At 41.9% G+C, this 144,179-nt stretch overlaps 3 protein-coding genes across 4 annotated transcripts; 2 read left to right on the forward strand and 1 right to left on the reverse strand.

Moving 5' to 3' along the window:
- The first annotated feature begins 962 nt into the window (after positions 1-962).
- Positions 963-12,194, forward strand: Wnt16 (Wnt family member 16). The gene is made up of 4 exons (XM_052721311.1): positions 963-1,385; positions 1,574-1,833; positions 3,707-3,993; positions 10,374-12,194. The coding sequence occupies exons 1-4, from the start codon at positions 1,291-1,293 to the stop codon at positions 10,836-10,838; spliced, it is 1,107 nt and encodes a 368-aa protein (XP_052577271.1). The 5' UTR covers positions 963-1,290; the 3' UTR covers positions 10,839-12,194.
- Positions 12,195-21,143: 8,949 nt separating this feature from the next.
- Fam3c (FAM3 metabolism regulating signaling molecule C) lies at positions 21,144-67,982 on the reverse strand. 2 transcript variants are annotated; one of them, XM_052720006.1, is made up of 10 exons: positions 67,864-67,982; positions 54,969-55,022; positions 51,012-51,116; positions 43,009-43,038; positions 41,942-42,065; positions 35,812-35,870; positions 34,714-34,764; positions 32,224-32,308; positions 22,384-22,510; positions 21,144-21,683 (listed from the first exon to the last, which is right to left on the reverse strand). In XM_052720006.1, the coding sequence occupies exons 2-10, from the start codon at positions 54,979-54,981 to the stop codon at positions 21,594-21,596; spliced, it is 684 nt and encodes a 227-aa protein (XP_052575966.1). In that variant the 5' UTR covers positions 54,982-55,022; positions 67,864-67,982; the 3' UTR covers positions 21,144-21,593. The 2 variants fall into 2 exon arrangements, with proteins under 2 accessions (XP_052575966.1, XP_052575967.1); XM_052720007.1 differs by lacking the exon at positions 67,864-67,982 and adding an exon at positions 60,034-60,177.
- A 37,303-nt stretch (positions 67,983-105,285) lies between these two features.
- On the forward strand, positions 105,286-111,224 carry LOC128099349 (uncharacterized). Its single transcript, XM_052721233.1, has 2 exons — positions 105,286-106,770; positions 111,080-111,224. Exons 1-2 carry the CDS (start codon positions 105,348-105,350, stop codon positions 111,148-111,150), a joined length of 1,494 nt encoding a protein of 497 aa, XP_052577193.1. The 5' UTR covers positions 105,286-105,347; the 3' UTR covers positions 111,151-111,224.
- The last annotated feature ends 32,955 nt before the right edge of the window (positions 111,225-144,179 follow it).

The raw sequence follows: 144,179 nt of genomic DNA on the forward strand, positions 1-144,179 counted from the left end.
ACCATTTACCTATAATCTCCATTACCGATAATCAGAATTTATCTGGCCTTGGATTTGTCTGCCTGACTCGTTTCTACGATTGTGGAAAGGAGTCTTATTTCTACAAACTTCCATAGGCCTGGGCATGCAGTTATGGCGCGCAGTATTTCTGTTTTTGTCGTTGTTGCTGTTGTTTTCAACCCGTAGCAGGAGCGCAGTGTGAGTTCTTCCTGGGGTGTCAGTGCGCGTCAGAAGGGAAGGGCAGGAACCACCCTCAATCAGTTTGGAATTCCCTTGTCTGCTCTCATTTATTTGTCTCCTTACCATTTTTGCTTGGGATAGACCAGGCTCTCAAAAGCTACAGAAATAAGACAAATGGGAAAAGCCATCACAGAACCCAATTAAAATACGGCAGATTTGATGCTATGCTGAAAACAAATACGTATCTAAATGACGAGCAACACAGCCCTGACAACTTCTCACCTATCCACTCTGCGGCCAAGGAGGACCTCAAGTTAGGTGTCGAAAGATCAGCTTTTTTTTTTTTTTTTTTTTTTTTTTTTTTTTTTTTTTTGTACCAACTGTTGACTTTAAAAAGATAATTCTCCAGGGAGAAGTACAGGAAAGAAAGGCGAGGTGCCCCCCACCCCCATCCTCCACGCGCCTTAATCCTTTTTACTCAGAGGATAAATCCAGATGTGGCTGGGTAAAGCAGCTACATTTTCACCCAAGGATGCTAAGACTGAAATGCCCATCACTTCTTTGCTCTTCAGATTGATTCAGTCTCACAGTGACCTCCTCTAAGGACAATGTGACAGGAGGAAAGGTCATGACACTCCCAGGTCTAGTCAGACAGTCGCGGAGGCTCAGCCCAAGAGCGCCCCCCGCAGAGCCCACTGTTAGCCAATGAGAGATGGAGGTTTCCAGATGGTGAGCTACGGGCCTGCTGCTGGGCCAATCAGGCGCCAGGCGGGGTCGGGGGAGGAGATGCGAGGAGAAGCCTGGGGCGATGGAGACACAGAGACACCAGCAGAAGTTTCTCACCTTGGAATGTGAGGGACGCTCCGGCATCACCAGCTCATATCCACCTCTGCGCGAGAGGACCTTAGGCTCCTTTCTCCACCTCATCCTGCTGGGGCCTGGGGGACTGCTGGTGGTCTCTGTCCTTGCTGCCCTTTTTAATGTTACCTTCCAGGAGAAAGAGAGCAAGGAACAACTGGGTGCTAAGGAACTGACCTCAGGCCCTGCGGGCCTCCGGAGAGAGGGGAAAGGAGAGGAGTGGCCGGGGCTGGGGGACTCCATGCATGGGCCATGGACAGAGCGGCGCTCCTGGCCCTGCCCAGCTTGTGTGCGCTGTGGGCAGCCGTGCTCTCGCTCTTCCCCTGCGGAACCCAGGGCAACTGGATGTGAGTATGGGCTCTGCGGAGGTATGAAGGGTAGGTAGGTGGCCAAAGGGGTGACCCGTGCCAGGGAACTTTCAACTGAGGCCAGGGGAGGAGGAGCCGAGGCCCTCGGACCGCCGACCTAATGCATCTGGGGTAGGGGTGGAGGGCAGGGAGTGGGGGACTTACCGCAGGGGCGCCGTGTCTTACAGGTGGTTGGGCATTGCCTCCTTTGGGGTACCGGAGAAGCTGGGCTGCGCTGGCTTGCCTCTGAACAGCCGCCAGAAGGAGCTGTGCAAGAGGAAACCGTACCTGCTGCCTAGCATCCGCGAGGGCGCCCGCCTGGGCATTCAGGAGTGCAGGAGCCAGTTCCGACACGAGAGGTGGAACTGCATGGTCGCCACCGCCACTGCCACCGCCACCTCCGCCTCGCTCGCCACCAGTCCCCTCTTTGGCTATGAGCTAAGTAGCGGTGAGTCACCGGGACCCTTGGGGTTGGCGGGACATAGAAAGCGACAACTTTTCTGCTAGTGCCTTCGATAGAGTGAATAGTGACTGCACCATCCGGTGCTCGCGAGATCTTCAAATAGAGAAACGGGGGCGACAGGGGCCAGACCCCAGCATGCAGGTGCAGCCCTAGAGAGGGACACCCCAGATCGACAGAGTGACAGTGACACTTAGAGGGGCTGCAGTTCTCTGTCCTTCCCGTGGCCCCTGCCAAAGTTGCAGAAAAACTATGAGTCCCCACCCCGTCGACCCCTCGGACCCCGTGGCGCCCCGCTCCGTGGGTGACCAGCTGGACAAACATGAGGTCTGCAGCCGGGAATGCTGCTGCCGCATCTGCTTTGATTTAAGCAGCTCTGTGTGCACAGAGCTGTAGACAAGTGGCTAATTGAAGGACAGCCTCACGTTTTATTGACTCCTGGAAACACCAGGGTTAGTGCACAATGGTGATTTTTAAAGGGACTGTCACCTGAGCGCGACTTCTTTTGCTTCCCCTGGTTTTTCTGTTCCTTCCATCTCTCCCTAACTGGGCGCATTTTCCGCGGTACGGGAAAGTTCAGTGAAAAAAAAAGTTCTTCCACGTGCGTGGCGTCTTAGCAAGGATAACGGTCCTCGGAGCCAGGATGCTTCCCGGAATATTAGCAGAGTCACAGAGTTTTAGGCCCGAGGCATTGAAAGATGCGCTGTTGTCGTTTTTTAAAGTTCGTTTCCGTTCGTTCGTCCAGAACCTTTGACCAGTCTCTACTCTGTTTTTGCATGCACCTCCCCAGAGCTTCTCCTTCCCAGCTCTGAGTTTTGGCTGACAAGTGCTGCAGATAGAGATCCCTGGCCTGGGGGTTGAGAGTGAAGGGTAAGAGGCTGGAGGAGAAAGAAAGAAAAGTAAGAAAGAAAAAAATGATGTGTCCTAAGCAGTTGCTGGGATGCAGAAGCATTCACTGCTGAAGAGGTTTATTGGACAATGGGCGTGAGTGAAACTGTTTCTATTCCAATCTAAACATCTGGAAAGAAAAAAAAAAAGCTCGCCTGCTGAGTCCTTTCTACTTTATTTTATGAATGTCTTAATGGGACTTTGATTTCAAAGATTTTAACGCCAACTCTACTGACAGAGTGCAAAATGCAACTGTTTCAAAATAGGATACTTTGCCACAACAATTCGACTTTTTGCAAGTCTGCAATTATCTTCTTTCCGTTAGTTTTATGACTATAAGGTTAGCTGTGCTGCATAAAATGTTAGCTTCTTAGTATCAGTGATCTTCATTATATTCTCCCCTTTTCAAATCATATCTCTAATGTGAAAGGAATGGAATATTTACCAACCAATTGTCTTGATTTTTGTTAATTTTAGCTTGCATTCTGACTCATCTTGTCTATTCAAAGAAAAATCACATCAAAATTTTCCATTTTTATTTTGTGACTGCAGCCCACTTTGAAAAAAAGATAAGGAATCTGTTTCCCTTTTGGTTCCCATTTACATTGTCCATGCAAAGGATTTACATTCAGCATATACTAATGAGCTACTACTGTCTGAAATACTAAGACAGGTACTATTGAGGGTTACACATTTTAAAAACAAGCATGAATTTTAATATATGAGGAGAGTGGGTGACAATATGGCATGTGACATTCCATAATATGGAATCCTGAAAAATAATGCTGTTTTTTTCTTAAGTCTAAAATAGTAGGTTTCCTTTATTTCAATAATTCCAATATTCATTCATTACGGCATCCATTGTGAACACTTGAAAAACTGATTGCCTCCTAGGACAGTGAGTGAGAGGCTTTATGACTGAATTTCAGCAGATAATGACGGCTCTGCAATTTATCAAATGTTTTCTCCCTAGGCACCAAGGAGACAGCTTTCATTTATGCCGTCATGGCTGCAGGACTGGTGCACTCTGTAACCAGGTCATGCAGTGCCGGAAACATGACAGAATGTTCCTGTGACACCACCTTGCAAAATGGTGGCTCACCAAGTGAAGGCTGGCACTGGGGGGGATGCTCCGACGATGTCCAGTATGGCATGTGGTTCAGCAGAAAGTTTCTAGATTTCCCCATCAGCAACACCACAGGAAAAGAGAGCAAAGTACTGCTGGCCATGAATCTGCACAACAACGAAGCGGGAAGGCAGGTACGTACTGGAGAATCGAGTAAGACGCCAACGTCATCGGGTAACTAGTACTTGGGGTCAGTGCTTCTGGGTGAATCCATGCCAATGATTTTAAAACCAAACACTGCCAGTATAAGAAATAAATAGGTATGTATCATTTCATGAGTGTGTATTGACTGCGTTGGTAAGCTCTCTTAGGGAATGTGCAACCACTATTTATATTTTTTTTGGTAAAGCAAACGTTTTATGTAAAATTGTTAATTTTATAAAGTTCATTTAAGACTATAAAAGAATATGAATATAAAGCTATGGCTGTATTAAAGGTAAAGACATTTTAAAATATAGCTATATTAAAGATAGGTTGAGAGGAGATGAATGTAAGGACCTAGCACCTAGTCAACTCCTTTATGAATTCTGGTTTTAAAATTGTTTCTTAACAAGAAATATGTGTGTACCCTACTTAGTTTTTATATGTTTACATTACTGACTATTGGTACAATAAAGTTTGGATTCTAAAACACTGTTGAATTGTTTGGCAATTCACGGTACCTTTCCTAAAAGACTGTAACATTTTTATGAATACATATTTTCTGCCGTAATAAACTTTTCAAGACACATATTATTTTGAATTTCCAATAACCTGTCAGGGTCCCAATGTTGTTGTCACAATCTGCCACATCCTCCTGAAGTAAATTCAGACAATTTGCAGCATCTCTTAGGAATAGTTAAAGTATATGTTGCATTTGTTTTTTTACATTTTTTGGCAAGTGAATAATGGGGCTCATTCACAATGCTTGGAAGTCCTAGCCAGTTTTGTTTAACTGCCCTCATTTAAAATACAAAAAGCCAGAAGACTCAGTCAAATATCACCCGTAACTCCTCAAGTTTTCATTTACAGTTCTGTTCAACTTGAATATGCAGTTCAAAAAGGCAAAATAGAACAGAAGAAAATCAATGAATAGGTTACGCAAGTTTTCCCTACTTTTATTTAGGAGCGTCAGAAAAGTTATTTGATTTCACGAACATTGCTCTTATTCTGCACCACAGTTAGGTATATACCTTTTTTTCCCTTGGGGTTTTTCATTGTGAAAGTAAGAATGAGATGTTGATTGAATTTAAATAAAGAAATATTTATTATGTATAGCATTTTAATATGAAAGAAGGAAATGCAATTAGCATATGTTCTTTTAAGCTCTAGCATTAAGCTCAAGGAAAACATCAGGGTACACCAAATCACTATATTTGTTTAAAAGTTGAGAAAACAATTACTTAAGTATTCATTATTCATCACTCTTAAAAGGTTTAATAGTGATTTAAAAATTTAACCAAAAAACAAAACTCAGAAGTTCATCTTATGATTAACTCTTAAATAAATATCGTTGTGTCTGAGCTTATGAAAACCTAAAACATGTGTATTAAAGAAAATTTAGTTTTATTAATAACATCAGTTTTATTACATCTTATGTGTTTTCAAATTAGGTAGCTATATTTGGCTCTATCATTTTTAATATTGGTCTTAAACAGTTATTTACATTTTGATTTTGGTTTTTTGATCTGCATCAATTTTAATACAATATACTATTGGCTAGGGAAAAAAACCTCAATTTCTCCATTTTACATAGATTTTTGCTATTTTTCTGTATTAGCAAAGAACAATTCAGCCCATACAGAGGTGCACATTTTGTGCAAATTTCAGCTTCTCTTACTGAAGCTTTTGCCTCACATTGTTCTAGATGGAATCCTAAAATATTACAAAACATTTACCTGGTTATTTTGAGGGTAATACATGGGTGTTTTTGTTAGTCTTTTCTTGGGAAGTATTCTAATTCAAAATATTTTCATATTTTTCTTTCCACTGCTAGCTTTAAAAAAAAAAGTCTAAATAAACAAAAAGGAGGTTTCTCTGACACGGACAAGAAACCGATTCAATTTTTAATATTGGCCATTATGATTTTGATCTGTCAGGCATATTTGTCTGAGTAAAGTTTAAGGTCTGCATTCAATTGAGTTGGTTTTTCTAGTCTCAAAATCCCAAACTCAAAATGTAGGAAAGCGTTCAGAGAAATGTGGGTACTGGCGCTTAGTAGCACTGTGAGCAGGATAGATGATTTTCTAACCACTGACCTTAAATACTCTGATTCCCACTTGGTTTCTGACACCATTCCTAAAGTTATGACTCCAAGAATAATGTTGCTGGGCGGTGATTGGCTACGAGAATGATGTGATGTCTTCCAGGGGCAGAACTTCTGGGAATAATGTGACTTGGAATATTTATGGGTATTTCTTTTGGTGTGCTTAAAATATTTCCATTCTTACCATGTCTACCTCATAAACTTTTAAGTTTTCCTACCCCATAATTTGTTTTATTATGAGTAACTCAACAAAGTGGGAAGGGCAGACCCCAAATTTTCATTGACCTGTTTCAAGAATATTTATAAGTAGTTGAACAACACAACTGTGTTTTGCTTTTCAGCAGGTTCAAATGTATTTTGGGATAGAAAGGGACAAAATGGGTCAGAGGAATAGGAATCCTTCACACACACCCATCCAATCTTAACTCACAGAGTTTTTAAGTTAAACAGATCCTCCAATGGCAGACAGGATGAAATGTTGGTTACAGAATGTGGTCATTCCTAGTAAAGTTTGGATAAAGCAAAATGTAGAAAACAGTCTCTGCCCACAGCATTACCTTTGACTCAAAATTGTGAGGCAATTAGTCCTTAAATCATTTCTTACGCGGCATCTGTTTTTGCACTGAGTTCCAATGATACGTTTTCCCATTTCACTTCATTAGAAACATATCGACCCAAAACTTCCATGAGGAACCCTGTAGATTAAATACCACCTTCCTAATTGCTCTCCCATAGTTTTACACTATTCCACCAAAGTGCGCACATCTGTTTGCAATAGTTAACAAAACATTCCTCTGTTGACGTCGTTATAAACCTTAACAACTCAACTAGAGGAGAGAGAGGAATTTTCCCATAACCACACACAATTCATTCGGTTGCTATTCTCTTTTCCAGTTACCAGAAAACATCAGAGCCACCACTGCGGCTCACACTAGCTTTTTAACATTAATTAAGAACCCTAGCAGAAAAGATGCAGAATACACATTTTGGAGAGTTCTTGGAATATTTTTAAATACACTTATATTTTCCACTTTCGTTTTTCTGTTTTTCTAACATTATCTTGCTGAGTTATGAAGATTTTATATCATATATCACCAATTTATGTAAGACAAGTGTCTTAACCACATTGTTTATTTTTCTATAAAATTGGAATCACAACTAAGTATCTGTTCATTAACTATATATTAAGTGAAAAGAATTTCTTGCTATAAAACCAGATCAAGTACATGATTTATGAAAATGTGCTCTAAGAAACACTAACGTCGGCAAAGTTAAACCCTGTGTGTATGTGTCTATCCCGAAACTCCACATTTCATAAAATTCTCCAAGCAGCAACTAGATTGCTCCACTTTAATTCTGAGTTATATCCTTGGAGTATTATGGGGACATCGTCATTCAAATTGTATGTGGAATGCTTGAGATTCTTCTTCTTGAAGTTCATTTATATATATAAATTCTGGGGTAGAAAAATAATATATGTCACATCTATTAAAAAAATATTATCTTCTTCTACTTCTGCTCTGGCCACTTTTGATCAAAAGTCATAGAACTAAAAGCTTAAAAACATAATACTGGAAAATTATCAACTCCAATATTTAAAAAGAATTGTTTTCTAGAGTAAGAAAATCCTTCAAACTTCTAGTATAAGCTTAGTAGGTGACAAATTGAATTTGCAAGCCTCTTTTTATTCTTTCAAATTGTGCAGCAGTTTGGTGGACTCATGCTGTTTGGGGGAGTTATGATGAAGCTGGAGGAGAGTCCTGCTGGCTCAAGGTCTTCCAGGACCACTGACCCTCCGACAATGTCTTTTCTTCACGAGGGTGATTTTTGTTCCTCTTCCTCCTCAGGTTAACCACTGAGGATGAGTTAAAACCACTTGTGTGAGTGAGTGCGGTGTCATTGAAACTGCGTCTACTCTGTCTCTTGCGCTTTGCAAACCAACAGCGCCCATGTCTGAACTGGTTAAAAAAAGGAAGTTGGGCTCTCAGTCATGATCAGGAGGGAAGGCAGCTTTAAATCACTGAGTGATGACTATCAGGAACGCTGATCTGGTTTAAACACACACTTGCTCTCGGGTCTGGGGCTTCTCGGACAATTTATTTTATTACCTACGTTGATTGAGCTCTTTCCCTCCCCCCATATCCTTTGGCACTTAAAATATGAACAAAGGTGGCCAGACTGCATTGTTTTTAAACATTTGTCTGCACATAGACCTCTTAAAGAAACAAGGCTTTTGTGAATAACAAAAACCATGAATCAGGTCATCTTCGTGTCGTACTTTATGTAATAAAGTTCTTGTGGCACCATAGGGTGTTTTTGCCCTGTGTTGTTAGGAAATAGACACATTTATTAGTTTTGAAGTTTTGTGAATAAAAATAGTTATGTCCTATGTTCTAGGAAGGACAGGATTTAATGCTGTTCTATTGATTGTTTTAAATGCTACTAAGTATTAAAAATTGTACAAATCAATATCACATGTTCTCATTTAAGGCTGCAACACAATATTACTTGTTTGAAATAGTCTGTGTGGTTAGACTGTTCAGAGAATGTTAGAAAATGCCATTCTGCAGATATATCAATAGTAATAAAGTCTTGGTTATTTTGTAGTTTTGATAAGAACTGTAAGTGGAATTTAAACTTCTTTCATGACAGTATATGCATAATTTTCAAGTTGTTGAATGGGTAGCTTCATTTTTCATTTGCCCAGCATGTTGACAGAGTGTCAACTCTACAACTAATCCTGACGATTTATTCATCTGCTCTGCCATCGTCTGGGGACTGCAGGAAGCAATATTGACATGTAAGAGGTTAGAGACCTAAAATTTTAGAACTCTCTAGATTGTTATTGAAAATTTCATCTTAACTTTTACTCTAACTTTATCAAGGACAGGAGCATATAGACCTTCCCACACCTCAAACAATGGGCTGGTACAAGTGTGTGTAAGCTTGGTTAGTGCTCCAGGTTGGATAAACTGAGCTCAGCACTTAGAAATGAATCTAAAATTACATAAACATGGCCGTCTTTTCCTTTTCTTCAGGAAAGTTCCCACTCTGCAGCCTAGGCTGGCCTGGGCTCACTATGTTGCCCAGGCTAGCCTCAAGTTCACAGCCTTCCTGCCTCAATCTACCAAAGGTTGTGATTATAGGCACTTTATTCTCTTTCTAGTTTTTGGGTTAATATAATGCTATTGATCCAGTAAGGATAGGAGCTATGTTTTCAATTAATTTTCCAGAAAAGCGGAAGAACTTGTCAGCAGCCGCTGCACCGTGGCTCCTTCTCCCTTAGATGCTCTAACTTGAGGTAGGGTTTCTTGTGTGGTCTGTGGCCAGGGCATAGCATGTTCTCACTCCCCTTTACCCCCTGACGTAATTAACTCTATAGTTAATTATAGATCGAACCTAGGAAGACTTAATAGAGTCAACCAACAGGTGTTGTCGCCGCAGGGTGCCACCTTATCATATAGGCAGCTCACTCCAGCCAATCAGATTCCACGGGTTTGAGAACTGGTTACTAGGAAAACTCTTCTGATGTTTCTGTGTGTACTGTGAAAGTCATGTCAACTACCCTGTTAGTGCTTTGCATGATAATCACCTGGGGCTCTGGTTTAAAATGTAGTTTTCATTCTGTATATCTGGCTTAAGAGCAGGGTTGTCAACATTTCTTACAAGGGATGCTGGAGCTGGTGGTCCATGAACCATACTTTGAATGGCAAGACTTTAAGTGGTATCAGAAACATACAGGCAAGCACCAGCATCCTTCCTCACCACCAAACGCTTGAGGTATTAGAAATAAGAGTACTTTTCCCTACGAGATTTCAGATCATCTTTGGTAAGTAGTAAAAGTGGCTGTCCTGATAGTAAAATTTATTTTACAGTTTTTATGTAACTATTTATTTAGTATAGGGAGTTATGCCATGGTGCACGTGTGGTGCCATGCGGGGAACTGGTTCTCTCCTTGTAACATGTGGTTTCCCAGGGTTCCAACTCAGGTCTTCAGGCTTGGCAGCACTCAAGGGTAGCCCACTGTCCTGTACCACCCCTAGTGTTTTTAATGTAGTATGGGAAAGTTTTCTATGGAGACTCAAAACATTTAGACAGAAATAAATGACAAAATATTTAAACTCTAAACAACCTTAAAGATGGTTTATGTTCAAGCCATCATTTTTACGGAGGAAAGAGCAAGAAACTCGGGTGGCTAGGTTAACTGTTTCTGGTGTTGAATGAAAAACAGCACAAATGACATCTGAACACAATCCTTGTCGGTTTTAGGCTGTCGCCAAGTTGATGTCTGTGGACTGCCGCTGCCATGGAGTTTCTGGCTCCTGTGCTGTGAAAACCTGCTGGAAAACTATGTCTTCTTTTGAAAAGATTGGGCATTTTTTAAAGGATAAATATGAGAACAGCATCCAGATTTCAGACAAAACCAAGAGGAAAATGCGCAGGAGAGAAAAAGATCAGAGACAGACACCCATTCACAATGACGACCTGCTGTACGTTCATAAGTCTCCCAACTACTGTGTGGAGAACAAGAAACTGGGTATTCCTGGGACCCAGGGCAGAGAGTGCAACCGTACATCCGGAGGTGCGGATGGCTGCAACCTCCTCTGCTGTGGCCGAGGCTACAACACCCACGTGGTCAGGCACGTGGAGAGGTGTGAGTGTAAGTTTATCTGGTGCTGCTACGTCCGCTGCAGGAGGTGTGAAAGCATGACTGACGTCCACACTTGTAAGTAACCTCTCCATCCAGCCTAGCATGAGACTCCGCAGTAGCAACCAACGGTTGCAATCTGGAGGGCGCCCCCTACTGTGCAGGGCTGGAGAAGTCACTGCGTGCAACGCAATTGCAGATCCCTGGGCCAGTCTGCGATTTCTTCTTTCTGAGAAACATCCAATCACAAGATGATGTGAGGACTGCCTGGGATTCTAACGTTGAAAAGGTTGGCAGTCACCTTTGGATGGTTTTGGGAATAGATATTGACATATAGGGAACATCAATCTGTCCCCTAAGCAATAGAAAGAGAGAGAGGGAGATAGCAAGGGAGGGAAGGAGGGAGAGAGAAGAAAGGAAAGGAAAAGAAAAGAAGAGAAAGGAAGAAAGAAAGCAAAAAGCCCTTATCCCAGAGACCTGGTCCAGGCTTAGGATAAGGGCCTAGACCAGGGACACAGACAGAGAAATCAGTCATGGTGCTTGCACAGCTATCATTTTTTTTTTAAAAGACATCTCTTAAAGGAGCAAGGAACAGTATACACGATTTGCAGTTTTCCTCAGTATTTTGATAGAATTAATTATACTAAGTGTTTGTGCATAGACAGAAGAGGCTGGAAATGAACTATGGGACAGGGGCTTGCTTTATGCTTTCCCAGACTGCAGAAGAAGAGCCACTGGAAAGAATCCTCACTAAGAGATACAATGTCCCTTTAAAGTATTTTTAAAGATGTTAAGTAATGAAAAAAATCAAAATGTAAGAAGTGAAGCATGAATTGGATTTTTAAGTGCCTTTAACCAAGAGGATTCGTCTAAGGAGTGAAAGGAAAAAAAAACTCTGTAAAGTTCATCTCACTTTTAATCTTTAGATTAAATTATGCTTTTGTTGTAGACCGGTTTCTACCATTAAAAATTCAGCTGTGAAATACTGGGAGATGAGATTCTTAAAAAGATATGAGAAAAATGGGAGAAAAGAGATAAAGCCCCTTAATTATGTAAAGACAGTATTTTGTATAGTATTTTTGCTTTAAAAGTTTTATAATTTGTAAATATAGTATTTAACTTATGTGACATATACTAAGAATTAAAGACATTTATTGTTAAAGTCTTAGAGTGCTAGAATAATAAGGTTATGTCAAGAAGTAAGAATAGTCTTCTTTTTCATACCACTAATTCTTTCTAACAACATTGAAAAGGAAGATAACTGAGGCAGTTGCCTGGATGTGTATTTCTTGCCAAAATGACAGCTTTCTTTCTTCTTTTAAGAAAAACAAAACTGTTTTTTTCCTTGGTTTTTCAAGACAGGGTTTCTCTGTGTATCCCTGATTGTTTTGAAAATGACAGTTTTCTATGCCATAGATTAAAGTATGTTATAAAATATTAAAGATTGTGTTATTTTGATAGCCAGATAACTGAATTCTCTTTTCAACCTTCTCTCTGCTTTGTTATAATAAATTTCATAGTAAAGGTATTAGTTGGGAAGAGGAATCTAAGCCAGAATAATGGTGAACTTGATACCCTGGGTATTTATTATATTTTATGTAACATATATTTTACGTAATGTTGCCTTTCCATTTGAATGTTGAGTGCTGTTTTTCTTTTTTCTTTTGGATCAAAGCCAAGGTCTCGTGTTTGCTAAGCAAGTGCTCTACCACTGAGCTAAATCCCCAACCCCTCTGTCTTGTTTTAATATCATATATATATATATATATATATATATATATATATATATACGTTTATATTTCACAAGATACCTAGTGAAACATCACAGGGCTGTATTTAAGGTTATATTTTATGTAAATGTTTACATTTTCACACTTTGTTAAATAATTTAGAATTATATGGAAAAATAGTTTTTCTAAGCTCAGAATGGACACAAGAAATAATATTTTTTATTAATAAGGTATTTATGAAAGATTTTAATCTATTTCCTATTATTTTTTTAAACCAATATTGAGCAACAATTTGAAAAGCAAACCTATGGAAGATATCTCAAATTCTGTTGTTAAAAAAAATCAAGACTGAACATTTCATTGTGACCCTTAAAGTCTAACAGTGACCATTTGCTTAAGAGAAATATGGACATGGCAAATGAACAAATGCCATGCTAATTTGAAAGAATTGCTCCCATTCCTTGTTATTCTCTGACTATAATGTGGGGTGAGGTACTCTCATGCTCTTTTTGCAAAGTAACTAATTTATCTGCACTGAAAATAATCACTCTTTTACTTTAAAAGAGAAAGACTATAGGGCATTAACTGCTTACCCTACTTACTAGAAAACTTCTCGTATTATGCTATCAGCTGACTGAGAATCAGTCAACCTCTGATTCACTAACAGCTGGTAACTCCAGCCATTGCTTTAAAAACCCAACGCCCACTTGGCTGACTTTTCGAGGATACCAAGGAGGGATTTCTCACTCCCATGCTGGCTCTAGATTCTCTACCTTCTTACCTTTGACACCACCCCTGCAATTATCCTTCAGTTTTTCACCTATCTATCTTTATGTTGCAAATAACAACAAAGGCAGACTAGACTGACTTAGACATTAAAGGAACCATGCTCACTCAGAAATTGAAAATTTCACAATTTTAACTCAATCGGAGGTAGCGTTATCAGTAAGTGTCCACCATGGTCCTTAGGTTCAGGTCTCCCCATTGCTTTCAGCTGATTTCTGCCACTGTCCTGAATGCCAGGCTCTGGAGCTGTGTGCCTCAAATTCTTGCAACCCTGGCAGTTCCATCTCTGCTTCTCTTGGTCACATGGCCACCACATTTGCAAACCTTACCTTCTAGGGAAAAACAGAGGTCATTTTCTTGTTTTGTACACCAAAGATAGGGGCAAGTTTCCTTCCCAGAAGGTCGGGCAAAGATTTGAGTTGATGTTAGCATTGACTGGTTAAACGTGCATATATCTAAGCCGAGTTAGGGGTGGGCAACAGGTGCTCTTTCTTATCTGTCTAGTGACAACCTGAGTCCAGCAGTAAGTTTGGACTCCAACTCCTTCAGGCAGTTTGAGAGTAGAGAGGAGAGGATTATGTGTAGAGGAAAACCAGGGTATTAATTTGCCCGGAAAGGGACCAAGAATGACCACCATGCCTAGTTCTAGTGATGTGTTGGCAGTGTCTGGCCTCACACAGAACTTACAGCCACACAGAGCAAACCCAAAGACTGTGGCCTATGTCTGTGGGAGCAGTTCCACTAAGGTATTATTTTTCAACTGAAGAGTTTAAGCTTTTTTTTTCTGATTTGGTACTTATAAGAGACAATGGATCATCTTAAAATCAAATTAAGGAAAAATAAACCAGGTATGGTGGCACACACCTTTAATTCCAACACTCAAGAGGTGGAGGCAAGCAGATCTCTGTGCATTCCAAGTCAGCCTGGTCTATATAGAGAGTTCCAATCTAGCCAGGGCTACATGGTGAGACTCTATCTTTAAAAAAAATAAAATAAAAAATAACAAAAACAATAACATCTGTAACCTCTGCTTTAGGAATATGGAAAGCATTTCTCTGATATCAGTACACTATAGAACCTATTCATTCTTTTGAGTATAAACAAACACAGTATTCCCTACTCCCAATTTGGATGCTATTTGCTTAGTTCCATAGTTTAAGGAACTATACATGATACCAAGAATAAGGACATGTCATTATATATGTTTACATGCCCTGATATGACATGTCCTTGCAGCTTTAGAACCATGTGATACTCACAGTACATATTTTGGAAACACACATTTTCTGACGCATTGTTAGTACTGACATGAACAGTTATTTCTACTGTTAAGATCAGTACTGAACATTCAACTGTGACCCTTAAGATTCAACCAAATTATTATTTACTAAATGAGAGGCATAGAAGCACAAGGGCCGACTCTTTGTGGGTTGCTAGTTTTCGTATCACCTCCCATAAGTGCTCAAAGACTGGAAAACAAGCCACTAGTTAATTAGTTCCTTAACTCAGAGCGCTATGATCTGCTAAGCTATTCTGATGAAAGAAAAGTTCAAATTCTTTCTCTAAGTACCACAAATAATCCCCAAGACAAGCCTTTCTAAGGAAAGTCAAGTTGTATTGCTTCTTGTTTTAATTTCAATTTTACTATGCTGCAAGTGTAAGACGTCTTGGCTAAAGAGCAGGGCTGTGTCAAAGCATGAAAGGGGATATAGGGGATACCAGAGAAAGATGGGAGAGACTCATTTCCTTTGAACGAAAATATAACTTTAGTAAACACCTTGATAGCATTTGTTGTAGTACTGTCATGGGTCAAAATTAATATCATTCATATACATACATATATATGTATACATGTATTAAATTTCATTCATTCATATATTTATATGTGCATGTGTATGAATACACACACACACACACACACATATTCTTCACAATTCCATAAATTAGACACCATTACTGTGGCTCCATTTCTCAGATGAGGGAGGTAAGCATAATAACTGTCAGTCAAGCAGCCAACCATGCTCACACAGGATGGACCAGTGGCATCTGTGCCATCCACAGCCACGGTGTTACTGTACATCTCCCAGTATCCAAACCATCAGTGGACTAGGTTTACATCATGTCAAGACTTTGAGGGCTCTGTAAATAGAGTCAAATTACAGATGTTTCTTCATAGTTTGGTTATATAAACTTGGTTAAGGAGTTCAAGGTGATTGAAGCTAGCCTCTATTTTAGATCCCAACAGCACTAACAGTTGGAATACTCAAGAAGCTATCAATCTTCCAAGAAGAAATGACTTGAGGAAATAACAAAGCAATTTATGTCAGCATAAAATAAATACACCCTTGCTGATGTGGTTAGGGCCAACTGCTTCACAAGGCATTCTTTTTAGAAAATGGGTAACATTTGTCGTTTGTAATGGTTTACCTTCACAAAGTAAAACTACCAGAAGCAGATTTGTACCAGGTTAAAGCATTGAAAAGAAATGCTAGAGAAATTAGCCCTCTGAGTGATTCTAAGAGAGCACAGCAGTAAATATGAATTGAGTCGACACAAACAAATGTTCGTATGTGTCTTTTGAATGAGCACAGTAAGTGGAAGCCTCTGATTTGTAAGAATTGGAAGCAAAATGTCGCGGGATAAAGACAGTCTATTCTTCATTAAATGGCTGGTCTAGCACCAGGGGTGACTGACCTCCACAGCAGCTGAGAAACATTAGTAACAACCTGACAGCTGTGGTCATACTCTATAGATACATCTATATAGGTTTATCTGCCTAGTTCTGGTATCTATGATAAGAAAAGGTAAACCTGTGTCCCTGTTGAGTCTTTCTGATGAGCAAAGGCCATCACCGTGTTTTACTGAATATTTCAATACAACTTAAACTCTAAGGCAAGCAGAGGGGACACACAAATTAAATCAATGATCTCCTTTTTCTCAGTACATAATCTCCACTCTTCACTAGTTCTATGCACTACCATTCCCACATCTTAAGCTCTCCAGAAAACTAATATTTGCTCTACTCAAGCTCTTTGGGCAAAAAAAAAAAAAAAAAGCATACTTTAAGACTGCAAAATGGGAAAACTGAAGTCAATGGGATGGATGGATACATAGTCTCTGACATTCCTTCCATTTAATGAGTATAGGTCTAGGATGATTTCACAAAACCAAATCTCATTATTTTGAGAAATTCTTCCTTTTGCCAACTTAAAAATGTTTTCTCTCTTCAAATAACCAACCTATTATTTCTCAAGATACTACTTTAAATTTCATTGACTTAATATAGAAACCTCAAAATTCTATTTGCCACAATACCTCCCACTGTGTTCCATATCCAACATGCCCTGGGATTTAGAACCATAGGGAACCTACTCCAGAATACTTCCATAATAATAGAATTTTGACAGTATTTGCAAAATACATAATTGACCACTCATGTTGACCAAGAGTTTCCAATTTTATTCACTTATCTGGTATCTCACATCTTCTACCTGCTGAAGAGCAGAAAATCATTGGGGGCAGAGCACATTCTCTAGAGCAGGGACCTAGATCCTATTCCTCCCAGCTAAGGAAACTCACCAACTGAACGTCCTACACTGGAGTCTTGGACTTCCCAACTTACCAGCACTACTGACTACTGGCTTGACCATGAACTGAACATATCCAGATGACAGCGTCCAACACGATTCACTCTTAAATCTTTCCCATGCTCAGAACTGAACTCTCAAGACATTCTTGCTGTTCATTTCTGTTCTTGTCAAAGGATGAAGGTCTCAAATCAGGTCCCCAATAAACAGAACTAAACCTAAGCACAGTAGTGTTGGAGCTGAACTTGAAAATTATTCAGATTTCCATGTTAATGTCATCATGCATAAACAAATCAAAATGCAAAACTTGACATTTAGTTTTAAGGTAAGACACTGAGATTCGCATTGGACTCAGTTAAAACCTGAGTCCCAGGAGTGAGTATTAACCCTTCTCTGCTTGAAGGGATGTCTTTACAGAAGACATTTGTTTCGTAGTAGGCATACAATGGGCCATCATATTTCACTGCTGAGCTACAGCTGATGAAGAAAGCCAGGACTTGACAGAGATTTCACTTGTCCCTAGGTTGAGTTTGTTCATATTAAGCTGTATCCAGTGGTACCAGTCTCCCAGGCAAGGTAAAGCACACTTGAATGGTAGTTAACACATTGTGGAAAATGTACTTGGAAATCCCCCAAAGCAAACAATAATAGCAATAATAATAGTGTCAAAGTCCCCACTTAAGATTCCTCCTTTGCCTAGACCATCCTGATGGCAAGAACCTTCTTCATAGGCCCTTCTGAGCAAGAGGCAAATGCTAGTGAAACCGCAACTGAGCCCCCTTGTCTCCTTATCTATCCCTGATGCTCTCCCGCCGCCCTACAGCCAGTTGTTAGGAGCGGGGACCAAGGGCTGTGTTCCCTACAAGGTTCCTCACACTTTCATCCATAGCTAGCCTGGTAAGCAGAGCCCCCCCCCTTTTTTTTTAGATTTGAAATACCATATAGCAAGAAATTAAATCTTGGATTTTGCATGTGACATGGCCTTTGGTATTCTGAGTAATGAATGAGATAGATAGAATGTGAAAGTCAGTCGGAGCCTTGGGAGATCAAGGAAGGCCTGAAGTGTAGCTGCATTTCATCCATTAATGAAATCACTGTCCCATCACTGACTGGTTCCTTTCTGGCTTAGTAGAACTGGTAAGCTTCCCATGTACACTTGGTAACTTTTCTGCATCTAAAAGTCTACAAGAGGCGTGGCTAATAACAGTAACTGGATTTAATGAGTATTTTGTCATTTGACTGGCACCATAAACACTCTAGTACTATGTTTTACAGGAAATTGATAATGTTCACATCATAACCAGTGGACACACAGGGCACACTCAGGCACATCTGTGGTGTTAAGCAATACTCTATACCATCTCCTCTTGCAGAATTTCCCCTTTTAAGGCCATAGGCCCTCTTCTCTCTGGTTATCAAGCAAATAGAAGCTAATTCTATGAAATGTTAGGAGCTTGCACCGATACTGGAACATCTTGATTAATACAGTCCTAAGTTCTCTCCACGTCCGGTGCATCCATGCTGCCAGACGGATGCAGAGCTGGACAGTGAGTTTAGTATTAGCAACTAGTAGTACCTGTCAACTCAATGCGCTGGCAACTCTCCTCATGCTAATCACATGCTTATGGGACAAATCCAACAGAAACACGGCCGTTACCTAACCACAGGGCTAACCAACCCTTTTTCCCTCTGACCACCACAGAAGGCCTTCCTCCCTACAGTGCTCCCTACAGTGCTCTCAAGGTGTACCTTCTGGACTGGAGGAGGACTTAAGACTCCCCAGGGGGCCTTCCCCAGCCTCAATCCTGTCCTTTGATGCTCCATTATACTACCTGGCAACAAATAACTGCAACTCTCTTAAGTCTGACTGCTTTTCCTCCCCTCATACTCTTGATTTGACAGGTGGGTGCCAAGAGTTTCAAGAAGGAATAATAGGAGGAGACAGAAGGGATTTGAGAGGTGGGGATTGACTGGTCATTTGGCATGTGGCAATCAAAACCAAGTGTGTGGTAGAAAAGCCATGCTGGTAAGAACAAGAAAAGAATCCTTAGAAAAGGTAAAATCCATTCGTGGCTTCTACAGCTCCACACCATATGCATTTGAAGAGGTGGAAGTAATTGGTTGAGTGCAGATTGGGTGAACCAGCATTTCCCCTCTTTCGTACTGACTTGAAAAGATGTCGGATGTCCTTCCATTTAAACTGCTTTGCTCACTGAACACAGTGCATGTCTCTTCTTTTTCATTTAAAGAGGATTACGAGAGAGGGTTGACAGAACAGAATGAACAACGCACCATTTTGAGGTCACACTATAATTTGTGTAGACCTTTGAAGTATAAACCACAAGCTAAATCATAAAAATTGCAAAATATTGGCTGATTTATTTAAAAACAAATATAGCAAAAAGAAAATGAATTTAACTTTAACCAAATTAAAATTAATATAAGCATTCTCTTTATTTTTCTTATTTTCCCAATATCCATCCACTTAGTTCCTCCTTCCTTTTTCTTTTTTTTTTTTTTTTTTAAAGATTTATTTATTTATTATGCATACAAAGTTCTGTCTGCATGTGTGCCTGCAGGCCAGAAGAGGGCACCAGATCTCATTACAGATGGTTGTGAGCCACCATGTGGTTGCTGGGAATTGAACTCAGGACCTCTGGAAGAGCAGTCAGTGCTCTTAAGCTCTGAGCCATCTCTCCAGCCCCTCCTTCCTTTTTCTAACACCCACCTCTGCTAGGGAAGCATCTGTGATAATTGGAACTGCATCCGCAGCCGACCCTCTCACATCACTTCAACTACTACATGGCAGTGTCAGAGCTTTGATTTTAATAAACAAAATTCTCAACATTAAATGAGCATCACTTCACTTCTAAGGCTGATGTGAAAGTAAAACAGTTGATTATTGCTTCCAGAGTTAAGCTGGCACAACCAAGACAGACAGGATCCAGACAAAAGTGACTGCTCCGTAGCAGTTACATAACCAATCTCACCCCTCCTAACACTCTATACAACTGTAAAATCCATCTCTCCAGTCTTTAAAATTCAAAGGGACAGCCTGTTGTCAAGCAACTTAACTTCTATACATGTTCAAATATATCCAGAGTATTACTGTGTTTGATGGCAGAGACTTAATTTTTTACATTAGGAAGTACAAAAAAACCATTTGTCAAAAAGACACTCATGTGATGTTTTGCAGGTATAGTATGTACTTTGTCAAACACACACACATACACACACACAAATTCACAATGTGCTATCCATTGCGCCACAGAGCCCACCTCAAATTCACAATGTGAAACCAAGAGTACTTACATTATTTAAAAAAAAAAAATTGCAACATTTATTTTTCAATCCCCTGAAAGTGTAAAACGGCTTACAAAATCAAGGGAAATATTTTACATGTCAAGACGTACATGCTGGATATGAGTTATATGGATATGGATATAGAAGCACCAGAACTCTTAAAAGTGTACAAAACTTGTCTGAACACAGAAGATGTATCTCCTTGTGAACTACTACATTCAGTTTGTGGGAAGAAACGGTACCACAAGGTCAGTAATATTCCAGAAGTATCTGAACTGCTTCCAGCTTTTAACGAAACAGCAAATACTGCTTTTTGATTTTTATACGAACCACCTAAATTTTAGGTTCCAATTTGAAGTGTTGCCTCATCCCATGACAGGTAGCATGAGAACTACTTTTGGTTATGATGCATTTTAAGCTATTCCATACATGTCGCATATGATATTAGGGTATTTAGTGCCCTAATGAAGTAATTAGGACTTTTCAAATACTCTACTACAATTGCAGGCAACAGTTGTTATTATGAAGTTAGAAGTAAATAACAGAATTTCTTGGTTTACAAATCAAAGCTATGATAGCAAAGAATTCCTCTTCTAAGACCATGTGGTCAATGAAGGTAGCAAAGCAGACCAATGTCTGCATCACCCAAACTGTGCTAACCCGGCTGTCTTGGATGACCTGATGAGTTTGAGGAAGGGACTTGGCCTGGTTCTCCGGTTCTCTCCCACCTCTAGGGTTACTCTAAATAGCTTATACAAAATCATATAATTCACACTAACACAAGCTCTAGAAGATGAGCCCCAAATGACACCTACATTAATGTTCATTTTCAATGTATTAAAAAAAATTGTTGTGCTTTTCACAAGTCTGATGAAAAAATTTCATGTGAAATATTTTATTTCTTGGTTTCCTTGGAAGGAAAAATAAAGACTATGAAAAGAAGTACACCAGAAGTCAGACTGTAAGATAACATTACACACACAACTAGCCAAAAATCTCTTTAATTTAAAGGATACTGTCATCACATGCCAGGTATTTATACAGAGACATATGTACGAACAAAATTTCCTCCCTAAAAGCCATGTTTTTTCCATGATAGTTTCACAGCAACCAGAATAGAAATCAATGCCTATACAGCCTGCCTGGTTACCCACTGAATATGCTTTTAGAGTTAAAGTACATTATTGCCACTCAAATCTAAACATTGTACTTTTAGGGAACTGTGCTTAAAAATGGCTCAGCGATTTGTTCAGTATGAGGACTATTTACAAAGGTAGCCATTTATGTTAGCAATAAATAATCCTGGAATCGACAGAGACAATCTGGCTCATGCACACCCTGGATGGCCGCATGCTACTAAAATATGTACACGGAGCGGCTGCTTCCCAGCTCTCCTTCAGGGTCAAAGTGCGTTCCTCTCCTCTCCACACTCCCTTCAGTCTTGCTTCTGGGGGATGCATCCTTCCATCTCGACCACCTCAGGCCATCCTTCGTACTTGTTTGTATCCTTATTGTTCTTTATGTGCTGAGGGAACACAACGAGAGGACACAGCTTAACAAATGCTTGTGGTCTGCTAACTTGCAGTAACATAACCCCCTCGTTCTCATCTCAGTAACACACATCAACAGTGAGGTAACAGAAACCACAGCTCAAGACATTCACTGAGTGACCCTTGTGGGCTGGGAGCTATCTGGCAAACCTTAAAGAACAAAAAGCTTGTAAAGAAAAATCTACAAATGTTTTTAAAGGATTACTTGTCAATAAGTTTATATTCTATTTCAGTTCTGAGATAGTTGCAAAATTAGCTGATTCGAGCATCAAAGTATAACTGAAATCCATAGTAACTGAGAGCGATAATGCACTGTTGTATAAGAGGGAAATAATTTTAATTCTGAAGAAATGTTTTTAAAGTCATCATTATTTTAATTATTTGCCAAGAACTTGTAAAAACTATCTGGAGATATTCAGTATTTGCTTATCCAATTTTTTTTTCCCTCTTTTTTGGGGATGGCAAGGGTTGAGACCAGGTTTCTCTTCATAGCCTTAGCTGGCCTCTAACTCAGAGGTCCACCTGCCTCTGCCTCCCAAGTGCTGGGATTAAAGGAGAGTACCACTACTGCCTGCCACTTAATCTAATTTTCAAATAACTGGTATGCAAATATTATATGAGAACATTTCACTAATTTACTCTTGCCCATTAGTTATGAACATCTCACACACTAACCTGTTCAAAGGGGCTTTTTGTCTTAATGCCCTTCCCACCACAGAAGACCCAGTTATCTCGAAAACCAAGGCTGGTGATGGACGTACTGCCCAGCTCAGCAATGAGCCTCCGCGCCTCATCAGTAAGTCTGAAAGAGAGGACAAGACATAAACACGGGGCATTGCACTTTTTAAATACTTACCGAGAGACTCGCTGAATATGAGGGTGGAAATGTTTCAGATTAAATCAGAGAATATACCAAAATGAATACAGAAAAAAAATTCTAAAACAACATTCCTACTTTCGTGATGAAAGGCAAAGTCAAGACGCAAGCAGTTAAGAGAGTACCCTATAAACATCTGCATTTCCTAACATGTGTCTTCATTTAGTTATTTCCAAGTCCACTCATCATCAGGGGAGACCGTGGCCCTGCTAACAGATGCCTACAGGGCTATCCAGCTCCTAAGCAACCAGTGTCTTTCACTTACTCTCCATCAAAGCCTTTGTGAGTTCCATGTGAATGGAAGAAAAGTGAATGCTGATGGGTACCAGAGGCTTCTTAGCATTGTCTTTTATTTAAGACAAATTTTGAGAATAGATATATAAACTGTACTTCGGTTATTTAATAAAAACCAACGTAGACGCCACGCGAGGGCTAAATGTTTATCAGGTAGGCAATGACAAGTCAGCCTCCAGACAAACTCTCAACTGAAGGATGCCATTAAAAATATCTGTGAGGATCCCACATGTGGAGTGATTCCCTCTCCTGCCTCCCAAAGAGCAGAAACAAAGCAGATGAACACTAGCTATAAATCTAGAAAAGGAACACTGAGGATCAGGTACCCGGGCTATTTGACACGAAGTCCTGCAATATAAACAAACAAAACCACCACCAATGACAACCAAAAGCCACCTTTTATAGATTCCTATAGATCCGTCCTGCTAGCACCCGAGGCAGGGGTGTGTGTGTGTGTGTGTGTGTGTGTGTGTGTGTGTGTGTGTGTGTCCCAGCAGGACAATCATGAGGAAGGTGCCGATTCACACCAGCATAGCCTTCAGCTCTCTGATGCCTCAATGGACAAACCACAATCTTAAACTGATGAGATACGTGGGGTGCCTTGCATTTAAAAGGGGAGCTTTATAAAATATGGAACACACTGATGTAACATTCAGCTCTCACCAAGTATTCAAATAATCACATCCACAGGACATGGGGACTGTTTCAAACACAGCTACATAGGGTCACCCTGGAGGAAGTTCACTAGACTCTGAGAAAATAAGCAAAAAGCCCCTGGAATACACAGCCTGTCCGACTCACTTCTGAAAAGACGCAGTGTGAACAAGTGAACTGAAAAGGTTCAAAAAGAGCTCATGAAAATTAATAATAATAATAATAATAATAATAATAATAATAATAATAATAATAATAATAATGGGACTGGAGAAACGGGGCAGTAGTGAAGGGCTGGTGCAGCTCTTGTAAAGGACTCAGTTCCCAGTTCCCACAATGGGTGGCTCACAACCATGTGAAACTTCAGTTCTAGGGTCCAATGCTTCTGGCCTCTGAGGACACGTGTGCATGTACACACACGTATGTACATATGTACAGACATGTACACACACACACACACACACTCATGTGCACGAGTGGGCTATTTAAAAAAAAAAAGGAAGAAGAAGAGCCCATGCCATCTGAGCCTGTGTGAAGACCTTCTCACGGATGCTCACAAGCTTCGGGCCAGCCGCATGGGCTCAGCAATCACTTCCCATGGTTTGCTCTATTGTGGAGCACCTTCTGCACTGGACGGTAACTCTGAAAGGACTAGCTGAGTCCTGTGTCCCAAAAAGTCATGGTTCTTCTACACATGCAGTTTCGCTATGTGCTCTACTTTCTGGCTACTTTTGAAAGAATTCTTTGCTTCTGTCAACACAGCCGGATGAGCTGTGATCCTGGAAGAAGAATAAAACATATTGTGATGTGGCTGACAGGCAGTCGGCTCATGGGGTGCCAATGTCACTGCCTCCTAAGACAGCCATAGGGCTCCATTCACATTTATTCCTCAGAGAAAGTATAATGAATCTTAAATCCACAAACAATGGTAACAACTGCACCCCAAACAGTTGGGTTACCCAAATGCAGGTATGCCCCCCTATTTTAAAAAACAGAAAGTAAAATATTTCCTATCAAAGAGTTTATATGAACTAAAACACATATACTGAAGGTGCAGTCAATCATCTTTCTGTGCTTTTGAATTTCACAAGTGAACATTATGATCCATGTGGATAAACCATGTCAAGTTAACCAGAGCAAGAATCAAATTGACTCCGTTAACTCCTGCATTTTCCATGAGAACATTATGATGTTCTTGTGCAGAAAGGAATTAGCATAAAAGACCTAAGTTCCCCTCAGAAAGCCTGCCAGCAAGACTGGCATTGCTGGCATCTGGACACATGCATCTGAGAAGAGCACCTACCCTTTCTAGAACTATATATGTGTGCACAAACGATGTCAGCTCAACTAGTCAGCTTTCAGTTCAGTAAGACACCCTGTCTCAAGGCAGTAAGTCAGAGAGCAATAGACGACATTTAATACCCTGCTCTGACCTCTACACAGAGACATACACCACACACACACACATGCATGCGCGTACAAGCACACAAATGCACACAGAATTTAAAAGTTTAAAATAAATAAAAGGACTGTTGGAAACCTGGCTCTGGTTCCCTCCAGCCTTTCCCCCTGGACTTGTACCCTTGCTGGTAACTGCTTTCTACCTTTTCCTGAAACAAATCATGGCCACAATGCTCAGACATAGACCCATAAACCCAGGTGTCTGGGTTTAACTATCAAATCACTTATTGATGACTTCTAATGCTCCCTGATCTTCCTGTGTAGAGTTTGTGGGTCGTTTCAGTGTTCCTTTTGGTTGTATTCTATTTTAAGCAATTTCTTATTTCAGAAGGAAGTCTAAATCAATGTAAAGCAGTCCGTGTCCATACAATGTAACATATACAGGTGTCAAAATGTCTTCTCTTTAAAAGCCCAGAATAATCAATACAGCATAAAACTCGGAGATATAAGCTTTTGGTTCTGAAGGAAGTAGTAAGGACTTGCTGTGTGTTTAGTACTTACTAATGGTATTAACTAGCTGAGTTCTGAATTGATGTTTAAAAAGCTAAGGAGATGACTTGGTGGCTAAGAGTGCATGAGGACCTGGGCTTGAGCCTCAGCATGTCCACCGAAAGCCAGCAAGGCCACATACGTCTGTATCCCTGGTGCTAGGGAGAGCATGGAGGCTGCAAGATGATACCTGAGGCTTGCTTGCTGACCAATGGCCCAGCTGAGAAACTGTAAGTGCCAGGTGCAGCTGGAGACCCTTTCTCAAGGGAATAACGCAGAGAGCAAGAAAAGGACACTGATGTCCTCAAGGGCACACATGCCTACACAATGTTTTGTCATATACACACACATACACACACACACACACACACACACACACACACACACACACACACACACACTTTTTTATGTTGGGGGACAGCAAGATGGCTCAAGAAGATAAAAGCTCTTGACACCAAGCATGAAGAGCTGAGTTTGTTCTCCAGGATAGACATGGTAGAAGTAAAGAACCAACTCTGGCAAGCTGTCCTCTGACCTCCATATGCACACCATGGAATGTGTGTGTTCATTCACACGTCCACAATAAATAAAGTGTAATACATTTTTAAGGGATTATGTTGAATCAACTATTTTAGTGAAGAACTTTCTTTAAGGTAAATAAAAGGCTTTCCAATGACATAACAGAAAAGAAACAAAGTCAGGGGGTCACTTTTTTTGTAAAGCCATCCTAATGCTGCATAGGGTTGACCCAGAACAGAGACAGGTATAATAGGGCCCCAGATCTTAGTAGACACAGATCTTAGCACAACTGACTCCATGATGGAAGTCCCATCCAGGCCACACAAAACTCAGCACCTAGACAGTGCTACCTGCCAAAATGAAAACAAATACCCAATCTATCAAAGTCCATAGTACTGGGAAAGTCTCTAAATGGCTTCTATAGTTCCAGTTCCAGCTAACTGTTCTTGTTAACTGAAGTATGTCAACCCAGGGCATAGTTTTTATGCTTAAAAGCTCACCCTGAGAAAGGCTGAGATCACTGGGGTCCTGAACACCCAGTGCAGTTGCCGGCTGGCTAACAAAGACTTTCTACTGACTTAAACCCATGTCCGAGCAGTCTCCTCTGGTGAATACTCTACCACACAGGGAACAACTGGAGATGGAAGTCTCCAATCAGGTTCCATCCTTACTGGGAAAGGAGGTACACCCAGCAGGCCTACACCATCCAGCCAAGCCATGCCTCTTTAAGGAGGTATACCCAGCAGGCCTACACCATCCAGCCAAGCCATGCCTCTCCTCCCAAGCACAGAACAGAAAAGGGAGAACTGGTGCTCTGGGATCAATTCTTATCAGCAGGAAGGAACAATGTAGGAAATATAAGTACCAGGAATTCTGGAAGAAAACAGTCACACTCCTCTGAAGTCTGAAGACTAAGAAATATAATCACAGGGGGCTATCGAAACCAGAGATGAAACACAGCTCCTAAGGAATTCTTATGAGGATGTAGTTCTTTGAAAGCAAGCAAACATGGGCCGGGAGATGGCTCAGTGGGTCAGGACACATGCCTACAAGCTTGGTGGCCTAAGTTTGATCCCTGGAGCCCGCACGGCAGGAGACAGCCAGCTCCTGAAAACTGTCCTCTGACCTTCACACATGTGACATGTACCCCGTCCCCACCCCCAACAAATAAATGAAATAAATAAATGCAAAAACAAGCAAGCAAACAAACACAACTAATAATTTAACTATGTAAAAATCTGGAAAGGGGGTAATTTCTAAATTAGTGCTATCACAGGAAAGGCTTAATTAATTGAAAACAGGAAAGCTTTTAAAGCATAAGGTACAGATCTCTGTGAGTTCAAGGCCAGCCTGGGCTACAGAATGAGTTCCAGGAAAGGCACAAAGCTACACAGAGAAACCTTGTCTCGAACCACCCCCCCACCAAAAAAAAAGTATAAGGTAAACCACATTACTAAAGACAAAGTTTTTCGAAATACTATAAAAACTAGCCATGTCAGAATGAAACAGAACTCAAAACCACAAAAAAACAGCATCTGCTACAAAGACAAAAAGAGTAGCGACGTGTAATGAAGGGACCCTGGTGTTACAGAAAGAGGAACAGAATACTGTCTGATCAAGGCAGTCTGCCCAGGGAAGCGAGCATGGCTTGGGTGATGGAAAAGAGAGCCATAACTCAACCAAGTCCAGGTCAGGACTTCAAAGACGATCTAGGCTCTGGGTCTACATACATCACACACACCATTTCTAAAGGAAACCACTAAGACAATTTAAGGAAGTGGCAACTGTTTTAGAAACAAAAAATGGAGATATGAAGACATTAAAAGTGTTAACACTCTGGAGTTTTCTTTCTATAACTCTTATATTTTATTTTTAAAAATAATCTTTGCTTTTTGTTTTTGAGATGACATCATTTTCTCTTTCCTTTTCCTTCCTCCTAATCCTCCCACATACCCCTTTCATTGATCTTTTTCCAGTTTAATTCATGTCCTTCCTCCCTCCCCCCTCTCCAATTTAATTCATGTCCTTCCTCCCTCCCCCCCTCTCCAATTTAATTCATGTCCTTCCTCCCTCCTTCCCTCCCTTCCTCCCTCCCTCTCTCTCCCTCCCTCCCTTCCTCTCTTTTGAGATAGGGTTTCATTATGTAGCCTTGGCAGTCTTGAAGCTCACTATATAGACCGCCCCCCTCCCACCCCCTCACCCCACAGTACTGGGACTGAAGGCGTGAGTCACATGTCCAGACTCTTTTTCTTTAATTGGTGGTGGTGTGGTGGTGTGTGTTCCTAAATGAATAAATACAACATGCTCTGTCCATATGCTGGCACTTCCATGGCTCAGGCAGAAGAGAAGGCAAAAAGATTGTAAAAGTCAGAGGAACAGGAAGTCTGCTGTGAGTAGAAATGTCAGTAGCTAGAAATGTCAGCAGGGGCAGGCATGAAGTCTCTTCAAACATGCCTAAACATGACCTGAACAAGAATACCAACAGACATGTTAACACGGCAGGGAGGGGGCGCTCAGGAGGCCTCAACCCTAGACAGATCACCACAGACAACTAAGGAAGCTGAGAAACAGTCTCCCCCAGGGAAGGACACACCAACTGATTATCTAGTTTTTGTTTTGTTTTGTTTTTAAGGCAAACAGGAGATGATGGCTTAGCTGTAAAGTGCATGGTGGGCAAACCAACAGACGTGAATTTGATTCTAGAACTGCACTTAAAAGCCAGAGTGACAGTGTACACCTACAACCCTGACTCCAATAAACCAAATTCCAACCGCTAACAAAACTCTGGATCAGAAGACAACACACAGCCCTTGTGAGGATAACAGTGAAGGGAGACGTCAAGGGGGAGTTAGCTGGATGGGCACAGGAGTGAATCAGGCCAAGCTAAATGACATCTCTGAAACTTAAGCTCATGGCAGCAGGTCAGGCACTGTAATTAGTTTCCTCTATGAATTTCAAGTCAGCAACTGATCGCCTCAGAAAACGTTGCTGTGAGTAAAAGAACTAAGCCGCAGCTGGAGAGCCCGCCTACCGGGGGGACACTGACCGTTGTCTGCAAAGCCATCCCTGCCATGGATTAACAGAAGAATCCCGTGAGGAACCAGGTCTCCAGTTTGGTGGCATGCTGCCCTCGGTAAACATTTTTATCAAGGGCTTAAATTTAGACACATGACTTTGGAGTGAGTACAAAGCCTGGATCTCGGAACCGTCCGAGGACACACGTCAGACTCAAGACCAAGCAGGCCCAATCAGTACAATCACATCTAACAGGAATAAATGAATATAAAGTTCTTCATTTACATTAAACAAAATCAAGTTCTGAATGAAGAAAAACCTGACTTGGCAGTGGCTTAGAAAAAAAAAGTCTGAGATCAAAGGAAAAGATCTGACAATTTAACAATCTCACTTGACCAAAAATTTATGAGCCAAAAATGTGATTTGATTGCTTAGAGAAAACTAATATAATTCAAGTCAGCATGAATATTCAAAGAAATGTAATCTCCGAAACATGGCAAGTTAGCGTCTCCATTGTAGCCGTTCTGGCCAGGCCACATCTGGAACACTGTGTTTAATTTAAAGAGAGACAATAATGAACTGAAGAATGCCCAAGAAACGCAGCCAGGAAGGAAAATGAACAAGAGCCTAATATGATAAAAGGTTTTCAAAGCTATGTGTATTGAGCCTGGAAAACTACAAGAAAAATGTCAATTAGCTTCAAATATTTTGGTATCAGGTGACGAGGGAACGCTTTCATTGTCTTGCTGTTCCATTTACCCGAAATGAGGACTGCTGAACAGCATTGAGAGCCCACCCTGAAAAGACAGCATCTCTTCCCTGTCGCCTCTGCCTCCTTTGTTTTGAATAGGGAAGCAGCGAGGGTGCTGGCCTCCAGCAGGCGGGAAGTCGAAGGACACAGCTGAGATTTAAGGAACTTGCTCAGGCTTGTTGCCTGCTTCAGGTGGCCTTCAGGGCATCCACAGTGTGACCTTCTCAAGGCGACATCCGAATCTCATCTGAGTTCCCATCAGGCTCAGTAATAAAAGCATGTGATAAAAAAGAAAGGTCTTGTGTGTCTAGATGGAAAAGGAGCTTTTATACTGAAAGTTGTCATTACACACACAATAACCCATAATCTAGCCAAACCAATGCACAAGTCACCTTTTTAATGAATAAAGTTTAATTAACTAGACTCTGTACTATGTAGCTATGGAAAACCAGCTGAACCTGCCAGTCACATTAAGCTTCGAGTTTATAGACTGAACATTATCATTAGCTGAATCAGTGAAGATGCAATGTCAATGTCATTCACAAAACGCTCTAAAAAATAATACCCGAGAGGAATAAAGCATGCTCATTTTCACTGAGCAGTCATTGAGCAACTGAAACAGTGTCTTTCGGAAGAGAAAGACAGAGGCTGACAGAAGAGAGCTAGAGAAAATCCAAGCCATCTTGGAGCCTGACACAACACAGACGCTGGAAACCTCTGGAAACGACAAATGGGTTTTTAAAATACAGGAAAAGAGTAAAATCTCTGCAAGAGAAAATCTACTACTTATCTAGTTAGGAGATGGAAAAATAGTTCTTGAGCTTAAGAGTCAGAAAAACTAAAAGGAAAAACCTGCAGGTTCAACTATGGAAATGCCACCCTACTCTGCCAGAAGTCAAAGGTACCTAAAGTTGACAAAATTAAAAGCAAACTGTCTACAAAAACTATATTTTCAATAAAAGAACTTGTTAATAATAGCTTAAGATATAAAGGGCTCTTACCAATTAATATGGGTCAACTTGAATGGTCAAAGGATAATTCATAAAAGAAAATACAAAAATAAAAAAGAAAGAAAAAACTTACCTACCATGCGCACACACACACACACACACACACACACACACAGAAGTCTAATCTCATAATGAAATAAGCCATTAAAAAAATTCTGCAACTGGAAACTCTAAAAAATGTACATATACCTTAACTCAATAATCTCACTTAAAATTTTCATCTTAAGAAAATAGACAGGTCACATTGATTTTTTTTTAAGATTATAAAATCATACATTTTAAAACACTCTAAAAATTGTACACATACCTTAAGACTCAATAATCTCACTTAAAATTTTTATCTTAAGAAAACAGGTCACATTGATTTTTTTTAAAATTATAAAATCATACATTTTAAAACAATGAGACATGAGCAACTATATTGTAAGAAATATTTAATATGGGGAAATATATACCAAATAAGTGGAAAAGGTATGTTTTAAGTGCTACCATCTGCAATACTTAAAGTGCAGAGACTGTGCAGGAAGTTATCGGAAATGGAAAGAATCTACAATGTTTTTAACTGTTATCCCTGCACAATGAGATGATCTAACTTCTTTTTCTCTTTGCGATTTTCTATGCTTTTCACATTTCACAACATACACAAGAAAGTAAGTTACTTTTTCTCTTTGTGATTTTCTATGCTTTCCAAATTTGACAACTTACACAATACAAGAAAGTAAGTTACAAAACTATCACCTGTTAAACTTTATGAAAACTATATAAATCCTGGGCTGCAGAGAAGGCTCAGTGGGCAAGAATGCCACTGTTCGGGCAAGGGACCCAAATTAGACTCTCAGCACCCATGTCACGTGGCTCACAATTACCCGGAACTCCAGCTGCACAGAATCTAACACTTCTGGCCTCCATAGGTATCAGCACTCATATGTACGCGTACACACTTACACATACATACACACACACCTCACATCTATGTCCTTGACCATTAATTTCACTTTTAGAAATTCACCATAATGTTGTAATCAAAAGTACAGAGAAAAAATTATATAAAACAGTTATCAAATTATTCATCAGATGAAAAACCTTTGCAGTTACAGAGGAACTGTTCCACAATGTGAGCCCAGAGGCCAAACTGCTAGGAGCCATAAAAATGCTACTGAAGAATGTTACTCCAAACTACAAAACAGAGGAATGTTAGAGAAAATAGTTTAATACTGTTACAATATAAAAGAAAGTAAAAAATACTACGTAAATGTGATTTAAATTTCATCCTAACATGAAGAATCTTTACACATAAAGATAGGAAAGAAATAAGACTTTTTAAAAGGCGATAGTGCTTATCTACAGCTACCTTAACTTAATAGACTGTTTTTCAATGAAAATGCATTGCTTTTTAAAGGATAAAGGATAGCTCCAAAAGCTGTGTCCGGCTTTAATTTACATACTTGGTTGCTCCATCGTCGTATGTTGCCATTAACACGACTGTTCCATCTGGTATGTTCTTCAGAAACTCAATGAACGGTGCCACATCTGAAAGAAAAAAAAGGGTTGGGGGCTCTCTTTGTAGATGATGGAATTACTATCACAACAATTTCTAAAGTTAATGTCATAGGCAGTTTCCACAAAACAACTATCTAATGAAAAGTAATGTACAGGTAAAACAGACAAATCTTAGGAAAAGTTTAAAAACTCAAGGTTTTTGAGTTCACCCAGGGAAGGAAAAAATACATACTAAACAAAATTACCAAATTGATTCTTTAATATGGTCCCTCCATTTCCTGATTTATTTCCCAGTTCTGAATCATCTTGTGTCTTTCATACTCATACCATCAAGGCCAATAAAAATCCATAGTAAAGTCATGTAAATGCATCTCTTATAAAGTGAGGAACTCAGGGATCTCAGAAGTATGTAACTGGGCTTACAGTCCACAGGAAGCCGGATTCTCAGGTCCATGTGAAGAAATACATTACTGGGCTTACAGTCCACAGGAAGCCTGATTCTCAGGTCCACATGAAAATATATAACTGGGTTTACAGTCCACAGGAAGCCTGATTCTCCGGTTCATGTGAAGAAATACATAACTAGCTTACAGTCCATAGGAAGCCCGATTCTCAGGTCCACGTGAAAATATGTAACTGGGCTTACAGTCCCTGATTCTCAGGTTCATGTGAAGCTTTGGGGACCATAAGGGGCATGGCCTTGAATGTTAATATGGGTGCTTTACTGGGAACAGGAAGCCCTGCTTCTATCCACTCCTCAGGAGACCTCTGTAAGAAGGCAGATTTATAGTTTCTAGGTGTATCACTTTGTAACAAACTGGGGGAAGGAATGCAGGCAGTGACTGAAAGCCAAACTAATTATGGCCAACATCGGTCCTCTTCCGTATCAAGTCCACAGGAACTTCACGATACTCCAGCTTGCTGAGTGCAAGCTGGTGCTGCCAGACAGACTGGTGAAGTACTAAAGCATTTTCCACCACGGATTCTTTGCAATGTTAGCTTTCCTTATAGACCACAAGTCTAAATGTACTCCAAACCTATATTACTGCAAGTCTTCCCTATTTTTTTCAACATCAAAGATTCCAAAAATTTTTTCTCTAATTGATTATAATTTTACCAAAAACCGCATTTTCAACGTAGAAACATAAATGCCAACAAATCATTTCCATTGAAATGAAAAGATGGCACTAAACTGCTATTATTTCTGAACCAAGAAGAGTCTTTGGCAGAAATCTGGTGCCTGTGATGGGCAGTGAGAGCCATACCAGAGCTCTGTTTACATGCCCAATTTCAACAGCTTCATGGAAGAGTTTCTATGTTATAAATTATACTAAGAGCAATTATGCTCTCAGAATCTAAAATTGATGGGAACAGTGTAATTTAATATAGCTCTGACAGTTATGAAACATTCTCTAAAGCTTAAATAAATAATACATAGCATCTTATTAAAAGCTGAAGAAATATTGGACATGTTAGCTTGTCTGAAAACTGAACATAAATGTCTGGAAGCCTGAGAGCTGCTGGCTTGTAGGGCATATATAAAGAAGCCAGGGAACTGAGAGGTAAGCCAGGTTGGCCTGCCTGCCTTAAAGACGAAGAAATCCTGGGGACTGGAAAGGTGGCTCAGAGGTTAGGCTAACCTTGAGTGAGTCGCTAACTCCAGAGTAACTTGTTACTCTTCTGGAGGACTTGAATCAGGCTCCAGCACCCACATCAGGTGGCTCACAACACCTGTAACTCCAGCTCCAGGAGTCCAGTGCTACATGCCTCCTCAGGCACCTGCACCATGTGTACATACCTACATGCAGACACACACCTACACACCATCAAAATCATGAAAATAAATATGTTTTCTTTGTTTTAAAAAAGAGATCTTTCTCTTTGGGGTAACATTCTTTAGGGAGCCAGTATTTGCTTCAATTTCATCAGTATTTGATGGTGACATTATTTGAAGCTATTCCTAGGACTCCCAAACACAGAAGGGAAAAATACCTGTGGCTTGTTCTGAGTCCAGTAAATTACAAAAGAAAGCCCACGTCTTTTCTCAAATGTCTGCTACTGTAATAGCAAAATTCAAAGGTAGAAATTGGATAGATTAATGGGATTATTTCAGTCTAAAACTGAGTGAACTGGTTATACTAGTCTTCAGACGATTCTGACTTTCAGGCAGAAATTGAAACCGACTCAGGGCTTTGAGTCAGTTGTCCTGTCAGAACAGGGGCGCTAACGTCCTTCAAATCTCATTGGAATCTCAATCACAGGCAATCTTCCTACCATAACCAAACGGCATGCAACATGACAGCCCACTTAAACATGGCCAGACATGCAGTGAGAGCAGATAGAGGGAAACAAAATGGAAATGCAAACAGGGGCACAGCTCTCTCTCAAATGGGTTCAGCGTCAGCCAGCAGGAGCACAGGGTAAGTTGCACGTACCTCCTCCCCACATGTCAAAATATTTGGTGTCTAGCACCTCCCCTGTTTTCCCTGAAAGAGACAGAATACATATTAAATCACACAACGGAAATATCAGGGTAGAAAAAAAAATGGTCTAACCCAACGAGTGGCATGAACTCATCGACAGAAGGAACTGCTTCTAGAACTTATGATCTGAATCATACACACAGCTATGCATCGCTGACTTCAGATCAGTTCTGTGCTACACTTCACGTTCATGTACGATCATCAACCCAAGACATTACCACCAATACATAACCTCTACAGCAAAGAGATTATCTACTTAAATCAGGACGAAAACAACAATCTATACTAAAGCTTTTTTTTTTTTTCCAAATAAAATGTATACTTATTTTATCTCAAAGATCAATTTAGTAGAAGAAGAGACATTAAAATTTTTACTTGGAAAAAAGAAAGTACAAAGTCAGATAATTATCACCTATGAATAAGAGCAAAGAGAGCTTTTCCCTGCTGGGGGTTGGCTGAGCTGCTGGGAGATTCTACTCACCCCAGGCAGTTATGGGAAATAAGTGGCTGAACAGACGCTGGCGTACAAAGGCAGCCCGTACTTCGTGGGCTGGATGCTTAAAACTGACTTTTTTAACACACACTATGTCCAGGATTCAGTGAACTTATTTGCACAAATGAACCTCTGAGAAGAATGTGGACAGTATTGAAAACTTACAACAAACTATGACTTTATTCTTCCCTCTACTTATTAGGAATCCACCATCCTTTGTCATTTTACACACCCTTAATCCTGATTACCTAACTTCATATTAAGTAGGAATTCTAAAAGATGCAGCAAGATGGCATCCACTTAGTATCAGACTAGTAGCTTGCAGTTTCACAAGAAGCTCGCCACACAATGTACATGACTGCAATATGCCATGAAAACGTGCTACCCATAAGAAGATCCCAAGTCTTCATCTACAATGATTTGGACAAGAGGGTACCCTTTTTGGGAAGGCTTCAGTATTGAGTGGTGCTTTCTACTCTGATGCCAAGGGTAAATTTTAGTGTGGGGCATAAATATACCCATTGACTACATCAATAAAGTACAATAACTAGTCTTACCATTTACCAAGGCAACATTTATTCCTCTTCCAACATTGTTCTTAACACCACTCATCAAACTAAAGGGAAAGAAGTCAAGACAAACTCATTAGAATATATGGAAACATGTCACAAAAATACAATGCAAAAAAAGGTATTATACACATATCAAACACTCAACTCAGCACATTAAAAACTTACTACATCAAAGACAGCCTTATGTTGAGTCAACTATAATGTCAACTCAAATAATACTTCATAAAATTAAAAAATACACATAAAGGTACAATGGTGCTCAAGAAATAGTTAGTGGTTAAGAACATGTACTACTCATACAGAGGATCCAGACCCATGTCAGGAGGCTCACAACAACCTCTTACTCCAATTACAGGGGATCTGATGCCTCTGGCCGCCATCAACACCTGTACTCACGTGCACACATCCAGACACATACAAAGAAAGTAAATTCTTTAAAATAGAAGCATTATGTCTCAAATGCCACAGTGCTACTACTCTGTACTGTACAGTGCCACCTGAGGCAATCCTTTAAGACATGGGCAGAGCAGGACTCAATCTCCACCACTGTCAAGAAGCCAAAGACCACGCCCTCTCTTCTCCATCTTCTGTAGGGTCACCATGATACCGTGACATGAAATGGAGTCATATTCTATAGCGACACTTTCAAATCGGAAGCCAGAGGAGTAATGGAGCATTGTCATGCCCATGTCACCTCACTGTGAACACTTTCCCATTTTCCTAGTGATTATTAACTTTCTCTGCACTCACAAGGAATGCTGTACTTGCTGATTATCTCACCACAGCCCCAAATGGGCTGCCTGAGACAACCAACATCAATGCAGCTTACAGACCATAACGCCAGTTGACAAGTGTGGGATGGAGGGCACACTGGCTTGTTATCAGCTTACTTTATTGAATATTAAACCCAAATTTGAGGAAATGTTAAATTACTAGAATTCAAGGTACCAGCCACTTCCCCATCAGTGTGTTGGAAGAGGGGTGCCGTGCTCACATTAGTATACTGCAAATTTTCCCGATAGAATGTGTAGCACACAATTTTGCAAATGAAATATATACTACTTTATCTTACATTCCTCATAGTCAATTGATTCTCACAGAACATGTCAACAGATTTCCACCAAACTCCCATCTGTAACTGAACCATGGTTGTAGGGAATATAATTCTAACAATTACTGAGTGACATACTCATGTATGTAAATGAGTAAGACAAAGGAAAAACTAAAAGAGTGTTGAAGCCTCATTTATCTGGTGATGAGAATGTCTTCACTGGCCAGTTACTTCCTCATTCTGTTGTTTGCAATGTTGTAAGAACAAGCCAAACAATGTTATGACGTGCAGCTAGGTCTCAGCTACACAAATAACATTTTCTCCTCTTTTTCTTAAGTCTAGATCTTAGTTTCAAAACCTTCCTGTTAAGGCAGACAGTAATCAGTATAAAGTATCTACAAAGGGACGTACTCAAAAACAGTAAAAAAAACTTCTTAAAATGTTTGTATTACCATATATTATAAATATGAATGAATCTCATTACATTTTGCATGTGCTTGGAATGTATTTTGATCATATATCTCATTACCCGCCTCCTCTTCCCAGCTACTCCTCTCAAATTAAACTTTTAAAAATGATCATAAAACTCAAAGTAAGCTGGGTGGTGGTGGCACATACCTTTAATCCCAGCACACGGGAGGCAGAGGCAGAGGCAGATAGATCTCTGAGTTTGAGGCCAGCCTGGTCTATAGAGCTAATTCTAGGACAGCCAAGATTATACAAAGAAACACTGTTTCCAAAAACAAAAACAAACAAAGAAATAAACAAAAAAAACCTCAAAGTAAAACAATGTGAAAATAGAATAAAATGCTAAAATGATAGACTTAATGTCTCACCTATCAGCATGTACAAGGAATATAAGTAGCTCAAACATACTGCATAAAAACAGAATAGGAACAATCAGTTATTACAGAACCAACTACATGATGATGACAATAAATTCACCTGAAACAGGTAACAGAAAGTAAATGGCTAAGAAAGCCTTTATGCAAACAACCCAAAGAGGAAATATCAATAATCAATCAATTTTAAAAACAGAAGGTTGGGATGAACAGTTTTCTATGGTAAATTTAAAAAATGCAAGACATTATTAACAACTAGGGAGGCACAAATCATGGACTCAAAGAGCTACAACTTCACTCCTACTAGACGCATAGGCATTTGGAGGACCCAGGACTTCACACTGTTGGCACACAGGTCAACCGATGAGGCCACTTTGGAAAAACAATCTGACAGTTCCTCCAAATGCGAGACAGCTATCTGAAAGAAAAGTCCACTACAGTCCAAGCACAGAGAGTGAAAACACATCCACACACAACCTGTGTAGAAAAGTTTCAGAAACACTGTTCTGGACAGTCAGCGAGGGGAAATATTCATACATCTATCAACCGATAAAGAGCAAAGCAAATGAGGCACATCTATAATGGAGAGGAATTCATCCATGAAAAGAAATAACGTGAGCTACAAGGTGGATGAACCTTGAAAACATTACACCAAGCGAAGAAGCCCGTTACCAAAGACCACAGATAATAAATAATACGTCTATGAAACAAGCAATCTCTAGGGACAGAAGCAAACCAGGTTATTTAGGACTGGGTGTGGAGTAGAATGAAAACGAAGAAGAGCCGGAGTTAAAGGACAGTTTCTTTCGGTACGTTGGCAATGTTTTATGTGGGGACTGCAATCCCAGCATTCTAGAGACAGAGGCCAAAAAAGAATGAACGAAAGGGAAAGGAAGAAAACGCCTAAAATGGACTATGACACAGTTTGCACACAACAGTCAATCACACTACAAACCAGTGACTGCATACTACAAACAGGAAGTGTAGGTATATAAACTACATCTCCAAGCTGTATCAACAGAAGAATTTGTCTTGAGCATACACATTAAGACGGACATAAATTTCACCACAGGACCACTGGCAGGGCTGCATCAGAGGGGAGCGCTCCAGACCCGGGGAAGCATATTAGATGTGTAAATTCCATCACTGGCAGCAAAAAGCAATGGTTACAGCTAATGTGTTAGTTAACAACCAAACGCCAGTGATTTTCCAAATAGAGATCATCTTGGAACATGCTACTCTATTCCAATAAACTTCAGTCCATCTCAACAAAGAAAAGGCAGCAGCAGCAGGAAGCACAGTTCCACAGGCTTCCCACAAGAGGGCAGCAACCTACCACCAAGTTTTAAATAGATGACACTGGAGAGATTTGCCATCAATGAAAAACCACCAAAGTCACCAAACACATCAAGAGTGGTCACAGCAATTAAAATATTTACTATTCTTTATGACTATGAAGGCCCTCTGGCTAACCACATACCTTCAGGAAAAAAATAACAAAAAAACAAAAACAAAAACAAACTAAGGAAATGACATAAACACTATATAACATTTTCAAACACAGCTTTGCATCACATACCAGGCACCAGCTCTGGCTGCTTTAAACATCTTAGAGGGAGCTTGCCTGAGCGCTAGAAATGTTCAACAGCTTTGGCTCTGCAAGTGGAACCTCTACAGCTATGACAAATAGCAAATAGACCATAGGGAGCAAAATTAGCCCTGTAGAGACACAGCAATCTAGAGTATTCTCTCCATGGTGAGTTCCTATACTCAGATCAGGTGCAAGGATACACATATTTTTAGTATGTTCTTGCCCATTTTGTAGGGTAGACAGGCAAAAAAAAAATGTTATGAGTAGACATACCATGTCAAGTAGCCAGTGTAACTAACCATGGCCTTCCCACTGTTCTTTCTTCCACTATGTAAGTTATTTTATATAGCTGTGAAATTAGTTTTTCAATACAAATGAAATCATAAGTAAGTCTGAAAACCGTCTCAGCACACTTAGAAAATGACCTCAATCTGCACTGCTCAGAAGTTCTTGTGTGGTCTGGCCCACTCACTTCTAGAACTTTGCTCCCATATGGGCTGACCATGTGCCTCATGTCTGGGATGTTCAGACCTATCTGCTCTGCCTCTGGTTGTCTCCTGATCCCTAGGTTCTCAGAGCACACTCAGTGTCTTAGACTCAATCCTCAACACTCAATCTCAAGTTGGACCCTTTCCCCTTACTGACAATCTCAAGCTGGACTCTACCTCACTCATTCCCACTAGGAAGCATCACTTATGCCCACTGCCTGCACAGCTGGTGTCCTGACCGACAGCCACTTACTTGCATTCAGTTTTTAGGTACCTGTCAGTCCTGCTAGGCTGTATATCCCATGATAGGGGAAACCAGATTCAATAAGCAGATTGAATCTGCTTGAACTGAACAGATGAACTGAGTGTTGTCTAGGCAAGCAGACTCTTAAGCTTTATGTCAGCATTGTTTAAAAACTTCATGCATTTTCAATACAGAAATAAATACACAGGAAAAGGCACTGGACGTGGTCCTTGCAGCACCCCACTGGAGGTCGCTGGCCAGTTATGAAGCCCTTCTACAGGGACCAGTGTCATGACCTGAGGCCTAGCTATAAAATTTCATCAATTATTAATCTCTCAGGGGAATGGCAGAATGATTCTTGAAAGGCAGCTGATTGGTGGGCAACCTCAATTTGGGGGTCAAACAAACTACTGCACAGTATAAATCCTACCTGACATGCCCACCATGCTAGAACCAAAGAATCTGGCTCCCAGCCCGGCACAATGATGCTGAGCCCTACCCTCAAGAAACAGTTATCTTCTGACCTATGCACCTGTGGTTGGAAAACCAGTGTCTGAAAAGGCCTTGATCTCTTTCTTGCACTAAACTCCATGCTTCCAAGGGACGGGGTAGGCATCCAAAGACGATCTGTGGGTGAGGTATTCCGAATGAACTTTCACCCTATTATTTAGACTCAAACTGAGTCTTCAGTGAAGCAAAGGTGAAGACAAAGAGGACTGTCTCCAAAAACCTAGAAACTTCCAAACCCCACGTGCTTTGCTGAGATCTGGGGTACCGAAAAGTCAGAAGGTAGCTGATTTGACAGGGGCTGCCCACTAGCATGAGGGCAAAGAATGGGAATGAACAGAGCTCAGTGAGCATCAATTTTGCAAGAAAGTGTTGTCCCAGGAGGCCAATCCTTCCACAGTTCACTGCATATTTAACTTAAAAGCTCTGTGTGAGATTCACGCACAAAAAGCTGGGAGAAACGGCCCAGTTTCTGCTGTTTACCTGTACACCATCTTAGTCTTTAGTCTACACAGTCAAATGTCATAGCCATTATTTTACATGAATTTTAAATGAGCTCATGTCCCAAGTTTTCTGAGCAATCGGATGTAAAAACAACTAAAGGCAGGAGCTTGTGAGAGCTGACAAGGCAGGACGACAAACCTAAAAGCATCCTGTGCACAATACCACAACCAGGGAGTCACTCAGCCCAGCCCAAAGCAGTGCAGTGCAACAGGTCGGCCATGACCACCAGGTCACTTCACACCTCAGCAAGCAGCACTCGAGTATCAAAAAATGAAAGATAGTGACCTATAATGGGAAGCATTCAGTGCTCTGGGAAGATTGTCAATGGGACTTTGTTCTGACACAGTATTTTATAAGGGATTTGTGGTCAAGAGTCCTGTGGAGAGCTGGGGCAATGGCAGCGCACGAGTTTAATCTTAGCACTCAGGAGGCAGAGGTAGGCGGATCTCTGTGAGTTCGAGGCAGTCTGGTCTACACATTGCGTTCCACGACAGGTCTACATATTGAGTTCCAGGACAGCCAAGGCTGTAACACAGAGAAAGAGAAACCCTGCTCGAAAAAATAACAAAAAACCTCCAAAAACCAAAAAAGAGCCCTCTGGAGCCATTGAGCACTTGAAATATGCCAATCGTATATGAAGATTTCCTTTATTTTAATGAATTTAAAGGAATTAATTTTTTTCTTAGTATTTAAGAACCATAATGAAACAGTCACATTTATCCTTACATAAAGCCAAATAAAAAGTAGTTCTCTTAGTGCACTGGGGGAGGGGGGGAGAGAGGGAGGATTCATACAATAGTAAAAGCATTTCAGAAGCGCCATCGCCCGCAAGCCCACCAGCTGTCACTCAATACAAGGCCTTTGAGTTCTGAGCCATCTAATACTCACACATTGTCTTCTAGGCAGATCTTGGGCCCCACGACATTGGCCGCTCCACTGGCCATTTTAAAAGCAAAATGCTTCTCAGGGCATGCTTTTGAGATTCCACATTTGTACCTGGGAGGCTTCGTAGCTTCGGAGAGAACAGAAATAGGTTTGAGATTCTTCAGAAAATCAATTAATAGGATTTTATAATCAGTTTGCTTGAGATCTCAAACAATACACACAAATATATATGTATATTAATATTAATTATATCATAAAGGAACACTTAGTTAGGGGCTACAGGGACAACTGAGTGATTAGGAGCACTGGCTGCTTTTCCAGAGGACCCAGCACCCACACAGTGGCTCACAATCATCTGTAACTGTAGTTCCAAGGGATCAGATGCCCTCTTCCAGACTCCTTGAGCACAACATATGTGGTACATACATATGAAAAAATAATTTAAAAAGAGCGATACACATATTTAAAAATAAATATAAAATTTTTACTCTTCTAGAACCACCCCCAAAAGAATATAAAAAAAAAAACAACAAGCAAGGAAGGGAGGCAGGCAAGTCCCCCAAAACAAAAAGTCATAAGAACACAACTCAGCCCTCGTGGAGAATGAGCCGACTACTGAGAGAAATGGACCAATCGTGCCATATGATCTTGCTGAGCGAGGCAGATCTGATTTAATTATTCCTGAAGTTATCTCTATACTTCTGGGTGCCTGGGGTTCTTTAATTGCTCCTTTGCATGTCTAGTGCATCAAAAACAGGATCAATAAAGTCTGGTCCTCCCATCCATCCAATACAAGGGGCAGCTGCCTCTCCTATCGGCTCTCACTGGCTGTGCTCACACCACAGGGCTGCAACCCAAGCACAAAGCCAACACCCACTGACGACGAGGCACCCGCGACACCGAGGCACCCGCGACACCAGGCCGTCCAATGAAACGGCCGCTGCAGTTTTCAAACTCGACTTCTCCCTCGGGGTTTGTTCACACAAACTGCCCACGCTGCTCGCACATAAGTTCTCCCAGGGCCACACACAGGATAAAGCACTTATAAGACACCAAGGCGAGGGACTTACAGCGAGTGGCTGAGTCCAGCGCAGATCGAGCTAAGAAGAGAAGTTAACATCGTTAGAAAGAAAGCACAGGCCCACTGGCAACTATCTACTGCAAACACAGTAAAGCGTCTAATGAGTCAAGGAACTGTGTGGTCGGACGACCGCTCACATACAGTAAGTACCAGGACTGCCCCAGAGAAGCAGGACCTCTCTACTAACTCATTATGGACAGGTATGTACTGAAATCACAGAGAGGGGTGTGTTATTACTCAAAGATCATTCTAAACTATTTATTTATTTATCTTTTTTTTGTTTTTTGGGTTTTTTTGGTGGAGAGGGGTGAGACAGGGTTTCTCTACGTAGTCCTGGCTGTCCTGGGACTCATACTGTAGACCAGGCTGGCCCTGAACTCACAGAGATCCACCTGCCTCTGCCTCCCCTGTGCTGGCATTAAATGTATGTGCCATCACCACCTGGTTCATTTTAAACTTCATATTTTGTTTAATTATTTAAATCCTACTCAGAAAGTTAGTCTGAAAACACACCTTTAAAAGACTACTAACTGGTACTGGTGAACAAAATGGTATTTAAATGCTATTGCTGCTGCTGCTGCTGCTGCTGCTGCTGAGCAGGGCTGGGCTGGGCACCCCCACAGTCCTGGAGAATGTGCATAAATCTATCTTGGGGTTTGGTGAGGATTTGGGCATACATGAAGAGGGGGAGGGGGAATGTTGGGGAAACCTGAATTCTCCACAACAGAAGTGTATAATAAGGGCCTAATAAAATTAATGCTGTTACTGAGAGTTTCTTATTTCATCAAGGAAGGGAAAAAGGTGAACTCATAACGCCCACAGTGGCTCTCCACTGTCCTCCATCACAACTACACTTAGTGCTCGGTAAATGCACCCGTGTCTGATCCGAGTCCAAGAGATTTTAGCACACATCATCCAAGTGCCATGGACAGCCGGTTTCTGATCTGGTTAATAAGTACACAGTGTGGTCGTTGTTGGCCAGCTGTCTGACTATAAATAGTCACTTAGTTTTCACTTCTGCACTGTTTTTGATAACTGCGAATTTCCTCTAAGTCCACTATTCAAATTATGGAACACAGAGTTGAAGCTGAAGAGAGAACCTAGATGTTTAAAGAGAGAGAGAACAAGTCAGCAGCCTCAGCACTCAATAGAACACTTGGTAGAATATTATACACCATGCAAGTCCCACAGCTATAATGTAGGGAAAGAGTCATGCATGGAATATAGTTAAAACAGCCTTCCCCCTCTCCAGAACCTAAATACAGAGATGATGCAAAGAGAGATCTGAACAAGCAAATAACGAAACAGGAAAAAAGAGGGGAGGGGAGGGAAGGAGAGAAGGGGAGAGGCCACAGATTCAGGCGCTGCGTTTTTCCTTAGTTCATTCTTTCCATTTCCTTGTGTAATTACAGAGATTTGATCCAATGCTTCCACTTTTTTAAATGGGAAAACTAAACCCCAGAGCAGAATCAGCAACATGAAGACTAGAAATTCTCAACTTGAGTCTGTCTTTAAAAAGCAAACAGACGGCCGGGCGGTGGTGGCGCACGCCTTTAATCTCAGCACTCGGGAGGCAGAGCCAGGCGGATCTCTGTGAGTTCGAGGCCAGCCTGGTCTCCAAAGCGAGTTCCAGGAAAGGCGCAAAGCTACACAGAGAAACCCTGTCTCGAAAAACCAAAAAAAAAAAAAAAAAAAAAAAAAAAAAGCAAACAGACAAGATAGTGCAGTGGGTAGGGACTTGACACCAAGCCAGGGGGTTCCCGAGGATCTCGATAGTACAAGGAGAGAACTGACTCTCACAGGCTGTTCTCTGATCTCCATTCATGTGCCATGGCACATGTGTACCTACACTCCTATACAAATACAGACACGCACGCACGCACACACACACGCACGCGCGCACATGCACACGCACAAATAAATGCAATTAAGAAAAAAAAATGAGTTGGGCAGTGTTGGTACACGCCCTGAATCCCAACACTCAGGAGACAGAGGCAGGAGGATCTCTGAGTATGAGACCAGCCTGGTCTACACAGCAAGTTCGAGGACAGCCAGGGATACACAGAGAAACCCTGTCTCAAAAACAAATAAACAAACAACAAAAAGCTTAATTAATTAATTAATTAAAGAAAAAGAAGACTGTATCATCAGACTCTGGTGTTAAGATTCCTAGAAAGCAACCCTGGTAAAATCAGGAACTTAGGTCTCCCTGACCTCTGTTGGCTGATTACACAGCAGGTTATCTGATCTATGGTAATGAAGTGGGGAGACAGTGGGAACAACACTCATTCCTACGTGCTAGCTGGGTCAAGTTAGTCTAGATAGTCACGGACAGGGTCATCATGTTTCAGAGACAAGGAAACTGAGGACAGAGCGTGTAACTGGTGTGTCTGTTTTGGGTCATAGTTGTAATTGGTGGAGCTAGCTTTTACTTTTTAGTTTATTTTTAATTTTTCATAACGTGTGTGTGTGTGTGTGTGTGTGTGTGTGTGTGTGTGTGTGTGTGTGTGGTTGTGTAGGTGTGTGGGTGCGCACGCGCATGTGCACCAAAGGACACTGTGCAGATCTCAAGGACAACTTACAGGACCAGTTCTCTCCTTCCCCATGTGGATCCCAGAGCCTGACCTGAAGCAGTCAGACTTGAAGGCGAGCATACTCACTTGTGGAACCATCTTCCCAGTCCAGAACCGGCTTTTAAAATCATCTCATGTAGCACTCAGGCCCACTGTGCCACTTCTGGTTTTTGTTGTTATTGGTTTTTGGTTTTTGGACACAGGTTTCTCTGTGTAATAGGCCGTCCTGGAACTCATTTTGTAGATCTGGCTGCCCATGAATTTAGAGAGATCCACCTGCCTCTGCCTCCTGAATGCCACCCACCACCACCGCCGCCGCCGCCGCCGCCACCACCACCACCACCACCCGGCCCACTGTACCACTTCTAAAGAGGGTCTTTGTAAGCACAAAATGCCAGTCATTCCCAGAGCGGAAAGCCAGGTTAGGGACCTTTTACAACAACTCTAACCAGAGGCTCAAGTCTGAGTCTATCAAGAAAGACCCTGCTGACATAATCTAGGTTTACAAGAAGAAGAAAAAAAAAAAAAAGCCAGTTCTGGGGGAGGAAACTCCGAGGTGTTCACTGGATTTTTTAAAAAGTAGACAGAGTCAGAGCTAAACACCACAGACAGGGTTTAGGCTCAGACGTGGGCCAATTGCAGGGACAATGCAGAGGAAGGAGTCGGGGCACTGGCTCGTCTCTAAAGTACCTGTGTTCTTCACACAAGGAGGACATCCAAACATTTTCTCTGCACTCAAAACCTTTATAACTATGTAAGGAGGGGTGTGGGTGGGTGCGTGCGTGCGTGCGTGCGTGGGTGCGCATGTGTGTGTGTGTGTGTGTGTGTGTACACACCAGTGATGGGCTCCACCCACCAGGTTTTACACCTGGTGAAGATCTAGGAGTAAGAATATGGAGGTCAGCTAGAAACGAGGCCTGGGAGTAAGACAAAAACTGGAATGTGAGCAAACTGATGAGACCATCCAGGGAGCACAGAATCCGAGGCCATCAACCTTCAAGAACTGACCAAGACAGAAGAAACTTGGAGTGATGAGCAGGAGAAGCAAAGGCTGGGTGACTTTATCACACAGGGCTGGAGAGCTGACTCAGGTCAAGAGCACTTGTTATTGTTGCAAAGGACCCAGGTTCAACTCCCAGCACCCACAAGGAGGCTCACCACCTCCGTGGGCACCACGTACAAATGAGGTTCACAGAAGTGCATGCAGGGCCAACACTCATCCATGTAAAAACAGTAAAAATAAAAAATGTAAAAAAACGATGTTAAAGATCAAATCAGTTTGTTAAATTTCACGTGTCAAACCTGTAACTGCTATTTAACTAAAGACACAGAAATCCGTTTGTTAGCCGTCAGGCTTTTGGGTAAATGTACCTCCACGGAACTTGTGTTAGCTGATGAGAGGCTTCGAGGTAAAGACACTCGCTGGAAGCACTTTTTACAAGGGAAGGTTATTTTTATCCAATACTCATCAAAACTGAAAGACTTCCCTGGGCCTGTTAACTCTGAGACTGTGAGGACCTGGCGGCAAGCCGATGAACCATTTCTCACTGACACAGGTTACTGCCAAAGCATCCTGCCCAAGCCCAAACTGGAAACACAACACTCCCTCCTCACTGCAGGTTTCACTTACTTGATAACCCTAATCATCAGTATCTTTCGGATAATACGTCAAGAAATGGACACAAACCTGTCTGATTCACCAGACTTCAGCGCATGTCCTTTAGTGAAGTCAGACTAGAGAATTTAGAACTACTTTATACCTGAGCTTTTCATACTATCCCAAGTAATCTATGCATATACTACTTACCAAAGGCTTAAGTATCCAAGGGTAAAAATAATCAAGCCCACGACACTCACCGCAGCAATATCTACAGAGATGACCTCACTGTGTTTAGGTTCTGCACTAGCTGAATGTCCTCGAGGAAAACTAATACTGCATGAAACCTCCGCCAGGAACGAGACTGGCAGACTGTGTGCAAGTCTACATCCTGCCCTGCCCATGACAGTTTACAGTTCCTAAGATGTTATTGATGGGTGGAACTAAGGCAAGGGTGTCCAGGGTCTCTGGGTATTATTTCTTGCAAACAGAGTGTGATTCTATAATTCCTTCACGATTAAATCTTGTTTAAAAAAAAAAAAGTGCCTCTGTGTGTTTGGGGTGGGGTATGCTGGGAATTGGAATCTAGGTGTGTTAAGCAAGCATCTAGCATTGTATCACTGGGCTACATCCCTATACCAAAATACTGTTTAGGGGATTAGGTTTTTTTAGTTGTTTTTCTTTGCGTTTTGTCTTTTAAATTTTATCTTATTCTTTTAAATCACAACCTATCTTGGTAACTTAAATTATTAACTGTGGGCAAATTTTCCATTCCTTCTATCTGGAAATGTCTGTTTTATTTTTCTAAAACAATATGATATAAAAAGCCTGAGTCAATGAGCCATGTTATCGCAACACTCAGGAAGCAGGGGCAAGTGGATCTCTGAGTTCAAGGCCAGCCTGGTCTATGGAGTGAGTTCCAGGACAGCCAGGACAAGACAGAAAACCCTGCCTCGAAAAACACACAAACAAGCCTGAGTCAAAACGATCCGTCCAGTGAGTGGCTCTCTGATTCTTGTGCCTTCTTCTGGGCTGTTTCCCTTCTCTTTGCTTATCCAACTTCGATGTGATGGATTTTCTTTTATCTTATTATCTCTTATTTTATCCTGTCTGGTTGTTATCTCTTAGAGGCCTGCTCTTTTCTAATGAGAGACAGAAAAGGGTGGATCTGGATGGGAGGGGTGACGGGGAGGAACTGGGAGGAGCAGAGGAAGGGGAAACGTAATCAGGATATATTGTATGAGAAAAGAATCTATTTTCAACGAACAGGGGGAAGGATCTGTTCAAGCTATTAAGTTATTACAAAAAAAGTTGAAAAACTCAACTACTGAATGAATTGTAGTTAATCATACAGGTAACTAGGGACCAGGTCCTCTATGGATTCAACCTGATAACCTTTGCTAAATTAAGTTGGATGCTACATAAATGGTTAAGAGAACTAACATATTCCAAACAAAAAATAAAACAAACCCCACAATTAATATTTTCACTTGTTCAATCTAGACTGGAATCCAATAAGTAACATTTTATAGATAAAATGCACTATAGTTTCAGGATGAAAACAAACACGTGCCCTAAACAGTGCCTAAACCAAACAGGTAAAATACATGCAATAAAAAGGTCCCTAGAACATGGAAGAGCAGAATGAGAATTAGGAGAGTCATATGTTCCAGTTAAAGTAGTCAACATGGGCTCATACTGGAAAGGCAGAATCTCATGCCATATCCCAGACACTGAGACATTAAGATTCTCTGAAGAGTATTTTGACATGAACAGTTGAGTACTGGTGTGTAGGATGATCTCGGGTTGATAGAGAGGACGTGAATTAAGTGTTAGGAGTCCCTTCTAAGTATTAACTTATGGAGAGGAAAACTCACTAAGTCAAAGCCCTCAGCACACTTTTGTTTAATTCTGCCGACTAGAACAAGATGCTTCCAGGATTCAGTCTCTTTCCACACTTGGTGTGCAGCCAAAGCTCACCCCCACATGAGCACAGGGACCCAGAAAAACAAACAACCTCCTCTGGTTTCCAGCAACAGTTGATTGCCTCCAGAAGAGATCCGGTATTAATTTTATATAGTGTGAGATAAATACAATCATTTCCATGTCAATATATGAACCTTAAGTTCTATTCTTCATCCTCCTAATAATGTACTTAAGGTCACGGGTGTAGGTCAGTGGTATAAGCACTTGCCTAGCATCCACAAAGCCCTGGGTTTGACTACAGTGCCTCAAAAGAGAGAGCAATTGTAGGGTGGGCACTGTGGTGGTGCACACCTGTAATCCTTGCACTTGGGGAGTAGGGTGAGGCAGGAGAATCACAAGCTGAGGACAACCCAGGCCGCACAGTGAATCTGAAACAGCCTGCAGTACCACAGGAAAGTCATAGTACACTTCTGGAATAGAAACATCTGGAAATCAGTAAGATGTAGAACTATCTAAATAAGCATTAAACATAACTGGTTCCATTTTATTAACAGGGGTTTTGTTTAAAACTGAGTTAAGAATGCAGCCCAATGGTAGAGCACTGGCCTAGCATGTGCAGGGCACTAGGATGGACCCCTAGCACTGAAAAATGTAATCTGTGTCAAAGTACTTAATACAGGTACAGTTACAACATAAAAACACCAAATAATGGGCAAAAATAAAAATCGCAGAGAAAAGGAAAAGAATGTTAAAGACCAACACGTGCAACACATTTCTCTGACTGTTTTTACAAACTAGATCTGGGTCCATTTTCTAGCAGCCAATCAAATGAAGAAACAATTTAAACATACCAGTGTTGTGTTTTCCAGAGTGAGCACTTAAGAGCCATGATTAATGTTTCTCATCACCGTGTAGTAAACAGTTGCTAAATATGCTTAAAATGTCAAACAGAAAATCGATTGCTTCACACTGGCTTTATTCTTAGACGTGTTATATTTTTCAGAATATGGTAATGAATGACATTTACTCACATAATAATTATTTTTCTAGACATACAAAGCAGCAGTGAACCCATGATGAGAACTTACACTTTGGAGAGTAATATTAAGAATAAGATTCTGGGGCTGGGGAGCTAGCTTGGCAGTAAAGAGCACTGGCTGCCCTTCCAGACCACCCAGGTTCTATTCTCAGCACCCAAAGATGTTCACAACTGTCTGTAACTCCAGCTCCAGGGAATCCGATGCCCTCTTCTGGCCTCTGAGGGCACCAGGCATGTACAAAGTGGACAGACACACATGCAGGCAAAATACCCATACACATAAAATAACAAAATAAAAATTTCTTAAAAGAATAAAATTCTTCTACAGTAGGTGGCAGCTAATTCAAGAAACTCCTAACTAGTCAAAGTGCTATAAGAATATGTGACTGCTAAGTGTTCAGCCCTATACAGGACTTGTGTACCGCCCTCTCTAAAGCTCAGAGAACATCCTGCAAGAGGGAGCAGAAAGTGGGGGGGGGGGGGGGGCTGAAAAGTACCGTTTCCTAGACAACATAGCTGTAGCACTTAAGACATCCCATCAGCTGTGATATGGGCACAAGACTGTACCAGTCAGCATTCCATCGTGGATGAGGAGGAGACTGGGAGGTATCCCTCCTCCCTGAGGAGCCACTGGAGTTTCACTGCTACAGTGGGAAGGAAAGCCATTTTCTTCAGTGGTGTAGCCACCGGCAAGGTGCCCAGGCTAACTCATGCTCATGTGAGCAAGCCTAAACTGAATGGGTTACCAAAAAAAAAAAGAAAATGACATGAAACTCAAAGGTGGATGTGCAATCAATGGGAGTAGTCGTGGGAGGGAGATAAAAGTGTTATAAAGTGGGGGAGGGGGTGAAACTTACCAAATAGATTTCCTAAGCTTGCATCCATTTTAATTTCAAATACTTGAGAAATAACATAAAATGTCAATACAAATACTGCGACAGCCACCACCAACTTTGCAGCTCCTAGAAAAAAGGCAGAAGCAACTCAGCATGGTTTTATAAGCCAACAGAATTTCTGCCACGCAAACTCGGCGTTTCTGCAGAAGCATTATGACTAATGTAGTTCTATGTTGTAATCTACTAGATCTTAATGTTACTGGAGTTACAAGGACTGCATGCTACCCGCAATCACAGAACTCGCAGACACACCATGAGACACCTGTCTAGGGTAACTCGGGGAGGTGGTTTACCTACCATCAGCTGCTGGCTGACTACAGGTGATCTGATGAGTGCACTACCACCACCATGCCTACAGGACTACATACTTCCCAATCCTAAAGAGCAATGCCCTCCGACGATAATACAAAACTAGTTCTGGAGATGCCTAGGCCAGGACATCCAAGAAATGAGGTGAAGTGAAATGCAGCAAGCTTACTAGCCGACCACCAACCCACCGCCTGGAGCTACCTAACCCCACGGGGAACTGCAAACATGACCTTCTGCCTTACAAGAGGAAGAAGGTAAAGACATGGCTTCACATCTGGAGGACAGGCTTGGATATCACAGTGACGGGCTATGTGATGAGCTCCATGAGGGCACACTCCTCAACTTTAGACTTTGTATCTTTATGGTGTCAGAGTACCTTACAATAGCCATCACTGCCACATCTACTTAGTGTGAATCATCCCTTACTCTTTCTCCTAGGTACCCCAATCTAGGCAGCAAATCACAAAGGGCAAGCGTAAGACAGGGAATGGAACAATGGCAGACCAACAGCTTCCACCTCTGGATTTCAGAGACATGACCTGCTTATTCGGAAACAGTACTAGCTTATTTATGTCTACACAACCTCAACTGCCTGCTCCTACTAATAGTTCGGGTTTAGTTCAGGTTTAATCTCAACTGATAGGAAAGAGGTTGACAGAATCAGCAGCCATCTAACCTTAAAGGGAAAAAAAAAATCCCAAAGATGAAGTAACGCTCTATGATTACAGATAAATCCGTGGCTGCACATGAACCAGAACTCAAGCCTACCCCCAAAACACCAAGTAGCCTGTACAGTACATCATTCTAACACTAAATTACATATTTTTGGTAGGGGGGACCTCAATATAGTAGGTAAGGAAGAATTTAAAAAAAAAAAAAAGATCATCTAATCTCATAGACCCAAAAGAATAGTCTGTACCTTCAGAGGAGAGGGGAAGGACCAGGAAGAAACTGAAGATGTTTGGAAAGGCCGATGATGCTAAAGGGCACCCACATCCAGGGCTGCCTCAGTACTATTTAGAGATGCTCTATTCATAGGTATATGTGAGGACATACAAGAAAAATCTCTGCACCTTCCTTCCAATTTGGCTGGGAATCTAAAACTGCTCTAAAAAACAAAGCCTTAAAGATTCTATTAATACAAGAATACAGTGGTAATCAGCCCATCTCACCCTATCTCCTCACTTCTTCCTTCCAAAGGTTGCTTCCGAGTCCTTAGAGCAACTACTACTAGCTACCTTCATTGTTAGCATGTAAGAGCAAAATTTCATTTGCTTTGGACCTCCTCCTCCCAGGATCTAGCTGAGTGTCTCATACAAAGCATGCTCTCACCACATATGTGCTCGATAGATGAATGACAGCAGGTGGCAGACACTGTTTTCATTACGTAAGACTGAGGCCAGTGGCATGAAGGTGACAGATCGCATGCTACTCTTCTATTTTATTTTCTAGCAGTCATGGGCATGTACAACAGGGGATAAGTCCTCACTGTCTTCTAAAACAGACAGATGAGGCTTGCGCTGTTCAAGGCTGAACTTGCACAGGGGCACACCAGTGGTAGCACAGGGTCTTCTCTTTCTTAAGATTTACGTAATTTGTGTATCAGTGGTTTTGCCTGCACGTACGCCCGTGAACGTGTATGCCCAGTGCCCATGGAAGTCAGAAGACAGTGTCAGATACCCTGAACTAGTTACAGATGGCTGAGTCACTGTGTGGGTGCTGGGAACTGAGCCCGGATCCTGTGCAGCAAGAGCATCATGGAGTTCTCTTTCCCTCTGGCCCATCTCTCCAGTCCCAGCACTGGGTCTTAACCCAGGACCTGTTCCCTGACACTGGTCTGGAACAAGGAAGCAAACAGATGCTCCGAGACAGAAAAGTCAGCAGCAGAGACACTCGCAGTCTCTACAGTGGGAGCGTCCAGGAGCTTGCTACAGAATATGGTCTCAAGGGTTGGACCCGAAGCCCTGTGCCAGCCTGGAGGGGCTTACCACATCACACCACAACTCCCATTCCTGACGTGGTGTGCCATTCCCTCTTCCTTCTAGCCACTGACCAAAGATCATTACATTTCAGGCTAAGTGAGCATTTCAAAGCAACCAGATACTATTTTAATTTAGAAGATATTAATTAGTTCAAAGCAGTGAACTAATAACTCATCTTCCTTATTTGTCCATTAAAGACAGGGCCCCCAAGTCCTATGCCAAGAAAAGGATGAATGTAAAAACTAGGTGATGGAGTTATTTTACTGAAGATGAATTTAGAATTATGTGCAAAACAAGAACTGCTCTGGTCACCCCGCTTCAACAGCGTACTTAGAAATCCTCAGGAGACCACAATTATAAACCGTCCTGCTGAACCCCAGAACATCCAGGAAGAAAAGGCAGCAGAGCAAACAAGAGGCCCACGTGGTCTAAAACAAGCAAGCTCTTGGTTCCTGGAGTCAGTCCTCTTCCTCCACAAGTGTCTAACTACTTAGAAATAAATGATGCTGTGACTTCCCAGCCAGGAGAGGCCAACTTTTCAGATTTCTACAAAAGCATCTGTAGCAGCCGTCCGTTAACTTGGTTTTAGAAACCACGGTGTCTGATCAACTCAGCTTGACTCCATACAACTATAAGCAAACTAAGGAGAGGGTCTTTTGTCCACCTGCCTCGGCCTCTGGCATCTCTGAGAGATGACCCTATGAAAACACTTGGTTTGCTTGTAAGACAATGACAATGAAGAATTAGACTAATTATCTTGATTTCAGAGAACAGCCTGTTTTCTCCCGTCACACAGATTTAAGCAGAATTCCTCAGGCAATGTGCCTTTGGGGGTGGGGAGGTTGTGGCTGGAGGGTGCATAGCAGAAACACATTTATTTTCACCTCCAGGTAGGGAAAGGCCCACTGGGTGTTTATGGATCTACCCTTTAAAGATGCTTATCAATGCCTTTATTAATATCAGGGACATCTAGCAAGGACTTTCAATGTATATGACACACTACTTCAGATTGCTGTTAATGTTCTAGGTTTATACCTAGACTAATAATTCAAAGCAAAACCATACTTTAGTAAATTCTTCATGTATGTTATACTGAACTGCACATAGGAGAGAGTTCTATTTTAGAATTCCTTTTTCTAGACGGCTAGAACTTAGCAAGAAAAAGTCAGTCTCTTTGCATTTTCAAAATCTTTCTTTGAGTATTTTATATGTACTATTTGGGCAAATAAGCTTACCACATAAGAAATAAACATTAATATTTAGAATAATTTCAGTTAAAGGTTCACCTACAAAAACGCATGTAATATGTACTAATGTCCAAGTTGAGACATGTTAATGACATAAAACGGAAAGGCTAAGCATGATCTCATTGACTAGTACTTAACTTTCAGAAACATTAGAAGTATGTGGCCCCTGTATATAACCTCTGAGGCAGGAAGACAGCATGAACCAGCATAGACGAGGAAGCAGGACCCACCACAAAAGGGGGTTGGGGGGAGGAGGAGAAGGAGGAGCATGAAGAATCAATGAATTATGAACCCTCTCCTTTAGTCATTACTGAGCAAACAGGCTATAAAATAAATTATAAAATAAAAATCACTTTCACTGGATTAAATAAATGTCTTACCTGCTACCCTCATTTTCGCTTTTTCAATCTATGGCACTTCTCAGAAATAAGGTCCTAAAATCAAAAGAAAAGGCAAACACCATGAATTATACAATGAGTCTTCCTCCTCAGATTGAGCTTATTTTAGAAGGCATGCATAAAACCAATTAGGTATATACCATGACATTTCTAAGTATGCTATGAACTGCAATGTTTAACGAAAAAACTCTTTATCACTGGCCACTCCTTCCACTGGGCCATTAAAAAAAAAAAGTCAAAAGAAGCTGCTTGCGTGTGTCTCCTCCCACTGGCTGTGTCCACTGAGCCCACCATACCCCGCGCCTGAGGAGGACAGATATTACCCTCAGTGATTACACACTCATGAGGAGCTCACACATTCAGATTCAAACACTGGTTAGCACATCACGTCAGTCGTCAGTAAGTAACAGAAAACCTTGTGGAGAAATGGGGTTTAGCTAGGCCGGTTCATGCCAACACAGGAAGCTACTTCATTTTCCATGACATAACTCAGATATCACTGTTGTGAGCACTCCCGACTAATGCTGGATTTAATACTAGATCCATTTCATGCTTTTCAATTGCCATAGGCAAAATAACGTATCTAGAGGTTTAGAATTATAATTTTAAGGACTCCAGCAATTATCATTACTGACAGAATGGTATATATCAAACAAACTATTCTTTGACATTATTTTACTAACTGGCAACAAATGCTTAAAAAAAAAAAAATCCATATATGTGTGTGGTTTTCCTGCCTACAAAACAACTCAAAAAGGAACTGTAAAACAACTCAAGCCGGGCGGTGGTGGCGCACGCCTTTAATCCCAGCACTCGAGAGGCAGAGCCAGGCGGATCTCTGTGAGTTCGAGGCCAGCCTGGTCTCCAAAGCGAGTTCTAGGAAAGGCGCAAAGCTACACAGAGAAACCCTGTCTCGAAAAACAAAAACAAAAACAAACAAACAAACAACTTAAAATGGAACTGTAAATAAGACTTAATGCCAAAGCCACACCCACATTCAGCTGGACAGCTGCTTCAGTCAACGTAAAGGAGAGAATTCAAAAGGTGAGTTTCACGTGATGGATCCTACTGATCAGAAATATATCATTTCTCCGATCTCCTGAACATGCACCGTGGCACACAGGTCCCCAGACACAAGCACGCATACACTCAAGCATGCACACACAGCACATACATGAGCATGCATACCCCCACACAAGCAAGTACACACATACTAATACTTCACAGAGCACCCAAAAGACAAACAAGCAAACAAACAAAAAAAGACCTTTCCCCAAAGGACACTGCAAAAAAAAAAAAAAAAAAAAAAAAAAAAAAAAAATATCCAGTTTTCTTGTTCATTGGAAAAAGCAACAGGATGAGGACCCAGCATGGCTCCCCATCCCCCATGTCTTCCACTGGCTCCCTTTCTTCTGCAAAATCTAACCTGGTTAAAAAACAAACAAAACCTTCAATCAACACTTAACTGAGTTGTCCACTCATGGGATTTTTTTCCTTTGTTATCTATGTGAACACCTTCTATATAATAGCCAAAGTCAATGCTATCTATCTATTTAAACGCCTTAGCCACCAGCCAGAATTCTAGAAGGAAAGAAGAGATACGGACTTTATATAAAAGAGGGAAGGGGGGGGGGCGGTAGGCCCTTGGCTTCTCAAAAGAGAACTCCGACAGGTCATAAATCCTCTTTCGGCTTCCAGTGAAATTGAACTCTGCATTCACAACACACACATGGCCTTTCCTTCCCTTTCATATGCCAAAATAATTTCACTCCTATCTGAGTGTGGCCCAGGAAAATTTCTTTGAAAATGTGATAAGCAGTTGGGTACCAGATGCCTGCTGTTCTATTTCAGTTTCTATTGCGGAAGGGTGGGGGGGGGGACCACACCTGTATAATTACAGTCACCAGTCGCCTGCTTGCTCTTCCCAACAATTCCGCTTCTGAACTCATCACAGGCCGCTCTGTAAGCAACTACATTTGTGAATACAATTGTTTTCCATTAAAATATCTTAGGGAATTAACATTTAGGAAAATTTCTATATTAAAATCTCACCAAAGTGCCTCAGTCATTAACACATCTTTAATTAATTTCCTTAATTAACTTTCTTGCATCTTTAATGATGCAAAAGTGTAAATCCGAGGAACAGGAGTATTGAAATAGATTGCAGGGCAGAGTATGGTGAGCGTTTATGATGTGCTAATTCCAAACCAAGCCTGGCTGTTTAGAGAGCGTTTGAAGACTTTTTACAATCTGAGCAGTGGAAGAAACAGCTCCTGAAGACTTCAGGGAACCAGAGAGAGACAGGTCCAGAGACAATGAACAGAACACTGAAAGAATAAAAAGGCCTCAGCTGAAAACTCAGAATGCTAATCTCCGTACTCCAGATACAGAAATGAGAACCAGTTGCCAAAACCAGAATATTAGTAATTAAGAATCTCCTTAGAACAGATAAACATGTAAATATTCAAAACAGGATACTTAAGAAATTCATGACTCCAAAAGTGTAAGGATAGACCAAACCAAGTTTCAGCGTGTTAGGTAGATAAGGGTGCAATGTCAGCTCCAAGATAAGGAAGCAGGGAGGCCACACTGCCCTCTAGGCAAAGGAACACTGACCTAAAGGTCACTCAGTCTGTGACCCAGAGTAAAGGAGAGGGCCTGGAGCAGGGCCTCAGAGGGACCACCCCACTTATCTGGATGCTTTAAACATTTCCTTTAACCCAACTACACAGTTTTGTCCAACTTAATAAAATTTTGTTGCTCAAAAATTGGGCTGCTCTGTGACTATGGAAGGCCTGTCAGGAAGTCACTAAAATAAGGACCAATGGTAACAAAAGCAGGTCAAATGGCACTCCCATTCCTTCCTGGAGAAATGAAGTCTAAATTACAACACTGTCCTGTATGAAAGAAACAGGCCATAAAAACAACTACCAGGAAGCGCTGTCTTTCCCGGTTATCTTCCCAGCAGCTCTCTAGCTCCTGACTACTGTGATGGCCTTACAGAGGGGCAGAGGGGTTTGCCCATAGTCCTGAGAAGAGTAGGGGGAACGCTCACAAACAAACCCCGTTCCATTTCTCCCCCTGAACGCTGATGCACTAAAGTATAAGAGCTTGTGGACAAATACCATGTCAATCAATTTGGCTTTTGCAAATTGCTCTGGGTATTGCGAATCTCTGCTGCAAACTAGCCACTCCAGAGATCTGACAGTTTGTCAAACTGACTTAAGTTTGAGTGTTGGAAACCCCACTACCACCTCAAGACAAAAATGATCCAAGAAAATGTGCATGCAAATAAATACAGTAGCAAAATACTAAAAATAAAATTAATCCAGCCCAAAGAAAATATTGTGAATTGAATTTCACAAAACAGAGAACCACTATTCACTTTAATCCAACGTGCAGTCAGTGCTGGCCAGATAACCATTTTAACCAAACCAACTATATTCAGATGGTCCCAATGTTTAAGTGGGCTGGGAGTTTTCTTTTGTTATATATATTTTTATAGTATGTGTATGGATGTTCTGCATGTGTCTGAGCACCATGCGCACGCGGTGCCCACAGATGACAGAGTTCAGAAGAGGGAGTCAGGTAAGTAAGGATTATGTCCTTAATTGTGTCACCAGCCTGCGATGGCGTCCCAGCCTAAAAAGTGTGCCCTCTGTGCATTCTCTTCTCTTTCCGCTCTCTCTCCTTCTGTCTGTCTCCTCTCTCTCTCTCTCTCTCTCTCTCTCTCTCTCTCTCTCTCTCTCTCTCTCTCTCTCTCTCTCTTCCTCTCTCCCAATAAAGCTCTAAAGAGGTAACTATGGCTCGTGAGTCTTCTGTGACCCACAGCATCCATCAGCATGGCCGCCGCAGGCGGTGGCCAGCCACAAGCGCCGGTGCATAACCAACAAGGTCCCCTGGAACAAGGGTCACAGGAGACTGTGAGCCGCCTGTGGTTGCTGGGGTGTGAACCCAGTTCCTCTGTTAAGAACAAGTACTCTTAACCCTGAAGCTATCTTTGCAGCCCCCAGGGAGCTGGAGCTTTTCAAGAGACTTACATAAAAACATGTCGAGCTGCAAAACAATAGATAGAGACTACACTCAAGCCCTGTTTGTGACGGTGAACTTCACGTGTTAACCTGACAGGGCTGCAGGCTGCCTATGAGTAAACACCATTCAGGGTGTGCACGGAAGGACCTTCCCGGACAAGCAGCATCTGAATCTAGAAGAAAGGATGCCTAGTGCTTTCCTCAATGGGGCTCCAATCCAGCCCTAACAACATGGGTGCTGATATCTCCTCATACATGTGAGCTTCCATCCTTGGTTCCTGGCCCCAAACTCCATCCCACAAGGCAGGATGCAAAAATTATCTAGTTATCCATTAGTCGAGACTATAGGATGTAAGAATCATATAGTTATCTGTTAGTCTAGACTACAATTTCTCTTCCCCCTTGCAAGAGATAGAAACCTAATCTACCTTTCTGTGTTGATGCTAACCACAAATAACCTTTCTGCGCAGTTTTGTCTGACAGATCACAAGATCCTCCACGGTCCTAAGGACCGCTGCAGAGGCCAAGATAAATAGGTGGGGTTCCCCACTCAGTCTACTGGCATTAGTTCATTTCCTTTTTTGTCCAACCACATTTCAACACAGCTGCCCATGCTTCAGTCATGCCTATGTAATGAAGTCTCACAAAACCCCACAGGACAGGGCTCAGAGGCTTTCCCAGGACAGAATGCTGGGGCTCCTGGGGAGTGGTACACCAAAAGAGTGTGAGGAACTCTGTCCCCGCTTCCCACACCATCTCTGCATCTGTCCACCAGTGATGTCTATACTAGCCTACAATGCAGTGAATTGTATACGTTGCATATAAACCACTCAAATTACTTGAGCCTCAGGAAGGGATTGTATAGGGACCCGTTTATAACTGGTCCAGCAGACCCGTATGTAAAAAAGCAGTCTGGACTTGTAATTGGCATCTAGAGTGGGAGAGGTAGTCTAGAGACTGAACCCCTTAACCCATGAGTCCTGACAGTGTCTCCAAGTAAATCAGAGGACACCCACCTGTAATCTGATGCAAAACGTATTTGTTTTCTGGTTGGGAGAGCTTCCATCACCTTTTGAGACACATCTTTATCCTGGTATCTCAGCAGAGGAAGAAACACTGGCTTTTCTAATAGGGAGACTCTGCTCTCTGCCTGTCTTCAGGCTGGGAGAGTGGTGCACAGCCACGCTGCGCACAGCCACGCTACGCCATCAGCTCTGCTGGACCACTAACAATGTGCCAATGAAAAACCTGGACCGCTCAGCCTCTGGAACTGTATGCGTCCATTTCTTCCAATAAACTGCAACATATGTATAATAAATCATGTAGCTACAGAAATGCATATAGTTTATTACAAAGAACCTTTCTCTCTCTCTCCACACACACACACACACACACACACACACACACACACACACACACACACACACACGCAAATGTCCATATCTATAATCTACACATCATTTATTTTTTTAGGCATACTTGGGCTGATAAAAGCATTGTCACAATTAGGAGTTAAAAACTAAATTTTCATCCTCTGAGCAGAGGAGGCCCCTTCAAATGCAAACACAGCAGAGGTAGCAGAGTCTGGACTTGGTCCTGCTTCAACCCACTGCTGGAGACAGAAAGACACAGACAGAAGTGGTTACTCACTTCTGTTTCCCTGATAAATCCCATGATAAATCATGCTCACAGGAAGAAGGTGACAGCGCTCTCCTTTATGTGGGTGCTGATGTGGGATCATTTTGGTGACAGACTTTTAAAAAGTACAGGTACCTTTGCATCTGATGCTTGACCAACTTTTATAATTTAGCTCTTAGATACATTTCCAGGGCTGGGGAGATGGTTCAGCACACAAGGCACTTGCTACACAGTCAAGAGGGCAGGAGTCTGGATCCCCAGAACCCACTGAATGCCAGATGGGTCTCTGCCAGGCCAGACAAATTTTTGAAACAGAACAAACAAAAAAGGCAGGTAGGAAGACTGTACTCATTGGGAAGGAATATTAACATTCAAAAATCCAGTATGAGCCAGGTGTGGTGGCGCACACTTTTAATCCCAGTACCTGAGAGGCAGAGGAAGGCAGATCTCTGAATTCAAGGCCAGCCTGGCCTACAGAGTGAGTTCCAGGACAGCCAGAGCTACAGGGGTGGGGGTGGGGGGCTGTAAACAAACAAATAATGAAGCAAAAATTTAAAAAATAATCCAGTGTGAGGACTGGGCTCATGAGCAGAGTCAGCGGAGTGTCTGCCTACCATGCACGAAGACCTGGGTCTGATCCCCAAGCACCATAGAAACTAGATGTCGTAATGCATGCCTGCAACCTCAGCATTTAGGAGGCAGAGATGCTGTGGTGTGTAGTTGAATATTTTAAGGTGTGTTACTTTTGTTTATGTTTCATTTGTTTAACTGTGAAGCTGTGTTACTGTGCTTGTCTAAAACACCTGATGAACTAATAAAGAACTGGCCAATAGCAAGGCAGGAGAAAGGGTAGGCGGGGCTGGCAGGCAGAGAGAATATATATATAGAGAGGGAGAAATCTGGAAAGGGAGATAGAGAAGGAGCCAGAGAAAGGGCGGACATCAGGGGCCAGCCACCCAACAACACAACTAGCAAGCCACGGAATAAGAGTAAGATTTATGGAAGTAAGAGAACAGGAAAAGCCCAGACGCAAAAGATAGATGGGATAATTGAAGACAAGGAAAGCTGGCAAGAAACCAGCCAAGCTAAGGCAGGGCAGTTAAAATTAAGTAAGTATAAGTCTCCGTGTGTGAATTTACTTGGGAGCTGGGGGAGGGTGCAAAAAAGAGCAAAAGCACACAACAACAGTGGTGGTCTGAGTAAGACGGGCCCCCACAGGCTCCTACATTTGAATGTCCAGTCATCAGGGAGTGACACTATGTAAGAAGGATTAGGAGGTCTGGTTGGAGGAAGTGTGTCACTGGAGGTAGGCTCTGAGGTTTCAAAAGCCTATGCTGGGCCCAGACTCTCTCCATCTGAGGATCAGGATGTAGTCCTTGGCCACTGCTCCAGCGCCATCGTGTGCTGCTGCGCTCCACCATGATGACAAGGAACTAAGCTTCCGCAACTGTAAGAAAGCCCCCAATTCAATGCTTTCTTAGTAAGAGTTGTCTGGATCATGGTGTCTCTTCACAGCAACAGGACAGTGACTAAGACAGATGGGAAGATCAAATTTCAAGACCACCCCTTGCTACGAAATGAGCTGGGGGCCAGCGAGGCTACCTGAAACTCTGTTCAAAACACACATGCAAAGGCCTGGCATTGGCTCCCCCGACCCAGCCTGCACTCCAAAACGAGAACAGTAACTCAGTATGCAGCATACACTGTTATACCTGATATTGTGAATTTAATAGACAGATTTTAACATCAAGTGATTTTAGAGATTTCAACACTGAGTACTTAATAGAAATATTAACCTGAAAAAGGGTTTAATATTGGCAGGACATTTTGGTACGGAATCCTACAAGACACTTGTTTTTAAAAAATAATCTATACAGAGTGAGAGAGCAAGAGAATGGGGCAGAGGGTGGAATTCAAAAGACAAGTATGGTGCACATACCTGTAAATCCTTGCACGTAGGAGGTAAATGAAAGGGAGCAAAGAGTTCAAAGTCATCCTTGCTCAGACAGGGAGTTCAAGGGCAGAATGGACTACATGGGACTCTATCCCCAAATACAAAACAAAACCTTACAAAAGGAACATGAAAGTTATTGAAAAGAAAAAAAAAATTAATGGTTACCTAACAATTAAAAAGTCTTACAAGTTTTTAAGGAAACAACCTAATGTCATATTCTAAGTAGAGGGGGAAAAAATAAACATAACAGTAAAGAAAAAATTCTACTTCTGCCAAGTGGTATTCCTAATGGGAGAATACAAAGCCACAGACCAAAACCTTAAATAATGAGTCAGTGGAGTAATTCTTTCAGAATACTGTTCTAGTGAAACATCTTGGGAAGAATGGGATGCAAATGATCTATGCCTAGCCGCCATTGTTTGAGACAGAACTTCAACACCTTGCTCGCCCTGCCTCAGTCTCCAATCTCTAGAACTCTGGGATTACTTGCCTGTGTCACCATCCCTGTCCTGTCTCTGAATTTCTCAGTTATCTGAATCAACATCTTCCGGCTTTTCTTGTTTATCTTCGGTAGCACAAAATGGAAATCCATTTAAAGGAGGCTTAACATCGAAATGTGGGAAGTGGAAACACAAGTCCAGAGTGTTCTTCCTTCCCCCAGACTGTTAGTCAATGAAATGTAGATGAGGCAAAATAGGATTGCTCTGGAGAGACTTCACTGTCTTCCTCAGCCCACAGAAACTGTCCTTAGACCTGCTTCTCAGCTGCTCTTCCTGGCTGGCAACAGGGGAGAACACTTCAGACACCCGTCATCTGATCCACAGCAGCCTGGACTGAGCTCCATTCTCCTACACGGGCAAACACAGCTCTAACACCCACCGTCTCTACTTAAAAACAGGTTAGAGAAGGGGCCTGGCCTAGGCCAACCTTGCCCCGAAGACTTAACAGAACAACAGGTCTGATGGACATTCTGAGAGCAGTGTTGTAACACCAGACAGCTGTGTTAGCAACTGCATGGCAGAACTCTGCAGACTATAGAAATCAGAAAGAGACCTACAGTTCTTTCTGCCTCTCCAGACACGTGAGCTAGCTGATGGCTGAAACAGGCCAGTTGATCCACATGCATTTAACCATATTTTCCAACAAAACCCTTAAGGGATTAAAAAGAAAATAAAAAGAGAATTCTTCCCCCAACCTAATAATATAGCTAAGCAACTTTCCTCATCGATGAAGGAAGCTCACACGCAGGCAGGGCTATTCTCCACTGACTTCCCAGTAGTACAGAAAGAGACGGGTTCTCACCCACAGACACTCCATCAGGGTCCCACATACCACCAGAGCTCTTTATTTTCTGAGCTGACAGCCAGAGCTCAGGTCTCTTCGGACACAGATGGGTTAACCTTATTACCACGACATCTGAAAACCATTCTGCAGAGGAGGGTACATGGTGAGTGCAGGCAGAGTGTCAATAAGCAGGAGTTACGGAGGGCCACTAACTAAAAAGGACTGACGAAAAGCTACAGGTCAAATGGACCTGCCACACCTCCTGTAAATGCTACATGAAGTAATTACTTCAGTGTACTACAAGACTTTCTAGTCAGCCACTAATGCACACACGAACGGAAATGAGTAGCCAGGCCTGAGTGCCCGACATCTCAAGACACACCTGAGGTACACTTCGGCCACCAGTACAATCTTCATTACAAACAGATGTCAGGCAAGGACATCGTTCATCAGCTCTTACCAATATTTCACATGGTTGAATATCTGAAGAAATATTAATAGAATTATTCTACACGTGTGGTACTTACGTGTGTGCATGCTTGTGCGGGTCTATGCAGTGTGGGAGGAGGGTATGGATGCACGTGTGTGTGACAACAGACATCACTGTCAAGTGTCTTCAGTTACTCTCTCTGTGGTCTCTTATTGAAACTCGATACTCATTAGGCTAGGGTGACCAACCAGGGCCCCCCCCCATCCCCTGACAAGCACTTTCCAGACTGAGAGATCTCCCCAACTCCAATATAACTGTTTTTATCTTACATCCTAACCCTCACAATAGCCCTTTAACATCATAAGAGAAGCCCTAAAACCCTAGACACCTAAAAACCTTTATTATGAATTTTAAGAAACACACTGCCTTTCCCATTAACCGTCTACATGGAGAGAGTTCCCAACACACTTTTCTTGGTAGAACAGTACCCAATGTTCGGTGACACATCCTATCAAGTTCTCTTAAGGCCTCTCCAAAGTGTTGCCCACACCAGGGAGGCCAGAAGCACTAGTGTGCCTTTTAACAGGCATATTTCTGTGCTCCTGCAGACCTGCAGGCTCAGAATCCTCCGAGTGGGCATTAAAATCCTGCATGCTAGCCGGGCGGTGGTGGCGCATGCCTTTAATCCCAGCACTCGGGAGGCAGAGGCAGGCGGATCTCTGTGAGTTCGAGGCCAGCCTGGGCTACCAAGTGAGTTCCAGGAGAGGCGCAAAGCTACACAGAGAAACCCTGTCTCGAAAAACCAAAAAAAAAAAAAAAAAAAAAAAATCCTGCATGCTTAACAAGCTCTTGGAGTGACTCTCTCTCGGGCTTAGAGCCCAGAGCTTCAGGGTTACAGCACACCAACCCACACGGAGGAAAAGAAAGGAAAAAAAATAAAAATGAAAACCAAGGTAGACCTAAGACGAAATAAGAACGCGAAGTGCAATTCCTAGGACAGGCATGTTCATTCTTTCCTGAACAAGGAACGGAAATGAGGCTGGCTGTCCCTGGGCCAGGCCTGCCAGGTATAAGAGGGCAAGGCAGGCAGTTAATCTGCGGAGTGTGGTGAGGAAAAGAAGAAAGATCTCCTGTTTGCAATGGTTCAAACAGGTTACTCAAGCTTAAACTGTCCACGTGTTTTCTTACAGGTCTTCTCTTCTACAAAGCAGAAATTTGAAAAACCGAAATGGTGATTAGCTGTCTGGAACCCAGAACATAAACAAAACAGTGCAGAGTCCTACAAAATAGCCTTCCTCCTTTAGAATTCTACAGCTGTTTAAACACCTCAATCCTACCCTATACCATTAGGGGAAAGATGGACAAACAGACAAATATTAGCAAGAAAAACATTACAAAGGGGCAGCAAAGATGGTTAAGCAGGTAAGTGTGCTTGCGGACAAGTCTGACATCCAGAGTTCAAGTCCTGGAAGGAAAACCAGCTCCTACAAGCTGTCCCTTTATCTCCACACATAATGCACAGCATAAGTATTTGCCCCACCCCCTACATAGGAAAAGAAACAAAGAGAGATAAAAATAAACTTTTTTTTAAAAAAAAAAGACAAAATTAAAAATACATTTTAATTATAGGAGGAACAAAACAGGGTATGGCCATTTGAATTTATACACTGTTGGGGTTTTGTTTTAAGTTTTTAAGAAAGAAAACAGGGAAGAAAGGTAGGCATAAATTTACACCCCATGTAGTGGGGTGTCATTTCCTGTAACTACTTTACATTACACTTGATAAGGATTTACAGCTTTTTCATCTCAGGTTTCAGGATTCCCCCTACACAAACAGTTCATTTGCGCTTTAGGTCAAATGGGAAACTCAAGTACACCAAGGTTCACACAGCCACACCACCTCCGTCTGAGACGTGCCCCAAGAGTGGTTCCATCTGCCCAAACAGGAAGGCAGGTCAGCAGCCACGGGCACAGCATAGAAAGAAGCCACAAAGGAAAAAATTTATCAGCTAAAACAATTTTACAAGCTCCTATTTTTACTGTCCAGTGCCCTCCAAAACCCATTCAGAGACCACTAATTGCAGGTAATGCATGGTGCCATTAGTTAGCACAGCTGATCCCACAGCACTGCCTTAACAAGCCTGGTGGAGATGTGGTAGAAATCACCAGTAACCCATTGCTAAGGATACTCATGCAACAATCTAACTGGCACATAAGATGTTCCACTGCCTACCCAGGGGTAGGGGTGGGGGGCAAAACAGAAGTTGTGACACTGAGACTTTGTGCCTGTCACTCTGGTCGACATAATTCCACCATTCTGTGGCTTCCCATCTCCACAACCACGGAGACGCAGAAAGTCACTGACTGGAGGAATTTTATCTTGCCCTTGTATATTATTTCTTCCTACAAATTATGGTCGTTTTTTAATAAGTAGAGAACATGTTTTAAGAATCCGTGAAACAACCCTAATCACTTGCATAAAGTTAAAAACAAAACCTAGTAAACTGCCAGAAAAATCCAGAAACAGTGGAGTACAGCCCCGCAAGTAAGGCTAACTTATCCATTCCTCCACGTTCCTGTTTAGTGGCATCGGGAAAGTTATTAACTTTATTTTCTGCATTAAATGGAGATCTCGCTATACTCCCTAAAGCGCTGTATTAACAATGTTTCCAAAGTCTTGGAAAATGTACAGTCTATTCTGGTCCCGCCAGGATTTCACAGGCCCGGGGATCTGCCATTATCATCCAGTTTTACTTAATATCTCACGAAACTCATATTTTAATGCGTAGAATCTGAGAACTAGTGATAGGACCCGTGTGAGGGGTTATGAAAAATAAATATGCGCGTGAAAATACTGGGCAACTATATCTAAGATAGTAAAGATACGAATTAGTGACTTTGCATCCATGTATTTCTGCCTAAACAGAAACAAGGCAAAAGTTTAGATAGTTCTGTATTATAGGAAGTAATTATGTAAGTTGAGGCTGACGACTTCCACCAAGTTACAGCTGGACACATCAATCTCAAATCGTCCAACTGTCACTCATTTTTTAGGTATAAGGGCACTGACCATCATGCACACTACAGCTATGAACACAGCAGAAAAAAAAATAATAAAAACAGCGCTCATCAAAGCCATAAACACCAATGGGCTAGCTTGCAAAAGGAGAAAGTGGCTCCAGTTTGGCAGAGACGTAAACTTTAAAGAGTGAGTCAAGGCGGCCCTGCACCGAGTTCAAGTCCAGCCTGCAAGTCCACCCCATCCCGTTCTCCGGGAACGCTCAAAGGCGGCGGGATTCCGACCGCCAGGGGCCAACACCGGCTTCCAGGTACAGCTCGAGCCCGGTGGCGGCCGCGACCCAGCCAGCGCCAGGTGCAGACGCCGCCGCCGCCGAGCGGGCCGCGATGCTCGCGCGCCCCGGCCCCGCTGCAGCCGCGCCCCGCGTCGGGATGCCAGGCAGCCGGCCGGCGCGGTGCTCCGCTCCAGCCTCCAGGCGCCCAGCCGCGCCCAAGCCCGCCGCCTGCCCGCCCGAGCCTCACCCGCCAGCGGCCGCGCCGCCGTCAGTCCTGCCGGAGGCCGACGGGAGCCTCCTCCGCCGCCGCCGCCGCCGCCGCCGCCGCCTCCCGCTCGCGCCTCGGCTTCCTCCGGCTCCTCCCGCTTCGCCTCGCGCTCGCTCGCCCGCCCGCGCCGAGGAGGAAGCCAGCTCGCCCCAGACCTCCTCCCTCGCTTCCCGCCGCGGCCAATGGGCCCCGCCGCCGCGCAGCCGCGCACGCCCTCTGGCGGTGGAGGACCGAGCCGGCGCCCCGGCGCGGGGAGGAAGGGCCGCAGCCGGCACGCTCCCGGGTCGCCTCGGTGACTCCAGCCCCGCATTGCTCAATCTGGGCTTGCCACGTGGGAGCTGCTGAGTCCGCAGCCAGAGGCTAAGTGGCACCCTGGGAGGAGGGGGAAACGTGTCAGCGCCTCCGCCCTCAAGTCACACACACACACATGGAATCCCAACCATTCAGGAGGCAATTTGAAATGACCAGCCCCCTGCTAGACTTGCATCAGGCTAGGACCATGGGGTATCTTCCCTTGACTCCTAGAAACTAGGTAACTGATCATAAAAATCCTATAGGCGGGGGCATCGTTACGAATTCTGCAGCCCTGAATGATCTATCCAAGAAGAAGAGTCCTGCTTGCATTTTGCATGCCAATTTCTTTTTTTCAAATTACTAGCACTGTGACAAGTGTTTTTCCTCATCTGTTAGGAACTTTATCTTTTGCAAAACTGTATGGGTAACTGAGAAATTGACACAAATTTTAGTATACGCCATCTGAGAATGTAATATTTCATGTTTCAAATCCATATCTGAATAATTAGCAACTATTAACTATTACTTATTGGGAAAACTTACGGTAGCAAAAATTAAATTGCAATGAAGCAGAAGGGTTTGATTATGGCAATTATGTTATCAAATTTCAGCTTTCCTCCAAAAACACAAAACACACAGCCTAAAAAAGAGTTAGGACTTCTGATGCTTGTGACCCACGAAAGGGAAAAAAACAGGAAAAAGCTGAGCGCCTTCTAAACGTCCAACACTTTTCTTGGTCTTTGTCTTAGTCACTGTCCTATTGCTGTGAAGAGACACCATGACCAAGGCAGCTCTTGTAAAAGGAAGCATTTAATTGTGGGCTTTCTTACAGTTTCAGAGGGTAGTCCATGATCATCACAGTGGGAAGCAGACAGGCATGGAGCTGGAGCACGGGCAGAGAACTTTACATCCTGAGCCACAGGCAACAGGCAGAGAACAAGGGACATTGCTGGGCCTGGCAAGGGCTTTTGGAACCTCAAAGCCTACCTCTAGTGACACACCTCCTCCAACAAGGCCACACCCCCTAATCCTTCCCAAACACTTCCACTACCTGGTGTCTAAGGATTCAAATACATGAGCCCATGGGAGAGAAGTGGAGTTCTCATTCAAACCATCACTTTCTTAACATATATATTCTCATGTTTAGTCAAAGTAGAAATCTATATGTTACTTCAGTGAATCAATGAACCAAGACTTAAAAATTCTTTCTACATCGCTTACTCAAAACATAAGTTGTGGATCTGGGCTTCCATTTAGAAAGCATTTAGCTTTTACAGTATCAAAAAGCTATGACAATGTATATATGCCATCCCTCTAGTTCCTATATCCCACTGAAAGAATTTATGAAGCCTTTTGAGTAGGAATTTCCTGATTGGGAATGAGCCTTTTCCTCTATAACTTAACAGACTGGTAAGGAAACTATATTTGTCACATTCTTACAACACCACACCTGAAGCAGTGTTTGTTCCCAAAGTCTGTTTGATCTCCTATTCCCAATACACAATAAGATTGTAGCTCAGAATCCTTCTAGTCAACAATAAAATTAATAATACTGAGTCACAACCAACATTGTTTTGTTTTGATTCGCTGAAATAAAATAGAGCCAAACCATTCCCAAAACATGTGCTGCGTATGCTTTGTGGGAATCTGTGTGTTTGTGTTGTGTGTCTCTGTGTCTGTGTTATATGCCTTGTGTTATAATGTAGACTATATATATTTCTTAGCACAGGTTGTGAGGGGTTTTTTGGGTTTTTTTTTTTTAAGTCAATAAATCACTCCTTTAGAATAGTTGTGACTTAGGCTGTTTTGTTGAAAGTCAGACTAACTTCCCGTGTTTTATTTGTCAGGGTTAAGGAGCAGAGGAAGTGCTTGGGTTTAATGAGCACCAGTTAAGGATAATGCAGGGCACTTTACGGCTCCGAGAGGTCCTAACTAGCTGGTGTTACTGTGTGTTATAATGACAGGCGATGATTACTTACGCTCTAAAGGTAACGCCGCCTGTATACTTACTATGGGCCAGCACATGCCTAAGATCTTTACATCTGCCCATTCATTTAATCCTATAAATACAGAGAATGAAAAGAAAGACTAGAAGGAAACTATGCCCAGAGTCCAACTACTAGGACCTCACAGAGCCAAGCTGCAACCCATGCAGTAACTTCATAGCCCCTCGAATTGGATTGCTCAAGAAGAATATCCATGGGCCAGGCATGGGGGCACATACCTTTAATCCCAGCACTTGAGAGGCAAAGGGAGGTGGATCTTTGTGAGCTCAAGGTCTTCCTGGTTCACATAGTGAGCCCCAGGACAGGCAGGACTCCATACAGAGATTCTGTCTCAAAAAACAAAAAGGAGGAGGAAGAGGAGAAGATTCATCTTCTATTCAATAGGTGTGGGGTTTGAGATAAACTACACTCTGTAATTATAAATATCCCATCATATTATTAAACATAAAAATTTTTAGAAGCCTCAGGATCTTAGTTAACTGGAATAGTCCATTTGGAATCATTCTTCTGTATTTAGAAGAATAGATTGTATATAAACATGGTCACCAAGGATTCCAGGGACCATGTCAAGTAACTCAGACCAGGATACTGAATGATGAGAGAGTACCCTATGGGAGGGGAGGTTAAGTATCTCCAAACCATACTAATCACCCACACTGAGGCAATGGTATGGGTGTGTTGTATTGTGCCTCCAACCTGCTATGGTTTGGGTTGGTGTCCCCAGAACCATGTGTTAAAGTCTTGGCCTGTGATACTGCTGGAACATGTTGGTGTTTCTCCACCTCACACAGCTCCTCCCTAAACCCGCCCCTCCAAAGCCCGCCAAACACAGCTCCTCCCCAAGAGAGGCTCAGGACGACTCCCACAGGGGATAGATATCTAAGCTGCATTCCCGAAAACAGACTGGTGGTTCTTCCGGTCTCGTCCCCTTCCCCTCTCTGCAGGGCCGAGGAATCGCCCGGGAGTGCTTTACCCATTAAACCCCGGGCTTTTCCTGATTCGGTTTGTTGCGACGGTGGAGAGCCCTTCAGGAAGCCTAAAACTTATCAGCTGGGGCCTATAAGAGGTAAGGTCTCAGTGAAGAAGTTATACTACTGAGGGGAGATTCTTGATTGGGTCCTTGGGAACCTAGCCACTTCCTTCTGTAGTTTGATTCTCTGCCACGGTGACATGCAGAGTTTCCTGCATGGTGTTTGAGTTTATAATATTTTTATATTTTACAGTAATCTACTGGCCAGCTCCTGCCATGAGGCCCTGCCATGAGGTCCACAGGCCCCAAAGCAACAATTCAACCAATGTGGATGTAAACACCCGAAATACTGAGCTGAAAGAACCCACCCTTCCTTTGAGTTGATGATCTCAGGAGTTTTGTCCACTGACAGAAAGCTGACACAGCCCTGGCCATGCTCTGACATAAATGAATCCCCAAAGTGACTCCACATGTTGCCAATAGACCTACCCGGATGAAACAACCCACGGCGTCTTGACATAACACACATTTGTTAAGTTCTGAAATAGTTTTTAGGATAGAAGTCAATAATGTAACCATAGAGAATCAGGCTTATCGAGGGGTGAGAGCTGGCTGCTACTAAGAGCAGGATTACTTTAAAACAAAAATAATGGAGCTGGGCGGTGGTGGCCCACGCCTTTAATCCTAGCCCGTGGGAGGCAGAGCCAGGCGGATCTCTGTGAGTTCGAGGCCAGCCTGGACTACAGAGTGAGTTCTGGGAAAGGCACCAAAAGCTACATAGAGAAACCCTGTCTCGAAAAACATTGAATTATAAACTCCAACTGTGAGAAAATGCCAGAAACTCTTAGTGCTTGAAAAGAAAGTGGGGAGGCATGGCAGATTAATGAGAAGTACAGAGAAAAAGTGAAGCTTTATATCCATACGGGGTAAAATATAAGACTTGGGTGTAGTTTCAAGCTGTAATTCAGAATGTTTATCCGAAGTACACTCAGAATTTTCAGCTCTGTCCTTGCCAATAGAACACAATAATTATAGAGAAGTTAGAATGTTGACACTTTTCACAGCACTGCATTTTGGTGCACACCCAATACAGTCCGCAGACTACGTGGTTTAATTTGCTATGGTGTGTATAGAAAATATACTATAATCATGTACCTTTGCATAAAAAAGCATACCTCAGTTTTCAGTCTATTACCATTTTTCTATTAACATAAAAGAAAATTCTAAATACAATAAAAGTTTGGTTGCTTAAATGATACTGTTGCCATTCTACTTCTAGGGTATCATCCAGTGTGTGAAAATTCAGTATTTTTGTTCAAGTTATAAATTAAGTGATAGAGTATGTAAGGGTGGCCTACATCTTGAAAATGTATTCAAGTACTGACTGCAAAGCCAATTCCCTGCCCTTGAAATTAAGTGCAGATGTATATTGCAATTATTAAGATAATAAGTGGACCCCTCAAAATTACTTTTTAATTCTGTCTCATTACATATACTCCCTAGAAAATTTTCTGACTTAATGTCATAACTTTACGATGCTTTATAAAAGGTTTATACGTTGATGTTAAGTCTGTAATCCTGAAAAGAGATGTGAAAACCATGGATCAAATTAAACACACAGAGAGATACAGAACCAATATGTGTGAAATTAGAGATACAGGCGAACACACGTACACATACCCATATACACAGGCACTTTTATATGTATAATATGCTCATAGCCTAAAAGATATTTTAAAATTTATGTCTGTCAGGAGCTGGAGAAATGGCTCAGCAGTTAGAACACTTGTTACTGTTGCAGAGGACCTGGGTTCAGTTCGGAGTACCACATGGTAGCTCACAACCATCTATAACTCCGGGTCCAGGGGCTGGGACCCACTCTTTTAATCTCTGAGGGTACCAGGCATGCATGTGGTACACATACGTACATGAAAATACATAAAAAATATTAAATACGCCTAAAAATATTTTAATTTATATTTGTCAGATTTTTAAAGCAAATGCCTTAAGTATTTTCACTGCTGTGGAGCAAATGGGAAAATGTGACTCCACCTCTGACATTCTTCTAACTCTGAGTAAATACAACTAGATAAGCCCCGAGTCAGCAAAAAACACTTATGTCCTCATTAAAGAAAAAAGATTTGGCCAGAAAAGCTTTACAGAAAATATAACTGAACAAATACTGAATAAAGTTGTGTTATTCTAAGACATACTTGCTTAGGTCTTTGACTTCATTTCTGAAGACTTAGGGTGGGAACCCTTTAAGCACAAAAGGACTCAGGCTGACTGGGCTGTTTTTATTAAACATTAACTTCTCTAGTTACATTAAATTGCAATGCACTGTTTGCTTTGAAAGGCAAGACAGTAGGAATATGTGTAACAAAATACCACCCAATTGTTAGACTCCCATTAACATTGTTCCCTAGTGAATTACCTGCTCATTACCCGCAGATCAGAAACAAGGTCGGGGCCAAAATCCCACGTGTTCACAACAGGGCTAAGAAATAGACAAGTAACAAAAGAGAGATAAAACAGAACTCACTGATACATTGCTGGGCTCCCTCTGTACACTTCATACTGGGCTTTCCCTACTCTTCAATTTATGGAGCCTTTCATCGTTAATTCAATTATCACCTGTCCCAAGGACTTAGATGGAAATACTGGCATCCTGGCTAGCTGCCCTGCTTGGCAAATGCTGGCATAATGTCATGAGTAGCGTATCTCACCTTGATGCATAGCGAGAGCCTAAATATACACCAGGAACGACTTCATCACCCTTCTCTAGTTGCATTTCAAATTACTTTACCAATTCTAGGCTGATCTCTATTGAAGTACTTCACTGCTTTTCCACTCTCAAAGTAAGAGAACGCCTGTCCATGTTCCCCAATGTTCCTTCTAATGTTCACCGTCCATGCTGTTGTTTCAGACTCACTCTGGTAATCCAGGGCATGTTAGTTATTTTTGTGTCATGATGACCAAATTCCCTGACAGGAAAAAAAAAATTATGGAAAGAAAGATTGATTCCTATTGGCCCACAATTTCAAAAGGATTCCATTCTATCGTGGCAGGGCAGCCATGGCAGTGCGGCTTATTGTGGCCGTGGAATTGTGTGGTAGAGGTTTGTTGACGTGGAGACCAACCAGGTTCCACATCTGAGCTATTCTGACTATATCCTGATTGAATATGAAAGCTTAGTTATAAATCCTTTGTTATTTTTTTCTATATATATATTTTTGAAATATTTTCTGTAGAACCGCTGTGGTCTCTTTGAGGCTTAGTTTGTATGTTAAAGTGTAATTTATTTACCCAGAGAAGGTCTGCTCACATACAGCATCTGGTATTTTGTAGTGTGCCATTCAGTAGTCAAATTTTCCATCTCTATCCATGAAGCCAAAGCCAAAGAAATCACTCACTTTACTGAAGAAGAAGAAGAAGAAGAAGAAGAAGAAGAAGAAGAAGAAGAAGAAGAAGAAGAAGAAGAAGAAGAAGAAGAAACAGCAGTGGGAAATTTAACTTCCACGTTCTATAGATTTTGAAGCCAACTCAACCTCCCCAATCCCCCTTCTCTTCCGCTGCTCCAGGCCACTGCCCTACCCCACCACGTGGTAATGCTGACAGACTTGAGATGGCAGAGTTGCCTTTGGAGTTAGAAAGAGGACTTCAGAGCCTGGTTCCACCTAGGACTAGCTACTAAGTGACTTGAAGCAAATTGCTTAGTCTGTCCAAGGCAGTGTTGTACCTGTAAATTAGAACAATGACATTTCTCTCCCTGTGTTCAGTATAGCTTTTAGTATGTGAGATGAAACTCACCTTACGTGTCTATGTTGCTAGAAGATGCTTAAAAGTGGGACTTTTCCCTGATTTGCTTGCTTATCAGTTTGGCCAGCCATCGTACTCATTTGCGTGATCCTACCTTACATGTCCTCAGGACTCCAGAGAGTCACTCTAGCAGGCTTGTTATTGTCGGTATATCCTGTGCTACCCTTCACACCACCTGCCCTGAGTCACAGCATCAATCTTCCAAGAACCCCATCCCTCCTTTACCCCCAGCAGTCAGCAGAAGGACACACCCACTGGTCTTCACACATACGCTCATCCGCTCATCGCTCATCCGCTGACCCTCTTCCCAGGACATCAGAGGTCACACCTTTACTATCTGTGCCTGTAATTCAGCATCTAAGCAGCTCACCCTGCCAAATTCTTAGCTCCTGTGCCAATCCTCTCATAATCCCTAGAAGAGGATGGCCCTTTAACAACTTTAATGGAGTCTCTCATTTTCACCAAGAATGTATGACGTAATTTCACTTTTGGGCTTCTCACCTGCTATCATTGAGGAATTCTGAAACAATAGTTGAATATTTTCAGCACCAAAATAGTGTCAGGCACACCGCAGCTCCCCCACCCATGTCCTACTGAACTCATTGGCACAGTACAGGACAATTTTGAGCTGTGTAAGAACCCTGCCATGTTTTACTAGATCTCATTTTCAAGAGAAAACACTCTCCCTGGCAACTAGAAGCCCGTTATAGACTGCTACAATGTTGTCCCTTCTGTTGTTCCCCAAATGGAACCTTGAGATGGGCTTTTTTTTTTCCAGTGTAATTTCCGTACCATTTGCCAATTGATTATCCCCCAAAATAAGAGTTGGAAAGGAGGTGAATGTGGTTATAAAAGGACTTGAGAGGTTTCTTTGTGGCAATAAAGTAATTCTGTCTCTTTGATGTGGTGATGGATTCGGGAATCAACATGTGATCAAATTACAGAGAAGAAAATCACATAGAGAAATGGCTACTGGAAAACCTGAGATCAGGGGATCATATCCATGTTAATATTCTAACTATAGAATTGTGCTAGTTTTGTGAAACATGACACATCTAACTAACACTATGATGGCTGGTATCCAGTCTGTGCATCCAGGACCTAACTAAAACTGTGATGGCTGACACCCAGTCTGTGCATACAGGACCAACTGGAAGGGAACTCAGGGCTGTCTATTCTGGTGGCTTTATCTCTACTCAGTCCCTGATGTCTGCCAGTCTGCCTGCTTGCCCATCTGGACCTGAAGCTGCTGGTTTTTGATCAAACTAGGTAAAGGGCTTATGAGATCTTTCCATTGCTGCCAAGAATTGCATATAAATCCACGATGACCACAAAATAAAAGACTTAATTAGGAACATCCTAGAAAGATTTATGCCTATCCAGATAAGACAGAATCTAGAATCATCTAATTTTATGTCAATTTGTGTCAGAGCTTAAGGGATTTTGGTATCTGCCACTAGAAAGAATTCAGTCAGTGCAAATTATTCAAGGAGCCTGGAGCTATTCTATTAGCCTCTAGCATAAGAACAGGTCTCCTATTACACAATGAACTAATGGAGAATAATGTCTTCAAACAATCCTAGAGAATGACAGAGGTATTAGTTACTGGGGCTGCCATGACAAGTCTTGGGCTTGTGTCCTAAACACCAGAAATGTATTCTCTCACCATCTTGCAAGATGAAAGCCTGAAGTGAAAGTGAAGCCTTGGCAGTGAGACAGGGGAAATTAGGGTCCCCTTATAATGTTCTCCATCACATCAATAACAGAACTTAAGAATGGACTCATTGCAAGCTCAAGGACAATTTTATTAGTGAAAAAGAAAACCTCAGGAGAAAGAGAAAAGTCATGCCATTTAAGCTGGCTTGGAAAGTTAGACGTGGTGGACAATAAAGACACGTGGTGGAGAGGGAGGATTTAGAGAAAGGGTAAGGAAGCTAGCTCATAATGTCAGGGAGAAGGCCCACACTGTTAGGGAAATAACACTAAGAAAGGAAGTAGAAGAAAAGGAAAAGCTACACATTTCTAAGTTATTCAGAAAAGCAGGAAGGCTTACAGCTCTTCATAGCTGAGGTCCAAAGAGTTCTGCAGGAGAGGTGGGGATTCTGGGAAGGAAAAATAGAATGTCTATGTAAAGGACTAATTATCACACCCATCTCTTTAACATCTCCTGGGGGCTTTTCAGCCAAAGTGATTGAACCAGCCCAACTGGAAGGTTAGGTCTCTACACAGGCCAGAGATTCCATTCTCTTGACCAGTTTTTTTCCACTCTAGTAACAGATTCCCTTGGAGGTTCAGAGGAGACTCTTTCTTTACCTTTTCCATCTTCTGGTGGCTACAGCTGTCCTTAGCATGTGGTGACATCACTCCTGTCATCGCATCTACCACTCCCAGATCTTTTTCTGGGTTCCTTCTCTTTTGGATCTTGTAAAGACACATCACTAGTTAGGGCTTGCTTGAGTAATCTGGGGTCTGTTGGTGTGGCAACCTGAATGTAATTGGTCCTCATAATCTCAGGGAGTGGCCCTATTAGGAGGTGTGGCTTTGTTGGAGTGGGTGTGGCCTTGTGTGTCACTGTGGAGGTGGGCTTTGAGGTGTCCTGTGTCTCAGTTGACTGCCTGACGCCTGCAAGATGTAGGACTCTCAGCTACTCCAGCATGCCACCATGCTCCCTGCCATGATGATAACGGAGTGAATCTCTGAAACTGTAAGTGAGTCCCCTCAATTGAATGTTTTCTTTACAAGAGTTGCTATGGTTATGGTGTCTCTTCCCAGCAGTAGAATCCTACCTAAGACAGTTGGTTAGTTTTGCATTACTATGACAAAAGAACTGACAGGGAAGGAAACTTATGTAAGGATTTTGGGGCTCCTAGTTTTGGACGGATCCCATCATTGAAGAGAGGCTCTGTTGTGGCGGGTGCAATCATGTGGAAGAGGCTTGTTCGCCAGCACTAGACCAGGAAGCAGAGAATAGCTGGAACTAGGAGCCTGGATATAACCTGTAAAGGCTTCCCCCGTGTGACCTACTTCCACAAGATAGGCCCATGATAGGCCCCTACCTACTAAATATCCCATGGCAGTTTAAAACACATTACCAGGTGGGGATGAAGTGTTCAAAGCATGCATCTGTAGAGACATTTCAGATTCAAGCCACAACACAAGATATTCTCTCAAGACAATATTTTTTTATTCAGAGTAGAAAAGAACAACCTAATTGAATATTGTCTTGAGGACACCTGTGTCAGAAACCTGGAACAGGTTTGTGTCCTTCCAGAATGCCAGAATATATCAATTAACAAAGAATTCACAAGCTGGTGATTTCAGTGGCAGCTTTTTTGTCAAATAATCCTGCCTATCTTGGTAATCTGACTGAGGCAAGGGTAGGTTCTTTTATTCTAATCTTAACTACTAATATTAACTCTCATATCACACATTACATAATAAAAACCTATGTCTATCTATCTATGCATATATGTGGTTTCCAGAAGGAGTAGAAGATAGAGTAAGGCAGAGTTCAGAAGATTCTATCAATGGGTTGACAGAAATGCAAGTTGAATTTGCATTGATAAGATAAGGACCCCCAAACCAGCTGCAGGGCATCAGGTGCTGTTGAGACTGGGAGAGCCAGATTTTAGAGCAGAGCTGCAGAGCTGAGTCTAGTTGTGAGGTAAAAAGCAGAATTCAGGTCCAAGAGCAGGAAGTGCTAGGTTCACATCCAGATGGGAGAGCAGACAGACCAGCAGATGGCATTCAATAGACCCCATTAGCAGCAGAGGAGCCAAGCTGAAGCCCCAAGGACAGATAGTCCTGGGTTCCATGACTGTTGGTTCTGGATGCACACCTCAAGTATCAGCCATCACAGTATTAGATATCCATCACTTTATGGGATCCAGGTGAGAAAGCAACACACTTTCCATGATCTGGTGTGTCCAATAAGTTCTCAGGCCTGGTTTTTCCTGATAGGATTTTAATACACCCATATGCCCCTACAATTTCAATTCATCTCTCTTGATAACTGTAAGAGTTTACTTTTCTCTTGCTGTCATAAAACACCATGACCAAGACAACTTATAAAGAGTTTAATTGGGCTTATGTTTCCAGAAGGATAGAGTCCATGTGAAGGCATGAGGGATGGTGGCAGATGTTTGGAGCAGCAGCTGAGAGGTCACAGGGCAATTCACAAGCAGGAGGCAGAGAGAGTGCAGTAGGATTGTGGGAGGCTTTTGAAGCCCCAAAGTCCATCTCCATGACTTACCTTCTCCAAGAAGGTCACACCCAGTCTTTGCCTCCCCAAATAAAGTTTAAAATCATTTTGTCATCATACAATGATGCACTGAAATTGAGATTGTGTTGAATTTGTAGATGAAGTTGGGAAAAGTTGACATCATAATGCTGAACTTTTCTAGCCATGAATGTGAAGTAACTCAATTCATTTGGATCTTTTATGGATTCTTCCAACAATTTGTGGTTTTCCTCAGAGGGATCTTATACACTTTGCTAGTTTTTCTATTTCTTTTTTTCTAGACAAAGTTTCTCTGTGTAACATCCGTGACTATCCTGGAACTCATTTTGTAGACCAGGCTGCTCTCAAACTCAAAGAGATCCTTCTGCCTCTGCCTCCCAAGTGCTGGGATTAAAGGTGTGTGCCACTACACCTGGCCTGAAATTAGGTTCTTAATAGCGTGTTGTACTAACATGAAAGGCCGTTTACATCACCATGTTTACCATACATGAACAATTTTACAATAGGAATAGTTTAAGGGTGAGGTGTGGTTCTGTGGTAGACTGCTTGCTTACCATGCAAGAAGCTCTGGTTTCAATCCACAGCATTGCAATATATATATATATATATATATATATATATATATATATATATATATATATATACACTAATTGTATTTCAGAAACTCTTAAAATGCTGTGATTTTTATGTTTACCATTGCCTTCTCAAGATGACATCTTTTTTAATATATATAACATAATTCTTTATTGATTCTTTGGGAATTTCACATCATACACCCCAAACCCACTCACCTGCCAGTCCCTCCATAGCATCCCCTCTCCCCTGCAGCATCCTCCCCAAAGAACCCTCCAAAAAAGTCAATTAAAAACAAACAAAAAACCATCTCTCTCCTCTGTCTTTCCAACACCTCTTCACTCATTCTAGTGGCATCGGGGGCCGAGATGTGTCACGCAGTAAACCCTTGTGTCCAATCTGCCCCATCTGCAAAATTGTTCATTGCCATGAATGAGTCATTGGTCTGGTTCAAGGCCTCTGGCACACCATCATCACTGGACCCTCACATAACACTTTCCTTTCCTACCTGATGTATTCAATCAAACAAACTCTGAAGGCTGAATGACTTTTCTTCCCGTATTTTAAAAACAATATTTCTGATATTTTTATCTCTGTACTCCTTTTTTTCTGGAAGTTTGATTGTTTCTCACTAATTAAATAAGAATGTAATCAGCCACATTTTCTGTTCTGTGTAGATTCCCATCCCTTTGGCTATATTGCAACCCAGAAAGAGAAGTAGCAACATCATATATTCCTACACAGTCTTTAAAAAATTAGATATAAGCTATGTATGGTGGTACAAGCCTATAAGCCCAGTACTTGGGAGGTATAAACAGGATGGTCAGTGTTATGTCCTTCTACCTAGAAAGTTCAAGGCTCACCTGAGTTGTATAAAACCTTGCCACAAGGAAACAAACAAAATGAGACATAAGATATAAATGAGTGGATCAGTTCTTCAACAGTGACTGCACAGATTAGAGAAAAAGAAGTAGTTTAGTGAGGTGGGCAGCTGTAACCCATGGCATCCATCACTTAGGAATTTTGTCTCTTTGTAGCCTGTGGATTTCCTCTGTTTTCAAACTCTAGATTACAGGATAAGGAGACAAGAGAAATGGAGGGAAGACTCTGCTGTTTAAGTAGGTAGAGCATGCCACTTCTATTCACACGTTGGATGGAAAACCTTGTGTGGTAGTTTGAATATAATTGGCCCCCATAATTTCATAGGAAGTGACACTATTAGGAGGTGTAGCTTTGTTGGAGTGGGTATGGCCTTGTTGGAGGAAATGTGTCACTGTGAGGGCAGGCTTTAAGATTTCCTGTGCTCAAGATACCACCAAGTTTCTCAGTTGACTTCCTGTTGCCATCTGATCAAAATGTAGCCAGCACCACATCTGCCTGCATGCTGTCATGCTCCCCACCATGACTGAACCTCTGAAACTGTAAGCAAGCTCCCCAATTAAATGTTTTCCTTGTAAGAGTTGCCATGGTCATGGTGTCTCTTCATTGCAATAGAAATCCTAACTAAGACAGAATTTGGTACCAGGAGTGGGGTATTGTTGTGATAGGTCTTACCATGCTTTTGTTTGAAATAATATTGACTTTGAGAGTTTGGGTTTGGAAAACAGTGAAATACTATAAGCACTGCTAATGAGCCATAATAGTAGGAACATGGAAGACAGCGGTGCTGAATATGATTTGATGAACTCTGGGCATCAAGAGGTTTCAGAGAAGAATTTTAGTATGTAGGCTAGAGACTGGTCATGTGATATTTTGGTGAAGAAAGTGGCTACTTTTTAGCCCTTGTCCAAAGAGTCTGCCTGAGGCTAACACAGAGAGTTTTGGATTACTGCCTGAGGCTAAAGTGAAGAGTTTTGGATTAATTCCATTGGCAGAAGAAATCTCAAAGCAGCCAAATATAGACACTCTATCATGTGGTTATTAGTGGTAACCCTAATGAAGATTTACAATGAAAAGAAGTAAACTGAGCAGAGTAAATTACAAAATGTAAATTTGAGGAGAAAAAAAGAACCAGGAAGTAGAATGGAGCTAAATCCTGTGTTCAAGGAGATTAATGGATTTTAAAAAGGGAATAAAGGGAGTGGTGACCTCAGAGCAACACCTCACCCAGCTAAATTTCTAACTTGTGAAAAAGAACTAAAGAAAAGCTTAGAGCAAGGTGTGGTGGGACCTTTAATCTCAGCGCTGGGAAGGCAGAAGCTGATGGATCTCTGAGTTTGAGGCCAGCCTGGTCTACAGAGCAAGTTTCAAGACAGCCAAGTTTAGGCAGTGAAGGACAGAAAACTGGTGAAGATGTTAATTGAATGAGGGACCATGTTCCAGCTCCAGTAAGTAGCAGAACTTGACAGCTTTGGCCATATGTTCCTGGCTTTAATAGTTAAGGACAGAAGAAAGGGGTTATGGAATTTGCCTCTGCACCTAAAGAAAGCTGCTGAGGCCAGGCATGTGTCAGGGCTGTTCCAAATGGAGACCTAGTAGAGAGGCCATTGTGTGAAGCTGTGAAGTTGAAGCCTGGATTGCCTTGGAGAACCCAAGATGTTAGAGATGCCAGAATTGAGGGATAATTGCTGAGGAGAGATATTAACAGGGAGTAGAAATAGCCCAAGAGAAAGAAGTGTGTTACAGTCAACAAAGTTGAATGAATTGGAGGTCTGAAGACCAATTTGACATCAGACATGGAGATTCAGAGTTTGGAATTTGACCAGCTGGTTTTCAATCTTGCTTTGCTCCAGTATTTCCTCACCATGCTCCCTTCCCTGCTTGCTTTGGTGTTAAGTCTGGGATGGTTCCTGTGTTTAGTAAAAGATGATGAAGAATATATTGGTGATTTTTTAAGAATAATTTTTGGAATCATGAGAACATTTTGTATTGGGTGACTTCCCCTTTTCTTTCTGTTCCCCCTTTTGTTATGATAATAAAAGACTGAGGTCACCAGGGCAAAAGCAGAAGCTAAAAAAGCTGTAGCAAAAGCTAAGAGAAGTTAGAGAAGCTAAGAGAAACTAAGAGAAGCTAAGAGAAGCCAGGGAAGCAAAAGAAACTTACCAGCTGCAGAAGCCCGAAGTGACCTGTTAGCTTACACGAACATTGTCTCTGAGTTGTTATTGCGCCTTCCAGGTATCCCATCCTTCAGACCCCTGAAACTGCTGAGGCTGGTCCCCTGCAATTTTTATTGGTATCTGGTTCCCTTGCTCTGAAAATATATAAACTTTTAAAGGCAACATACATATCTTCATTAATGCAAATATAAACTGTGCATTGTACACAAGCCACCCAAAGATAATTTTTTGTTTTATGTCTGAGTAGGTAAAATATATGTCATGTGTCTTATAGTTACTTTAGGTTTATTTTCCCATGTCTGTAGTTAGAATTTCAGGGGGGTCTTCCTCCATCAAACCTGATTTCTTAATGTGGAATGAATCCACGGCCTCTCCTTTTCTGTGGAAATAAAAACAGAGCCTCTTTCCAAAAGTAACATATCTAATTTAGCAGCTTTTGTGATCAAATGTCTCTCAGCAGTTTGCTCATTAACAGTCAAAAACAGTGAAAACACAATAGAATATAAAATCCAGATTCTCAATGTATTTCCCAATTTTATAAGGCTTATTATATTTTTCATTACTCTATTCCTTTTTAAAGGACTTTACTATTATTTAATCTACCCTTTTTCTTCCTCTCACAAGGCTACATATTTTTAAAATATATTGTAATCCTTTTAGAGGTCTTTTTGTCTGAATTTGTTTTTACTGTGTATCTTTAACCATTTTTGTTTACATGAGCGAAAGCCCTAAATCCACCACACAGAGAGTGGAGAGTGACTGGGTGAAGCCTCTCTGAATTGTGGCCAGTGCTGGAGAGTGCGAGAACTCGCCAAGCTTCAGCTAAAGCCCACATGTTGTGGCTAGAACATCTCTATACCATGGCCCATATGAGACACATGATTTATGAAGCTGTTCTTGGCTCCGTTTTTGTGTAGTAGAATCTTTTTAAAGATTTCTTGGGGCTTATGTGGATCCAAGCCAGACAGTGGGTGCCATATGTAAAGAGAGGCAGAACTTTCTGTCCCATCCACACAATTATACCCAGTGGTCACTTCCCAAATTACCACTCAGAGATTTATATTAATTATACATGCTTGGCTGATGGCTCAGGCTTATTACTAACTAGCTCTTACATTTAAACTAACCCATTTCTATTAATCTGTTTATTGTCACATGGTCTGTGGCTTACTCATCCTCTGGTATCTTCTCCTTGGACAGCTGCTGGAGGCTGCCCCAACTCGGCCCTTCTTCATCTCCATCCTCAGTTTGATTGCACCACCTAACCTTATCTTGCCTCACCATTGGCCAAACAGCTTTATTCTCAGCCAATGAGAGCAACACATATTCAAATCATATAGAAGGGTCTCCCACAGCACAAACTAAGACATCATGTCACCTGGGCATGTCTAGCTGCTAGGAAATCTGATAATCTCAAGTTGGGTGGGGATGTGCTAGACAAAGCTGGGTTGTCATGAAGTAGAAGGAGCGGGTGTGGGCAGTTCCTTTAACTAATAGTCAACTCTAGACAAAACTGGGTTGTCATGAAGTAGAAGGAGCAGTTGTGGGCAGTTCCTTTAACTAATAGTCAACTCTAGGATCTTGAAATCGGTGAATATTGTACAAAGATATTTCATTCAATTTTCACTGTGTCTCTATGTCTAAGAAAATCATTGCTAAGAAATTGATTAGACAGGAAAAATGACATTTCAGAAGTAGAAAAAGGAAAATAATTCACCAGCTTAAATACAGAAATGTCAAAATCACCCAGTTTTATGTATTAATTTATAGAACAAATAATTCCAAAGTTGGAGAAAAGAGTGTATCTTCTCATATTAATTATTCATGGTGCTAAAAATTAACCTTTATAAAAATAAAACTGATTTTTCTTCTTAATTAAACTAAATAGAAGCTTTAAAAAGCCAAAAACTTGCTCTCCACTTTAGGGGTCTTGACTATTTCTTCCATTTTTGTTTTTGTTTTGTAAGTCCAAAGTAAACTAAATATTATGCCCTTAAAATTTAGAGCTGAAAACTTTTAATAGGAAATGATTCTTTTGCTAGACAAAATTCTCCTATTTATTAAATCAAATTAATTCTGAACAGCAATTATCACCACTTAGAAAGCAGCAAGCAAAATTCTTGCCAAAATGTGGGTAGACCTATATTTTCCCCAGCCTACTCTCTTTTTATTTTAGTCCCTCAGGAGCTGTTAACAATCACCCTGCATTTATAAAAGCACTGAATTTTGTATCTATCAAATGTTACCACCTTTTGTTGAAGTGATAGGTAATGTTATAGAAGGAATGTTCCTATTACTCATAACGTATGTGGAAATAAGTCCTAACCTCTGATATATTTGAATTTGGAGCTTTGAGAAGCACCCAGATTTGGAAGAGGTCCTGATTAGGAGTGGAAGGGTAGAGGGAGCTCCACAAAAGGATTGGAGCATTTGTAAGACAGTGAGAACTCAGGCTTTTTCGACCTAGTGAGGATACAGTGAAGCATTGGCTATTGGGGCTGGAGAGATGGCTCAGTGGTTAAGAGTATTTCCTGGTCTTGCAGAAGATAAAGGCTTGGTTCCAGCACTCACGTGGGGGCTCACAGCTATCTGTATCTCCTGTTCCAGGGAATATGATGCTCTTTTCTGACTTCTGCAGGCACCAGGCACATATGTGATACATGTACACACATACATGCAGGCAAATACTCATACATATAAACCAAAAACAAGTAAATATTTTTTTAAAATTTATTAATTCTATGTGTGTGGGTGTTTTGTATAAATATATGTCTGTGCACGACATTCATACCTAGTGTCCACGGAGCCCAAAACAGGGCATAGATCTCCTAAAACTAGTGCTATAGACAGTTGTGAGCTGCCAGGTGTCTTGCGAGCTGCAAGAATATATCATAGAGATTCGGCTATGTATTAAAGCTGAACTTTGACCGGCCAAGGGTCTGTCAAAAGGCGAAGTCATTTATTATGAATATTTGGTGTTACCCAGCCTTTAATATCCCAGCCATGTCTTCTGCTATGAAATCCTTCTGTGCCCAGACCAATTGGTAAAGAGTTCAGCTACCCAGACCTGCTGAACCTACTAAGTTACTAACTGCCCTGCTGAGTTTAGGAGACAAGCTGGCGGGAGACACAGAGCTTTATTTCCTGTGCTAATGAAGCTCGGACCATCCCCTTGCCTTGAGGAGGCCTAGTGGTTCTCCAAAGCATTTTGACTAAAAACAAAAGAGGTTTTTGCATATCAAGGTTAGAGGTAAAACAACATTCCTGAGGAGGCAGGGAACAGAAAAGGTGCCCAGGGAAAGAAAAGGCAGGCATTTTCTGTAGACAAGGACAGAACAGCTGAGAGAAAAGAGAGAGAAAAGAGAGGACGACAGAGGTTCCATAGAGGGCAAAGCAGATCTTGAGTGGAGTTTTTCGAGTGCCAGGAGTAGAGAGTAGCAGAGATGGAGAAAGAGGATAACAGAGGATGAGATGAGGCTGGAAGCATAGGGGTTAGTTATTAGCTGGACTATGAGCTAGGGAGCTGGATGGAACTGCAGTTATGGAAACAGAATTTCATCCCAGAGAAATAAAGTAGACGGATATAGAGCTTGGTATGTCTAGAGTTGTTCCTGCCTTGAATGCCTGGTGGAACTATAGCTGAATTGATGTAATTTTTGTCTTAGAGGAATAAAGTTAACAGACATAAGAACATAGTGTACGGAATTTTTTTTTCCCCCTCAGATCCAACGTCGGGCACAGCAAAGCCCCCTTGGACCCTGGGGAATCGATACAGGTGGATGCTGGGAACCAAACATGGGTCCTCTCGAAGAGCAGCCAGTGCTCTTAATCACTGAGCCATCTCCACAGCTCTATGAATAAATCTTAATAAAGGAGGAAGAGGAAGGAGAGAAGGGAGAGGAGGCGGTGTCAGCAGTAGCTACTTGCCAGTCAGGAAGGGAGCCCTCTCCAGGAAATCAAATTCTCTGATACTTTGATCTTGAATGCTCAAGCTGTGAAAGTTTAAGTCACTCAGCCTGTGCTATTTCTTATGGCCACACAGATCCATGGGTTAGAGCCATGGTCCCTGCTTCGGGCCATTGGGAAGTGATGGGACCTTCGAGAGGTGGAGCCTAGAGGGAGGTCTTTAGGTCACTGTAATGTGTTCATGTCCTTGGCAGGGTAATGGGACCTCAGTGCTTTCTTCTTCCTCTCTTTTCTCATTTTCTGGCTGAAGGTAAGCAGTTGCAGTATGACGTAACCTCGTGGTTCCCTGCTACAGGCCCACAGCAACACAACTCCTCACAGACCAGGCCCTCTACAACTATGAACCAAAGTTGACATTTTTCTTTGTAAATTGTGTCAAGTATTTATTGTGGCAGAAAACTGACAAACACGCACCACTAAAACGGGCTCAGACAGATTGAAAACTGGTCTGGAGCAATGTTTCAGAGGTTAAGGGTGTGTCCTTCTCTTGCGGAGGACCCAAATGTAATCCCTAACACCCACACTGGGTAGCTCGCAAACACCTCTAATTCTATATTGGATGTTTCTTGCTACTGAGGGCCCTGGCATTCACATGTACAGACTCACATATAGACTCATACAACACATATGCATAAGTAAAAATAAGAATTAAATAAACCTTTAAAATGAATTAAAGAACTTAAACACTAATAGAAAATTGCTGTGTGAAGGAGAAAGGACCGAATGTGATGAGGTTAAACATACTCTGCCCGTATGATAGACACAGTGCTGTAGAAGTGAGCCACAGTGACTGTGCATTCAGTTTTCAGATCCACACGTAATCAAGGAATCTTCCACCACATATGAGCCTATTTGCCCTAACCCAGCAGCAGGGGCAAGAATAATAATCAGAAAAAGAGCAAAGAGAGAAAGAGAAAATGCTCACAAAAAAGAGCCTCAGGTCTGAGTCCAGAGAAATCATTAGCCCTGTGAGTGTCAATTTTTAGTTCTGTGAACTTGGGAATGTAATTAACCTCTCTGGCCCTCAATTTTTTCCCGAGTGAAATGTAGATAATACAAATTGTCACATTATGTTCTAAGGACTGAATAAAATATGTACTTATGGTGGGGCGATTTAGGTTTTGGTCATTTAAGATCTCAATCTGGTGATGGTCAACTCTTCTATTACTCTCGATGATGTGAGAAAGGTGTTTATCATAGAGTTCTATCCTGTGGTCTCAAGGGTAGGCCACTTATGAAGGCTAGGATAGCCAAAGTTTCTTACTGGAAATTCAAGTCTCCAACAGAAACATATCAAGTGGAAAGCATCCTTTGAGAATTGCTGCTATTGAAAACCAGGGAACCATCTGGGTTTTTGTCCTTTTTTAGACTCAGTTGTTCATTTCTCTTCTGGATCTGTTACTAACACAGCTTTCCTGGAAAAGTTCCTTATCCATTGTCCATTGCTTATGACTTATGAGGCCACAGACCAGTAGAACAGTTAGATAGTAAATGCTTAGCATCCTCTTTATTATTAGAACAGAATTTTGGGTGCTCTGTTGGGGCATACTGTGTGAAGGTGTATTGCTGTGATTGGTGTAATAAAAAGCTGAATGGCCAGTAGGCAGACAGTAGGTATAGGTGGGATTTCCGGAGAGAGAAAGGAAGAGGAGGAGGGACCTAGGCATGTGGGAAATGCCAGGAAACACAGAAAGGAAACAGGAGGTGCAAAATGGGAGACAGATAACGCCACTTGATAAAACATAGATTAATATAAATGGGCTAATTTAAGTTATAAGAGCTAGTTAGGAACAAGCCTAAGCTGTAAGCCGAGCTTTCATAATTAATAAGTCTCCGTGTCATTATTTAGGAGCTGACTGGAGGAACAGAAAAAGATTTGTTACAGTGTTCAGGGTGGAAAAACTAATCAGCTGAACCATTTTAATGGAAGAATATTGTCTTAACAATGCAGCTTGCCCTCTTCTGTTGTGGGATGCTTTGAACTTTCCTCTTAGGAAAATAGTATAGTAGCTAAGTATGATGGAGCACACATTTAATCTCAGCATACAGGAGGCAGAGAGGCAACCTGATCTCTGTGAGCTTAAGGCCAGCCTAGTCTACAAAGTGAGTTCCAGGACATCCCTGAAGAGATCCTGCCTTCTAGAGAAGGAGGAGGAGGAAGAGGAGGAGGACGAGGAGGAGGAGGAGGAGGAGGAGGAGGAGGAGGACAAGGAGGAGGAGGAGGACAAGGAAAAGGCAGAGGGAGGAGGAGGAAGAGGAGGAAAGATGAAGAAGAAAAGAAAAGAAAAGAAAGCCAAGTAGTGGTGGCGCACACTCAGGAAGCAGAGGCAGGTGGATCTTTATGAGTTTGAGGCCAGCCTGGGCTACAGAGTGAGTTCCAGGACAGTCAAAGCTACACAGAGAAATTTTGTCTCAAAAAACAAAACAAAATAAAGAAAAAACCGAAAGAAAGGAAGGAAGGAAGGAAGGTAGTATAGTGTAGGAGAAAGTGGTTCAGCTTAGGACTCCATGACAGGGGTTCAAGGACTGGGTCTTCTGATTTTCATCTTATGAATGTGCATAGTCATCCAGCCTCTCTAAGTCATTCTTCATGTATAAGAATACATGTTGGGCCAAAAGAGCTCTGAGGACTACTCTAGAGCCACATTGAGTTTCTCCATACTTAACATTATTTTCGTTTATCCTCATCCACAGGAATTATGAAAATGGGTTCTGTTCCTTCTCATCTCTCACCACTCATCTTCAAACTATGCCAACCACACTAAATATAGGAATTATGCTCCCACTTAAGAGATTTTCTCTTACTGTCTTCTTTGGATAAGATGCTGGGGAAACTACCCTCACTTCTCATAGTTCTGCTCAAACCATCTGAAAAGCCCTCCCTAAGCTCCTGGGCCCTGGAACCTGCTCCATCCCTTTCTCTGTCTGAATATCTATTGTTTCCTGTTTTTTCAAAGATGTATTTATTTTGATTTTAAGTGTGAATGTTTGCCTGTGTGTGTGTGTGTGTGTGTGTGTGTGTGTGTGTGTGTGTGTGTGAGTGTGTGTGCATACACCACATGCTGTATGTATGTACATGCACCACATGCATGTCTGTTGCCCACAGAGGTCAGGAGAGAGCGTTGAGAGCATCAGATCCTCTGGAATCAGATTAGAACCAGTTGTGAGTTGCTGACTTGATACTCCAAACCAAGAGTCCTTGGCAAGAGCAGCACACGCCCTCACCTGCTGAGCTCTCTCTCTCCCGCTCTCTATTTTGCTGGAGAAAAGCACTCCAAGAAGTTGACTTCAAGTTAAGTATATACACTTACCACACACCTCGTGTGGATTATCTGTGCCACCCAGGGAGCTTACACTTCTGTCTTCCTTCTTGTCACACTCTAATGCCTCTCTCTCAAGTTCTTCCCACTGATCCTCCACTTCTCATTGAGATGAGATCACTGTCTTATGCAATACAAATAGAAACTAGCAATGAATCATTTCTCTAGTCTCCATACCACAAAGTCTACCTCATCCCAGTAACTGAACCAGACCTCTGAACCCAGCCGCTTCCTGCAGTAAGCGCAGTGACTGTTATCTCAAGGGCCTGCAAACTGATAAGACTGTCTTCCTCGACCTCTGAGCTGTGGGCGCCTTTTCTTGCCCTTTACTTGCTTTGTTATGCTGAACTACTCAGCTCTTTTCTTCTGAATGCATGCACACATTCTCGAGTATCTTCATATAGCAATTATTTCAAAACTATCTTTCTCTCAAATAACACATTCTGGTCTGCTTTCCCTTCAAAACTTCTCAAGCCTTGCCCTCTGATCCTCTTTCCCTTTCCTTTTCATTCCAAGCTAGCTTCTGTGGCTGCCCTCTGTCACAGACTTTCTTTTGGATCACCAGCTCCCAAATAATGACTCGGTGCCTTCTTTTTATGTTTGAAAAGCTTGGCATAAACGTAGGCTTGTTCCCAACTAGCTCTAATAACTTAAATTAAGCCAGTCGGTGGTGGCACATGCCTTTAATCCCAGCACTCGGGAGGCAGAGCCAGGTGGATCTCTGTGAGTTCGAGGCCAACCTGGTCTACAGAGCGAGATCCAGGACAGGCACCAAAACTACACAGAGAAACCCTGTCTCAAAAACAAACAAACAAACAAACAAAACAAAAAACAAAACTTAAACTAACCCTTTTATATTAATCGATGTTCTACCTCTCCTCAGTACCACATGTCCGACATCCTCAACATCTTACTGGTGAATCTCTGCCTCTCTGATTCTTAACTGGTTCCTTTTTCCCCACAATTCCCACCTATCCTCTCCTCCCTAGCTATTGGCCAGCTCTTTACTAAACCAACCAGAAGGTGCCTTAGGCAGCTGAGGTAAAACAGAAACATCTTTACACAGTGTGATCAAGTATCCCGCAACAGCTCTCCATTCTGTCTCACGTGCTCCTTCATCGCTGGCAGCTCTGTGGTTCTTACATCGCTCTGATGACCTGTGCTGTTCTGGCATTGACCATGTCTGCTTTCTCTGTTTCCTCTTCTCTGGGCTTCCAGGATGGTTTTGTTTTTTTACTTAGTGATTGGCTTTCCCCCTATCTCATGTGAAGTTTTCTTTTCATATACACAAGTTTGGTTTTGTTGTCCGTGCTGTTTTTCCCAGCTTGGCACAAGCTACAGTCCTCTGAAAAGAGGAGTCTCGGCTGAGAAAACGCCTCCGTCAGATTGGCCTGTAGGCAAAACTGTGGGGACTTTTCTAGATTAATGACTGATGTGGGAGGGCTCAGCCACTGTGCCCAGGGCTATTCCTGGGTGGGTAGGTAGGTGGTATGAGGTTGTAGGAAGCTGAGGAGGAGGCTGAGCAAGCCATGGAGAACAGTGCAGTCAACAGCATTCGTCCTTGGCCTCTACTTCAGTTCCTGTCTCCGGGTTCGTGCCCTGCTTTAGTTCCGGCTTTGATTTCCCTTAATGGATTGTGATCAGGACACCTAAGCCCAATAGCCCTTTTCTCCCTCCAGCTGCTTTTGGTCACAGTGTTTATCGAAGCAATAGGAAACAAATTAAGATAATTCTTCTCTGTCTCACGTGAAGCACCTTCCTATCTGCTCAAGCTTTCACTGTTTAGTTGCTCCAGAATTTGCTCTGAGCAATTTTCTTTATGTACATAGTATGCTTGAGTAATCTTATCAAGTTCTTTGGCTTTAAAACAATCCAAACATTGCCAGTGTGTTAGCTTTCTGTCATGACAAAGTGCCCGAGATAATGAACTTATTATAAGTGTTGCATCTGGCATAGCTTGGATCCCACAACCCTGGCTAGTGGCTTACAGGAAACGAAGAAAAAACAGACACACAGACACACATACAATGAGTCGGGGTTCAGGTGGGGTCTTCTAACAGCCACAACCAGGAACCTCAAACATGTTTCTTAGGTACAGCACAGGGGGAGAGGTGGGACGTCTCAGTAGGAGGTCTCTGTAGGTGAGCAGTCTCAGGCTGTAAGCCTCTGGGAGGAGGAGGATGCAGTTGCTAGTCTTTGCACACCCTGATCAATCATTTATAAACACCCAGACTTCCAAGGAAAGCTTTGCCATCTCTCTTTGCCAGGTTGCCACGTGTCATCTCGTCTTGCAGACCTTGACCCGCCCATGTTTGCCCAGGACTTCATTCACTCATGGCTTCCTCTGTTCCCTATATGTAAGGATTATAGTGTGGTGATATATTGTGTACCCTGATAAACTTACCTGAGGCTCAGAGGACAGAGCCAGTCATTAGATTAGACATAGAGGCCAGGCAGTGGTGGCACACACCTTTAATCCTATCACTTGGGAGGCAGAGATCTGTCTGGATCTCTGTGAGTTCAAGGCCACACTGGGCTATCAAAATTGATCCAGTATAGGAGAGAAACAAAGCCAGGCAGCCAGGCAGAGGTGGCACACACCTTTAATCCCAGGAAGAAATATGGCAGGGCACAGAAAGGTATATAAGGTGTGAGGAAACAGAAACTCACTCTCTTTAGGCTGAGGATTTCGTAGAGGTAATAACTAGTGGCTGGCTGTTCTTCTTCTCTGATCTTTCAGTTTTCACCCTGATATCTGGCTCTGGTTTTTTTTTTTTTTTAATTGAAAGACCATCTAAGAGTTGAACAACATTATACATTTACTTTGGCTCACAATTTCTATGCTTTCCAGTCCATGGTTATATGGCACTATGTTTGGGGTTTGGGTGGAGAATGAGAGAGGAAGGAATAGGGGTGGAAGAGAGAGGAGTGGAGAAGGGAGGAGAGGAGAGACACCAGCAATCCAACATCTTCTCAAATGTCATAACTTCAATGTCCCAATATCTTCGCACTATGACCTACTCTTTCTGGGTTCCTTTATCTCCTAACAGACCCACAAGCTGACAACCAATACATGGTTTTTATTTTAGTTACTTTTATATTGCTGTGAATGAAACACTATGACAAAAGCAACTTATAAGAGAAAGTGTTTAATTTGGGGTTACTGTTTCACAGGGTTAGAGTTCATGATGCAGAGCAAAGGCATGATGGCTAGAACACCTGAGAGTTATGTCTTGATCTACAAGTGGGAGGGAGGGATGGAGGGAGAGAGAGAGAGAGAGAGAGAGAGAGAGAGAGAGAGAGAGAGAGAGAGAGAGAGAGAGAGAGAACAAACACTGGGAATGGCACTAGTCTTCTGAAACCTTAAAGCTCAACCCCCAGTGACATACCTTCTCTAACAAGGCAATGTCTCCCAGTCCTTCCCCACCAACTGGGGACCAACTATTCAAACACATGAGCCTACAGAGGCCATTCTCATTCAAACCACCATGTATGGTCTTTGGAAGGAAGAAAGAGCTTTTCAGTGACATGATTCTGTCTGCACATCTGTTCCCCTTCAGTCTCAGAGTTGTAAATGCCAATGGAGGTTGGTATGCTGATGTTATCTGACTTTTCTCTGATCCTAATAGTCTGCAGATGTTATCAGTCAAGACTTCCCCATCTGGAGTTTCTCATCCCACATTAGCCCTTCAATTAGTTACCCCTAAATATCTCTCTCTCTCTCTCTCTCTCTCTCTCTCTCTCTCTCTCTCTCTCTCTCTCTCTCTCTCCCTCTCTCTCTCTCTCACACACACACACACACAGATGAGATGAGATCTCAAGACACAAATACAGTCACGTTTAAAAGATTAACAGGTCAAAATACAGAAATGTTAGCCAGTCTTAAGGAAGAGCCATCATCAAAACTAGATAGTATGAACCACAGAGAAGTTATTACTGAAACTGATTTTACAAGCAAGCTTATGATAGATTCAAACTAGACTACTTAGACCACATTCACCTTTGCTCACATTATAAATTCATTGCAGCCAGAGAGAATAACAAAGGAAAGATGCTGGATTAGAAAGAGATGTGTTTGGGATGGATGCCTGTAAAGCTTTAGTAGGTTGGGACTGAAGAGATGGCTCAGCAGTTGAGAGGACTTGCTATTCTTACAGAATACTTGGGTTCCCAGCACCCAAATGGCAACTCACCACTGTCTGTAGCTCTAACTCCAGGAGATTCAGCTCCCTCTTCTGGCCTCCTTGGGCACCAACACACATGTGATGCACATACATACATGTTGTAGAATGTTTATTTACAATGTGTGAAGATGTGTCATTGTGATTAGTTTAATAAAAAGCTGAGCAGCCAATAGCTAGGCAGGAGAGAATAGGCAGGATTTCTGGGGAGAGAGAGGAATGCTGAGAAGAAGAAAGGCAGAGACGCCAGCAAGACATGGAACAAGTCAGACATATGGTACAGAGAAGAAGTAACAAGTCACGTGACAAAATGTAGATTAATAAAAGCAGGTTAATTAAGTAATAAGAGCTAGTTGGGGAGAAGCCTCAGCTAAAGGCCAAGCTTTCATAATTAATATTAAGTCTCCATGTCATTACTAGGGAGCTGGCGGTCCCACAAAGGAGAGTCCAACTACATTTGAGAAAGCTTGCTACACATACAAGCAGGCAAAACACACCCACACAGAAGATAAATAAATCCCAGACAAAAATACTTCAGAAGGTGTGACGGTTTGAATGAGAATGGACCCCAAAGGCTCACGTTCAAATACTTGGTCTCCAGCTGGTGGAAGTATTTGGGAAAAATTAGGAAGTGTGTGCCCTTGTTGGAGGAGGTGTGCCCTTGAGAATGGGCTTTGAGGTTTCAGAAGAATCATGCCGTTCCCAGTGTGCTCTCTTCCTCTTGCTTGTGATCTTGGGATGTGAGTTCTTAGCTGTTCTTTCCATCACACCTTTATTTGGGCGTCATGACTCCAACTCTTTGAAACCATAAGCCTGGTTAAATGCTTTCTTTTATAAGTTGCCTTGGTAATGGTGTTTTATCATCACAGCAATAGAAATGTAACCAATACTGAAGGTTTCAGGGATGATAGCCTTTTTCTTGAAGTTGTGGAATATAGAGTATGGAATTAAAAGAGCTCCTAACCTGTAGTTAGACAAGATTTCTTTTAATAGTTTAGGGGAAGGGATGAACTAAAGATTAAAGGAGAGAATGATTTAAGACAGCCATCATGGTGCATGCCTTTAATTTCAGCACTCAGGAGACAGTGGCAGGTAGATCTCGGTGAGTTCAAGGCCAGCCTGGTCTACAAAGTGAGTTCCAGGACAGCCAGGGCTACACAGAGAGATCCTGTCTCGAAAAACAGCACAATAAAACAAAACACAACAACAAAAAAGGAGAGTACAATTTACATACTTAGAGATTTAGAAACACCTTTCACAGATGCACAAAAGCAACCTTTATGTTTCCAGCATACTAACTAGTTCTTAAACCCACACCTGGGTAAGTTTTGGAAAAGCCATGTGGAAGAGAAGTCAGGAGTTTGGCTCACAATATTTTTTAATACAAATTTTGCTTTCCAAAGAGATATTAGTATCTGAAGGGGTTAAGGCAATTAATTATAGTCTCCTGTTTTCTAAAGTTTTTTGGTGTGTGTGTGTGTGTGTGTGGTATGTGGGCTGTGTGTGGTGTGTGGTATATGTGTATGGTGTGTGTATATATATTGTGTGTACTCTGTGTTGTATGTGATATATACACACATGCAAGTATGCATTCTAGGGCATGTATCCATGTGGTGGCCAGTAGAGGACATGAGATGTCCTCCTCTGTCACTCTTTACCTTACACTTTTGAGCCAGGGTCTCTCACTGTAACTGGAGCTAGGCTCGTAGCTAGCAAGCTGTGTGATTCTCCTGTCTCCCCTCCTATAACACTGGGATCACAGACTTTTTATGTAGGTGCAGGATTCAAACTCAGATCCTCATGTTTATGCAGAGATGCTCTGACTGACTGAGCTGTCTCCACAGTCCTAGAGTCTCTTAAGTAATAATCTTATTGCATATTTATTATGAGGAGTAAATAAGCATTTCTACCATGGTAATAAGTCTACTTATAACACAGTCATTAATGAATTGTCTGTTTTGCTAAATATTTATCTGAACATATTAAGACATGGTAATGTTTGCTTTGAAGAAATAAGCATTCTACACTTTTTCTGACAAAGTTCAATCAGAAATCTTAATTTGATTTGACTTCTCATGTTTCTTTTTCTACTTCTACATAGAAGTTGTTAAGAGAATAATTATAGTTTTAAAAATAAATCTAGATACTCTAACTAGGTGACTATTATGGATAAGATGTTTCAATGTGCTCAGTGGGCAGGATCGGTATCTAGGGCAGGATCCTCAGGAAGTGGTCCCAGGGCTGAAGTCTTTCCTTTCCTCAGCCCCATCCCCCGGAAACACACAAGACAAGTCCCCTAGTTCCAGGGCCCTCAGAAGTATAGGTGTCACAGTTCATGAAGGTGTGAAAATCCCAGGTGCCCCAGTAAGTGCCACGGATCTAAGAACTGAGGTGTGTAAAGGAACTCAGATCTTAACACCTCAAGAACTGTGAGGGTTCTTTGGCTTCTTTTGAGTTCCCTGAGAAATCCTAGAAATTGGCAGGTTGCTCAATAGTGGTGGAAAAGTCAATCCTGAGTGAGTGCTCATGGAAAATGTTTTTATTTCTGCTTTTTTAACTTCAAGAACCTTTTACTATTATCACTAAAAGAAAAAAAAATCTTTCACTCCCAAACTCATGCAAGATTGATTCTTTGACCCTACCAATAACAAAAAACAGCACCTCCACAGAAACCTATGTTGGAGATACACACATAGTTGAGAGCAGCTCTTTCCCCATGAATCTTCATTGTTGTTGTTGCTAATTTTTTTTTAAGACAGGGTTTCTCTGTGTACCTTTGGTTGTCCTGGAACTGACTCTGTAGCCCAGGCTGACCTCGAACTCACAGAGATCCCACCTGCCTCTACCACCCGAGTGCTGAGACTAAAGGCTTGTGCCACCATTGCCTAGAGAACAGCTCTTGTGAAAGAATTTTAAAAAACTATACATCCCCATGAGCTTTTTAATCAAAACATGAAATTTTCAAGTGTCAGAGAAAAAATTATCCCAAGTGATTGCAGTCCATTGAAAACTGCACCCTGTGAGCCAGGTACCCAGGTAAAGTAGTAGTGCACATCTGTTACCCAGAATTTAGGAGGCTGAGGCAGGAGAATATCTGAATTTGAAACCAGCTTTAGGCTATACCATGAGACTTTATCTCAAAACTGACCTTCTGTAACTGGAAGTTTTTCTGTGTCCCACCTGGTCCACAGCCACTCAGACCCAAATAAATACACAGAGGCTTATATTAATTAAAACTGCTTGGCCATTAGCTCAGGCTTACCACTGACTAGCTTTCACACTTAAACTCAGCCCATTTTTGTTAATTTACATGTTGCCATGTATTCCGTGGCTTTACCTTTGCGCCATTACATGCTGCTCCTTGGGTGGCTCACTGGCATCTCCCTCTGCCTTCTTCCTGTCTCTCTCTTTGAATTTCCCACCTGCCTCTAAGCTGCCTTGCCATAGGCCAAACGACTTTATTTATCAACCAATCACAGCAACAAATATTTGCAGCACACACACAGAAAGACATTGCCCCATCAACGTTCTATACGAAATCAAAACAAGCAAAGAAACAAATCTGTAGCAGAAAAACAAAAGAGAAGACAATAAAATCAGTGCTTAGCAACCTGTGCTCTCTGAAAAGCCCCAAACGTGTAGAGTCCTAGAAGAAAACCACCCACTCTTCATTTCAAGATTTGCTTAGTTTATTAAGTATACGTGTGTAAGTGCTTGTGTGAGTTTATGTGTGCCATGTGCACGCAGGTGCCCTCAGAGGCTGGAGGGCGTTGAATCTCCCAGAAACTGGAGTTATAGGCAGTTGTGAATTGCTTGATGGAGGTGCTGGGAACCAAATCTGGCACTCTGCCAGAGCAGTAAGCACTCTGAATTGATAGGCCATCTAGCCTGCCTCAGTCCCTCATTAAAATGATCCAGAGAAGAGCAGGAATCACAGCAGCTACTTCTCCTGCCAGCCTGTGAACACTCACACCAGTCCCCAACTACAATCAGGGAGCAGATCCCCAACTTCTTGGACAGATTTCCAGCAACTTACAAAACAACCTCAATTTTCCTTCTGGGGGGCAGGGAACTTGGGTTCCTTGACAGACAGGAGGCTACTCGGAACCACAGACTGGGGACCCCTTGAAGCTTGCAACTCTCCCCCACCAAGTGAAGAGAGGTAGTAGACACCAAATTACTGGCTGCCTGAAAAGGTGGGGACCTACCTCCTATCTCCTAAAAGCAGAGGTGGAGAGCATATTTGTCTTGAGGGAAATGTGCAGTCTAGGCCTGGCCAACTCTGCTTTGGCAGGGGTCTTTACTCTTGGCTGCAGACGTGTCCTTTTCCTGTGCCAGGGTACTTGATGTCTCAAGGTGTCTATTGCTGTGCTAAAACATCATGCCAAAAGCAATTTGGGGAGGAAAGGGTTGATTTCATCTTACAACTTTTAGTAGGTTGGGGCAGGAACTCAAGGCAGGAACCTGGAGGCAGGAGCTGATGCAGAGGCCATGAGGAGTGCTGCTTACTGGCTTGCTCCTCATGGCTTGCTCATCCTGCTTTCTTATAGAACCCAAGACCACCAGCCCAGGATTGGCACCAGCCACAGTGAGCTGGACCCTCCTACATAAATCATTTAAAAAAACAAAACAAAACAAAAATAAATCCTGACAGATTTGCCTACATGCTAATCCTATGGAGGCATTTTCTCGGTTAGGATTGCTTTTTCCCAGATAACCCGAGCTTGTGTTAAAATGACATGAGAACTAGCCAGCACACTTGAGAAGAAAAAACATTTCAATGATTTCACAACTGACAAACAACCACATAGCCTGCCCCCTAAACAGGCACTGGACGCTGCCTCAGTGCAGGCCTGTCGTCTCCTTCCAGCTCAGGGGATTTTTGCCTTTTTTGCAACAGTTCGCTGGCTCTCTCTCTCTCTCTCTCTCTCTCTCTCTCTCTCTCTCTCTATATATATATATATATATATATATATATATATATATGTGTGTGTGTGTGTGTGTGTGTGTGTGTGTGTGTATATATATATGTGTGTGTGTATATATATATATAATGTCCCCACCATATCAGGGAAGGACAAGCTGTTTGCAGCATGTGGTGCCATTTCCCTCCAAGCATTACAGCCTCAGAACAAGAGGATAAGGCCATTCAGGGTTTGATTTAGACAAATTGTTACTAGGTTGTTATGGTCAGAACCTGGGCCCGGTAACCATGACAGGGTGCACTTTTCACAATGGTCCTCAATAAACCACTTCAAAACAAGTAATAACAAAAAGAAAAAGGAAGACTTTATTCATTGTAGACACATTGGGTAAGGATACAAAGAAGTTGAACGGCAATTTCCTGTTTCCAGCTATCTGAGGTACCCTAACTTGGGATGGGGGTGCTAGGTTTACATAGAGGAAAGGAAGTGTGCCTAGCTAAGCCGTCCTGATCAACATGTGGTCCCACCCATCCTCAGTGTCTTGGCTCCATCCATCTCTCCTTCAAGGTGGTCTGGTCTGACTTGTCGGAAATTTTTGTGTGAAATCTCTTTCCTAGAGACAAGCTCTGCCTCTGCAGGCACAAAGCTTCCAGCCCTTCCCTGTTCCCAACATGAGACTCCTGGGGGAATTCCAGTTTCTTCGCCTCTGTCATCTAGCACAACTATCTATTTAGAATATCTTTGCCCCAGAACGGTTAGGTGAACAACTCCCAACCTCTCTGCTGGTGGGAGCTAGACTGATGGGGCCAGAGCATGAAGAGGACTGACTCACCCAGACAAACTTCACACCCAGAATGAACGAGATCACCTATGTCTGTAGACTGCTGTGGAATCATCTTTTTGCACACTGTGAAGATGTGTCAATCTGGTTGGTTTAATAAAGAGCTGAATGGTCAATAGCTAGGCAGGATTTCGAGGCACAGAGGATGCTGGGAAGAAGAAGGATGGAGTCACCAGCCAGACACTGAGGAATTGGGACATGCAGGAGGAGAAGTAACAGCCTCGAGCCACATGGCAGGATGTAGATTAATAGAAATGGGTCAATTTACGTTATAAGAGCTAGTTTAAAAACAAACCTAAGCTATCAGCCAAGCTTTCATAATTGATAAGAAGTCTCCGTGTCATGATTTGGGAGCTGGTTGGTGGGAGCTGTTTACTCCCTATAGTAAACAGCTCTTTATAAGAGTTTTCTAAACTGGTCAGAGGTGAAACCTGTCTTTGAACACAAAAAGCAGAGTTGGTTCATGTGACTGTCGCCCTGGTGGTCACAACGCTTACGTCACACTTTTGGATCCGTGAAAAGATTTGATGCGCGGTTGGAGGAACAGTATGATGTTTTCCACTGCAACACACCCCATTAGTGTCACTAAATATGGGTTCTGAACTCTGTCCAGAGGCTTTGCCCCTCTCACCCAAACCTGCGTGAGCAATAGGATTAGGGGTATCTGGGACTGAGGACCTAAGCGTCTGAGGAAGGCTTTGTTCCTTGGGATACACAACATCTGCTCAGAGTTCGGGGAGGTCTGTAGCGATGACCCTGCCGAGCCCTGCCTCCGTGACAGGCAGGCAGCTCATCTTTGCTTTCTTCAGCCTCCACCACAATACAGGTGGTGCAAGCACACTGGTTTTTCTGATTGGGCTGGGAGAGAACAGATGTAGAGGGTTTGCTGGTAGATCATCACCTCGCCAAGGAAGAACCAAACCTGGGCTGCTAGGGGATGAGAGACTTGCTCTGGTTGAGGCAGTCAGCCGTTGGTGCTTTTATTTTTTTTTAATATTCACATCATACTAAGTGCAATCCATCAAGTCCCTAGAGGGACCGAACATGTTGGTGTCAGAATATTAAGGCCCTCCCCAGAGTGACCGCTACTGTCAAGTCTCTTGGTCCTACACCACCTCTCGCTCTACTTCCCAGAGGCACTAGACTAGAGCAGTGTGAGACCCAAGGGTCCCCAGTTGCTGTGTCAAGTGAACTGGTCCTCCTCCTCTTAGCTGTAAAGTGAAGAAGTTTGCCAGGATGACTGGTAAAGTCCTTTTCAATTCTTACCCTGTACAAAATAGAGTAATGTAAGGAACACATGTAAGGCCTAGGGTGAACAACCCTGGTCAGGAATGATAAGCAATAGAATGATGTAAGTAAACCACAAATGGAGTAGTGATAAGCTATAAGCTATGTGTGGAAGTAGGGATAAGACTAGAAACCTAGCCAGGAAAGAATATAAAAGATGAAGCCTCAGACCCGACCAACAGAGCTCGTCAGGCCCTCGCGCGAGACGACTCTCCTCTGCCAGAGACGTGAGATCCTGCCCCCAGTGCAGACGTGGCTGACCTGAGGAAGGCTGACCCAAGATCCAGAGGAACAGACGTGGCGAGTCCGGACCTGTATACCCGGAGAGGTACTCCTGCTTCCATTTGGAAGACAGGATGAATATTGCTTGTAATCTTACTGTGTGAATAAATGAGTGTTATACCAAGTCTGAATCAAGAGTGATTATTCCTCCCCCGTAACTGGGGTATGTGCTCGCTACAGTTGGCGTAGTCGGCAGGATTTTGGGCTTAAAGCCTCCTTGACCACTGAGCACTGAGGAATGTAAAATAAGTAATACAAAAGAATTGGCTATTACTCTGGTGGAGTAACAAATTACAGGAAACCAAATAAACTAGCAAGTGACCTCAAAGCCGCTCTGAGAAATCAACTCCTCGAAGTCAACTCTGAGGACCTAAAGAAAATCTGAAGGTCCAAGGAGGAAGAACTGGTAGGAGAGAGAGTATCAGAAGCAGACGGGAAACACCACCCTCCCTAAGGGTGCGGAGTACCGAAAGAATACCGGACACCTTGATGCCAACCCAGACCCCTGGGGAAGAGCGGAAGGTGCTGGGAAAGAGCTAAATGAGGCGCTGGCTGGCCAAAAGGATAGAAAGGATTGCGGATTTGAAATTTGAAAAATTGATAACTGATTCTTTGAATCAGTCTAAATGAATTAGTGACTGGGAGTGGTACCGTAGGAAAAAATTAATTAAATTTTTGTACGGCTTGGTATACCACTTACAATGAATAGATTAATTAAGAAATTTAAGAAGACTAACATCTCCCCAGTGACAGGTAGAGAATACCAAGATGAGGTTGAAGAACAGTGGGGAAAAGTAGCCTCCAAGGTTAAAAATAAGGCCGGCATGAAATCAGTAAATGTAACTAACACATTAACAAATCCGGATGTGGTAGAACAAGAATTAGAGGGATGTAGCAAGGCACAAACTACCGCACTGCTTATGAAAACGGTGCAGGATATTGATAAGGACAGATTAATGGGCAAAAGGCTAGCCTTAAACATAGTGAGGAAGGAACAGGAGCATAGCGCTACTCCTGGATGGAATGGATGTAACACCGTACCATCATTTCCTGTCTCTACCCAAAGTAAGAGAACTCCTATTAGAAGTACTATATCAGCTCTGAACCCCTTCAGCACTGGAGGAGGTAGTAATCGTCCCAAATTTGAAATGGGAACGAAGTTTGAGGAAATCAGGCCATATACTCCTCAGGAGATCTCAGAATTACGGAAAGATTATGCCCAAAATGGACAGAAAGACGCAGAATATATGTGCCGACTGTGGGAAAAGGGAGCTGACACAGTCATGTTAACTGATCTAGAAATGAGAAAGATCAGAAACATAGTAGAGAACCCCTCAGTATCAGAAGCTCTAGAGCATGTAATTGAGACATCAAAAGGCGATACACATCCACTATTAGATTGGATTACTGCAGCTTGGAGATTTGCATTTCCAACATTAGACCTCACTCAATTTGAATCAGCAGCACAGTGGACAACATATGCACAAGCCATAAAACAATGTAGAAAATTAGGCATATTGTATTTCATATACAACCAGGTACCCACACCTCAAGCCGCACCTTTTACACCACAATTTAAAAAGATCATTATTAAAGGAGCTCCAGCACACCTTAAAATGAGCCTAGCTGGACCCCTGCAGGCATGTCAAACCATCTCAGATGCCATGGAATTCTTTAAATCTTACAGGGAAATGGACATAGACAAGGTAGTATCATTCAATGTTAATAAGAAACAGGACAAGAAGAAATTTACACCGCGGTTTTCGAACATAAGACCATTTGGGAAAGCTAATCAAATGCCCATAAGACAGAATGCAAATAAACCATGGAACCCAATTAGAAGGTTGACAGGAAGGAAAAATATCCCATGGAGAGAGACACAGAGCAACCCATGGAGACAGACATGCCAACCAAAACCTTTTTTAGGCAATCGAAATTTCAAACCAAATTTCAGACCAAAATTTTTCAATCAGAACAATCACAGGCCCCCAAGAGCAGGACCCCCCAGACGCTACATACCAAGACGGACTTGATCAACCCGGCTGGTAGACCATTCGTAGCTATACCTATAATAACTAACAAAGGGCCGAGAATAGTAAAATGGCTAATAGATACAGGTTCTGAAATTAGTATAATAACGGAATTTACAGAACATTTTAAAACTGATAAAAGGATTATAATACAGGGAGTAGCAGCAGAAACAGAAGTACCAGTAATAAAATTAAGACTCAAATTATATAATAAGGAATATGAGATTGAAGCAGCTAGCTTCAATGCACCCTGTAATATCCTAGGCATTAAAGAAATAAGAAAATTATTCCCAGACTTTCTAAATAATAAGAGAATAGCTAAGGTCAGATGTAATCTAGCAGAAGTAAAAATACAACCTATTAAATTACCACACACACCCCCGACCTTCACGGCACAATACCCTATCAAAGGAGGTATTAAGGAAATAACAGAGACTATACAAACTTTGCTAAAAGAAGGCATTATAGAGAAATCTCAATCATTCAATTATAACAGCCCAGTATGGCCGGTGCTGAAACCTAATGGCAAATGGAGATTTACAGTTGACTTCAGGAGAATAAATGAAAAAACACCTAAACTTCCAGGACAACTTCCTGATGTGGAAGACATCTTTCTTAGAATTAAAAATTCAGCTCCAAAGGCAATGGCAACTATAGACTTAAGTGATATGTTCTTTGGAATCCCATTACACCCAACATCTAGGGAACTTACTACATTTACATGGCAAGGACAGCAATATCAATTCTTGAGACTCCCTCAAGGGTATTTGAACAGTCCTATTATTGCACACAACACCTTAACAACTACATTAAAGGGCTTCGAACCAGAATCAGACTGTAACATATACACTTATGTAGATGATATAATGATAGTAGGAGAAGCCATTGAAAAAGTACAAAGTACATTAGAGAAACTAATTCAACATTTAAGAAATGAAGGATGGACTATAAACCTAGAAAAAGTAAATAAAGCAGGAACAGAAGTAAAATTCTTAGGGGTACATTGGACTACAGAAGGACCAACAATACCCGAAACAATAATAGATAAATTAAAACAAATTAAGCGACCCCAGAATAAAACTGAGGTACAACATCTAATTGGCCTATTTGCATATTGGAGGCAACATATTCCATACTTACAGATCATATTACAGCCTTTATATAAAATAACAAAGAAAGCACAGGATTTTGAATGGGACCAAAACTGCGAAAATGCCGTTAAATTGGTACTGGAATATATAAACCAGTATAGCCACCTATATTATATACAGCCCGGTGACCACGTATTTGTGGACATCTTGTATATGCAGGGTTATGGTAATTGGAATATATTTTCAAAAAATAAAGACAGGGAAACGCCAATAGGCTTCTACTGCAAGAAATTCCCATGGTCAGAGAACAAATATTCGCTGTTCGAAAGAACCATATGGACAGCCTACGAGGCATTCAGGACAATCCACTCACTGCTCAAAGAGAACCATGTGACTCTCCGATCACATATACCCATTTTGGACTGGGTAAAGGCACCAGGAGAGGCATGGGCTGGACTACCCATGGAAGGAAAGGTACTTCAATGGAAATGGTACCTTCAGGAGTTCCTTTGATCAACACCTCTGTCAGCAAAGGGGTCGGTACCAGCGGTATCGGAGTCGATACTTCAGTCCGACAGGCCCATGACTCCAGAGGGATACATTTTCCCAACCTCAACCCCTCCCCAGAAACAGGTACCAATGGGCCATTGGGGGACTAGAGAGTACGATCCCTCTCTGGTTAATGCCTGGTTCACCGATGGATCAGCAACCACGGTGAACAACAAAGTGAGATGGAGAGCAGCCGCTTATAGACCTGGGGATGGAATGGTCATTACAGACCAGGGCACTGATAAATCAGCCCAACATGCAGAAGTTATAGCCGCACTATTGGCGATAAGACAAACTATAAAGGACAATTATAAACAAATTTATTTATACACCGATTCATGGTGTGTGGCAAATGGCATAGCAGTATGGTCAGGTAAATGGAGAAATAATGGATGGAAAATTAATGGTAAAGACATATGGTCAAAGGCAGCATGGCAGGAATTGGATGCAGCAAGCAGACTAATCAAAATCATAGTATACCATGTAGATGCACATACCAAGAAACAGGATGAGACAAGTAAAAACAATGAAGTAGTAGACAAACTAGCTTCAGCGTTAAGTATAAAGTTAAAAGGTACATGGAAGGCAAACATTAATCCAGAAGCAGGAAAAGGTAAAATACAGAGAGAATGGATACAGGTAAGACCATCAACTAAGGACATACCTATAAGTACAGAAGAGATACTGAAAATCCATGAGCAGTTAGGACATATAGGTACACATGCACTAAAAAGTTGGTTCGATAAAAGAAATCTTAAGATAACATGGCAGACAATAAGGAAAGCAATCAATAGTTGCAACAATTGCCCAAAGGCTATTACAAGATTAACACACAATTACCAAGGGATAATAGGACACCGAATGGATTTTAATAGAATCCTACAAATAGACTTCATAGGACCGTTAAACAGCTTCAAGGGAAAATATTGCTGCACCCTAGTAGACATAACAACAGGTCTCGGGATGGCCCGAGAAAGCACACACCCAGACCAAAACACAACAATACTTACAGTCTGGGGATGGTGTGCAGCATATGGAATACCTGATATAATACAATCAGACCAAGGAACTCATTTCACAGGAGCCAAAACACAAAGAATGGCTAGAAACTTAAACATTCAATGGGACTTCCATAGAGCCTATACACCGACAGCAGCTGGAGCAATAGAAAGATGGAACGGAATGATTAAAAAACAGCTAGAGATGCATAAGGGAATACCACTGTCATTAGCAATAAAAATAGCAACTTATGAATTGAATACCAGACCCAGAATAAATAGGAAGTCACCAATAGAAGAAGCTATACAAAAACAACACACAATAGATTATCCTACAGTTATAGATAGAGAAGTAATAAGGAATCCTAATTGCCTTTACAGGAACCGGAAGAATAACAAATTATCCCCAGCAGAAATAATAGCACCAGGAACAGGAAACAACGTGTGGATAACTCAAGGTAAAAAGGACTTGAAATTAGTCAGGCTGGAGGATATAGCATAAATGTGTGTCAGGGAGGTGATATTCATAAGGGCAACCCTCCTGACGATTTGGCTAATAGCTATTGCAGTATACATAGTACTGCCAATCTTAGAATTTGTTTTTCCCTTCTGTAACATCATTTACCAAAGAAGCTACTCATACAACATAGTCAACAATACCAATCCTGGATACGCTTCTGCAGCATCCAGAACAGCCAACTTCACGGTATGCTGGATACACTATCTGCACAGGAGGCAATAAGAATAGCAAAGGTGATGTGCACATTGAAGGCAAGCAAGCTATATGCTATTGGAGCCTTTGTGTGCTCATTTTTCTGTCTCAGGTTAGCAGATGTGATGGCAATAACAGCATACCAATGCCAGCCCTATTGGACAGTACACCCACAACAAACAGACCCACCACCACACCACATGTTATACAAGTGGGCACTAGGAAACAGAATACCGTTGCTACACCAACAATTTATGATCTAGAAGGCAAATTACCGCTATATTGGTCAGCAGAGAGAAGATTTACACATTACATAGGAAAAACACACAGTTTTTGGCAAAAATATGCAGCATGTTTAACATATGCCTGGTATAAGGGTTGCGATCAATATAGAATGGCACTTAGCATATACCATCCAAACAAAGAATATATGTTAGAATCAGGGGATGATGTTAACACCAACATACATGAGCAGAACCCGTTAAAATGCCATTACAATGAATTATGGACCAACATTACCAATCACGCAGCCATATACAACATGTATTGGACAAAGAATTCACATATCAGAACAAACACATTAAGGGTAAACTCACACTATAGGACCAATACAATGGGAATAGAGACAGAACCAGAATTTGACTGCGAACTAGGCATGAATAGCTCCTTTGTGAGACAATATTTCGCACCAGTAATAGCACAACAAATGGAGGAGATAGGTATGCTGTATAATAAGACATCAGAAAGGTGGGAAGAACAAGTGTATAATTACAATGATGACTATTATGATGGTGATTACCCTGCTAGTACAACACCTAAAGTAACTACAACACCTATAAACCCATGCAACCCTATGAATTGGACAGTATGCAATGATGGTGAAATGGTAAAACCATGGCCAGTAGTATCTGGAATAATACCATTACCCAAACCCTGGGGAAATAGATGTCCCAATAACTTAGGGAGATACATTCAAAAACATAAGCTAGATGTACCAGGACAAAATAATACTAACTGGTTATGCGTAGCAGACTATCCCAATTTACCATTCTATGGTAACTTCTCTGTATTATATAGCACAGATAACCCATCAGTAAAAGGAAAGGAATGGAAATGGGATGACTGGACAAAAATATTGCAATTAGGAGTAGAACATTGGAGATTCCCAATCATACTTACAGATATTATACAACAACCTTGGGCTTCAATGAGACACACAATGAAACCTAAATATGATTGCAACACAGACACCATAACACACATTTGCATACTTACAGTAAATTCCACATTACACAGGGAAAAACACTCTTTTGCATATGCATGTATAAATATGTCCGAAGCAAATACAAACATTAGACAAAACAACAATACAAAGACTATAGTGGACCTACATGTAGGACCTTTATTTACTGGAAGAACATCAAGGTCAGTACAAGATTTAATAGCAATCACAGATATAATAGGCCAGAAAATACCATGGCTAGGAATTTTTGTGGACAGTACTGCAAATATAACAGCTACTAAACAGGTCCAGGCAATAATGAGATTTAATGACGACCAACAGTCATATCCAACATATTTTACGCAAGCAAGTAATTTGGGATTTTTTAACCTAACCTTAGCAAAATCACTAACACAAGGTACCACAAGCTTGAGAAACAAATTATCATGCTTTACCGAAACAAATAATACAGCGGTACGGACTAACTGTACCACAAATAAAGCAACCACAATAATAAATTTGAATATATATGGTAAAATTACCATAATAAACAAACATATGTCACTAGTAAAATTTGACAGCACACCAATATTAACCATAGGCATGATACATGAACCAAAACATAAAATACATAACATGCTAGGTGGCAGTAAGATATCAATTTGCTGGTTTCATGAATCTAAAGACTTACTGGACATGCCCATACCCTGGGAAGTCAGTGCCAATGTTACTACAGATGAAGTGGCAGCAAAAAATATTTTCATATTTAATAGGGCAATTGAACAAAAGGCATACAATTTCACAGGTATAAGGGAGGTAGAATATATCCCACCATATGTACAAATGACAAAGGCTATGAGAATCAATAAGGTTATGGATCCAGATGACCTAATGGTACATTATAAAAATGGGATAACTAGATCAGGGAGTTTTTGGCAAACTTTGGATTATGAAATGGATAGAGTAATTGAATTACAGCACCATAATCTCCCATATTATTTCTACATGTTAATGCCAAATCCACAATATAAAGAATGGAATAAGGCTGAATGGGTAGCACACAAACCTAGAGGATCAATGAAATCACATACACAATATTGGGATAAAATATATTATCTCCCGATATCAAGAAATAAGGATTTTCTCAGCGAACATTCCAACACACCATTAATTATATTTAGAGGAAATATGACCAGACCAAATAAAGAAAATATTGGATTATATACAGCTCATTTTCCAAAAGGATACCTAATACCACCAGAAGGAACCCCAACAGTAGTCAAGGCACCAGCTATTATACCAGACCTAAAAAGTCCAGCTAAATTAGTTTTATACCCTAGGATTAGAAAAATTGAAATTACAATAGATGTGACAGCACTGAAACCACCTATAGAATATTGTAGTGATGTGAATTTTAGATTTGATTTAGACTACTCATCACCAACAAGAGTAGGAAGAAAACCACTACAAGCAATGGCAGTAGCAGCCTTTATGGCAGGAGCAATTTTAGGTGGAATAATGGGTGGAGGAGTATCAGCAGCAATGATAGAACCAATAAAGGCAGAAATATACCACATACAAGAAGTAAATAAGAAAACAGCAGAAGCTTTAGCAGCTATATCAAATTCTATAGATGGCATGCATACACTAATACAAACTATGCAAGGCGAGATAAAAATGTCACAAGACCTTTATAAGGAACAATTCTCCTATCAAGCAAAACTTATTAATACTAACCATAACATGATGATGTGTCAAATGTATCGAACTCAAGTCAGTAATATGAATAATGAATTAAATAGTTTATTTAGCACAGGGTTAGGGAGAAGAACAAGAGAATATCAAAGTATACTAAACCCTGAATATGAAAGCTCATGCACAGATGGATTATGTAATATACATTTAGTACAGATCTTCTTACAAAATTCATTTTCAGCATATCATTCCAAGGCGATACCACAGCTATATACTGAAAGAACAGGAGTATCAGAATGGAACCACCAATACTTAGTACCCATAGACCATTACTTATGGACCAATATGAATGACACACCAGTGTACATACCATTAGAAGACTCCATATCATTAGGAGCAAATACATACGTTTATCCACATTTACCAGAAAGCACACTTGAAACTAGTCAATTGGCAGTAACTACTATCACACAGTCACTAGAAGATACGGGAGATTACACTTTCTTGATATGTGCTAAATATTTACCTACTTTAGTTAGCTGCATAAATCTTAATGAAACCACAATGAATGATGATATCACAACATTCAATATTACAGAATCAGGATGCTATATGGTACACAACTGTAGCATCCTACAAATGAATTTCACTAATTATGATGGCAAAACATAACCAAACAAAGAGTGACCACATTAACACTAGAAGAAAAACATTATTTTGATGGCTCACACTTATTTAATGACCCAACAGAATTAGAACATCACCAAACATTTGTAAAACAAGCAATGGAGTTACAGCACATTGCAGATTTCAATCAGAAACAACTGGAATCCATACATAACAAAATTAAAGAACAAGATGCAGCCATACATACATCACAAGCACAAACGCACAATCTAGTGAATCTGTTAAGAACAAATACATACATACATAAAGACTGGGCAAAACAGATGCAGAAATGCAGCTTTTGGGATTATTTAGGCAGACTAGTCAGATTAGATCTAATATGTACACCAATTTACACATGGTGGCACTGGATAAAGTTAGCAACCTTTTGGTTTTTAGTAATTTTAGGGATAAGTATTGCTTTATGTTTGTCTAAAAAAATCAAATGCTTGATAATAACTCCATGCTTAAGATGTCTTACAGGAATCAAGTAACAGGAAACCCACTTTGGAATCCGTCAGGCAGACGCTTCGATTTACTTAGTAAAAATGGAATGAGTAATTTACTATATACCACATACCAAAAATATATGGAACCATTGTCTGATATTTTCTATAGAATAGGTGTATTATCTATGGCAGGAACGATACAGGGATGCAAATACTGCACCCATAAATATGCAATGTTCTACCTATCAGAACCAGGTGAGGTAGACAACCTCCCAATGCTCTTGATGCACTTAACGTTCCACTTGACAATAGAAGGAGGTATACATGATATGAGATTAATTGGAGATGGATACATGAGATATTATGGAACCATACAATCTAGTGTATATAAAGTGAATGGAATGTACAAAATACACAGAAATAACATGGATGCAGCCCTACATATAAGCGCAGCTTTAGCTGCAGCATATGTGGGCCGCGGTAATCACAGAATATATAAAACATATAGAACATGGCTAAAACATAATCCTGATGAAGCAATATTAAGCATTGATAAAGATTTCCTGAATGACCCACAGTGGGAAACAGGAGAACCAATGTATTTACAAAGCATATGTACTAGAATATTGTGTAGAGATTTTGTCATAGATGTGTTAAAAGAATTTGCAGCTTATAGCACTTGGTTGAAGTTATATAATGCATATATAGAGAAAAAACATAAAAATAAACCACCCAGAATGAGAAGGATAAGAATGCTAGGATTAACAAATTAGGATAACATATTGTAAATCTCCAGGCTGCGACCTCATGTGATGCCTTTTATGTTGAAGACATTTCAGGCATCAGGGGATGGAATGTAAGGAACACATGTAAGGCCTAGGGTGAACAACCCTGGTCAGGAATGATAAGCAATAGAATGATGTAAGTAAACCACAAATGGAGTAGTGATAAGCTATAAGCTATGTGTGGAAGTAGGGATAAGACTAGAAACCTAGCCAGGAAAGAATATAAAAGATGAAGCCTCAGACCCGACCAACAGAGCTCGTCAGGCCCTCGCGCGAGACGACTCTCCTCTGCCAGAGACGTGAGATCCTGCCCCCAGTGCAGACGTGGCTGACCTGAGGAAGGCTGACCCAAGATCCAGAGGAACAGACGTGGCGAGTCCGGACCTGTATACCCGGAGAGGTACTCCTGCTTCCATTTGGAAGACAGGATGAATATTGCTTGTAATCTTACTGTGTGAATAAATGAGTGTTATACCAAGTCTGAATCAAGAGTGATTATTCCTCCCCCGTAACTGGGGTATGTGCTCACTACAAGTAAAAAGAAAAACTTTACTTTCCATGGGTGTTTTTACTTATAATGCACTAGAACAAGTCAGAGCAAAGGAAGAGGCAGGAGAGTGACTAATTTGATCATAATAGATAGTCAAATGGGATGATTAGGTTTCAAAGCTGATGTTTTTGGCATAAATTTTCTATTTGACAGTCTAGCAGCACTAAAAGAACTGCTAACTGCCACGTCTCTCACTTTCTTCTGCTTAGCTAGGATTGCTCTAGTGCACTTAAAAAGGGCTATTATATCACTGCTCTGTTCGCACGTGCCTATCCTGATGACTAACAGTGAGTGTAGCAGCACTTGAAGGAGAGGAAAATGCTTATCCCACCCAGCGAGAATAAGACCACTACCACAATTTTTTGAGCCAAATTTGAGGCAAGCTTTACTAAATACTGGTGAAGACAATGGACACAGGCCAGGTCCATACCCAAGATTCCCAGAGAAAGGCTGCAAATTCTGTTAGTCAGGTGCTTATAAAGGCAAAACCTACAAGGCTGTGCACTTCCTGCCTTTGTCTAATGGGCCAAGCACATATTCTGACGTACTTCCTGCCTACATACCTCCACATACCTCCATGTGTGTGGTCAAGCACATCCTGTGCAGTTGGGGCAAGCAAGCTTGTTTACGGGAGCGAAATCCAGCGGTTTGTTATCTTACATGAACAACAGCCTCAGCATTCTAGGAAGTTATCTGTCCTTGGGCAAGTGGGGCTTACAAATTAGAGGGCGTTTTTTGTTTTATAGATCTCTTAAGCACAGTAATTAAAATTTAAAACGTAACTTTAACCCTCACAGTAGAAGAAGAAAAATCTTTTAAAGCCGGGAGTAGTCAGAATCTGTAGGAAAATGTCCTGCTTCAGAACTACAGAGAGATGTTCTGGGCAGATTCTGATTCAAGAGCAATCTTTAGGACAGCACCCCAAATCATCATTCGCCAGTGCATCATAAACTTGCTGCAACTCTAAGCACCTGAAGAGCCTTAAAAAGGTGCTTACTTAAATTGGGGAAGTAGCTCAGTTGGCAGAGTGCTCACCTAGCATGCCCGAGGTTCTTAGTTCCATCCCTCGCACCCAAGCACAACATAAACCAGTCATTGTAATTTATACTTGTAATCTCAGCCCTCAAGAGGGAGAGGCAGGAAGATCAGCAGTTCAATGTCATTCTCAGATACATAGCAAGTTTGCAGCTAGTCAGGCTACAGAAGACCCTGTCACATATATATACTACACACACACACACACACACACACACACACACACACACACACACACACACCCCACAAATACTGGTGCCTGGTTCTGCTTGCCTTCGCCTTCACCAGGCATTGTGGCTTAGTTGGTGTGATAAGGCTGGGAATCTTACAATCTCCCAGTGACTTGAATGTAGAACAAAGTTTGGGAACCACAGGAGTTTGGTCAGTATCCTGCTGAATTGATCAAATGGGTTTGTTTAACTTCTGGTGTTACGCAGAGCGCACCGAAGATGACCACTCAGAGACAAGGTATAGCCAGTTGGAAGTCTTTATTATTCCAGAGCACTCAGACCACACCCGAGTGATCAGGGTGGTCCCCTGAGTGTCCTGAACATGGGGTTTTAAAAGGCAGAAACCAGGTCCTAGCATCTCGCTTGGCAGCTTCAAGGTGGGGTCTTCAAGAGGAATAAACAGCTTACAGCAAGCTATTCTATCAAAAGCTAAGATAAGCAGTTAGCCAGCTGGAGGGGGCTTCTGAACAAACAGGCAGTTTTAACAAAGGCTAAGTTAGCTAGGACATCCTGACCTTCGGTTCCTAGGGTGGGATTCTCAATCAAGGAGGTCAGATTCTAGTTAAACCTGTAAATGGCCTCAGCAGAAATACAAGGTGGAGGAACTCTCACATCCTCAAGGAATTGCCCCACAATCCCTTGCAGCCTCTTACAGCTCTTGCTCTCTCTCTCTCTCTCTCTCTCTCTCTCTCTCTCTCTCTCTCTCTCTCTCTCTCTCTCTCTCTCTCTCTCTCTCTCTCTCTCTCTCTCTCTGTCTCTCTCTGTCTCTCTCTCTGTCTCTGGAACAAAGAATTCAGAAGCTGTTCTGAGTTGTGGGTGTACAACTTCTAATTTACGATCCTAACCAGGACCTGAATCTACCGTGACCTTTGCAACATCAACTCTCCAGACTAACGTGTGCAGAGTAACACTTCCCACAGCCCTCCCCGCCCCCAGCCAGATGTTTTCCTTTGTTCTTGGAATCTCTCTGTTCTCTGGGTACTGCCTACCATCCCTCTCACCACAGCTCCGTCTTTTATTACTCTTTATTTTTATTACTCTTAGCTTTAAGCTCTCCCTCTGATGAAGCTCTTCCCTGGGTTTTAAAGGAGAGCTCTCTTTCTCCTTGAGGCCGTGTTGCAGTTTTTAATGCACGGTTATTTCTTTCCGGCGCTTTCTCACCCCCAGGCCCAATCCTGGTCTCCAGGCCCCCTCTAAGGGTACTTAGGGGTCAGCTCCTGTCTCGAACCACCCAACAGCCTTTCAGATCTGTCTCAACTCTTACATACACCTCAGAACATGTTTTTGTGGGTGTTTTTGTTTTTGTCAATGTTGAGCCTAAGGCAGTGTGATCAAGAGAGTAACATTTGTTGCAAGGGGTAGCCAAGCTTTCTTACCCTGCCGTGTATCCGTACACTGGGCACATAACCCTATTGAGTGATAAAAGGGAACATGCCCGCTTCATAGTTCTCGGTGTTCAGGAGTTTGGAAGATTTAGGAAAATACCTGGCACTGAACATGACCCCCAGAGCTCAACACATTCCTCCCATAATTATGCTTCATTAGAATTTTAAACCTATGTTTCATGTTGGATCAAGCACCCAATTAAATTACCTTAGGCTTTCCTGAATTTTCTAGAGATTTCATGATTGTATGTTTTCTTATTATAAAATTAATTCTGTAAAAAAAGAAAAGATGCTTTTTTTTTTAGCACCACAGCTCTCCTTGTTCTTTTTTTTTTTTTTTTTTTTTTTTTTTTTGGTTTTTTGAGACAGGGTTTCTCTGTGTAGTTTTGGTGCCTGTCCTGGATCTCACTCTATAGACCAGGCTGGCCTTGAACTCACAGAGATCCACCTGGCTCTGCTTCCCAAGTGCTGGGATTAAAGGCGTGCGCCACCACTGCCCAGGTTCCTTCTTGTTCTTACTTGGCCGTTATTCCTCTTCCTCTTTTGTTCTAGAAACACGGATGGTTATGACGGTATTGCTCACCACAGTCACAAACTAGCATCTCTCTCTTCACTCCTTAAAATCTAAGTCAGAAGAGGTCGTGAACAGAAAATCTAAGGAATCTTAGTGATGCTGGACACTCTGGACATTTCCCCTTAAGTCTGCAATACCTTGGTCCACTTTTGACAGGATCTACTACCCAAGTCCCACTAGTGATAACACTGTGAGAACTAATTTTGGCCAGGAGCAGTAGATACAGACTCAAAAGTCAGTAATCTTACTGCCAGTACCTCAGAGTGGCTATGCCTCTCAAGTCAAAATGTATAATGCAGCAATAGTATCATGATGTGAAATAATAGAATTCCATTTTATTTTTAATTGTCTTTTTATTTTAAAGTGTATTAATGCAATGTAAAAATGTAAGTACGCATGCTCAGCATAGTCTGGATGAAAGTATTTTCTTTCTCCCAGGTAGGAGTATAAGCAGGGAGTAAACGCTAAGTGGGTTAATGAGGAATATGATTGGAAGGGCTTTTTGGCAACTTTGAAATAAGTTTTACTGTATCCCCAAAGCATCCTTACTGGAGAATCTAGAGTGCTGAAATAACAGTCACAAACAGTGGGGTCTTCTAACTCCTAGGCATGTTGCTTCAGGACCATAGTAGCTTCTGAAACTTATTCCAGACTGCCATGTGAATACTCTCAGTTTTGTTTGTTTGTTTGATTGTTTTTTCTAAGGCAGGGTTTCTCTATGTAGTCCTGGCTGTTCTGGAACCCACTCTGTACTCTGTAGACCAGGCTGGCCTCAAACTCAGAGGTCCACCAGTCTCTGCCTCCTGAGCACTGGAATTAAAGGTGTGTACCACCACTCCCAGCAATGTAGGCTTAGTGTTCAAGTACGTCAGAAGGTCCAAGGGTGGGAAGCATCCACTTCACACGTCACACTCAGCATGGCTTTGGTAACAATTTTGGTAATTTTAATATTTGAAGAGAGAAAACAAAGAATTCTTGACCATTTCAAAAAGCCCTACAATTTTAAGATGTTCTTTTCAATTATGAAGGAAAAATTATATTTGTCAAAATTATATGATAGATGACTCTGCGATACATGATAATATCAGAAAACCTGGCTTTCTCCATCTGGGAGGCTATGATTATCACGACAGCTACTAGATGATTCATTCCAATCAAGAAAAAAACCCAAAACCCAAAACAAAACAACAAAACCAAAAAAACCACACACCCTACTTTAGAAAATCCTTGAAAAATACGACTAATCACTCCGACAGATCTGAGAGCAATTGGATATTTCTAGTTACAGATAATTTCTTCTACTGTCAAACAATGACCTGTAGCCTTTGTTTTCTTTCTAGATTTATGTGTTGCCAGGTTTAACATGAACCTTAGTTCAACCCTAAACGTAAATTATGAAGAAAAAAATACGTCTAGGGTGGAGTCTGCGACAAGTTATGCAGGATTCCAAATCAGGACTGAAAACCAGACTCGATGGTTTAGGACAGGATGTGGTACAAGCAGGAAAACTGTGAGGAGGTGGCCCAGTAGCCAGAATGTTGGCTCAAGCACTCAAATTTTAAGACAGGAAACAACCTTAGAGTACCCACGTGAAAAGCTAGGGGCCCAGAGATTACGGACTTCTGCTCAGGAAGAGAGTGAAATTGTGTGTTTTACCAATAATGCTCCTCAGCAGGCCAGTTTTTCTGTTTTTCAGTTTAGATAGATCTGTCCAGTTTTACGATTGCTACTGAGATGGGGTTTTAAGAAGACATCTAGAAACGACAGTGTTCCAGCTTGGCACTGGATTGCTGGCCACTCCCGGATAGCTTCTCTTGTGTGTGACCACTGCGTTCTCCACTGCCATCATCCATCATATTCACTTCCCAACGTGCCTTTCTCATCCACAAATACTTCTCCACTTGCATTTTAATTTTAACTAAAAACTTAGTTTTGGTATTTTGAGACAGGGTCCTTCTATGTCAATTGTCCTAGAGATTGCTTGCCTCTGCCTCCTGAGTGCTGGAATTAAAGGCATGGGCCACTATGCCCCAATACATTTTTAAATATACAGATTACTTTTCCACAACAGAGTAAAAGATGAACTAAGTGAGATTTGGGTCTTCATAAATGTATATTATTAAGTATTTGTTAAATAAACAACAAAAACACCCCCAAAGTTCTGAAATCAACCCAAAAGTAGCAAACAAACAAAATCCAAATTCTGGGAAGAGTCAGGAGCTGCCAGCCAGACACAGAGGAAGCAAGATGTGAAGGCAGAACTGAGAAAAGGTACCCAGCCATGTGGCTAAACATAAATAAGAATTATGGGTTAATTTAAGTGTAAGAGCTAGTCAATAGTTAGCCCGAGCTAATGGCCGAGCAGTTTTAATTAATGTAAGCCTCCGTGTGTTTACTTAGGTCCAAGCGGCTGCAGGACTGGGGGGTGAGAGAGATTTGTCCTGACCATGGGCCAGGTGGGACACAGGAAAACTTCAGCTACACCAAATTAACTTACATTTCTTTTTTTCAGGCTAGAAGGAAGTCACAGTCGCAAACACTTACAGCTTGGGTCTCTACCAGAACTCAGCAGGATTAATCTGCAGACACTGGTCACTGTGGCCCTAGTACTCTGAAGCTGTGGGAGTTGTGATGGTTTTAATGAGAATAACCTCATGGGCTCATATGTTTGAATACTTGGGCCTAGTCAATGGAACTTGTAGGGAAGAATTAGGAGGTGTGGCCTTGTTGGAGGAGGTGTGTCATTGGGTGCCTGCTGGAGGTTTCAAAGGCCTCCTGTCATTCCCAGTGTCTCTGCCTGGTGGTTGTTGGTCAAGCTGTGAGCTCTCAGCTGTTCCTGCTGCAATGTCTGTGCTTTGCCATCATAGACTCTAACTCTTTGAAACCATAAGTGAAATTAAACACGTTCTTCTACAGGTTGCTTTGGCCATCATGTTTTATCATAGCAATGGAAAAGTAACTAAGACAGGAGTATAGTATAGGTTTCTAAAGCCACTTCATCCATTCATGATAATAGCTAGCAGACATTCACCTTGCTTTAATTCTTTTCTTTATTCTTTTTTGTTTTACCTTCTTGGTATTTTGAGTTTTTACCATGACAGTAATTTAAAGATGATGGGTTGACAAAACACACTTGTCTCTTTCCCAAGACCACATCAAAATGACGCTAAAGAAAAAGACGTTGGGCATGGTGGCACACTCCTTTGATCCCAGCACTTGGGAGGCAGAGACAGGAGGATCTCTGAGTTCGAGGCCAGCCTGGTCTACAGAGTGAGTTCCAGGACAGCCAGGACTATACAGAGAAACTTTGTTTTGAAAAAAAAAAAACAAATAAACAAACAAAGGCAAAGACACAGTGGACAAATAGAAAGGGTAAAAGCGGATGAAATTCTTTAGTAAATGTTCAGCAGTGGGAAAGCATGGAGCAATAACTATGTTAGGAGTTAGAGGTATTGTTTAGGAGGCCAGAAGTACTCCTTTGTGCAAGAGATCTAAAGAAACCCAGGACAGTTCACAGTGGGTGGGGTCAAACAGCTGGGGACCAGTACATGCACAAAGCATGCACAAAAATGTACCCTCAATTACATCTGAGTGCCCTCAGGAGTTGAGACTGTCAAGTGTTTTGCACGAAATTTTTTTACGCTTTCAAATACTTCCACAGATTTCTTAAACTTCCTGTAGAGCCTGTTCCAGCATAACCCCTCTTGTCAGGAAATTTGTTTTATGCTATTATTTAGTTTAATTATTCCATCCTGCACATACTATCTTTCAAAGTAGCTGGGCATAATTCTCTCTATAACATGCATGCTTATGCTTGAAGATAATTATAAAATGTTCTCCCAAGATGAATGACTTCTGTGTCCTTCTGCACAGTCATTTATTTTCAACCCTTTTTTTTTTTTTTTTTTTTTTTTTTTTGGTTTTTCAAGGCAGGGTTTCTCTGTGTAGCTTTGTGCCTTTTCCTGGAACTCACTTGGTAGCCCAGGCTGGCCTCGAACTCACAGAGATCCGCCTGGCTCTGCCTCCCGAGTGCTGGGATTAAAGGCGTGCACCACCACCGCCCGGCTCAACCCTTTTTATCAAGTGTGTTTCCTCTGATTAGTTTCCAAATCTCCTGCATTTATCACACCAAGCCAGAGACCACAATGTAGCCATCCTGAGACATCCCCACCACAAAGAGAAGGTAAGTGCTTAAGGGATATTTGATTTTTATGCAGCACTTGTAACTTTCAAAGCACACTTTCATGCACTGTTTTATCACTTGAGGTACATATTGTGTCTTCTTGGTCCCAAACTCTGTTGTATGGGTCTATACTAAGCTGGGTTCAGACTGAGGTAATGTGGAGCTTATTGGCATCAGTTTAAAGTCCATGTGGTTCTGAAGATGTATCAGGAATCCATAAATCTTTGTTTTCCCAGGAGCAGAAATGGTCTAGGGATTGAAAAAATATCACAGGGGCTTCTATAGTCTGAACTTTCTGGGGTGATGAAATGTTCTATACTGGTCTGTGCAGTATGGCAGCTGTTAGTCACATGACTATGAAAACGTGGTTAGTGCAAGGGAGATGTAGGCAATCCCTACTTTCCTGTGCATTGAGGATTGAACCAGTTCTACCACTGAGCTGTTTTTATTATTTTAAGGTGTGTTATTTTTGTTTATGTTGCATTTGTTTAACTCTGTGAAGCTGTGATACTGTGCCTGTCTAAAACACTGAACGGCCAATAGCAAGGCAGGAGAAAGGCTAGGTGGGGCTGGCAGGCAGAGAGAATAGATAGAAGGAGAAATTTGGGGGGAAGGAAAAGTAATAGCCAGAGAAGAAGAAGGAGGACGTCAGGGACCAGCCATCCAACTACACAGCAAGCCATGGAGTAAGATTTACAGAAGTAAGAGAGTAGGCTAAATTAATAAAAGCTGGCAAGAAACAAGCCAAGCTAAGGCCAGGCATTCATAATTAAGATTAAGCCTCCATGTGTGGTTTATTTGGGAGCTGGATGGCCCCCAAAAGAGCAAAAACAAGCAACAACTTAGCCCTTTGTAATTTATTTTGAAAAAAATATCCTGAGGAGTTGCTAAGGATTGTCTTCGACTTGAAATCCTATCTCAACCTTCAGAGTAGCTAGGATTACAGATATATGACATCATGTCAGCCCAGAACTTTCACTTAACTTTATCTGTAAATAGTAGTATGGAGCTAGTGGCATGACCTTTGGACCATCCTTAGGTCAGAGTCTAAGCTGAGGAGTGAAGCATAGACCACTTGTTTTTTTTTATTCTAATGAATCCATGATGACTGAAGTACTGGGTGGGGTTTGAACCTAGGGCATTGTGGATGCTGAGCAAACACTATTCCACTGAGCTGTGTCTTCAGCACCCACTCCCCTTTCTCCTTCCATTTTTAGCTATTGTGTCTTTGAGGCAAGGTTGTGCTAAGTTGCCAAAGTTGGTCTTGAACTTGAAACCCTCCTGCTTCATACTGATGCCAACGGCAGATTATATACCTGATATACCTGCACCACTAGGACCATCGCAAGGCACGTTGATAAGCTGTTTTTATATTTTAGGACAAATTTGATGACGAGAAAGATCTTAATGGAATCCAAGTGTTTTTGCTACGTATTTTTTCAGGAATGTTGGTATTATGTGACTAATTCCTGAGGTTTTGTTCAGAAATACATACTGAGCTTTTTGTCTAGGACAGTAAATTGGTTCTCAAGTACATGTACATGGGCATAAAAACAAAACCACTGGGTTCTGAGATGGTGAGCAAGCATGTTTTGGCAAAGAGGAAAAGTCTTAAGAGAGACTGATTCTAACTATCCAATCTTGCTAAGCTATAGGATGGAACAGCCTTTTACTTATGCATTGGCATACTTACTGGCATGAAGAGGTCATATCAAGGGATATATATATATATATATATATATATATATATATATATATATATCTTGACTGATTCAATTTAAAATCTGCTATGGCCCAGCGGCAGTGTTACATGCCCTTCATTCCAGCACTCAGGAGGCAGAGGCAAGCAGATCTGTGTGTTCAAGACCAGCCTGGTCTACAAAGTGAGTTCCAGGACAGCCAGGGTTACACAGAGAAACCCTGTCTGCAAAAACAAAACAAACAAACAAAAGTCTGCTGTGTATTTGGGACATATTTTGCTTAGTTGAGATTGTAAAGGACTTTAAAACCCAGGGGCAGTGAATAGAAGGGCAAGGATAGGCATGAAGAATCACCCTTGCTTTTTTATATACATATATTCTCCTATAAAGAGCCTTGTCCACTTATGGGGCATATATATATATATAATATATTATATATATATATATATTATATTATATAGTCTTCCTTCTTAAAAGCAAGATAGTGTCATGGTTCTTTTGTAAATCTATAGTTGTTGACTTCATTATTGCTTTCTTGCTCTGACCTTTTCTTTTTTACAGTCCTGTTTCTTTCTTTGAGTTGACATTAAACTTACAACATTTCTTTCCTGCTTCAATTTTAGCTGGTGACCCCTTGCCTCTGATTTTTCTCCCCAGAGAAAATAGAAGCTGATTGAAAAGTACTTCTCTTTCTTCTAACTTCAGATTGACTGAACTGCTTGTGTTTATACCTAGTATATTCTGCTTTTCTTCCTTTTGCCATGAATGGTTGTTCTAGTTTGGTTTCTGTTGCTATGGTAAAACACTGACCAAACCAACCTGGAAGAACAGGCTTATTAGGCTTATTGGTTGCAGTCCATCACAGAAGGAAAAGAGGGCAGGAACTCAAGACAAGAACCTTGTTGTGGGGTATTCACTACAGAAGACAGCTCAGACATGGATTTCAGCCAATAGAAAGTCTTTATTGCCAGCCGGTAACTACACTGGGTGTTTGGGATCCCATTGTAGCACTAAGCCTTTCTCAGAGTGAACTTTCAAGCACAAAAACCATGTTCTGAGTTGACATATTTCAGTTACAAGAAGTTAGTCAGAAGTGGAACTGCAGAAGCAAAAAGCAAGGTTAGTACATTTAGAGACTTTCCCAGAACTATGGACTTGGATGGGTTAGGTTTTTGTTTCAGTTTTGCAGGTGATAATGTTTACACCTGCCGAAGTTTTACAGCCTGAGTAGCACTTCCATCATGGAGTCAGTTGTGCCAAGTTCTGGGGCTCGGTTACAACCTAGAGGCAGGAAGTGGAGCAGGGACCATGGAAGAACACTGCTTATTGGCTTGCTCACACTGGCTCATGCTCAGCCTGCTTCCTTATGCAACAGATGACAATCTACTTGGAGTGGCACTGCCCACAGTGGCTGGGCCTTCCCTTATTAACAACGAACCACGAAAATACATTAAAGGCATGCCACAGGCCAATCGGATGGAGGCAATTCTTTGATTGAGGTTCTCTCTTCCCAGGTGACTCTATGGGTGTCAAACTGACAACGGAAGCTAACTATGACAGTCACCTGGCTTAGCTATGCAGTACAAGCCCTCCTTTGTCTGCCAGAGCTCATCTCTCCTTAGCAGTTGAAAGAGTTCCTCCTATATTTGTCTTGTTCTCATTATCCATTGTCCATTTCCAGCTGATTTTTTCTATTATGTACTTGCTTCACTGTCTCTCATATTCATAGCAAACCTTAATTCCAATTATCACCAGTTGCAAAATAAGCTTTTAGGTTTGAACTGAATTATTAATCTACTTCTAATCCATACACTAACGGTGAATCAATGTCACTGCTGGGACCAGGTTTCATAAAGCAGTGTCTTCCACTTTGCCAGAACACTCTTTCCCTTGTTGGTTTCCATGAAATATGTTGCTATGTTGGGAAGGCTCATTGAGGAGAGAAATGAGAATGAGTTTCAGGGCAGTAGCTTGCCAGGAACCATGGCCCTCAGTCCACAGCTCTCAGGACTCAGCTTCTGCCAAACCCCATGTGACTTTGAGAATGGACTTTCCCCAAAGAAGCCTCCTGCTCTAGCCTTCTGGGTTGCTAAAGCAGAAAACTTGCCCTGATTCGTAACTTGCAGACATTTTGAGATGTTGAAAGTGCTTTGATTTAAGTTGCTGAGTCTGTGATAGATACATAACAATAGGCAAGAAATATCCTGTTCCGTCATTATTGTTTCTCTGCAATATCCTCTCTTTTTTGTTTGTTTTGTGACAGGTCTCACTACGTAGCCCTGGCTGTCCTCTAACTCACTATGTAGACAGGGCTAGCCTTAAAGTCAGAGATCCACCTGCCTTCTGCCTCCCGAGTGCTGAGATTAAAGGTGTGCACCAGCATGCCCATCCATCCTCTTCTTTTGTAACACCTACTAGAAAAAATTTGGAGACTTTAAATTTTTAGTGGTTTCCCTCTAGCCCTGATATGTGGACCCAGCATTCTACCTGAGGATGCCTTCCATTTCTGCACCCCGCCTTCTGCGGAGCTCTCCAGTTTATTAGAACAGCACTGTGAATCCTCAGGATTCTGCATCTCCATAGCCCCTTCCATTCCAGGTCTTTCTGCTGGCATGACTTCTCAGATCACTTACAACTCTAAACTTCTTGTTAGGATAAAAAAATGAAACATGCCACATCATTGATTGTGTTTTTTTTTTTTAATTCAACAACACTAAAGCATTTTTCAGAATATTTTGTACTCACACGATACACATTTTTGCTAGATTCAAGAATTTGCTAAAAGGCCACATGATTCTGTTTTTAGGTCTACCTTCTTAAAACATCACTTTGGTTTTTAATGTCTATGATTTAATGGTGGCAAATGACAGTTTTACTCATTAACTACAAATGATCCTTATAATTAGTTTTTATAATTATATAATAAAGGCACAAGTGAACAATGGCAAGGTAGTTTGAATGTAATTGGCCCCATTAGCTCATAGGGAATGGCCCTATTATGCACTATTAGGAGGTGTGGCTTTGTTGGAGTAGGTGTGGCCTTGTTGCCTTGTTGGAGGAAGTATGTCCCTGTGGAGGTGGGCATTGAAGTCTCCTATGCTCAAGCCATGCCTAGTGTCTCAGACCACTTCCTGTTGCCTGCAAATCAAGACATAAGGACTCTCAGCTACTTCTCCAGCACCATGTCAGCCTGTATGCTGCCGTGTTGCACCATGATAATAATGGACTATACCACTGAAAATATAAGCCACCCCAATTAAATATTTTTCCTTTGTAAGAGTTTCTGTGGTCTTGGTATCTCTTCACAGGAATAGAAACCCTAAGACAAACAGGGACAAGGAGAACTTTGCTGTAGTTCACTGTCAGGCTGTCGTTCACAAAGCCCACACTGACCCAAGGGTTCCTGTGTGCTATCTCACTGTGAACATGAAGAGACTGGAGACATTCACACCCTCTCAGTTCAGGCCTGTATTGTTCTCTTCCTGAGAATGTGATGAGCCAAACGCAGGGAGGGTAGTCTAGTCAGTCTGACTCAAATGCTGCCCAGCTGTCCAGAGTCTTTGAAAGATGTTATTTGGATTTGGAAGAACAAAATAACTAGAATGGTGTCTTTGAGTGTTTGATCATCATTTGTTCTTCTGAACCCCTGGAACCTCAATTCCCTACTGTTTGCAATAGCTATGGAAAAGCATTTGCTGTCTGATATCTGATACCTCCTCACACCATTCCTGAGACCCAAAGGTTACACATTAAAAAAAAAAAAGAGGAAGACAGATGACACAGGAGTATTTACAGTTTTTTGAGCTCACGAAGGCTTTCTGAAAGCCCAAGCCACAGATTCAGTGACAGCAGAGAGGTGTCTGTCCGTTCCGTCACAGTTTCCAAGGTTCTCTCAAGCATCACTTAACTTTGTCTTTATCACATTGAAAGTTTAACCTAAACTATACCAGCAAAATGTAACTATCTGTTTAAAAAGTTTAATTATGCAAAGAATCGGTTAATAATTTTGACATTTCAAAGGTCTGAATTTCCTAGAAAGTTTACATTGAAGAAGGGAGAGAAATCAAAAGGGCTGTGTGCCATGTTAGGTCACATGTTAGGGTCTCCTTTCCTTTAAAGAATTTCCTTGAGTCCCCAACTTCACTATCAGTGTCACTGAGGCTTTACTGAGTATGAGTACTAGTATGCATTAATAAAAGCACAATGAAGCCAGGCATGGCGGCATATGCCTTTAATCCCGGCACTCAGAAGGCAGAAAAGCAGGCAGAACATCTCTGAGTTCAAGGCCAGCCTGGTCTACAGAGTGAGTTCCAGATTGACCAGGAATACACAGAGAAACCCTGTCTCAAAAATAAATAAATAAATAAATAAATAAATAAATAAATAAATAAATAAATAAATGTATATGAGAAGGATTTTCTTTTATAAAAATGACTCACATGCAAAGTAACACTGTAGTGTAAAGGAACAGCCTTTCTTTTCTTTGTGGAAAGATGTCTGTTGTTGATACTGTATTTTGAAAGTTGGGTTTCCTTGTGTGTTTTCATATGTGTGTTATTGAAAGAATGTGCCGTGATTTTGATAGTTATTAAATATATAATTATGTAAGCTAAAACGAGAAAAAGAAAAACTGTGAAGGGGGTATGTAGATTATTTGCATCTGGAAAAATTCTGACATGTGGTTGTATTAAATAATTAAAGGTGATTTCCATAAGAAAGTGTGAGGGCTAACGTTATGTTTTATGTTTAATTCGCTGTGCTTAAGAGATCTATAAAACAAAATGCCTCTAACCTGTAAGTCCCACTCGCCCAAGGTAACTTCCTGGAGTGCTGGGGCTGTTGTTCATGTAAGATAACAAGCCACATGCTTTTGCTTCTGTAAAGAAGCTTGGTTGCCCCAACTGCATAGGATGTGCTTGATCACACATAGGTTGGAGATACACAGGCAGGAAGTATGTTAGGATGTATGCTTGGCTCTGATTGGACAAATGCAGGAAGTCCGAGACCTTGTGAGTTTTGCCTTTATAAGCAAATGTAATGTAATTCTGCACCATTCCTTAGGAATCCTGGGTATGACCTGGCCAGTGTCCATCATCCTGGCTGATATTTAATAAAGCTTGCTTCAAATTTGGCTGAAAAATTATAATGGCCTTATTCTTGCCAGATAGGATTAACAGGAGATTAAAAAATAGGACCTTAGTTACAGCTTTTAAATGAATAAGACTGTGTCAATTGAAATAATTTGGTTGAATCTATAGGATACTAAACTAATTGAAATAGCTAAACAGAAAAAGTCCCTAAGTCTTTTTTGTCTGCTTGTTTGTTTGAGACAGGTTCTCACTATGTAGCTGTAACTGGCCTAAAACTCACTGTGTAGACCAGCTGGCTTCAGACTCACAAAGGTCCGTCCACTATCTCTGCTTCCTGAGTACTGAGTTCAAAGGTGTGCACCACCACCTTCAGCCAGAAAGAATGCACTTCTGAAGACAGCTGCTGAGGGAAAAGTAAGACCCAAATTCAACTGAAACAAAGCGCAAGAAGCCTTGTTCATCTAAGGGTTGAGCCAGTTTGAACCTCAGCTTTCAATGAGCTTCATAGGACAGAGAAAAATGTACCCGGATGTATGGAAGAAAGCTCCAGAGTCAGAATCCTAGAGACCTCCATTCATATCAGCGGAGGGCCTGTTGGGTCAGTGCCATAGTTGGACCCAAGAAAGTAGCTTATAGGGATCATCAAAGAGAAGATTTTCCTCCCCCAGGCATCAACAGACAGTGTCAGGACACAAAGGGAATGCGTATCAAAGTTGGAGCTGCTGAACAGTCACCCTGTTACCTTTCCCTATCCCACCGCAAGCTGTGTATGATGTATGGTGGTAATACACAGAACAATGTTTGGTGGCTTTGTTTTACTCATTCAAATTGCCTTCTATACTGCTGCCCTCTGGGCAGAGGGCTATCACCACCCCATTTGTCATGTGCCTACAGAGTACTTAGAGTGACTATGGAACAGCAAGATGGGCCATCTCCAAGTCTGGAACAGTTGATCCCACATCTAAAAAGGTCAACTAAAAATCAAAGGTGTCTTTGTATGTGGAGGTACAGTCTGAGTAACTCGTGCCCTCACTCAAGCTTTGAAAACTCCGGTGTCTTTTCTAGTAGGATGTGAAAACAGGTAGACAAGGGGAGACTATGCGGAGACAACAGGCAGGCTCAGTGGAAGGGGCATGAGGCCAAGGTCAAGGAAGGAACAGCAGGAAATATCTGCCTTTTAGTACATCTCTTGTCTTCTCCACAGTAAGATCTGACACAGGTCATTCTATGTTAGCTCTTTGTGTGTAGAGGCAAAGTCTGCAAATATCTTGCTTTATGGGCTGTGAGCCAGGTTCTCAGTGATGGTTGACATGTCTCTAGGTCCTTTCCTGGCCCTGGTTTGATTGGGTTTGGATGACACCAGGAAGAGATTCAGTCTTTCTTTGAACTAAGAACTACTGAATTGGATTTTCTGCTTTAGTTCAGATGAGATTATTAGAAATTATGATGAAGGAATTTTGCCCAAGGAACTAAACCATTTCAATACAGGAGGCCTAGTGGACAAGATGAGGACTCTCACTTCAGTGACTGGGAGCTGTTTCAGAGGTGTGTCAGTCAGTCAGTGTTCCATCAGTGTCACAAAATACTCAAGAGAGCCAACCTGTGTGGAAGACATGCTCAGTTTCACTCACAGTTCTGTTGTGTTCAGGCTCTGGTTTATGACTCTGTTGCGTTTGGACTGTAGTGAGGCAGATTACCATAGGGAAATGAGTGGTAAAGAAAGCTGCTTACATTAATTAAGACAGGCGAGAAGTAAAACAAGAAAATGGTCTCCAAGAGCCCTTCCAGTATATCTCAGTGGCCTGAAGGCCTCATACTAGCTTCTATTCTTTAAGGGCCCATGACTTCCCAACAGCACCACGTGCTAGTCACAAAGCCTTTAATCCACGGGTCTTCGAGGGACAATTAACAAATCTTTACAGGGGAGAACAACTGTGCCTTCCTGTACCACCAGCCAGTCCATGGTGGGACACTGGGGATGTAGAGTATACAAGGCCTTGCTTCAGCCCTGAATAACATCAAACAAGGTGGTGCTTACCCAGCACTCTCAAGGTAGAGCCCAGAGGATCAGAAATTCAAGATCACCTTGGCTAAGTAAGTTAGAGGCCAATCTGGGCTATGATCTCAAAACATACAAAAAAAACAAGCTTCCATAGAGTCCAAGACTGTGTCGCGGAATGGGATTAGTAAGGCAAAGTGTACAGTATGTCCATTTTTAAAGTCCTAGTAGTCTAGGTCAAAACTATCAAATCGAATAAGCTCCTCTGCTGTCCTTGAGCTAGTGTGGTGACATAAGGCAATTATGCTTCTGCTTCCTCTAGCTCCCAGGATTGTACTACAAAACCTCATTTGTGTTTCGGGGGAAGTGGGAGAGATGATTGGCATTGGAGACACAAGGGAGAAAAGAGGACCATACCTTACGGCATCCTGTTTACTTGCGGACTTCTCCAGGCTTCCCTTTGGTGAACCTCTTTTGTGGTAATCTGAGTACCCTAGATATTGTGGTGCCTTTGTAAACACTTTATTTTTATTCTTTTACAGATTTTATTTATTTTTGTCTGTTGGCAGTTATCTGAAGTATTCATTTACCTTCCTGGAAATGGTTTTTGGTTTGTCCTGCCAGTCAGGGCTCACTGAAAAAGTGATCTTCCAGTTACAGCTTCAACTTCATGGAACATTTGAAAGTAAAACACAGCTCTTTTGTTACAAGTCCCAGAGGGACAGAGATCCTAAACGTGAGTGACTTTCCCCCCTTTTATTTTATAGCCAGGGGAAGCTTAATCACCTTACAGTGAACCCAGTTTTCCCGTAATCCAATAATATTCCCTGGATTCTTAGTGGCTTTAACTTTGAATTCCTTTAATCTAGTGTTTGTGTTTCCTGACACCTATTCCTGCTTCCGTTAGATTCGGTGCCCAAGCAAAGCAGGGAACAGAAAATTAGCAAATCCTCGCACATAATTAGGCTTTGGTGTGAGGAAGACCGTGCAATAATTCCCTGCTTCTTGCAAAGATATGATTACAAGTGTACCTGTCAGTCCATCACTGTGCAAGGTAGTACTGAGGTAATACTCGAGCCTCTGCTTCATGTGGGGAAAGCTTTATAGACTTCAACTCTCAAGCCATTACATGTAGAAACACTCTTATATAAATGCCCACCAGAGGTGCTGAAACTAGGCTTTGCATGGCATCATGATTTCCAGTGTGAGAATAATAAGCAGAAAGTCCGAGAAACTGGAAACCGTGCCGAGGCATTCCAGGACACAGGGTTTTACTGTTAGGGAAAGCACACGCATTGCAAATAGGAAGCCGGTCCTGATTTCACCAGTTGTTCTAGCACAGAGTCAGATGTTGAGGGACAGATAGGGCCTTCATTGTTAAGTTTCTTTCCTGGGGCTCCAGTACCAGAATCCTGGTGGCTTAAAACGACAGATATGTACTTGTCTTGGGTCTGGCATCCAGAAGACTGAAATCAAGTTATGAGTAGGGCTATCCATGCTCTCCTGACAGGCTGGGAAGAATCCTTCTTCACTTTTTCTGGTAGCCATCACTGTCAGCCCATGACACTTCTTGTCTTGCAGCTCATCATTTTTGTCTGTCAGTTATTGATGGAGTTCTTTCTCCCTGTGTGCACGATCTCATGATCCATGCTTATTGGATCAGTTCATACCCTGCCTCAGGATGAGCTCTTATCATGTCTGTGAAAACTATTTCTGATTACAGTCATTCACAGGCCCTGAGACTTAAGGCTTCAACACATCCTTTTGGAGACCCAATGGCAACCTATAACAATTATATTACAATGTATATGCCTGTGGATAGTATGCTGTCATAATTGACCACCTTGGGTAAAGGAATTGCATACTCATTAAATGCATGCTTGCCTGTTACATTTCTTCTTCAGGAGGAGGTATATGAGACAGTACTAAAGACTGGGGGTTATGTCCTCAGATTGTAGACTAAAGACAGATCTACTGAAGTCATCAAGTGTTTGGTTTGCAGCTCTGCAATCCTTCCCTTGGGGTACTTTCTGTGCCATAGAAAGTAGATTTAGCTTTCTCCCCAAAGGGCTCATAGAAAAAAAATTAAAAAGTATGAATTCACAGATATTCAACAGATACTAATTGAGTGCGTATTCTATGCCAGGCTGTCCTAGATGCTAGAGGTACATTGATAACATTTTTAAACATTGCTTTTCTTCCACTTATTTGGAGCAAAGGGCTTATAGGAAAAAATAACTATACTATGAAAGACACACACAAAAAAAATAGAGATCATACAAAGAGCTGTGGGACCACAGGAATGAAATTTGTTAGTGGGGGTAGGGAAATGTTGGAGGTAGGATTTACATTGAAATCTACATTGCTTCATGGCAGACAATGCAGGAGCAGTCCAGGATGCAGACAGAATGGCAGATGCGAGGCATACACATGTTAGAGGTCACAGAGATGAGTAATGGGAAGACACAGTCAAAATCCAGTGTTCCGATATATCTGCCTCAGTTACTAGAAGTCAGTTTCTCAGACACAAGGAAGCATCCCATGGACTTGAAACCGTTGATATCATGTCCGTGTACCAGAAAGAAAACCATGAGGGGTGGAGGATGAGGCAGAGTCTAGGACTGGGGATACAGATCATTTAGGAGGCTCTCATGCCTGTCCAGGCCAGAGGTGAAGGACATCTAAGGACAAGCAGATGGCAGTTGTAGAGAGGAGCAAGTGGCATCTACATACTGTTTGGTGGTGGAAATGGAAGTACTTGCTGGTAACTAGGAAAGGGAAGGAAGAAGAGAGATGAGTGGGTTCAGAATTCTAGATTTATAGCCCCAATCATCGTGAAAGAGATAAGAACAAACAAACAAACAAACCTTGGATGGTTATACAGGCAAGAGAGTAAGTTAAAGAGTACAGATGAGGAGAAGCGGGGTGGGGGTGGGGGTGGGAGGTGGAGGTGGGAGTGGCCCAAAGAGATAGCCAGTCTAAGCTGCAGCTTGTCCAATTTATACTGCATAGTCATTCATACTAAGGAGTGTAAGAACCAGGACTTATGGTCAAAGAACTGTTCTTTACTCATATATGCTAGAATAATTCAGAAGAAACTGTTCTAGGATGTCTGGATTTCCCCCTTTACATCCCGAGATTCCGAGAAAGATGAAACATGCCTATCCGAGCCAACATAACAATCTGATGACATAAAAATTTTCTCATTTTGCTGAAGTCCAGTAAGCAACTTGAACATTTTGTGAGGCGTCATCTCAGGCCACTAAGGGGCAGTTCATTTTTTCATGGAGAGTCACTGAAATTCACTGCTTTGAATGCCTGGCTTGCTGTGACAAAAGCTCTCCATGCTGAAGGAACCCTAGTTTAAATACACACGTATGCCACTTAAACCGTGGAAGGGAATGGCTGACATCCAGCTCGCTGACTTCAGAAGAGGCACACAGAATACATTTTCTTAAAAAATTCTGGCCGCAGTTAAGTAAGTTGCTTTTCAGACCTGCATTAACTCTGATCAATAGGGCCTACTGTTTCTTATCCCTGACAGTATCATCCCATCTTCTCAGACTGAAGAAAGTGGATTAGGAGTAGGGGACTGAGGAGCCACCTACACGACACCTTTGCCAGTTAGAGCACATGAAATCAAAGGGAAAAGGAAATTAGACCTTGAAGAACACTCCCTTAAAGGGCTTGTTGATAAGCATTTTGAAATCCCCAGTAGTGGGTTTCTTTGCCCATGCAATATGCCAAATCAAACCGAACTAATAAAACCAGGTTTAATCCGATCTGGGGGGTGGGGGGAGAAATCATGTGGAAGGTCAATGGACTGAAGCTTAAATACATTGTAGGCACCGTCTTGAGGGACTGGGGGGGGGGGGGAGCCACTGCTTTCTGAGGAGTGGGGCCGGGTTCCCAGCTGAGCATATGGGCAGGGTTTGGAATGGCACCATTGCTGGAGATTCCCAACACTTATCTAAGTGGGTTGTGTAGAGGCAGGTGGATCTCTGAGTTCAAGGCCAGCCTGGTCTACAGACTGAGTTCCAGGACAACCAGGGCTACACTGAGAAACCCTATCTCAAAAGCAAACAAACAAAAAGGTGTGTGTGTGTGTGTGTGTGTGTGTGTATGTGTGTGTGTGTGTGTGTGCTGCAGGGGTATCTGCTCCACTCATATGGCTTCTGACAGAAAGATCAGTGGCTTTTTTCTGATCCTCCTGCTTTCTTAGTCAACACTGATTGAACCAACAGCTGCCGACTTACAGTCAATAACTGAATGAATAAACTGGATTAATCAGAAAACACATCCTGAGAATCTGAGGTGCAATGGCACCGGAAGTAATCAGCAAAGTGTTCTCAGAAGCGGAAGCAAACTGGAAAAGGCTAAGGTTTTTATTTCGGTAAAAAAACAACCAAACAAACCAATCACACATGCTGTAGCTCTCAGGAGTAGAAAGGAAGCAAGTTGGTGGAGAACAGAAGGTAGCCCTCACCCTTTCCCCCTCCCAGCCAGACTGTTTCTCAAGCTGCCATTGTTTCAGGTGTCTTTTCAGTGAACTTTCCATCCCCACAAACCTTCACAGTAACTCCCTGTTCTTAAACTAGCCAGTCAGACTCTTTGCTGTGAGCAAACCCAGCTGAGCGGAAACCCTAAGGGCGCCCCGAAGCCATTTCAGACCTTCATCTCCTAACCCCTCAGTAGCTCTCAAGGTACTTACCAGTAATTACCGCCAAAGAATGTAGGAATAAAAAAGTGAAGACTTGTCCAGATTCACCCAGCTACTGGGGTTGGGAGTGGGGGTAAGAATCAAACCCAGTGCTGTGTGGCTCCTCAGAATTAAGTTATTTTCAATTTTACATTGTCCAGGCGGACTTGAGTTGAGAGCCTCCTGCCTCAGCCTGCCAAGCACGGGACTTCTAGGTATGTGCCACACATGTTCTGGGGGTTTTGTGTGTGTGTGTGTGTGTGTGTGTGTGTGTGTGTGTGTGTGTGTGTGTGTGTGTTGTTTTGTTTAAAATGTATTATCTACACTATCTAATTTTTTCAAAATAAGGTGCATAATAAACCAAAGTTCCCTTTAAAATTCTTTTGCTTAGAATTGTAGATACTATTGACTTTGTATAGGCACAGGCTCTGCATTTAAGTAGACTTTTAGTAGCTATGAGCTCAGATTTTTTTCAGTCAGTGTGCTTAGGCAATATCTCTAAACTGATTTTTGGAAGTAGACACTACAAGCCAGCATGGTGGCACACTGGAGACTGAAGAAGCCCAGTCTTGAATTTGAGCTTCATAGCTAGTTCTAGGCCAGACTGGGCTACAGAGCAGTACTTCATGTAAAAAAAAAACCAAAAAAAAAAAAAAAACAGGTAAAATATTTCATTAGGAAAAATTAATTTAAACCACCCAAATGTGTTTTTCTGTAACGTGGGTTTGGCTTTTCAGAGTCAAGAGATGCTTTTAGAGATAACTGTGAGTAGAAAACAATCCACGAACCACAGTTTGCAGAGTAGTGTACAGAATGCAGAAGGGGTGGCTACCACCTGACAGCTGATGAAACCTATGCACTTGGCACAATGGCCACACTCTTGCCTTGAGAAGGACTGTGGGTCACGAGAGTGGATTAAACCTAGAAAAATATGGACTCTGAAATGTTGTGGTATTTGCTCTGCCCATGACCTTGGGCTATACAGCCCAAAGGAGGTGGTGCTTCCTGCTGTTGTAAGTGACCTCTTATTAGGGATTGGAGAAGGATCACATGCCCTTCTCCCTGTTCCCGCCTGCGAGGTGGATTCACTCCTGGTCAGATCAGAGGATGACTTCTACTATCTACTCTATTCTGTAATCGTGAGTGTATTTCCCCTATTTATGTCTTAATAAATTCTGTTACCCATTTAATAGACTCATACTAAATTTAATACTAAATACTAAATTAATACTAATTTAGTAATACTAAAATTAGTCCTTTTTTGGATCCTGACTCTGTTATTTTTTTGGCTATGCTTGTCAATAAGAATGTTCTTTTACCCTCTGAATTGCGGTTCCTCATCTATAAAAGCAATCATGATAATGCCACAAAATCTTCCTCAAGGATTTCCCCCAAGAGCCAAATCAGAAAGCAGCCACTTAATTGGCATTTCCCTTTATAGACATAAAATCCCTTGACAAGGAAATTTTGACATGCTAGAGCTTTTCAGTATGACATACTTTAAATATTACCCACGAGCATATATGCGCATGTCTGAAAGGTCAGAAAAAATATTATAGAGGCTTTATTATACAGTGGAAAATGATCTCACAGCCATAATTTTAACCAATAATCTTTCTCTCTCCCTCTCCTCCTCCCTCCCTCCCTCGTCCCTCTCCCCCTGCTTAGCATGCATTTCTAAGTAATGCATAAGTCAAAACAATAAGGAAAGTTATCAAATAAATAATTTTCAGTCAACTTCTTGCCTCTTAGTGTTTCTCATTATTTCTCTCCTCTAAATAGTTTCTAAAATGGCAAAAAGTGAAGAAAGTGAAGAGAAGATAATATACAGTCCTGGTGATGCGATATTCTGAAAATATCTCTTACATTACAAGAGTGTGGAACTTTTGCCGGGCCTCACAGTCAAAGTTAATAATGCACCTTGAGGTTGTTTAAGATTTAAGACTGCTGTCCTCCTGTGCACTCAAACTGTTTACTCTGCCTTTAAGATAACAATACAACAGCCAACCTCACTTGCCCTAGATTTCCCAAGGAATCAACTTTTATAACCTAAGCTAAGGCACAGCTGTAATTTTAAGCTATGCCCCTGGCCCAGGAAATGCATGTCGATCATTTGCTGAAAGCAGCAAATATAGAGGTTGAAAGCAGCTTCCTAAAATCTCCCACAGAGGTTGAAAACAACTGTTTATGGTTACTGGTTGATAAATGACATTTGTTATCTGGGTCAGTTGTGATCAGCGGAGGCAGTGACTTAACCCCTTGTAAAACTCTGTTAAAGATTTCTGTCAAGTGTCCCACGCATTCCCCACATGATGGTTTCTATACTGTTCAGTTAATACACGACAAAGTCCTTTGTTGGGGACAGACACACCCAGCATATACTATCGACATAGACACACAAAGACAGAAACAGACAGACAGAAACAGGGACACACAGAGACACAGGGACAAAGAGATTCACAAGACAGCCTCAGGGCTGGCACAGGGTCAGACTCATACAACAGACAGAAATGAAAGACACCGGGAGCCTGAAATAAAGAATTCAAATCTGGACTTGCTCTTGGTTAAATGATTCCACGGAGAATTCTTTTATTTCTTTCTTTAATGAGTCACCCGTGCATTATTAGTAACTTAGAGTTAGTCACTAATGCATACAATATGAATAGGAACTGACAAGAGTGGACAAGAGGTGGGAAACTCACTTTAGAAACTAGAAGGCCACGGAGCATCAGACCTCTGGGCTTGGGACACCCTGCATTGGTGGGTTGCTGAGGGGTGGGCAGGAGTCCAATGGTGAGCTGGTCAGGGGTGGGCAGGGGTGGGCAGGAGTCCAATGGTGAGCTGGTGAGGGGTGGGCAGGAGTCCAATGGTGAGCTGCTGAGGGGTGGGCAGGAGTCCAGTGGTGAGCTGCTGAGGGGTGGGCAGGAATCCAGTGGTGAGCGGGTGAGGGGTGGGCAGGAATCCAGTGGTGAGCTGGTCAGGGGTGGGCAGGAGTCCAGTGGGTCCCCTCCAACTTCACAAAAACTTCCTCTGGAGGATAACAATCCTCCTCTGGAGAAAGTGAAACTGAGAAGTCACTTCTTTGGACAGGGAATAGAGTAAGAGTCAGCAAAAAAGATGGGAAGACCCTAGTCTTCCCACTTCCTCTAGGACCCCAGGGAGCTCTCAGGCAGAAGAGTAAGGGAGAGAAGGATAGGAAGAAGAGAGTAGGGAGGGGAAGGAAGAGAGGGGAGGAATGGATGGGGTGGGGTGTGCCTTTAGTTCCAGACATTGTGAGTCATCCAGAGAACATCCACACGGACACCTGACTTTCCTTCAGAGACATTCTCCAATTAACGAGCCTTACCCATGCACTCTTGCACAGAGTGTTCAGTCAGACTTAAGAAGTTATTGTATTAGAGTTTTTAATTAGGTTTACATGTGGGTCTGTGTGTGGGTCTGTACATATGAGTGTTGATGGCTTCAGAGGCCAGAGAGAAAGGGAGACAGTTTGTTTGACTAACTGATAAATGAACTCGCTAGTAGACTAATAGGAGTCAAAATAACAGAGAACATGGAAATGAATCAACTGTCCATAAAAACAAGAAAAAACTTTGCTAGGGTGGGTGTGGCGGTGCATGTTTTAATATCAAGAAGATCAAGAAGAAGAATCTCAATTTCAAGGCCAGCCTGGGCTACACAGGGAGACCCTGACTTAAAAAAACCCCTCAGAACTCAATAAAACACACACACATATTCATAATAAAAGGGCCCATTGAAAGTCTTGTATAAAATTTTTGAAAACAATCACAATAAAGCATGATAGCCTAATTTAACCAAGTCATATATATGATTTTAGACCGAGAAATCAAGGTTAAAGTTAAGCTGTTTCTTTAAAATCCTAAGAGAAATAATGTTCAGCTTAGAACTCTTCACTCAGACTATCAATCAAATATAAAGGTGGAATGAGGAAATTTTAGACAAATATAGGTCTCATGGAATCAACTTCTGCTGCTTCCTTTCTTTAGATGTTAGTAGAATATGAGCTTTTGCAACAGCAAGAATAAAGTTGGATGGGATATTGAGTACGGAAAGATAGAGGGTGGGAGGATCATAGCTTCACATGGTGAGGAGGACCGCTCCTGGGGGCTCGTCGGATGAAACATCCTTACAAAGCACTTCTTTGGGACATGCAGTGATGTGATAAGAAATTGAGTAAATGGAAGTAAAAGCTGTTCATACAGTTATAAAAACAAACAAACCTTTTACGAGAAAGTTACTAATATGCATTCTGGCTAGTTTTATGTCAACTTGACACAAGCTGGAGTCAGAGAGGAAGGAGCCTCCGTTGACAAAATGCCTTCATAAGATCAGTCTGTAGGGAATTTCCTAAGTAGTAACTGATGTGAGAGGGCCCAGCCCATTGTGAGTGGTACTATCCCTGGGCAGATGGTCCTGGGTTCTATAAGAAAGCAGGCTGAGCAAGCCCTGAGGAGTAAGCCAGTAAGTACCTCTCTTCCATGGCCTCTTCATCAGCTCCTGCCTCCTAGGTTCCTGTCTTGAGTTCTGCCATGACTTCCTTCAATGGTGGACTATGATGTGTAAGTGTAAGTTAAGTAAATCCTTTTCTCCTTAACTTGCTTTTGATTATGGTGTTTTATCACAGCAATAGTAACCCTGACTATGACAATATGCATATATATATATATATATATATATATATATATATACACATATACACATATATATTTCCCATTGCCAGGAACAGATAAAATTCCCATTTGAAAACGTAAATGAAGCTGGGCGGTGGTGGCGCACGCCTTTAATCCCAGCACTCGGGAGGCAGAAGCAGGTGGATCTCTGTGAGTTCGAGGCCAGCCTGGGCTACCAAGTGAGTTCCAGGAAAGGCACAAAGCTACACAGAGAAACCTTGTCTCAAAAAACCAAAAAAACCAAACCAAAACCAAAACAAAACAAAACATAAATGGTATATTGATAGCCTTCAAGACTTTTAGAAAATAGCTGATCAGAAATCTCAGTGTGTCCAGTGGGGAAACAGGCTAGCCAATTATACTATGAAGTTAGTATTATTATGTGATAAAATGTCCATTCAGGGTGGAAGGAGAAGGACCAGAGAAGGGTACTTGGCTTGGAAGGAGGAGCTGAGAGCATTATTTTCAAGTAAAAGGAAAATTCTGCCAAGATAACAGTCTCTGTTTCCAGATGAGGCTACTTCTGAAGTTCCAAGTAGCCATGCATTTTACAGAGGACATCACTCACCCTACCACACACAGCAGAAAAGTTACAGCTATGGTTAAGGTCATGACAACGGAAGGTTCTATTTCATCATTCAAGTGGGCCCCAAGTTCTACCGAAGTATATTTATATGACAGGCAGAGATAGGGAGATCACACACACTAAAGAGAGACAGTAAAAGCCAAAGTTGGGATGATAGACCTGCAAGCCAAGGTATGTTGGTAGTCACCAGCAAGAGGCAAGGAATGACTTATTTTCAGAAACTTCTGAGAGCGTACAGGCTTGTTGATGTCCTGGCTGTGGACTTCTGGCTTCCAACACTGTGAGAGAATACATGTAAGCTACTGAACTTACAGTAATTCATCATAACAACCATACTAGAGTAATGTGGAGGTAATCATTGAAGTCGTCTCTCTCCTATCTCCTAATCCAATTCTTCCTATGTCAATACTTCTTTCTCTTTATCATAATCTCTCTCAATCTCATGATTATCTTTCCCAGGCATATGCACATAGAAACATGTATGAGCTGGCATGCAAATACTAAAGAGAAAAACCATTCTCGAAAATACTGTTGTTTAAACTTACAACAGATGCTATATTTCCCCTGTAAATATCATGTATAACCTAGTAAGGCACTATTTAATAATGGAGCTGACTCTTGGATTTCTTTCTTTTAATTTTGTTTTGCTTTGTTTGAAATAGGGTCTTACTATATAGTACTGCCTAGCCTGGAATTTACAGAAATCCTACTGCCTGTGCCTCACAAATGCCAGGATTAAAGGTGTATGCCACCACAACCCATCAATCTTTGCTTTTTTACACATGCCAGTGCTAATACCTTTAATTAACTCTTTTCTCCTCAACCAATTTTGTAATCATATACTTGGTGAATAGGAAAGTGATCTAGTTTTAAATGCGATAGATTTAATTTAAAAAAGAAAAACTTCTACAAGGCTGCTTACATTTCTCTATGGTTTTGAAATTATTTTAAACTTCAAAAAAGAACAAATAGGGGCTGGAAAGATGGCTCAGTGGTTAGGAGCTCATATAATTCTTTGAGAGGACCCAAGTTCAGTTCTCAGCACCCACATTGGTCAGCTCATAACAAGCTGAAAATCTAGTTCCAGGGACTCTGACACCTCTGGTCTCTGAGAGCACCTGCATGTATGTATCATGCACACACACACACACACACACACACACACACACACACACACACACACACACATTGGGGTTTTTGTTTGAGACAGGTCTCACTGTGTAGCCCTGACTGTCCTGGAACTCTGTCTATAGACCAGGCTGGCCTTGAACTCAGAGATCCACTTGCCTCTGCCTCTGGAGTCCTGGGATTCAAGACATGCACGGCCACCACCTGGCAGTATCAAAATATTTTTAAAAGCACAAATATAGTATAGAATTCATATCCACATGCAGTAGCATCAGTTTCCCAGAGACAGAAGTGAAAGCTCTAACTGCCTATAGCCCTAGCTAAGGTGCATCAAAGTCCATCAGTATCTACATCCATGTATCTCTATAGAATAGGAACTGACTTATGAGATTATGCATTGAGAGTTCTGCAACCTGTTGTCAACAAGCCAGAAAAGAAGGGTAATTCAATCTGAGCCCAAAGGCCTGGCAGGACTTTTAATCTCTTACTGGTTGGAGCAAGGCAGAGGAGAGTCTGGTTCTTTGGAGGCCGTCCATAAACCTGTTTTAGGCAGCATAATAACCTTTGGGACCAGGCAGTGGTGGCACACGCCTTTAATCCCAGCACTCGTGAGGCAGAGGCAGGCAGATCTCTGTGAGTTCCAGGCCAGCCTGGTCTACAGAGCAAGATCCAGGACAGGCACCAAAACAACACAAAGAAACCCTGTCTCAAAAAACAAAACAAAACAAAAAAGCAACAACAACCAAAACCAAATCCAAACCAAACCAAACCAACAAAAAAACCTTTGGGCACGCTTTCTGAGAGATAAAAAGTTAAGTTTTTTGCTTTTCCACACATTGTCCCATATATTTTAATGGGATGGCCAAGTAGACTGGGGTGGGAGCACATTCCACATGGGCTTCATTGTCTGATAGTATAGTCATACACCCCTGGGTGTTCCTGTCTACTCCTTTCTTTAAATGAACCAATAAAGCCCCAAACTTTTTACATTCATGCATGGGACAAGATACTGTCACATTGTTACATAACAGTAAAAACATTTAAAATTCTGAGTTTTGAGTGCAGGAGAATATGGATGCCCCAGCTCAGACAGAAAGAGGATTTGTCTTCCTTCTATCTGTTTTTCTTCCGGACCCTCAAAAAGATTAGATGGTGACGCCCCATTGTTGAGAGTAGATTTTTAATCAGTTTACTAACTCAAATGTTGATCTCTTCAGAAAACACCCTATCCACACACAGAAATCTTATCTCCTACATATCTGAGCATTTCCTTAACCTGCCTGATTGACACAGAACAGTCATAGTCTCCATGCCTTTCAGCCAGCTGCCCCTGATACCAGATACTCACAATGATGGAAGTCAGGAAGTATTTTTGGTAGAATCTACTAATTGATCTACAGAATCTCATTGAAACACTGTGCCTCCATTCTGCCTAAAGTGCAGAAAGGCACAGCTAATCAAAATACCTGCATTGCCACACCTGAGCTTAGGGGAAACCCAGCCTCTGCCCAGAATAGAACACTGACCAATTGGGGCTATCCTTATTTGCATGGCAGGAATTGCAGGACCTGAAATTGCTTACTGTGTGGCTCACCCGAAGTCAATAGGACTGCTCCCAAATGGAGATGGCCTCCTAACACATCCACCTGCTACAGATGCCCAGCCTGCTGTTTCCAAGTTACAGCTATCCTGTCCTCCTGTGTCAAGATGGCAGACAAGACAGAAGAATTCCTCCAGGAGCCGTGTGCCAGCTAGCCTGGAGTATTTAGTACAGAAGCAAACAGGAGAGACCCTGCCTTAAATAATGTAGCTAGTGAAGACTAACACCAGAAGCTGTCCTCTGCCTCCCACATTGTCTCAGCCACTGTTCTATGGCTGTAAAGAGACACTGTGAGCAAGGCCACTCATAAAAAACAATTGGGTCGCCGGGCGTTGGTGGCGCACGCCTTTAATCCCAGCACTCGGGAGGCAGAGGCAGGCGGATCTTTGTGAGTTCGAGGCCAGCCTGGTCTATAGAGCGAGATCCAGGAAAGGCACAAAGCTACACAGCTACACAGAGAAACCCTGTCTCGAAAAACCAACCAACCAACCAACCAACCAACCAACCAACCAACCAAACAAACAAACAAAAAAACCAATTGGGGACTTGCTTAGAGTTTCAGGTTAGTCCATGATCATCATGGTGGCAAGTAGCCAGGCATGGCCCAGGAGCAGTACTGAGAGCTTTACATCCTAATCTGTAGTAGTAGGCAGAGACAGAGTGACACAGGGTCTGGTGTGAGCCTTTGAAACCTCAAAGCCCACGCCAGTGACACACCTCCGCCAACAAGGCCACATCACACCTCCTAATCTTTCCCAAACAGTTTCATCAACCGAGGACCAAACATTTAAATATATGAGCCTATGGGGGCCATTCTCATTCAGACCACCATACACATGGCATGTATGAGCCTTCAAGCAAAAACGTGTACACTTACATACAAACATTCTACACATACCCATACACAACACTAAAGATATTTTTTTACAAGACTAACCACCCCAAACCCTGCTGTTTCTAGTGTTTTTTACTTCAGTATTAGCACCTGGTTTGTTACTCAAGATATCACTCCCTTCTCCATCCCTTTTGATATTCAAACCATTATCCTGTTATACGTAATTCAATAACAGTTCCTATTGCTTAGTCACTCAGTTGCCTGTCATTCCCATTAAAATCGCCGTAGCTCATCTATCTGTGCAGCTTCAGTTCATACTGTGAGCTCTTTCTTGCTCCCCAAACTCCTGCCCTAACCATTACCTTAGCCGTAACTTTCACTCTGGAGTAGTTTTGTCTCTCCTCTTCTCCTGCTAACTCCTACTCACCATTCAAATCCAAATGCAAATGGCACTTCCTAAAGGGGGAAATGTGTCAATCAAGATTTGCATTTATAAACAAGAGCTTTTTCTGATATAAATAGAGACTGCATTAAGAGGAGATTTGTAACAAAGACATGGGATGTTTGTGCCAGCTGTTGAAGAAAGTGTTAACATGATAAACCAGCCTGCCTCCATCTTAGGCGCGAAAGCCATCTTATAGTAAAGACAAACTAGATTCATTCTTGTTTCTCAGGGATTGGGCTATGCCCCACTTATAAACTTAACTACAAAGGGGTCTGTACCAGGAAACAACAGCCATGCCTTTGTTTGAAAAGGTTATTATGACCACATTGTGAGAACCTGATTGTTATCTCTATCTTATTACGACCACCTTGCAATCATGTCTTTGTTTCAGGAGGCTGTTATGACCAACTTGTTATGCTTGTGTTCTGTCTAACATCACCTATTTGCCTGCCAAATCCCCCATTTGGAAACCCCCTACTCCTGAACTATAAAATCCCTTCTTCTACCCATGTCCAATGCTGATTTCTTGAACCCTGCTTTTAGGGAGAGACAGTCCACATACACAAATAAAAAAAGCTTCCTTTAATTTATCTGGCCACGATGATATGTGGGGGTGGTCTTTCCCCTCTAATCTGTGGGATTGACCGCACATAGGAACAACACGTTAGCCACACCCAGAAGCTGATCTGGAGCAGAGACTGCCACCACGGTCACTAGGTGCTCCTTGCTAGAGTCCTCCAGTGAGAGGGACTGTGAGGCACCACTTCCTGTCTGGAGGGAAGCTGGAAAAGAAGTGTTAGCTATTTTCTTCATCTGTGATGGGAGGCAGTTTCTGATTCCCATTAACGTCTGGAATGTCAGAAACTCCCTGACCATTTGGTGGGAACTCTGATGATGGCTAAGAAAAGAGAATTTAAAAAATCTCTACCATAGATTGCCCCAATCTCCTTGGCAGGTTTAGTTGTTACCGACTAATTGCAATGTGACCTTCTTAGCAACATTTCCAACACTGGGAATTTTTATATGTATGTATTTTATATGTATGTATTATGCCACAATTTACAACCCTCTTTATTATTTCTTTTACTAGCCTGCCCACTCTGTAAGAGAGGACTGGGCCTATGCTTATTCACCTGTCTTTTCCCAGTGTTTAGCACTTTATAGATGCTCAAGTATGTCTTGAAAGGTTTTTGTTGAATTCTAAAACTCTATCTGTAATTAATAGATTGAGTAAGCCGAACAACCTTCTTGACTCCACCAGTGAGTGCTTGTCACGTCTCTCCCTCTACAAAACCCAGGTGAGGAAAACCTCCTACTTCTGTCCTACTGTGAAGGGAACAGAAGGTATTTGTTTTGTAAGAACTCCTTCACAGAGAGCAAGAAATTTGATAAATTTTGAAATGTCTTTCATCCAGAGCCAGGCCATGCAACCATTTCTTCAATCTTTAATCCCTGAAGTAAATACAGTAGTAACCCAAACATTAAAAAACTCCTAGACACAGCTACATCATGCTTCTTGTGGAAGACTTTTTTAAAGTCCTTTAATTCCACCCTAAGAGTGTAACTTTGGTACCTCCCTCCAGATTCATCAGAAGTGGCAGTGGATAG

The sequence above is a fragment of the Peromyscus californicus genome, unplaced genomic scaffold (genome assembly GCF_007827085.1).
Source record: "Peromyscus californicus insignis strain IS unplaced genomic scaffold, ASM782708v3 Scaffold_6__1_contigs__length_162567912, whole genome shotgun sequence".
Classification (NCBI taxonomy): Eukaryota; Metazoa; Chordata; class Mammalia; order Rodentia; family Cricetidae; genus Peromyscus; species Peromyscus californicus.

Excerpts from the sequence above, each read along its gene's own strand:
- Wnt16 (XM_052721311.1), top strand. The coding sequence starts at position 1,291 with ATGGACAGAGCGGCGCTCCTGGCCCTGCCCAGCTTGTGTGCGCTGTGG. Across the intron at positions 1,834-3,706 it reads TGGCTATGAGCTAAGTAGCG|GCACCAAGGAGACAGCTTTC; the intron begins GTGAGTCACCGG and ends TTTTCTCCCTAG. Across the intron at positions 3,994-10,373 it reads ACAACGAAGCGGGAAGGCAG|GCTGTCGCCAAGTTGATGTC; the intron begins GTACGTACTGGA and ends TGTCGGTTTTAG.
- LOC128099349 (XM_052721233.1), top strand. The coding sequence starts at position 105,348 with ATGACTCCAGAGGGATACATTTTCCCAACCTCAACCCCTCCCCAGAAA. Across the intron at positions 106,771-111,079 it reads CAACGTGTGGATAACTCAAG|ATGTCTTACAGGAATCAAGT; the intron begins GTAAAAAGGACT and ends TCCATGCTTAAG.
- Fam3c (XM_052720006.1), bottom strand. Across the intron at positions 34,765-35,811 it reads AAATGTTGCCTTGGTAAATG|GGAAAACAGGGGAGGTGCTA; the intron begins GTAAGACTAGTT and ends TGTCTCTTTCAG. Across the intron at positions 21,684-22,383 it reads CAAAAAGCCCCTTTGAACAG|CACATAAAGAACAATAAGGA; the intron begins GTTAGTGTGTGA and ends GTGTTCCCTCAG.